The sequence below is a fragment of the Saimiri boliviensis genome, chromosome 6, assembly GCF_048565385.1.
Source record: "Saimiri boliviensis isolate mSaiBol1 chromosome 6, mSaiBol1.pri, whole genome shotgun sequence".
In the NCBI taxonomy this organism is placed as follows: Eukaryota; Metazoa; Chordata; class Mammalia; order Primates; family Cebidae; genus Saimiri; species Saimiri boliviensis.
The window spans coordinates 101,389,388-101,533,566 of record NC_133454.1 but is presented as its reverse complement, the minus strand read 5'-3'; the positions used below and the strand labels follow the sequence as shown (position 1 = coordinate 101,533,566).

General features: G+C 39.1%; 1 protein-coding gene across 1 annotated transcript; it reads left to right on the top strand.

Moving 5' to 3' along the window:
* The first annotated feature begins 59,435 nt into the window (after positions 1-59,435).
* CSTF3 (cleavage stimulation factor subunit 3) lies at positions 59,436-137,527 on the top strand. Its single transcript, XM_003919966.3, has 21 exons — positions 59,436-59,636; positions 79,571-79,672; positions 79,795-79,890; positions 110,927-110,959; positions 111,348-111,445; positions 113,260-113,326; positions 113,408-113,442; positions 113,633-113,759; positions 116,325-116,402; positions 117,176-117,338; positions 120,408-120,517; positions 120,972-121,088; positions 121,357-121,431; positions 124,113-124,256; positions 124,625-124,727; positions 128,621-128,690; positions 131,104-131,299; positions 135,034-135,187; positions 136,088-136,182; positions 136,303-136,363; positions 136,788-137,527. The coding sequence occupies exons 1-21, from the start codon at positions 59,610-59,612 to the stop codon at positions 136,988-136,990; spliced, it is 2,154 nt and encodes a 717-aa protein (XP_003920015.1). The 5' UTR covers positions 59,436-59,609; the 3' UTR covers positions 136,991-137,527.
* The last annotated feature ends 6,652 nt before the right edge of the window (positions 137,528-144,179 follow it).

The window sequence follows — 144,179 nt, the reverse complement described above, 5'->3', positions numbered from 1 at the left end:
GGCGTGAGCCACGGTGCCCGGGCTCCAATTCACTTTTACACTTTGTTTTGGTTGTATAGTATCACAATACTCATCATACAAATGTGGAGTCACAAGAAGTAATAGATGTCGGTGTTTTATGTTGCTGGATTTTCTTTTAACAACACGCCTTGGAACTTTAAGTTGCTCTTTAATTGAACTCATTTAAAAATACAGATTTGTAATAAGAAGTTTGTTTCAAAACTGTATCACTAATAACATCTAACAATGATCTTGTAGACGTCAGATGAGAAACACCCAAAAATTACCATAAGCATGAGATCTATCTATAAGATACCATGAGATGGTACACGTTGCTCTCTATTACAAATTAATTTTTATCCAAAGCAAATGAAAAGTTAGAACTAGAGTCATGACACATGAAGCAGTTCATCTGAATCAAAGTGTAACATGTTGGCTTACAGGCCACACATCTTTTGGCAAAGAAAAATTACAAATTTGGCAAAATAATATTGGTATTTTATTAGACCTCATGTCTAATATGTTTAAAGAAAAACTTCAGCTGAATTAAATTTAAAGGAGTTTGAGCAATGAAGGATTCGCAAATTGGGCAGCCCCCAGAATCACAGGGGATTCAGAGAGACTCCAGGGGTGCCTTGTGGTCAGAACAAATTTATAAACAAAAAAAGGAAAGTGACATACAGAAATCAGAGGGGAGGTAAACAGCTGGATTGCTTACAGCTCGGTGTTTGCCTCCTTTGAACACAGCTTGAACACTTATCAGTCTATGAGTGGTTGAAGTATGGCTGCTGGGATTGGCCAAGACTCAGTGACTGTCACAGGTGCATACTCCTAAATTAATTTTAAATCTTGTTATCAATTAAGTTAGGTTGCAGTTTATCCGCAAGGACTCAAATATAGAAGTACAGAGTCCTTCTCAGGCCATTTTTAGTTTGCTTTAGCAGACTTAATGCATATTGTGTCACCCATAGAGTTGTACTGCTCAGAGATCCGTTGCAGAGAGAATTTACTGAAGAATACAATCAGCTGACACTCACCAGCTGTAGCACGTTCAAATTCAGGGCACGCTCATTCTAGGTAGTTTCAGCCAATGATTGAGCATGGCTTGGAGCTTGAGGCCTGGCCATTTTTGCCCAACACAGAACTCTTCTATAGGCAATCTTTGCATTGCAGCTATCTATTGGCTAGGTCAAGACTTTCTCAGGGCTGCCCCAGAGTGCAAAGCTCTGCCTATCCAATTTTCAGTTCTTCCCTCACTCCTCTCACAAGTGTCAGATGTTTATCACATCTGACATAGCGACTTTTGTCATATCACATAGAGACTTTTCCTGACTTCTCTCACTCTCTCTGTCCTCTGTCTTTCAAAGGTCTTATCCCCAATACATTTCTTGCACTTCTAATTCTATCTTGGTGTCTGCTTCCCAGAGAATACAACTGGCATACACATATGAAAATATATTCACCTAAAATACATTTAAATTTACTAATGTCAAACACATAATCTTCACTTCTCCTTTTTTGTTGTTGTTTTTTTGAAACGGAGTCTTGCTCTTGTTGCCAGATTGTAGTGCAATGGTGCGATCTCAGCTCACTGCAACCTCCGCGTCCCAGGTTCAAGTGATTCTCCTGCCTCAGCCTCCTGAGTAGCTGGGATTACAGGTGTATGCCACCAAGCCCAGCTAATTTTGTAGTTTTAGTAGAGACAGGGTTTTACCATGTTGGTCAGGCTAGTCTCAAACTCCTGACCTCAAGTGATCCACCCACTTTGGCCTCCCAAAGTGCTGGGATTATAGGCATGAGCCACCGTGCCCGACCCTACTCCTTTATTTTTTATTTTCTTGTCTGGCCCTTGCAAATAATCCAATTTATACTGCCAAAGTGATACATTTGTTCCCTTTTTGCCACTTAATTTATTAAAAGGATACTACTTGTAAGCATTTTCAATTTAAAAGATCATTTTCCAAATAGTTCATTCCCTCTTAGCATTACTCTGTAGTCCTTTTCTTGACAAAGATGCCTAAAATATCATTTTTTGTCATAACAGCGATAAAGCCAACACATCCAATTAACAAAAAGCATCTTCTTATTTGAGACAACAGCCCAATTTGTTGAAATAAGTAGTTACTGTAAATTCAAAATGTTTATTATTGTCTTTTTTTAAATATTAAAGAAATTTACAAAGCTGTCTTTTTTATTTGTTGGTCTTAAATTCCACCTTCAGTCAAATATTGAAGATTGAATTCAGAAGTAGAATATGAAAATCAGCAGCAATTAAACTGATTTAGCAAACATTTAGCAGGACTGCTTACCAAGACACCACTTAAAATAGAAATTTCCAGCTCTTATCAGAAACTGAAACTTTCATTGTTTCATTGAGGCATCCCTGCAAGATCTATCTGCCTGCCATGTTTATTATTAAATAAAGCACATATCTGCCAGAAAATGGCTTCATGAACCTTTAAAAGTATGAGAAAGGAAAAGTGACATCATCCTTTCAATCTTACCCTACCAAAAACTCAGAGATAAGTTTTGTTTGTTTTTCTGACTGTTGAAAATAGACTGGTTGCAACATAGGTGTTACATTCCTTCTCCCTATGTCAATTTCAAGTTCAAATTTAGGAAGTCATTCTGCCATCAGAACATGTTGTACAAATGAACAATAGGTTTCTAAGCCATAAACACTTTAATAGATCTAAAATTTTCCTAGGTTATTCTTTTTCCTATCTCATTATAAGTGCTATATAAAAAGTTATTGCTACTCCTATGATTCATCAAGGGTAAAATGAATTACCAGAATTGAGATTTGAAAGAGAATTTCCCAAGAACAACGTAGTGTTCCTGGATTTTAGTGTTTCGAATACTCCTAGCAATGGATGTGTCTTTTCAGTAAAATACTGAAAGGAAGCAGTTGTTGATTTCCTGTTATGATTATTGTGTGAAACTAAACAAGAACTAACAAGGCCTACTGACCCTGAAGAAATTGGAGAAGGGACAGATGAGTTTTTACAAGCAGAACAGTATGAAGCATGAAGCTTAGAGAATGGAGAAGTCAAAAAAAAAAAAAAAGAGAGAGAGAATGGACAAGTCAGAAGAGTGAGTAATGTCACAGTGGTAGGGAAGGCTTAGGGGTAAAGGCTGGTTTTGGAAGCTTCAGGGAATTCATTGGGGAACTTACACAGGGCAAAGTGTGGCATTTTTTGATTTTTTGTTGTTGTTGTTTTGAGAGTTTTGTTCTTTTCACCCAGGCTGGAATGCAGTGGCGCAATCTCCACTCACTGCAACCTCCGCCCCCGACCCCCAACCCACGTTCCAGCAATTCTCCTCCCTTAGCCTCCTGAGTAGCTGGGATTACAGGTGCCTACTACCAGGCCCAGCTAATTTTTTGTATTTTTAGTAGAGACGGGGATTCATCATTTTGGCCAGGCTGGTTTCAAACTCCTGACCTCATGTGATTTACCCACCTCAGCCTCCCAAAGTGTAGAGATTACAGGTGACCCACCACGCCCAGCCCAAAGTGCCTTTTTTTAAAGCTGGGCTTTCGGACAGAGGCTCTGGTAATATGCTTTCCTAATTTCTCGACTTTCCTAATTTCCTGATGCTAGGAATCACATTTGAGATACATGTCTCTAGTAAGTATTGCAATATTTTCCCACTTTGTAGGCAATTTGGTGAGTAAGAAAGTAGCAACATCAAATGGTGGTCCAGGAGGGCCTGGAAGAATGAATGCACCTCCCTGGGTTACGTAAGTCCTTGGGAGAATCTGACTTAGTTTCCTAATTTAAACACAAAAAAGGCAGAAGTCAGCCCAAATCACTGTAAGAAGTCTTTTTCAGCTTTGGGTTGCTATTGCTCTATTTGAAATTACAATGTATTATGATGTATACTACTGCCTACAGAACACTAAAGAACAGAACTTTCTTCAATATAGTCATTGATTTTCCACACCTGTAATTCTGATGCAAAACCTGGTACTAACAGATCAATTATATTTGCCTCAGGTGTGTAACAGAAAACAATTTTTTAAATTCTGTTCTGCTAAATACAAGTTTTTAAAAAGATGAATGAAAACAGGCATATCCATGCTGAGAAGACATTAATAGCTAGTAAATTATTTGGTTCTTCAGATCTGAAAGAACAGTATTTAAGCACTTTCCATTTAATTGGATTTTCTCTAATTAGATCATAAGTATTATTACTTATAAAGAAATCGAGATTTTAATTTTAAATAGAAATATTCCATATAAACCAAATAACCAAAATAATTGTGTATGAATGACTCCCAAGAAATCTTCAAATAAAAAAGTATAATCAAAGTTGCCTCTCTTTTACAAAATGTCCTAAATTCTTATCATGACTCATTCTTCAAAGCCCAGTGCAGATTCTACTCTCCCAAAAAAATCTCGTCCAAGGACTTTAATTCAGAGTTTTCTCCCTACTCTTTGGAAACTGGAACCACTTTTCCTTGTGCCTCAGCTAAAGTTTAATACACTCTTAAGCACATTTCTCCCTGCTCCCCACCGCCACCTTTTTTTTTTTTTTTTTTTTTTTTTTTTTTTAAGACAGACTCTCACTCTCTTGCCCAGGCTGTAATGCAATGGTACGATTGCAACTCACTGCAACCTCCACCTTCTGGGTTCTATCTCCTGCCTCAGCCTCCCGAGTAGCTGGGATTACAGGTGTCTGCCACCATGCCCAGCTAATTTTTGTATTTTTGGTAGAGACAGGGTTTCACTGGGTTGGCCAGGCTGGTCTCTAACTCCTGACCTCAGAAGATCCACCCGCCTCAGCCTCCCAAAGTGCTGGGATTACAGGCGTGGGCCACCATGTTCAGCCCGTTAGGGACTTTTTAATTGGATTTACTTTATGTTAGGGACACTGTACTAAGAATTATATATAAGATGATCATCGGCCCAGGGCAGTAGCTCATGCCTGTAATCTCAGCACTTTGAAAGGCCAAGGTGGGCAGACCACCTGAGGTCAAGAGTTCGAGACCACTCTGGCCAACATGGTGAACTCTTGTCTCTACTAAAAATACCAAAAATTAGCCAGGTGTAGTGGCAGGTGCCTGTAATCCCAGCTACTCAGGAGGCTGAGGCAGGAGAATCACTTGAACACAGGAGGCAGAGGTTGCAGTGAGCTGAGATCGCACCATTGCACTCCAGCCTGGGCAACAAGAGTGAAATTCCGTCTCAAAAAAAAAAAAAAGAAAGAAAAAAAAGATGATTTTCACACTTACTTCATAAGGATGGATTTAATGATCTATCCCTGTTTAGAAGAGAACTAAAGCTCAGGAAGTTGAATTAACCACACAGTGAGAACAAATAGTGAAATCAGAGCTTGAAACAAAGCAGTGTGAAGTCAAAGTCTAATTGCTTAATCACAATGCTATAGAAATACTAACACTGGGGGTCTGAAAGAAAAAAATAAATGATGTTTTGCTCAATTCTGAACAAAAATTACTTTACTCAAACTAGAAATGTTTAAAGAATCACATCTTTTAAGAATGGATACAGATGCAAATAAAATGTTCTACAAATCAGTGGACAATATTTTATGGAATTTTATTGGAGAGAATACACAAAACTAGGCCTAAATAAGTCTTTTGAAAGCTTGTATATATTAACACTAGTGCAGGCTAAAAGTCAAGTCCTGGACCATATAGATTTTTTTTTTGTAAGAAAGCACTTGTAAGTGAGAGAAAAAGAACTTACTTTTAAACACTAAAAAAGGCCTAAACTGATTGTTTCCAGAATATTAGGGAAAATTAGTGAGTAGAAGGTGAAATTGCAGTTCTATGTGTGTAGTTATATTGTGGTTATTAGTAGAAAGGCTAAAAAAGCATGACCCATTATTTCATATTTCCAGAATTTTGTTTCTGCAACACATTTTGTTCATGGTCTATTTTTGTAGGCGCCCCAGAGAATCAGGACTGGGAAATATGTCCCTAAGGACACATATCAGAGTAAGTCTTTAAAAGTCAACAAGTACTTACCGAATCTTTTGTGAGCCAATCACTGTACTAGGTGCTTTGGGCATTGCAAAAGAAACCTAAAACCTTATTTTGTGTTTTTTGTTTTTTGGGTTTTTTTTCTGAGATGGAGTCCCGCTCTGTGGCCCAGGGTGGAGTGCAGTGGCATGATCTCAGCTCACTGCAATCTCTGCCTCCTTGGTTCAAGCGATCTGCCTCAGCTCACAGGCACATGCCATCACACCTGGCTAATTTTTGTATTTTTTTTTTTTAGTATAGCCAGGGTTTTGCCATATTGGCCAGGCTGGTCTCGAACTCCTGACCTTGTGACCCACCCTGCCTCGGCCACCCAAAGTACTGGTATTACAAGCATGAGCCACTGCACCTGTCCTATTTTGTTTTTTTTTTTTTTTTTTAAATGCAGGCCAGAGCCAGGCAAGGTGGCTCACACCTATAATCCCAGTACTTTGGGAGGCCAAGGTGGGAGGATTGCTAGAGGCCAAGAGTTGGAAACCAGCCTGACCCCCATCTCTACAAAGCCAGACTCCATCTCTACAAAAAAATTTTAAAAATTAGCCAAGCATGATGGCACCTTCCTGTAGTTCTAGCTAGTTAGGAGTCTGAGGCAGGAGGATGGCTTGAGCCCAGGAATTTGAGGCTGCAGTGAGCTATGACTGTGCTACTGTACTCCAGCCTGGGCAAGACCCTGTCTCTAAGCAAATGAAAAATAAAAATAAAATAAAATTTAAATTTAAAAATGCAGAAATTTAATCATTCTACAAATTAAAGCTCCTCTTTCCATCAGGTGCCTACAATATTTTGCATGTTTTCCCTAAATGCATATTTTGTTACTGTATTTATTAATGTTGACTGTTATGTATCCTTATGTGATGGTCACTATAGGCCAGTGAAAAAAAAATGGGGAGCGGGCCAGAAATCAGGTCCTGTGATGGCTCAGAGTGCTATGATTCTAACTAGTATGAAGGGTCACCTAAAATTTAAATATTTAAGCATGTGACTTTAAAACACTTCAGATAAGGGCAGGCGCGGTGGCTCAAGCCTGTAATCCCAGCACTTTGGGAGGCCGAGGCGGGTGGATCACCAGGTCAAGAGATCGAGACCATCCTGGTCAACATGGTGAAACCCCGTCTCTACTAAAAATACAAAAAAAAAAAAAAAAAAAATTAGCTGGGCATGGTGGTGCGTGCCTGTAATCCCAGCTACTCAGGAGGCTGAGGCAGGAGAATTGCCTGAACCCAGGAGGCGGAGGTTGCGGTGAGCCGAGATCGCGCCATTGCACTCCAGCCTGGGTAACAAGAGCGAAACTCCATCTCAAAAAAAAAAAAAAAAAAACACTTCAGATAACAAATCTCACTAAATATATTATTCGGGAACGTTAAATGGCCTTGCCTACATACTATCTTTTTTTTTTTTTTTTTTAAATGGAGTAGCTGGGACTACAGGTGCATGCCACCTTACCCAGCTAATTTTTGTATTTTTAGTAGAGACAGGGTTTCACCATGTTGGCCAGGATGGTCTCTATCTCCTGACGTTGTGAGCCAACTGACTTGGCCTCCCAAAGTGCTAGGATTAGAGGCGTGAGCCACCAAGCCCAGTCCCTACATGCTATCTTTGAATCCTCAAAACTACTCAAAAAAACACACACGAAAGGTAATTGCACAACTTTGTGTTTGATAGAAAACATTGTATGGTTTTAAAATTCTTTCTTCCTCTTTTCTTCCTTTTCCCCTTTCTTTACCTATGTCTAGTTGGTAAATCGAAGGCAACTTAAATTCTAATGTGACGTTAATGCAAAGTTCAGCATGGAAATTTTCTTCCAAACAATTATTAAACTCTTGCAGACTCATCAAGAGTAATGAGAAAAGTTCAGGTTTTTATTTAATCTTAGTATTTGAACAAGAAACCCTTCCCTATACTGTACTCATTCATTTTTGTTTCTTTGTTAAATATTTACCCATTGCTTTACGACTCTGATTATATTAATGTAATACAAAAAAGTCAGGTCTATTGAATCATGACCTTAAAATTCCCAAACACCTATGAAGGAAAGATTGGAGAAAGTAAAAAAATAAAAGAAAAAACAAATTGGTAGCTAATCTTACCTATAAAATGACAGGCTGACAGCCAGGTGCGATGGCTCACACCTGTAATCCCAACACTTTGGGAGGCCGAGATGGGCAGATCACAAGGTCAGGAGATTGAGACCATCCTGGCTAACATGTGAAACTCTGTTTCTACTAAAAATACAAAAAATTAGCTAGGCATGGTGGCATGTGTCTGCAGTCCCAGCTACTCGGGAGACTGAAGCAGGAGAATCGCTTGAACCCGGAAGGCTGAGGTTGCAGTGAGCTGAGATTGCACCACTGCACTCCAACCTGGACATCGGAGCGAGACTCTGTCTTAAAAAAAAAAAAAAAAAAAAAAGGTAAGCTGACTCTTTTAAAATAGGCCCTACTGACAGAAGTAATATTGCAATAGATAGGTGTACAGTAGGACTTAATATATTAAATGACCCTTAAAAGTCTTCTAAGGTCAGACATGGTGGCTCATGCCTATGATTCCAGCAGTTTGAGAGGCCAAGGCAGGAGAATCACTTAAGCCCAGGAGCTCAAGACCAGCCTAGGCAACGTAAAGAGAACCCATCTCTATTTTTTTTTTTTTTTTTTTTTTTGTCTTTTAAAACCAAGAATCTGGTTGTCCCAGGGTGTCAGACGTATTGCTTACGACTAGCAGCTCTTTAAAGTTTAATTATTTGAAGTTAGATCCTTTTTCTTTAGAGATACAGTTTGACTTTATTTTTCTCCAAAAGTTTCAAACAGTACAGAAGTTTATAATCTCTTAAGGTCCCTCCTCATTCCTAGTCCAGTTCCTAATTTCCTCCTCCTCAAAATTACCTACAAGATATATTCTAGTTTTCTTCCTTCCTATATTTTTTCCTTTTTTTTTTTTTTTTTTTTTTTTTTGAGACGGGAGTTTCGCTCTTGTTACCCAGGCTGGAGTGCAATGGCACGATCTCAGCTCACTGCAACCTCCACCTCCTGGGTTAAGGCAATTCTCCTGCCTGAGCCTCCCAAGTAGCTGGGACTATAGGCATGCACCACCATGCCCAGCTAATTTTTTGTATTTTTAGTAGAGACAGGGTTTCACCATGTTGACCAGGATGGTCTCGATCTCTTGACCTCATGATCCACCCGCCTCGACCTCCCAAAGTGCTGGGATTACAGGCGTGAGCCACCGCACCCAGCCTATTTTTCCTCTATTTTATTTATTTTCTTTCTTTATGTCTTTTTTGGAGACAGAGTCTCACTCTGTTGCCCAGGCTGGAGTGCAGCCATGTGATCATAGTTCACTGCAGCCTCAAACTTCTGCTTCAGCATCTAAAGTAGCTGGGACTACAGGTGCATGCACCACATCTAGCTAATTTTTATATATTTGTAGAGACAGAGAGTCTCACTCTGTTGCCCTGGCTGGTCTTGAACTTCTGGGCTCAAGTGATCCTCCTGCCTCAGCCTCCCAAATTACTAGGATTAAAGGCATGAGCCACCTCAGCCAGCCTTCTAAAGTATCTTCGAATAGCTAACGTAGGCCAGGGTAGTGGAGGCAGGGTCAGATTAAATAACTGATTACCCCCTGGTACAGTAAAAGGGCTATACTGAGACATAAAACTAGAACATTTAAATAAGAGAATAATGATGTAAAAAGGCAAACATGAGTCTTTAAAAAATGGTTTTCAAATCAATTTTCAATACAAGTAACAAAAAGATTATTTAAGAGCATGCACCATACCTAGAAGTAAGCAAGTCTGATCTGAAGCTAAAACTTAAGTAAAATGTAAGGACCAAGTAGGCTAGGAAAATGAGCTGAGGCTGCGGAGCCCAGCTAAAAACATCTATGGGTACAGTTTCACTAAAACGAACTTAGGGAATCTATTTTGTAAGTGACCTCAGTTTGATGTATTTGATTTTACTCATTATTTTCTTTTTTCTGATGCAAAGATCCAACCCTTGGCATTGTAAATTGGTGCAAACTTTTCTACAAGTTGGCATTATGTATTAAGAATTATGAAAATATTTATTCCCTTTGACCCAGTAATCCTGCTCTTGGCAATATATCTTTGGAGGAAAAAACTTGTTAAATGTGTGAGATTGCAGCCCTAGCTATAATAGAGAGATGTTATAAAACAGTCTAAATGAGCAACAATAGCAAAAGGAACAAGTAAATATAGATTATTTTGCAATTAGTAAAAACTTAAAACTATGGAAACTAGTAACTTGGAAAATAGCTTATAGAATAATGTCCCTTGAAGAAACCAGGACACACATGTATACATACTTCATGATTCAAGTACTTTAAATTGTGTTTTCAAAATGAGGAGACAAAAGGGGAACATATGGAAAAATAAAGAGTATGAGTAGGTAGTAAGATTACAAGGCTTCTATTTATTTCTAAAGATCACTCCAATGTTCTACTATTACTGTTTTTGCTATAAGTAAAAATGTAGGTACAGTGGAAAATCCAACTTTGTTTCAGCTGAACTAAAGGGATGGGAAGATTTATTCATTCCTAGAACAGGTTAAATTGTGAGTCAGAGTGCCCTCAGAGATGTGTCATAAAAATTGTCATCATTGCCGGGTGCAGTGGCTCATGCCTGTAATCCCAGCAATTTGGGAGGCCAAGGCGGGCAGATCACTTGAGGTCAGGAGTTCGAGGCAAGCCTGGCCAACATGGCAAAACCCCGTCTCTACTAAAAATACAAAAATTAGCCAGGCATGGTGGCGGGTGCCTGTAATCCCAGCTACTCTAGGAGGGTGAGGCAGAATTGCTTGAACCTGGGAGGCGGAGGTTGCAGTGAGCAGAGATCACTCCACTGCACTCCAGCCTGGGCGACAGAGTGAGACTCCTTCTCAAAAATAAAAATTAAAAAATTATCATAATCACCACTATGATTATCATCATCATCATCATCAAAATCACTATCATCACTGCAGTTCACATTATTGAGCATTTACCCTTTTCCATGTATTGAATGAAGTGCTTTTTCATGAAATTTATTTTATTTTTATTTTAATTATTTACTTATTTAGAGACAAAGTCTCACTCTGTTGCCCAGGCTGGAATGCAATAGCAAGATCTTAGCTCACTGCAACCTCCACCTCCCAGGTTCAAGCAATTCTCCCACCTGAGCCCCCTTAGTAGCTAGGACTACAAGCATGCACCACCACATCTGGCTAATTTTTTTGTATTTTTTGTAAAGAGAGTTTTCACCATGTTGAGCAGGCTGGTCTCAAACTCGACCTCAGGTGATCTGCCCCCCTGCCCCAACCTCCCAAAGTGCTGGGATTATAAGCGTGAGCCACCCCGAGTCTGGCCTTCTTTTTTTTTTTTTTTGAGATGGAGTTTTGCTCTTGTTACCCAGGCTGGAGTGCAATGGCGCCATCTCAGCTCACCACAACCTTGGCCTCCTGGGTTCAGGCAATTCTTCTGCCTCAGCCTCCTGAGTAGCTGGGATTACAGGCACATGCCACCATGCCCAGCTAATTTTTTGTATTTTTAGTAGAGACGGGGTTTCACCATGTTGACCAGGATGGTCTCGATCTCTTGACCTTGTGATCCACCCGCCTCGGCCTCCCAAAGTGCTGGGATTACAGGCTTGAGCCACCGTGCCCAGCCTGAGCCTGGCCTTTTTAGATGAAATTTATGTCCTTAGTTATGACCTATTATAAAACTATAGAATCATATAATCAACCACCCAGTTGACATCTCTTCTTGAATAGGCATCTCAAACTGAACATGTCCAAAATGGAACTTCTGATATTCCTTTCAAAACCTCCTATACCCACAGCCTTGTCCTTCTTAGTTGATGCCAACTCTATCCTTCCAGTTGCTCAGGCCAGAAACCTGAGAGTCATGCAAAGGAGACCATCAGGACATTTCTCCAATTCTACTTCAAAATATGTCCAAATTTTGAACACTTTTCATCACCTTAATTGCTAGCACCCTTGCCCAACCATCTTGTTTTGACTAGATGACTATAGTAGCCGCCTAACTGATCTCCCTGCTTCCATTCTTTCCCCTCCTTCAGTTTATCCTCAACACATGGAAACCATCCACAGGGATCCTCATATATATATATACATATATATATATATACATATATATATACATATATATATATACATATATATACATATATATATATACATATATATGTATATATATATATATATATATATATATTTTTTTTTTTTTTTTTTGAGACGGAGTTTCACTCTTGCTACCCAGACTGGAGTGCAATGGCGCAATCTCGGCTCTCCGCAACCTCCACATCCTGGGTTCAGGCAATTCTCCTGCCTCAGCCTCCTGAGTAGCTGGGATTACAGGCACGCACCACCATGCCCAGCTAATTTTTTGTATTTTTAGTAGAGACGGGGTTTCACCATGTTGACCAGGATGGTCTCTATCTCTTGACCTCGTGATCCACCCGCCTCGGCCTCCCAAAGTGCTGGGATTACAGGCTTGAGCCACCGTGCCTGACCTGATCCTTTTATATTTATTTAATTTTATTTTTTGGAGATGTGTTGCCCAGGCTGGAGTGCAATGATACAATCTTGGCTCACTGCAACCTCTGACTCCCAGGTTCAAGCGATTCTTCCACCACAACCTCCTGAGTAGCTGGGATTACAGGCACCTACCACCATGCCCGGCTAAATTTTGTGTTTTAGGTAGAGACCGGGTTTCACTATGTTGGCCAGGTTGGTCTCAAACTCCTTACGTCAAGTGATCCACCCACCTCAACCTCCCAAAGTGCTTGAATTATAGACATGAGCCACCATGCCCAGCCAGAGGGGTTCTTTTAAAAGCTAAATCAGATCAGGGCCAGGTGCCTGAGGTCAGGCAAGACCAGCCTGGCCATCATGGTGAAATCCCATCTCTACTAAAAATACAAAACTTAGCTGGGCATGGTGGCACTTGCCTGTAATCCCAGCTGCTTGGGAGGCTGAAGCAAGAGAATCACTTGAACCCTGGAGGCAGAAGTTGCATTATAAAAATATTCAGTTTTTAGAAGAATTGTTAAAGAAAATAAGAAAGACATTTTGTTCCCAGCATTGCCAAACATACATTTTTGTCTTCAGAACATTGCCTTTAGAAAAGGTATTGCTGGCTGGGAGTGGTGGCTCATGCCTGTAATCCTAGCACTTTGGGAGGCCAAGGCGGACAGATCACCTGAGGTCACGAGTTTGAGACCAGCCTGGCCAACATGGTGAAATTCCATATCTACTGAAAATACAAAAATTAGCCAGGCTGGGCAAGGCAGTTCATGCCTGTAATTTCAGCACTTTGGGAGACCAAGGCAGGCAGATCACCTGAGGTCAGGAGTTTGACACCAGCCTGACCAATATGGAGAAATCCCATATCTACTAAAAATACAAAAAAAAAAAAAAAAAAAGTCAGATGTAGTGGCATGCCTGTAATCCTAGCTACTCAGGAGGCTGAGGCAGGAGAATCACTTGAACCTGGGAGGCAGAGGTTGTGGTGAACCAAGATTGTGCAATTGAACTCCAGCCGGGGCAACAATAGCAAAACTCTGTCTCATTAAAAAAAAAAAAAAAAAAAAAAAAATTACCAGATATGGTGGTGCATACCTACAGTCCCAACTACTCAGGAGGCTGAAGTAAGAGAATCGCTTGAATCCAGGAGGTGGAGATTGCGGTGAGCTGAGATGGCACCACTGCACTCCATCCTGGGCAACAAAGAAAGACTTTTTTTAAAAAAAGAAAAGTTATTGCTTAAAAAAATATCTAATCTCCCTTTCTAAAAACATTCCATTGATTTCTTCAGTTTAAAAAATATATTTATTGTTTAAAATGTTTTTATCTTGATTTATTTATAAAAATATATTTTTCTAGGAGCAGTGGCTCATGCCTGAAATCCCAAGACTTTTGGGTGGCCGGGGTGAGTGGATCGCTTGAGCCCAGGAATTCGAGATCAGCCTGGGCAACATGCTGAGACTTCATTTCCACAAAAAAAGAAAAGAAAAGAAAAGAAAAGAAAAGAAAAGAAAAGAAAAGAAAAGAAAAGAAAAATAGCCAGGCATAGTGGCACATGCCTGTAGTCCCAGCTAGCTACCCCAAAAAGCTGAGGTGGGAGGATCACCTGAGCCTGGGAGGTCAAAGCCGCAGTGAGCAGTGATAGCGCCATCATACACCAGCCTGGGTAATGGAGTCAGACCCTGTCTCAAATAAATAAATAAAAATATCTTTTGACAAATATTACATAAACACATTCTTATTATAAAAATGCAAATGCAAACAACAGAAAAAATATATAACAAAATATAAAAATTCCTCTTCATCTACCTTCAAATCCCTCTCTCTTTTACAGAGAATAACCTTTCTGAAGGGTTTGGTGCGAATTCTATCTATATGTACCTATACACACATATATATTCAAAACTTTGTCTTTTGTAATAAACGTCTTTCCCTTACTGTGCCTTAAAGATTCTCTGCAGGTTAATACATAGAAATCTTACAGATTCAATTGTAACTACAACAAACTGTTTTGTGGTATGGATTACCATAATTTATTTATCCATTTACAGACATTTAAATTATTTTTATTATTTATTTTTTGAGATAGAGTCTCACTCTGTCACCCAGGTTAGAGTGCAGTGGTGTAATTTCGGCTCACTGCAACCTCCACCTCCTGGGTTCAAGCAGTTCTCCTGCCTCAGCCTCATGAGTAGCTGAGATTACAGGCACCCGCCACCATTCCTGGCTAATTTTTGTAGTTTTAGTAGAGACAGGGTTTTGCCATGTTGCCCTGGCACCATGGGTGGTCTCAAACTCTGACCTCAAGTGGTCTGTCTTCCTTAGCCTCCCAAAGTGCTGGAATTATAGGCGTGAGCCATTGCACCCAGCCTATTCTTATTTTAAACTTTACTTATTTATTTTTGGGTAGAGATTCGTTCTGTCACCCAGGCTAGAGTGCAGTGGCATGATCATGGCTCACTGTAGCCTCGAACTCTCCTGGCTCAATAAATCCTTCCACCTCAGCCTCCTAAGTAACTGCAACCACAGGAATACACCACCACACCCAGTTTATTTTTATATGTTTCGTAGAGATGGGGTTTCACCATGTTACCCAGGCTGGTCTTGAACTCCTGGGTTCAAGTGATCCTCTTGCCTCAGCCTCCAAAAGTGCTGGAGTTACAGGTGTGAGCCTCTGTGCCCAGCCTATTCTTAAATTTTCAGAAACTATCAATTTTTAATTGTGATAAAAATACATGTAACATAAAATGTATTATCTTAGTCTCTTTTTTTTTTTTTTTGAGATGGGTTCTCATTCTTCCGCCCTTTCTAAAGTGCAGGGGTGCAATCCGGAATGCAATCTGAAGTACAGGGGCACTGCAGCCTTGAATTCCCAGATTCAAGAGGTCTTCCCACCTCAGCCTCCCAAGTAGCCGGGACTACAGGAACAAGCAACCATGCCCGACTGACTAATTTTTGTCATTTTTGTAGGGTAGGAGGTTTCCCTATGTTGGCCAGACTGGTCTTGAATTCTTGGGCTCACATGATGTTCCCACCTTAGCCTTCCAAAGTACTGAGATTACAGGCATGAGCCACAGTGTCCAACCCTCATTTTAGCCATTTTTAAGTGGATTGTTCAATAAATGTTAAACACGTTCCCAGTGTTATGCAACTGATAACCAGAACTCTTTTCATCTTGCAAAACTGAAACTCTATCTCCATTAAACAATAACTCTCTGTTCTCCTCTTCACTCAAGCCTTGGCAACCACCATTCTATTTTCTGTCTCTATGAATCTTATTACTCTAGGTACTTCCTATAAGTGGAATCAGGCAATATTAGTCTTTTTGTGACTGGCTTATTTCGCTTAGCATAATGTCCTCAGTGTTCATCAATGTCATATCATCTGTCAGAATTCCCTTCCCTTTTAAGGCTGAAGAGTATTCCATTGTATACGTGTGTCCCATTTTGTTTACCATCCAGCCACTGATGGATACTGAGGTTGCTTCCACCTTTTGACTACTGTGAATAATTATGCTAAGACATGGGTGTACAAACATCTCTTTGAGACCTTGCTTTCAATTATTTTGAGTATATACACCAAGAAGTGGGATTGCTAGATCATATATGTAGTTCTATTTTTAATTTTTTTGAGGAACCACCATACTGATTTCCATAGCAGCTGCACTGTTTCACAATCCCACCAGCAATTTCTCCACATCCTCATCAGCCTTGCTACTCTAAAAAAAAAAAAAAAAAGAAGACCATCCCTGTAGGTTTGAGGTACTATCTCATTGTGATTTTGATATGTGTTTTCCTAATGATTAGTGATGTGTATGTTTTCATGTGCTTAGGGGTTACTTGTGCATTTTTGGAGAAATAGCTATTCAAGTCCTTTGCCCATTTCTTTGTGGAGGAGGGTGTGGGGATAGAGTCTTGCTCTGTCACCCAGGCTTGAGTACAATAACCTGATCATGGCACACCACAGCCTCGACCTTCTGGGCACAAGCTATGTTCCTGCCTCAGCCTCCCATATAGCTAGGACTACAGGTATGCACCACCATGCCTAGCTACCTATGTCCATTGTTTAAATTGTTTTTGTTGTTGTTGTTGTTGTTGTTGTTGTTGTTGAATTGTAGGAGTTCTTTATATATGCTGGATATTAACCCCTTATCAGGTTATATGATTTGCAAATATTTTCTCCCATCTCATAGGCTGTCTTTACTCTTCTGACTATATCCTCTGATCCACAAAAGTTTACATTTCTGATATAGTCCAATTTATTCATTTTTACCTATGTTGCTTATGCTTTTGGTGTCATAGCCAACAAATCATTGCTAAGTCTAATGTCATGGCACTTTTGTCTTACATTTTCCTTTATAAGTTTTATAGTTTTGGCTCTTATATTTAGGTCTTCAATCTGTTTTGAGTTAATTTTCTTATATAACTTCATTCTTTTGGTTGTGGGTATTGAGTGAAAAACCATTTGTTGAAGAGACTGCCCTTTTCCCCCACTGACTGGTCTTGAGACTTATCAAAAATAATTTGATCATATATGTGAGGGTTTTGTTCTGGGCTCTCTATTTTGTTCCATTGGTCTGGTTGTCTTTGTGCCAACTCCACACTATTTTGATTACTATAGATTTGTAATGAGTTTGAAATCATAAAGTGTGATCTCCAACTTCTTTGTTCTTTTTCAAGATTATTTTACTATTTGGGGTGCTCAGATATTTCATATAAATTTTAGGGAGAGTTTTTCTTTTCTTTTCTTTTTGTTTTTTTTGGAGATGGAGTTTCACTCTTGTTGCCAGGCTGGCATGCATTGGCATGAGAACCACAGTTTTAATGAAAATGTTGTTTTGTTTTATTTTGTTTTGTTTTTGAGACAGAATTTCACTCTGTCACGCAGGCTGGAGTGCAGTGGCACGATGTTGGCTCACTGCAACTCTGCCTCCCAGGTTCAAGCGATTCTCCTGCCTCAACCTCCCAAGTACCTGGGACTACAGGCTCCACCACCACTCCCAGCTAATTTTTGTATTTTTAGTAGAAATGGGATTTCACCATGTTGGCCAGGCTGGTCTCGAACTCCTGACATCAGGTGATCTGCCTATCTCAGCCTCCCAAAGTGCTGGGATTATAGATGTGAGCCACCATGCCCAGCTGAGAACCATGGGTTTAATGAAAATGTTATTGTTACATATGCTTTTATATATCAGGGCAAGCACACTCAAAACATCCCAGAAATTATTTACTTAAGTATCTACAATAATAGTTTTACACCATTTATCACCAATTTATAAATGAGGAAACAGGATCAGCAAGATAAGTCATTTGTCCCAGATCACACAGCAAGTGAGTGGCTGATGCAAATAGCTTCAGCTCTTGGCCTTACCTCACCAGCTCACTATATCCCTTAGTTGGGAGTGCATTGGAACTATGCATTTGCTGGAAGTAGAGAAATCAAAGATGACTTAAATATATAGAAAGATATTCCATGTTCAAGGATTGGAAGACAATATTATTAAGATGTCAGTTCTCTCCAACCTCATTTATAGATTCAGTGCAATTCCAATCAAAATCCCAACAAACTATTATGTAGAGATTGGCAAAATGATTCTTTTTTTTTTTTTCTTTTCTTTTCTTTTTTTTTGAGATGGAGTCTCACTCTGTTGCCCAGGCTGGAGAATAGTGGTGAGATATCAGCTCACTGCAACCTCTGCCTCCCAGGTTCCAGTGACTCTCCTGCCTCAGCCTCCCAAGTACCTCGAACTAAAGGCATACACCACCATGCCCAGCTAATTCTTTTGTATTTAGTAGAGACGGGGTTTCACCATGTTAGTCAGGTTAGTCATGAGCTCCTGACCTCAGGTGATCCACCCACCTCGGCCTCCCAAAGTGGTGGGATTACAGGTGCGCACGACCACATCCAGCTGGCAATAAGTTTTTAGATACAACACCAAAAGCATAATCCATGAAATAAAAAAATAGTTGAGTTGAATTTCATTAAAATTGAAAACTTCTGCTTTTCAAAAGAAACCATTAAAAAATGAAAAGACGGCCGGGCGCGGTGGCTCAAGCCTGTAATCCCAGCACTTTGGGAGGCCGAGGCGGGTGGATCACGAGGTCAAGAGATCGAGACCATCCTGGTCAACATGGTGAAACCCCGTCTCTACTAAAAATACAAAAAAAAAAAAAAATTTAGCCGGGCATGGTGGTGCGTGCCTGTAATCCCAGGTACTCAGGAGGCTGAGGCAGGAGAATTGCCTGAACCCAGAAGGCAGAGGTTGCGGTGAGCCGAGATCGCGCCATTGCACTCCAGCCTGGGTAACAAGAGCAAAACTCCGTCTCAAAAAAAAAAAGAAAAAAGAAAAGAAAAGACAAGTCACAGATTGGGAGAAAATATTTGCAAGACACATATCTGATGAGGAATGTGTATCCAAAATGCACAAAGAACTATTAAAAATAAGAAAACAAACAGACTAGGTGCAGTGGCTCACTCCTATAATTCCAGCACTTTTGGAGCCTGAGGCAGGTGGATCACCTGAGATCAGGAATTCAAGACCAGCCTGACCAATATGGTGAAACCCTCATCTCTACTAAAAATACAAAAGTTAGCGAGGCATGGTGGTGTGCACCTGTAGTCCTAGCTATCAAGAGGCTGAGACAGGAGAATTGCTTGAATCTGGGAAGCGGAGGTTGCAGCGAGCTGAGATCTCGCCACTGCACTCTAGCCTGGGTGACAAAGCAAGACTCTGTCTCAAAAAAGAAAAAAAAAAAAGAAAACAATTCAATTTTTTTGATGGGCAAAAGAATTGAACAGACAGTTTATTAAGTAATAAAACAGATGGAGAATAAGAAGATGAAGGCCGGGTGTGGTGGCTCATGCCTGTAATCCCAGCATTTGAGAGGCCAAGGCCAGAGACCAGCCTGGCCAACATGGTGAAACCCCATCTTACTAAAAACAAAAAAATTAGCCAGATATGGTATTTGGCACCTGTAATCCCAGCTACTACTCCAGAGGCTGAGGCAATGGAATAGCTTGAACCCAGGAGGCAGAGGTTGCAATGAGCCGAGATGGCACCATTGCACTCCAGTCTGGGCAACAAGAGGGAAACTCTGTCTCAAACAAACAAACAAACATGAAAAGATGCTCAACATTATTAGTTACTAGAGAAATGCAACTTAGGCCAAGCTCAGTGGCTTCCACCTGTAATCCCAACACTTTGGGAGGCCAAGGCAGGCAGATCACTTGAGCTCAGGTGTTGGGAGACTAGCCCGGGCAACATGGTGAAACCCCAACTGTACCAAAAATACAAAAAAATTAGCTGGGTGTGCTGGTAAGTGCCTGTCGTTTTACTTACTTGGGAGGCTGAGGTTGGGGATCACATGAGCCCAGGAGGCATAGGTATCAGTGAGCCGAGATTGCACCACTGTATTCCAGCTTGGGTGACAAGAGTGAGATGCCCATCTCAAAAAAAAGAAAAGAAAAGAAATAAATAAAAAATGCAACTTAAAACTATGATGGGGCCGGGCACGGTGGCTCAAGCCTGTAATCCCAGCACTTTGGGAGGCCGAGGCGGGTGGATCACGAGGTCAAGAGATCGAGACCATCCTGGTCAACATGGTGAAACCCCGTCTCGACTAAAAATACAAAAAAAAAATTAGCTGGGCGTGGTGGCGCGTGCCTGTAATCCCAGCTACTCAGGAGGCTGAGGCAGGAGAATTGCCTGAACCCAGGAGGCGGAGGTTGCGGTGAGCCGAGATCGCGCCATTGCACTACAGCCTGTGTAACAAGAGCGAAACTCCGTCTCAAAAAAAAAAAAAAAAAAAAAAACTATGATGGGCCAGGCGCGGTGGCTCAAGCCTGTAATCCCAGCACTTTGGGAGGCCGAGGCAAGTGAATCATGAGGTCAAGAGATCGAGACCATCCAGGTCAACATGGTGAAACCCCGTCTCTACTAAAAATACAAAAAATTTAGCTGGGCATGGTGGCACGTGCCTGTAATCCCAGCTAGTCAGGAGGGTGAGGCAGGAGAATTGTCTGAACCCAGGAGGCAGAGGTTGTGGTGAGCCGAGATTGAGCCATTGCACTCCAGCCTGGGTAACAAGAGCGAAACTCCTCCTCAAAAAAAAACTATGATGAGGTACAACTACACACCGATTCAAATGGCTGCAATTTTTTTTTTAAACCAATAAGCTGGAACTCTTACACATTGCTGATGGGAATACAAAATGATAACAGTCACTTTGGAAGACGTTTTGGCAGGTTTTCAGGAATGGAGATATTTTGGGGACCATGGCCCCTGCACCCTTTAGGTTTTATATAAAAAGCACCAATCTCTGTTATTACCACCCAAATTTATATGATTTTTAAATTTACTATCTTGGCAGGCCGGGGCTGGGGCTGGGGCTTCATGGGGAAGGGTTCGAGGGTCACAGCCTTCCCCACTAGTACACCTCTTATGCCTAGGCCAAGGATACAAAATGATGTTTATTGGGGAATATTCACCAGATCAACCTGTGGAGAAGGAAATGAAGAATTAGGCAGAGGAAAATGTTGAACTGTGATGCAATCACAGTAACTCAAGAGAAACTCTGTAGTTGGAAGGATCCCTTGGCATAAACCAAAATTCGGACAAGGCAATTAGCATTCATGCTTGCATTGGCCCCTGCACCCACTGGATGTGGACTGGCTGACTGTGGAAAGACTTTGGTTTAGGTATCTGTCTTCAGCCAAGGACAATTTCTGAAGAGGAACTCAGCTTAGTCTGTCATTTGCCAACACTCTCGGTAGCTGAGAAAATGAGTGGTTAGGTCCTAAAAAGGGGAAATCTGAGCAGTCCATCCCAAAATACAGTGGCTTAAGTCTCTCTTTCTTTCTTTCTCTCTCTCTCTCTCTCTCTCTCTTTCTCTCTCTCTATTCCTCTCTCTCTCTTTCTCTCTCTCTATTCCTCTCTCTCTCTCTCTCTCTCTCTCTCTCCCTCTTGCTCTCACTCTGGCTCTCGCTCTCAACAATCAAAAAGTAGATGGGTCCAAGAGAAAGTAGAACAGTGGTTGCCTGGGGCTGGTGGGAGGGGCAGGTGGGGAGGTGTTTAATGAGTATAGAGTTTTAAGACTTCAGGCAATGGATGGTGGTGATGGTTGCAAGGTATAACAGTACACTTCAAAATGGTTAAGGTGGTAAACTTCATGTTATATGTATTTTATCAACATTGAAATTGAAGGGGAAAAAAAGTAAGTGATCCAAGTTGTTAGTGTAGTTCGGCACGTAACAATCAGAAACCCTGATTCCATCTCATGGCTCTGCTATTTTCTAAATCAGTTCTTCTTTAACTTTAAGATGAATGCGAATCACATGAGTAACTTGGTAAACTGCAGACCCTAATTCAATATGTCCGGAGTGAAGACTATGATTCCACCTTTTTAACAAGTTTTTAGGTGATGCTGACGCTACTCACACATCTTGATAGCAAGATGTGTTGCTATCAAGCCTGATTTCTTGTTCAAGAGAATTGGGGAAAGAGACGAAGAAGCAGCAACTTTTTTTAATTTTTTAATTTTTATTTTTCTTGAGACAGGGTCTCGCCCTGTCACCCAGGCTGGAGTGCAGTGGTGTGATCTCAGCTCACAGCAACCTCCACCTCCTGGGTTCAAGTGAGTCTCATGCCTCAGCCTCCCAAGTAGCTGGGACTACAGGCGCGCATCACCATACCCAGCTAATTGTTGTTGTTGTTGTTGTTGTTGTTTTAATAGAGATGGGGTTTCAACACATTGGCCAGGCTGTTCTTGAACTCCTGACTGCAAGTGATCCACCTGCCTCAGCCTCCCAGAGTGCTGGGATTACATCACAAGCCATTGTGTCCAGCTAACAACTTCCTTTTTTTTTTTTTTTTTTCTTTTGAGATGAAGTCTCACTGTCACCGAGGCTGGAGTGAAGTGGCATGATCTTGGCTCACTGCAACCTCTGCCTCCCAGGTTCAGGCAATTCTCCTGCCTTAGCCTCCTGCGTAGCTGGGATTACAGGCATGCGCTGCACCATGCCCAGCTAATTTTTATTTTTAGTAGAGATGAGGTTTCACCATGTTGGTCAGGCTGGTCTCGAACTCCTGACCTCGTGATCCACCCACCTCTGCCTCCCAAAGTGCTGGGATTACAGGTGTGAGCCACCGTGCCCGGCCAACAACTTCTTTTTAAACAAGTGACTTGGAGTCTGCACAAATCACCTGTGTCTCTATTCCACTGGTAAGAATTTAGTCATAGGCCAGGCGCGGTGGCTCAAGCCTGTAATCCCAGCACTTTGGGAGGCTGAGGCGGGTGGATCACGAGGTCAGGAGATCAAGACCACCCTGGTCAACATGGTGAAACCCCGTCTCTACTAAAAATACAAAACATTAGCTGGGCATGGTGGTGTGTGCCTGTAATCCCAGCTACTCAGGAGGCTGAGTCAGTAGAATTGCCTGAACCCAGGGGGCAGAGGTTGCGGTGAGCCGAGATCACGCCATTGCACTCCAGCCTGGGTAACAAAAGTGAAACTCCGTCTCAAAAAAAGAAAAAAAAAAAGAATTTAGTCATGGCCACACCAAGCTATAAATCTGTCACTGTAGGAGAAGAGAAAACAGATTCTGTGGCCAGGTGTGGCGGCTCACGCCTATAATCCCAGCACTTTGGGAGGCACAGGCAAGTGGATCATGAGGTCAGGAGATCGAAACCATCCTGGCCAATACAGTGAAACCCTGTTTCTCCTAAAAACACAAAAATTAGCTAGGAGCAGTGGCAGGCACCTGTAATCCCAGCTGCTCAGGAGGCTGAGGCAGGAGAATCACTTGAACCAGGGAGGTCGAGGTTGCAGTTGGCCGAGATCATACCACTGCACTCCAGCCTGGTGACAGAGTAAGAGTCTATCTGAAAAAAGAAAAAAAAAAAAAAAAAAAAAAAAAAAAGCGAAAACAGATTCTGGAGGACAACTAACAAGAAACTGGATATTATTCTGGATCTCAGTTTCTTCATCTGTTAAGTCAGGGCCTTTATAGATCTAACATTCTGGGGTCTTATGATACCAAATGTCCTAAACTGTATCAACCCAGATTCTGTGCTTACTTATTGTTGTTTTCCTGTAATGTGACAGGAAAAAAAATTATTTTGAGACAAATATTTTTAGGCTATGCAGTGGTATTTACAACTAATCGATCACAACCAGTTATAGACTTCTTTCTTCCTCTCTACTGCTACTGCTTCCACTTGACTCACCTTAAAATAAATATTTTTGTTTGTTTTGTATTTTTTCAGATGGAGTTTTGCTCTTGTCCAGGCTGGAGTGCAGTGGTATAATCTTGGCTCACTACAACCTCCACCTCCCAGGTTCAAGTGATTCTCCTGCCTCATCATCCCAAGTAGCTGAGATTACAGGTGTCTTCCTCCATGCCCAGCTAATTTTTGCATTTTTAGTAGAGATGGGGTTTCACCATATTGGCCAGGCTGGTCTCAAACTCCTGACCTCAGGTGATCTGCCTGACTCAGCCTCCCAAAGTGCTGATATTATAGGCATGAGCCACCATGCCCAGCCTAAATAAATAAATAAATTTTAAAACCAATGCTTTAAAAATTTTGTGGATTACCTACTTTCTTCTAATGGAAGTAGATTATTAGATGAATGGAATTTCAGGTGTGAAGATACAAAATTGAAGAAACCAGAAGAGAGCTAAATTACTCTGCAGGAGAAAAAGGAGTGATTTAGGAGTTGGGGAGAAGATCCCTGGGGCTGGAAACCTGATGGTAATCAGGCAGGCCTGCCTGGAAAAAAGGATTATAAGGGAGAGGGGGCAGCTGGTGTCCAAAGACGAACTTTCAGGAAGGACAAAACTGTTTAATGAGGACTTTTATTAAATTTTACTGTGCGTTATATGATGTAACCCTCCAATCCATCTTCCCTACAAAATCTTCCCTCTAGTGCCTTGTAGAATGAACTTTCTTTTGATAATAAAGAGAAGCACTGAGTCCTACCCTAAGGGTAGCACCAGGAAGGACAAAGGCTGTCACTGGGTTATATAATAGAGTGGGTACTTTCATTTATCTTCAACACTTGCATTGAAAGTAAAAAAAAGAAAACCAAACAAACATACACACAACAAAAACCAGGCAGGTTTTACCATTCTGCAAAAGGCTTTCTGGAGTGTGTCTCTGCTGTGATGACAGCATAAGGGCCTCAGCTTCGTCAGCCATGACCCAAAGAACACTTACACAATGACATTTAAGCTCCCTTTGAATTTTGCAGTTCTATGACTCAAAATCAGTTGTAAACAAGATTGAAGCACAATGAAATCAACCATAATTTATCAGTTTGATGGTACCAGAAAGGTGTAAATAAGAATTGTGACAATATTAGTCAAAAAATAAAAATAAAAAGAAGACGACAAAGTGCCTTTCTTGGTATGTAAATGTATATATACATCAAGTCTTCACTTTGTGCCTTGAGTTACAATTTTGCTTTTAAAACAAACCTCTTTTTTTTTTGAGATGGAGTCTCTCTGCCCAGGCTGGAGTGCAATGGCATGATCTTGGCTCACCGCACCTCTGCCTCCTGGGTTCAAGTGATTATCCTGCCTCAGCCTCCTGGGTAGCTGGGATTAAGGCATGCACCACCATGCCTGGCTAATTTTGTATTTTTAGGAGAAATGGGGTTTCACCATGTTGGTCAGGCTGGTCTTGAACCCCTGACCTAAGGTGATCCACCCACCTCGGCCTTCCAAAGTGCTGGGATTACAGGCATCAGCCACTACACCCGGCCCAAACCTCATTTGTGTGTGTGTGTGTGTTTTCCTGCTATTGTAAGAGGAGGCATTTTAGGACATGATTAGATACGTGGAATAAGTGACAAATGAATGTGGTATAAAATTTAGAAGGTGTTAAAGGCTATACAGTGAAATGTCTCCCTCTATTACCCTTTCCCAAAACCCCTCAGTTCCCTGGATGTAGGCATCCATTTCTCAAGTATCCTTTATTAAATACAATTTATAGGAGGCTATTGTTTTAGGCTGAGCTCCTGCACCAGGTCCCAACAGACCAAACTAACATGGAGTCATTCATGCTAAGTGCTATATAATCAAATTGAAACTTTAAGGAAGCAAGGAAATCCCCAAACAGGTCAGTTTTTCCTAAAAACAGGATAGTTACAACAATCAATTAGAATGGGCCCAGTCAATACAAGTTGATTTAAGGACATGATTTAACCCTTACAGTGAAAGTACCTTGAAGTAAACTTGTCTTAACTAACCTGCTTTTTAAAACTTTCCAGTTCCTTGTTTCTGCTCAAGCTACCTTACAAAAATCAGCTCTTCAGCATGCCTAACACAGCTCTCTCTATTTTGGACAGGATGCTGCGCAATTCATGAATCATACTGAATCACTACTAAAAGCCAATTAGATCTTTAAATTTGTTGGAATTTTTATTTTTAAGACTTTTTTGAAGCAGTATTCTCTGGACATATAAGTTAAACAGAATGTTATAATCAGATCCTTTCCGTCTTAGTTTCAGTTACAGCCTCAAAAGTTAGGAGAAAAATAGTAGATATCATAAACACTCACATTCCAAGGAGAATCGCTATCTCCCAAACAGAATTTACAAATACAAAAATAAAAAACTGGCCTTATGAACCTTAGCCAATCTTTTTTTTTTTTTTTTTCTTTTTTTTTTTGAGATGGAGTTTCGCTCTTGTTACCCAGGCTGGAGTGCAATGGCGCGATCTCGGCTCACCGCAACCTCCGCCTCCTGGGTTCAAGCAATTCTCCTGCCTCAGCCTCCGGAGTAGCTGGGATTACAGGCACGCGCCACCATGCCCAGCTAATTTTTTGTATTTTTAATAGAGACGGGGTTTCACCATGTTGACCAGGATGGTCTCGATCTCTTGACCTCGTGATCCACCCGCCTCGGCCTCCCAAAGTGCTGGGATTACAGGCTTGAGCCACTGCGCCCGGCAGCCAATCTTGAGGGTATAAAAGTCTTCACAATGAAGTGGCCATAAGAAGGGCATTTTCTTTGGGGAGGAGTGTGTTATCTCTGCATGTTTTCCTAATGTTCATGAGGGCTAGAAGGATGGGGTTTTCCCTTATCTTAAACCAAAAAGAGGCCAGACACAGTGGCTCATGTCTGTAATCCCAGCACTTTGGCAGGTGGATCATATGAGGTCAGAAGATCAAGACCATCCTGGGCAACATGATGAAACACCATCTCTACTAAAAATACAAAAATCAGTCAAGTGTGGTGGTGGGCACCTATAATCCCAGCTACTTGGAAGGCTGGGGCAGGATAATTGCTTGAACCTGGGAGGTGGAGGTTGCAGTGAGCCAATATCGCACTACTGCACTCCAGCCTGGGTGAGAGAGTGAGACTCTGTCTCAAAACAATCAAACAAAAACCAAAAAGAATTCTTCAGGCCAGGTGCAGTGGCTCATGCCTGTAATAACAGCACTTTGGGAGGCCGAGCTGGGTAGATCACGTGAGTTCAAAACCAGCCTGGCCAACATGGCAAAACCCAGTTTCTACAAAAATTAGCCAGGTGTGGTGGCACACATCAGTAGTCCCAGCTACTCAGGAGGCTGAAGCAGGAGAATTGCCTGAGCCCAGGAGGTGGAGGTTGCAGTGACCTGAGATTGTACCATTGCACTCCAGCCTGGGCAATAGAGCAAGATCCCATATCAAAAACAAAACAAAACAAAAGAGAGAGAGAAGTCTTCAAAAACACCACTTCTGACCAGGTAAGATGGTTCAAACCTGTAATCCCAGCACTTTGGAGACTGAGGTGGGTGGATTATTTGAGCCCAGGAGTTTGAGACCAGCCTGAACAAGATGGGAAAACTCTGTCTTTGAAAAAAAAAAAAAAAAAAAAAAATCAGCTGGGTGTGGTGGCCAATGCCTATAGTCCCAGCTATTCGGAAGGCTGAAGTGGAAGTATAGCTTGAGTTTGGGTAGTTGAGATTGCAGTTAGTTGCAAACATACCACTGCACTCCCGCCTGGCTAACAGAGCAAGAACCGAACACGTGTCAAAGAAAAAAAAAAAAAAAACCCAAGCCCAAACCAAAAACACCACTTCTAGGACTGGGCTGGATGGCATCCCCCAGAGTTTGAGGAACATCTAAGAAATCTAAGGTGATAAGCTATGGTTAGAGGCATGAAGAAGCAGGGAGTAGAGAGAGGCAAGGCTTCTCTGGGAGTGGTCTGCATTGACATGAGGGCCAAGTAAACTCATGGGCAAAAACCAACCTAAAATTGGCTTTGAAGGGACCTTGCTCAATTGGGCTGCCTAGGGCATGGGATTTCAAAAGATTTGTGTTTGTGGTGAAGCACCAGACATCCAAGACATCCAAGTGCTGAGGGCTGGAAGTGTAAGTAGCCTGCCAGAGAAAAGCATCAACCACATCACAGGAATTGCAACTGGAAGTTTCCGATGGGAGGAGTCTTTGAGAAAACTGTGGAAGAGAGAAAGAATAAGAACCAGAAAAAAATATTTTATGATCCAGCAGATTATTCATTGATTTGACATAGTCTGGCTGTTCCCAGGAATGGAGCCTGCACGGCGAATGGCTTTGTGTAGAACCTCTGTCTGCACCATTATGTGCGCTGATGAGCGTTTACGGAACGCGTTGAAATTGTAATGACATCTGAGGAATTCTGTATAGATTAGAATTCTGTATGGATTAGAGAATGTTGAAACGGATGATTTCTATGCTGAGTTTGTGCTGGTGTATGTGTGAAGTGAGTGAGTTGGGTGTATTGTGCACTCAACTTTTCTGATAGAGGAAGCCTGATTAAAGAATGGTCCGTGCTGAGGACTTGTTAGATCTAGTTCATTCTCCATTTAATAATTATATGCTATTTCTATATTTTCATTCTTCTATCACCTGTCTTGCCTTTTTCATTATTTTATTATGAAACTTGTGTAAATACAATTTTGTTTCTGTACTTTTTTGGCATAACATAAATCTGTGAACTTGAAATTTGAATTTTGTGTTAGAGATTTTTTTGTTTGTTTAGTCTTGTCTCAGATTTTATTATGTAAATCCCATTATTCAAAGTTGCCTAAATCCATTTGGAAATCTTTAAAAAAAAATTGGGGATTCTTAAAGTGGAATTTATTGGCTTTTCTGATCCAGTTTTGTTTGGACCAAAAACCAGTATTGTACAAAGTATTAAGCATATATTTTTATATTTACTAAAATGGACTGTGGTGACTTTGGATAATAAGGAAAAGTTTAATATTAAAGCCATGTTTATTACAGTATAATTAACATACTAAACCATAGGATAAAAAAAAAAAAGGTAGAAAGAGGCAGTGAAAGTAAAGAATAATGTTGCTTTATGCATATCCCTAATTTTGAGTGTAACCCATTGCTATGGTCTGAATATTTGTCCCCTCTAAAACTCAGGTAGAATAGTAATCCCCAATGTGGTAGGATTGACAAGTGGACCTTTAAGAGGTGACCGGCTCATGAATTCTCTGCCTTCATGAGTGGATTAATCCATTCAAGGATTAATAGAGTCATGGATTAATGAATTAATGAGTTATAGGAGTAGGACTGGTAGCTTTATAGGAAAAGGAAGAGAGACCTGACCTAGCACTCTTAGCCTCCTCACCCATGATGCTCTGTGCTGCCTCCAGCATCTGTAGAGTCCCCCCCATAAGAAGGTCCTCACCAGATTCAGCCCCTTGACCTTGGCCTTCTCAGCCTCCAAACTGTAAGAAATAAATTTTGTTTCTTTATAAATTACTCAGTCTCAGGGACTCTGTTAAAAGCAACAGGAAACCGACTAAGATATCCATTTAAGAACACTGTTCCGGAATATATGCATGACATATATACGGTTTTACACATTCCTTTTTAAATCATAAGGATAACTGGGTGGCTGCCCCACATGAGTATATAAAAATTTACTGCATTCTTATAAACAGCTGCATAGTAGACCATTTTAAGAATGCACAGTAGTTTATTTTAACTGTTTCTTTTTAGCATATTAGTAAGTCTTGATCTGTACAGATAAATGTATTTAAAAAAACTTAAAACAAACATTTGAATGCCTCCACTATACTCAGATACATTTTCTAAGTTTATTTTATGTGAAATTTATTTCCATTTTAGAGAAATTTTGTAAAAAAAAAAAAAAAAAAGACTCTCATTGCTAAGTTTCAGAGTAATCCATATCACACTTAACTATCTACTACATGACTGTCATTTGTGATTGAAAGCTGAAACTAAAAGCAATCAATATTAAGTAAAGCAGGCCAGTGTAGTGGCTCATGCCTGTAATCTCAGCACTTTGGGAGGCTGAGGCGGGTGGATCTCCTGAGCTCAGGAGTTTGAGACCAGCCTGGGCAACATGTCGAAACCCCGTCTCTGAAAAACATACAAAAATTGGACTGACATGGTGGCAGGCATCTATGGTTCTAGTTACTCAGTAGGCTGATGCAAGAGAATCACAGGAACCCAGGAGGTGGAGGTTGCAATGAGCTGAAATTATGCCACTGCACTCCAGCCTGGGCGACAGAATGAGACTCTTATCTCAAAAAACAATTTTTTTTAATTAAGCAAAGCAATTATAATTAAATTAAATTCATTCTGGAACTCCGCCTAGCCACGTAAAAACATTTTTCACTTGTTCCAAATGATAATATTTTAATACTATTTAGAAAGGTAAATCAGTTATTTATTTTTAAATTCCCTTCTTGAGCCTGGGTATGGTGGTTCATACCTGTAATCCCAGGACTTTGGGAGGGTAAGGTAGGAGGATCACTTAAGCTCGAGTTTGAGACTAGCCTGAGCAACACAGTGAGACCCTGTCACAACAAAAAATTTCAAAAATTAGCTGGGCATGGTAGCGCGTTTCTGCAGTCCCAGCTACTCAGCTGCAATGAGCCATGATTGTGCCACTGCACCCAAACCTGAACATCAGAACAAGACCCTGTCTCAAAACATTTTTTAAAAAAATAAAATTCACTTTTTGGTTCTTTCTCTTCTGGCTCCGGGGTTATGATGTAGACATGGCCAAGTCCGAGAACCACAGCACACACAACCAGTCCCAAAAATGGTACAGAATGACATCAAGAAACCCTGATAACAAAGATAGAAACATTCTTTTTTTTTTTTTTTTTTGAGATGGAGTCTTATTCTTTTGCCAGGCTGGAAGGTTGGAGTGCAGTCGCACAATCTCAGCTCACTGCAACCTCCATCTCCTGGGTTCAAGCGATTCTCTTGCCTCAGCCTCCCATGCAGCTGGAACTACAGGCCTGCACCACCACACCCAGATAATTTTTTTTTTTTTTTTTTTTTTTGAGACGGAGTTTTCGATCTTGTTACCCAGGCTGGAGTGCAATGGCACGATCTCGGCTCACCGCAACCTCCGCCTCCTGGGCTCAGGCAATTCTCCTGCCTCAGCCTCCTGAGTAGCTGGGATTACAGGCACATGCCACCATGCCCAGCTAATTTTTTGTATTTTTAGTAGAGACAGGGTTTCGCCATGTTGACCAGGATGGTCTCGATCTCTCGACCTCGTGATCCACCCGCCTCGGCCTCCCAAAGTGCTGGGATTACATTTTTTTTCTTTTTTTTTTTTTTAACTAGAGAAGGGGTTTCACCATGTTGGCCAGGACGGTCTTGATCTCTTGACCTCGTAATCTGTTTGCCTCAGCCTCCCAAAGTGCTGGGATTACAGGCTTGAGCTACCTCTCCCGGCCGATATATACATCTTAATGGGGTAGATTCCAAGTTCCTGAAAAGCATGTGCTTTGCCAAGAAGCACAACAAGAAGGGCCTGAAGCAGCAGCGAGCCAACAGTACCAAGGCCATGTGTCTGTATGTCAAGTCTATCACGGGCCTCAAAAAGGCCAATGAGGTTAAGTCCCAAATCCCAAAGTGCATCATCCAGAAGCTCAATCGACCTGCCTACATTCCCTACGCCAAGCTCAGGAAGCATGCTACTGCCTGCATTGCCAAGGGTCTTACCTCTGCCCACACCCAAGACCAAGGTCAAGGCCAAATCTCAAATCAAGGCAGCCTCAGCTTTGACTGCACCTCCAGCTGCATTTCCAGCTCTAGCTCAGGCCCCTAAAGGTGCCCAGGCCCCTATGAAAACTCCAGAAAGGAGGACTCTGTCTGCCAATGTGAGGACAGAAAGATTGGTGTGGCCCACTGGGCTGCCATCTGCATGGGGCTGGTGCCCTTTTGTGTTATTTGTACAAGTCAACCTAAGGCAGGGGAAAAAAATCACTTTTTATCTAACAAACACTTTTGTGCTTATGATGTGTCAGACACTGTTCCAAGATCATTACGAATGTTAACTCACTTAATCCTCATAACAACCCAAGCAAGTTGAGTACTGTCATTATCCCCAACTTATAAAGCAGCAGGTGAAGAAATTGAGGCCTAGAGAAACTAAGTAACTTGGCCAAGTTCACCTAGTTAGAAAGTGACAGAGTGAGGATTTGAACACAGTAGGTTCTGGTTTCAAAGTTCATGATTATACTCCCTGAACCATATTTTCCCCTTTTCCCCTTATAGGCTGTACGTGTGTGTGTGTGTGTGTGTGTGTGTGTGTGTGTGTGTGTGTGTGTCTATCATATCACTGCAAGGATGAAGACTTACGGAATGTTTTCTAAAAGCAGAACTAGTCATCAAAGCCATAGTCTTCAACACCATTATTATTATTATTATTATTATTATTATTATTTTTGAGACGGAGTTTCGCTCTCGTTACCCAGGCTGGAGTGCAATGGCGCGATCTCGGCTCACCGCAACCTCCGCCTCCTGGGTTCAGGCAATTCTCCTGCCTCAGCCTCCTGAGTAGCTGGGATTACAGGCACGTGCCACCATGCCCAGCTAATTTTTTGTATTTTTAGAAGAGACGGGGTTTCACTATGTTGACCGGGATGGTCTCGATCTCTTGACCTTGTGATCCACCCGCCTCGGCCTCCTGAAGTGCTGGGATTACAGGCTTGAGCCACCACACCCGGCCTTCAACACCATTATTATTAACAACAAAATGTTATGATGTGTACACAATATACAGAGGACAACCTTCTAGCATTGTCGATAAGAGAGATACAACAAGCCCTGCTCCTATAAGGGCTTAACCTAATTTTCCTACTGGGTCTAAGGAAATTGCCAGAGGCAGCATTCTATTGTGTTACCAGGTCAGTTTAAAAAAAAAAAAAGAAAGAAAGGAAAAGAAAGAGAGTGACCTAAATAATTAAATCCAGGGGAAAAATAAGAGAAAGCCAAGATGCAAATTCAATCAGCTTGGAGCTGAAGGAGTCCTAATATGTGAGATGGTTAAAAACAGGCTAAAGGAAAGGATCTTGAATCCTTACCTTGGTGAGAGTTTAGCTGATGGCCACAGATTGTTAGCAGTGGTCTCTAGTGCAGGTGTGGAGAGAAGAGTTAAAAGAATCCCACTGAGAGAGTGCCATACTTGCCCATCTAATACATGGGAAATCCAAAGCTCGAACATGCTACTTCTGAATCCAGGTAGTACTCTTTTAGTAGCACACACTAGAAATGTATAAACATGAGTGGCTGATCTTGATAAACTTTCAATGAGAGAAGTCAGAAATGGGAAACTCTGATGTCTACAGAGGCCAGGTGGTGGCTGTAAATGTGTGTGGCAGGGCTGGGTAGCCAAGTGAAGAGTACCTACTTCCTCTGGCACCATTCAACAGCGGCCCGGGATTTTATTGTTTAACTATTTCATGCCAAAATCATTGTGCATGCAGTAAGCAGCCACTCTAGGGAAAGGGATACTAGCTAAAAAGAAACATTCTTGAACAAAAGATAAATAAACATACCAATTTGATTCTTTGTAGTATCTAAGGGGAAGTCAGGCACAGGAGGGCAGATGAGTCTCCCACAAAGGATATGTGCATGATAATGGCAGAGACAGCTGGATTACAGGTTTGTCTTAATGCTCTGTACCCTCAGTGTGTAAACAGTGTTCATACTTTCAGAGATAGAAAGGAAGGGGGATGCTAAGGAAACTGGGTCAGACCATAACCAGTCTTGGGTGGGGGAGGAACCCCAGGCAATAGAGCAGGTGGTGACAGCTGTGAGGAGTGAAAGAATGAGTGCTGAATCCTTTGGGAGTCGGCTGAAAGCAAGAAAGAGACTGTGAGGGAGGTTAGAATAGAGGAATAGAGCGGGGACTTCTTAACAGCTTTCCCATGGGGTTCTGGGATGGCACCCTATTGTAACATTTTAAAGCAATTAAATTGGAGAAATGATGAAATTTATCTGATTGAATAAAAGTAGTTACATAAAAGTCACAATGTTGTAGCTGGTATAAATGTTTGGTCATTTAGTTTAATTTGCCCAAATTGCTCTTCACAACCGGCCACCATTTTGCGTAAAATCGTCTTCCACTTTTCTTTGAGGGTTTACTTGCAACCAAGTAACAAAGTGCACTGAATAACTCAACCATTAGTTTCTCTACTTAAAAGGCAGTTTGTCCTAAATGAATTTTCTTCCTCTGCTACATATCTAAGATTTTTGCTTTCATCTTAATAATGCCCACGATAAGCTTCTAAAAATAAAGCAATAAAAAGTCTTAGGGAGGAAAAGAAAGAAGGTTATAAAAATTGTTAGCTTTATAAACAAATAATCTTGAGACTAGTAATACAAAAAGTTTAAAATTTTACATTTCAATATTTTAAACCTATTTTATAGGGTTTTGTTTATTTGTTTCATAAATTCTACTATAAATACTAAGAAAATAAGAATATATGCCCACCAAAGTTATCTTACTTCGTATCCCATGATTTGGAAACAAAAGTTTTGTTATTTTTAAAGGCAGTCAAGAAAAAACTTTAGACAGTGAATGATGTCAGAATCAGTTCTTTTCTTTTGGAAGTATATTGATTTAATCTATCACATAGCTAACAAATTCAAAGAAATGATAGTGACATAATACCAGGCTAAAAATTCCTAGTAGGAAAGAAAAGTTTTGCATTTTTCATCAGAAAAAAAATACAGTGGCCTCTAAGTAATGGTTAATTACATATAAGTAGATTTGCCTAATAAGCCCTCAGCTTCTGAGTTCTCTAGAAGGTTTTATATAAATTCCTTAGGTCTTGAGAGGCCGAGGTGGGCGGATCACCGGCGGTCAGGAGTTTTTCATCATCCTGGCCAACATGGTGAAACCCCATTTCTACAAAAACTACAAAAATTATCCGGGTGTGATGGTAGGTGCCTGTAACCCCAGCTACTGAGGAGGCTGAGGCAGGAGAACTGCTTGAACCCAGAAGGCGGAGGTTGCAGTTAGCTGAGATTGAGCCACTGCACTTCAGCCTGGGTGACAGAGTGAGACTCCATCTAAAAAAAAAAACACACACACACTTAAGTCACTCCAAGGCACAGTGGCACAGTAAGGCTTATTAAATAATTCTAGTTTTCTAAACAGAAGTTAAATATATGTGAAATCTATTGTAATGTGCTACCAAATTATGTAATATGTATGGAGCTGGCTTTAAAAATATATTTCTGGCCAAGTGCGGTGGCTCAAACCTGTAATCCCAAAGCTTTGGGAGGCTGAAATAGGTGGATCACTTGAGGTCAGGAGTTTGAGACCAGCCTGGCCAACATGGTAAAACCCCATCTCTACTAAAAATACAAAAAAATACAGTGGCTCACGCCTGTAATCCCAGCAATTTGAGAGGCCAAGGTAGGCAGATCATGAGGTCAAGAGTTCAAGACCAGCCTGGCCAATATGATGAAACCCTGTCTCTACTAAAAATACAAAACTTAGCTGGGCATGGTGGCACATGCCTGTAGTCCTAGTTACTCAGGAGGCTGAGGCAGAAGATTCGCTTGAACCTGGAAGGCGGAGGTTGTAGTGAGCTGAGATCGCACCATTCCACTCCAGCCTGAGTGAAAAAGCAAGACTCCATCTCAAATAATAATAATGATAATAATAAATAAATAAATACAAAAATTAGCTGGGCGTGGTGGCACACACGTGTAATCCCAGCTTCATGGAAGACTGAGGCAGGAGAACCACTTGAACCCAGGAAGTGGAGGTTGCAGTGAGCTGAAATTGCATTGCTGTATTCCAGCTTAGGCAGCAGAGCAAGACTTCGTCTAAAAATACATATATAAAATAGGCCGGGCACAGTGGCTCACACCTGTAATCCCAGCACTTCGGGAGGCCAAGGCGGGCAGATCACTTGAGGTCAGGAGTTCAAGATCAGGCTGACCAACATGAAGAAACCCCATCTCTACTAAAAATACAAAATTAGCCAGCATTGTGGTGCACGCCTGTAATCCCAGCTACTCGGGAGGCTGAGGCAGGAGAATCACTTGAACCTGGGAGGCAGAGGTTGCCATGAACCAAGATCACGCCATTGCACTCCAGCCAGGGCAAAAGAGTGAAACTCCGTCTCAAAAAATAATAATAATTATATCTCTCTATATATAGTACAATATTGTTTCTGTTGAAACGATCCACACAATGTTGGTTATCAAAAGCCCCTCTAGTTATAATTAAAAATAAAATTTAAAAGATGGCTGTGAAAATAAGTAATTTGGTAATTTCCTTTTGAAATCAAACAAAACATTTTTAGATAGTCAGCAAATGGTGATTTATTTACTACAAATAGATTGTGTTCAAAATAAGCATTTTTGTATTAAAATATAAATATTCCTTTAAAAAACTTTTTTTCTTGGATAAATTAAAAAGATTCCAGAATGTGGCAGGTGGGTGGTACGTATAGTCTTACAGCCTAAGCAAAGCAAACTTAGGAACAGATTTTAAAAAATAGATTAAGTGTTTTCCAAGCTACTGCTTGCCTACACTAGCCAGCTGAAGGCTTTAAATAATTTAATCCCTACAACAACTGCCAGCTCCAACTGGAAGCCTTAAACAAGGACTGGATTCACTGAGGACTCCAACAGGTGCAGTCTAATAACGATTCCCTAAATCTGCTACTGCTCTATGTTTGTACATGTGTAGGACCCCCGTATTCTTAGTTCAATGGAGCACTGACTAAATTAACCCAAGTGCTTTTGTTTTGTCCCATCTTCCACTACCATATTATTTAAGATATTCATCTATTTTTCTCTGGAGGAATACTTAGCACATTGTGTAGCATATGAGGTCATTTTCAATGTTCATTTTCTAGCAAGAGCCCTCATTACAGTTTTTAGTTTTGGAAAGCTAATTAACTAATAAATTAGTTTCTTCCTGTTAATACTGCTTTTTCTATCAACTAACATTCATGTATTAGCACTTATAGAGAACTATTGAAATTGCTTGAAAGATTTTCTTTCTTTTTACACAGTTACAGTTGTAAGATACATAAAAATGTACTTGTCACTGATGTATTCAAATATATTTAGAGGGAAAATTCACACATATTTAATATTTACATAATTAAAATGAGATGTTTTCCTATTAAATTAAATTGGAAAATCAAACAAGAAAAGACCACTCTCGTGCCCTCAGGAGTAAATATATGATGATATTCTAATAAGACCTTTGGTAGACAAGCAGTCTACCAAATTACCAAATTTTTAATAATTTAAAAATTATCAAATTTTAAATTTAATGATGGTGGGTACGGTGGATCATGCCTGTAATCCCAGCACTTTGGGAGGCCTAGGACAGCAGATCACTTGAGGCCAAGAGTTTGAGAGACCAGCCTGGGCAACATGGTGAAACCCTGTCTCTACTAAAAATACAAAAATTAGCTGGGCATGGTGGTGCACCCCAGTAAATCCAGCCACTTGCGGGGCTGAGGCAGAAGAATTGCTTGCTAGGAGGCAGAGGCTGCAATGAGCCAAGATCATTGCAGCCTCTACCTCCTAGCAAGTAATTCTGCTTCAGCCTGGGTGACAGAATGAGACTCCACCTCAAAACAAACAAACAAAAAAATAGCTTCCTGGAAGTCCACATGCAAAAGAACGAAGCTGGCCCCTTAACTCACATCATATACAAAAATTAACTTAAAAATGGATTACAGATCTAACATAAGTTCTGAAAGTATAACGCTAGAAGAAAACAGGGGAAAATGCTCAGGATTTCTTGGATATGACACCAAAAACACAAGCATCAAAAGGAAAAATACAGCTTGGTGCAGTGGCTTACATGGGTAATCCCAACACTATAGAGGCTGAGGTGGGAGGATCACTTGAAGTCTGGAGCTTGACACCAACCTGGGCAAGATAGTGAGATCCCATCTCTACCAAGAAAAAGAAAAAAAGCACAAATAGACAAATGGTACTATATCAAACTTAAAAATGGCTATGCATCAAAGGATACAATTCACAGAATGAAAAAAGCTTACAAAAAGAGGGGAAAAAGCTGGGTGCAGTGACTCATGCCTATAATCCCAGAACTTTGAGAGGCTAAGGTGGGCAGATCACAAGGTCAGGAGTTCGAGACCAGCCTGACCAACATGATAAAACCCTGTCTCTACTAAAAATACCAAAAAAATTAGCCAAGCATGGTAGCGCACGCCTGTAATCCCAGCTATTTAGGAGGTTGAGGCAGGACAATTGCTTGAACCCAGGAGGCAGAGGTTTCAGTGAGCCAAGATCATACCACTGCACTCCAGCCTGGGCAACAGAGCCAGACTCTGTCTCCAAAAAAAAAAAAAAAAAAAAAAAAAAGGGAGAAAATGTTAACAAATCATATATCTAAGAAGTTAATATCCAGAATATATTTTTTAAAACTTCTACCACTCAACAACAAAACAACTTAATAAGAACAAAACAATTTAAAAATGGACAAGACCTGAATAAACATTTCTCCAAAAATATACACAAATGATCAAGAAGCATATGAGGCCAGGCGCAGCGGCTCACACCTGTAATCCCAGCACTTTGGGAGGCCAAGGTGGGCAGATTACAAAGTCAAGAGATGGAGACCATCCTGGCCAACATGGTGAAACCCCGTCTCTACTAAAAATACAAAAAAATTAGCCGGGTGTGGTGGCATGCGCCTGTGGTCCCAGCTACTCAGGAGGCTGAGGTGTAAGAATCGCTTGAACCCAGGAGGCAAGTTTGCAGTGAGCCAAGATTGTAACACTGCACTCCAGCCTGGTGACAGAGCAAGACTCCATCTAAAAAATATATATATATATATGAAAAGATGCTAAGCATTGCTAATCATTGGGAAATGCAAATCAAAACCACGGCTGGCTCACGTCAGTAATTCCAGCACTTCGGGAGGCCAAGGCTGGTGGATCACCTGAGGTCCAGCCTGACCAACATGGAGAAACCCTGTCTCTATTAAAAATACAAAATTAGCCAGGCATGGTGACACATGCCTGTAATCTCGGCTACTCAGGAGGCTGAGGCAAGGGACTTGCTTGAACCCAGGAGGCAGAGATTGCAGTGAGCCGAGATTGTGCCATTGCGCTCCAGCCTCGGCAACAAGAGTGAAACTCTGTCTCAAAAACCAAAAAAACCCACATTGAGGTATCACCTCACACACATTGGGATGACTGCTATCAAAAAAACAGAAAATAACAAGCATTGACAAGGATGTGAAAGAATTGGAATTCTTTGTACTGTTGGTGGGTATGTAAAATTGCACAGCCATTATTAAAAATAGTATTAATATTCCTCACAAAGTTAAAAATAGACTTGTCATATGATCCAGCAGTCTCACTTCTGGATATACATCCAAAATAACTGAAAGCAGAATCCTTTATTTATTTATTTATTTATTTAGAGACAAGCTCTTACCCCATTGCCCAGGCTGGAGTGCAGTGATGCGATCACGGCTCACTGCAGCCTCAACCTTCCTAGGATCAGCTCCTGAGTTTGTAGAGACAGGGTTCTGCCATGTTGCCCAGGTTGGTCTCAAACTTCTGGGCTCAAGTAATCTGCCCACCTTAGCCTTCTGAAGTGCTGGGATTACAGGAGTGAGCAACTGTGCCTCGTCCCTGAAAGCAGTCTTGAAGAGATATTTGTACACCCATTCATCCTGGTATTTTTCACTGTAACCAAGAGGTAGAAATAACACAAGTATCCAGTGATAGATGAATGGGAAAAGAAAATGTGATATATACATAGAATGAAATATCTATGAAGGAACACATATTGTGCTATGGAATAAAAAAAAAAAGATGAACTAGTTCTAGGATCAACTAAAAATCCTGTCATGTGCTACAACGTGGATGAACCTCAAGGATATAATGCTAAGTGAAATATACCTAATAGTGATTCCCTAAGTCTGCTACTGATTTGCTGGCACATGTGTCGAACACTATATTCTTTTTTTTTTTTGAGACGGAGTTTCGCTCTTGTTACCCAGGCTGGAGTGCAATGGCGCGATCTCGGCTCACTGCAACCTCCGCCTCCTGGGTTCAGGCAATTCTCCTGCCTCAGCTTCCTGAGTAGCTGGGATTACAGGCACGCACCAACATGCCCAGCTAATTTTTTGTATTTTTAGTAGACAGGGTTTCACCATTTTGACCAGGATGGTCTCGATCTCTTGATCTCGTGATCCACCTGCCTCAGCCTCCCAAAGTGCTGGGATTACAGGCGTGAGCCACCGCGCCTGGCCAAACACTATATTCTTAAATTCTACAGGACACTAATTAAATTAATCCAAGTGCCTCTTGTTTTTCATCCCACCTTCCACAGTCATGTTACTTAAGATATTCACAAAAAGACAAATACTTTTTTTTAAAGAGGTAGAGCAATTGTTTTGCCAAATGCTGATCAACCCTAGTATCTCTGATGGTTTTCTCATGATTATATCTAGATAAGATATTTTCAAAGTATACTACATTGTTGACTTGTGCCCTTTTCATATTAGGGAGTGTTCCGTAAGGGGTTAACTCAGGAGGCTTGCATCCTTCAAACATCCCCAAGAAAGGATTGGACCTTGACCTGCTGCAGGAAGGTAACCTCTGAGCCATTATCCTGCCTGCTAAGACTGTTTCTATATGCCTTAGGCCCTGGGCCAAATTATATGTTTGATAGTTATTTTGCACTAACGATCTGACTCAGGGCAAACACCTGTTTTTCTGTGCTTGGGGACCTGGACCATGCTGTATCAGTTTGACCTCTGGGGGTCTAGAGACTAGACAGCTAAAGTCAGCCACATGGACAACACATGCCTATGTGACTGACCACCATGAAAATCCTGGAGACCAAGGCTTGGGTCTGCTTCTTTGGACAGCAGTCTTCACATCTATTGTCACACATAGTTGTTGAGAGAATTAAGCACAGTCTGTGTGGCCCCACTGGGAGAGAACAACTGGAAGCTTGCCCCTGATTTCTCCTATACCTAACCTCATGCACCTTTTCACGTGGCTGATTTAAATCTGTGCCCTTTCTTTGTAAGATACTATAGCTATGAGTAAAACAGGGTTTTTGTTTGTTTGTTTGTTTTTATTTTTACTTTTATTTTTTTTTTAGAAGGAGTCTCACTCTGTCGCCAGGCTGGAGTACAGTGGTGGGATCTCAGCTAACTGCAACCTCCACCTTCTGGATTCAAGCGATTCTCCTGCTTCAGCCTCCCCAGTAGCTGGGACTACAGGCGCACACCACCACACCCAGCTAATTTTTATTTGTAGTAGAGATAGGGTTTCACCATGTTGACCAGGATGGTCTCAATCTCTTGATCTTGTGATCCGCCCGCCTGGGCCTCCCAAAGTGCTAGGATTACACAAATGAGAACAGGGTTTTTGAGTTTTGTGAGTACTTCTAGTGAATCATCAAACCTGAGGTTGATCTTAGGGATCCCAATGCAAGGGGCATAGTATGTCAGTTTGCTTCATTGACTTTGTTCAGGTTGGTGCGGTGGCTCATTCCTATAATCCCAACAGTCTGGGAGGCTGAGGTGGGTGGATCACTTGAGCTCAGGAGTTCTAGACCAGCCTGGCCAACATGGCAAAACCTTGTCTCTACCAAAAATACAAAGATTAGCCAGACATGGTGGCACACGCCTATGATCCCAGGTACTTGGGTGGCTGAGGCAGGAGAATTGCTTGAATCCAGGAGGTGGAGGTTGCAACAAGCAGAGATTGCGCCACTGCACTCCAGCCTAAACAACAGAGCAAGACTCTGTCTCAGAAACAAAAAACAAACTTTGTACATTTAGCTAAGGTCCTCCTGGATTTCTCTGACATAAAGATGTTTTTCCTTTGTAATTAAGAAATATTCTGTGGAATGATACTTGGAAACTGTATGAGTATCCTGTTCCCCAACAGTATTTCACATAATAGTTTTAGCATTTATTGATGATTATTGTGTGGATCAATGATTACTTTGGAAGCTATAAAAAGTTTGTCTTCTATGGTTTCAGTTGAAGGCCCTTCTTTTTAAGATGGAGTCTCACTCTGTTGTCTCCAAGGTGGAGTCCAGTGGTGCAGTCTCGCTCACTGCAACCTCTGCCTCCTGGGTTCAAGTAATTCTCCTGCCTCAGCCTCCTGAGTATCTGGGACTACAGGCGCTCATCACCACGCCCAGCTAATTTTTGTATTTTTAGTAGAGATGGGATTTCACCATGTTGGCCAAGATTATCTCAATCTCTTGACCTCGTGATCTGCCCACCTCAGCATACTGAAGTGCTGGGATTACAGGTGTGAGCCACTGCACCCAGAGTAAAAGCCCTTTATGCAAGTGTTGGAGACATGTGTCCTGAATGCAGCAGCTGCAGCTTAGCATTTGGGCAGAGACTTCCATGTGAGTCCTCATGGATGTGGCAGAAGCTGGAATGTCTCCTACAATTAGAACAGGTTATTTACCTAAGCATGAACTGGAGTTGTCTGTGCTGGGGATGGAGACTAGGATGTAAATTTCAAACTCTGCCTGTGTAGAACATGCAATTTCACACTGACTCCCACAGAATTTAATTTTCATTTCTCTTCCTTTTTCACCTAGAAAGCAGAGACACAGCCCAGGGCTCAGTTCCAGGGATTTCAGGGTGCCAGGACCTGGGCTGTGAGAAACTCTATTAAAAGAACAGATTTTACTGCTTGTACATGTATAAATTGCATTCTCCTTTACATTTAACTTTTACAATTTCTCATTTCCTGAGATAATTTATAAATTTAAATGCCTTTGAGATATGCATGGATGACATCCTATAATTTTTTTTTTTTTTTTTTTTTTTTTTTTGAGACAGTCTCACGCTGTCACCCAGGCTGTAGCATAGTGGCGTAACCTCGGCTCACTGCAATCGCTACCTTCTGGGTTCAAGCAATTCTCCTGCCTCAGCCTCCTGAGTAGCTGGGATTACAGGTGTGTGCTACCACACTCAGTTAATTTTTTGTATTTTTAATAGAGACAGATTTCACCATGTTGGCCAGGATGGTCTCGATTTCCTGACCTTGTGATCCATCCACCTCGGCCTCCCAAAGTGCTGGGATTACAGGTATGAGCCACCGCACCTTGTTCCCCACCTCAACCTTTTTTTTTTTTAGAGATGGGGGTCTCATTCTGTCACTTAGACTGAAGTGCAGTGGCACAATCATAGCTCACTGTAGCCTCAATGTCCTGGGCTCAGGCAATCCTCCTTCCTAAGCCTCCCAAGTAGCTAATACTACAGGCATGGCACAACCATGCCGGACTAATTAAAAAAATTTTTTTTTGTAGGGAGAAAGTCTTGCTGTGCTGCCCAGGCTGATCTTGAATTCCTTGGCACAAGCGATTCTTCTGATTCAGCCCTCCCAAAGTGCTGGGATTACAGTTGTGAGCCACTGAATCCAACTTGAAAGAGCATATTTTACTGAATTTTTTAGAGACGAGGGTCTCACTATGTTATCCGGGTTGGTCTCAAACTCCAGGGCTCAAGTGATCCTCCCAAAGTGCTGGAATTACAAACGTGTGCTACCATGCCCAGCCAAGCATATTTTTTAATACTAGAAAAATATGAGAGCCCTTTTTTTTTTTTTTTTTTTTTAAATAAGAGACAGGGTCTCCCTATGTTGCCCAGGCTGGAGTGCAGTGGCTATTCACAGATGCGATCCCACTACTGATCAGCACTGGAGTTTTGACCTGCTCCATTTCCAACCTGGACCAGTTCACCTCTCCTTAGGCAACCTGGTGGTCCCCTGCTCCTGGGAGGTCACCATATTGATGCCAAACTTAGAGCAGACACCCGATTGGCATAGCGCACTACAGCCCAGAACTCCTGGACTCAAGAGATCCTCCAGTCTCAGCCTCCTGAATAGCTGGGACTACAGACACATGCCACCGCGCCCGGCAAATATGAGAGCTTTTAACGAATGCTTCTGTTTTCTATTTTTGAATGTTTTGTGTCAAGGGTATCTAATGAGGGTTGTAAAATACGTACTCTGAGTTTAAAAGATACATGGATTTTACTTTTACTAATGAAAAACTAATTTTTCAGTATTTGTAAGGACATTTAATAAGTATGTTTATTCTTTCACATGAACATGAAAAAAGCAGTAAAAGTGGTTGCACTTTCTGCAACCAACCCAGGCCACTAGTTCATTTACATAGGGTTTACACCAAGTAACCAATGGGAAGCCTTTAGAGGGTATTTAAACCACAGAAAATTCTGTAACCAAGCCCATGAGCCACTTGCTCAGGTTGCTCCCACCCTGTGGAGTGTGAATTCATTTTCATGAACTCTCTGCTTGTGTTGTTTCATTCTTTGTGCAATTTGTCCTGTTCTTTGTTCAAAGTACCAAGAACCTGGATGCCTTCCATCAGTAACAATTTCTCCAAACAGCTCTTCTTTCTTTTCCCTCCTTTTAACCTTAATTCCAGAAAGAGTCATCACCTCTAGGAGTGATGAATAGAAAATAGGGTCAAATTGGTGTATGAGGGGACTAGGAGAAACGTTACAAGCTATCTTCAGCCTGAAGAGTCCTTGGTTGTAGGTGAATCATTAGATACTTCCCTCAAGAAAACCTTAAACATACATGTTTTTTTCATTCTTTCACTGGAAAAGTAAATAAGGTGTATGTGGATACAATCTCTTTTTTATCTGTATTAGTCCATTCTCACGCTGCTGTAAAGAACTGCCCGAGACTGAGTAGTTTATAAAGGAAAGAGGTTTAACTGACTCACAATTCTGCAGGCTGGGGAGGCCTCAGGAAACTTACAATCATGGTGGAAGGGGAAGCGAACACATCCTTTTTCACACGGCAGCAGGAAGGAAAAATGCTGAGCAAGAGGGGAAAAATCTATTATAAACCCATTAGACCTCGTGAGAACTCCCTCACTATGAGAACAGCATAATGGAACCACCCCCATGATTCAATTACCTCCCACAGGTCCCTCCCACCACGTGGGGGTTAAGGGAACTACAATTCAAGATGAGATTTGGGACATAGCCAAATCATATCAGTATCCTATCACCTCACATTCTGAGAAAGTAGCCCAACACTGTAAGGACATTTAGGTCCAGATCCAAAGAAGTCAAATTGTATTTTTTCTAAGAGTCACCATCTTTTAACTTTGCAATTGTTACTAAGTCAGAGCAGACTACCTGGTCAGACTATCCTATATCTGCCACAAATGATTCCATTTAGGGTTTGAGGATCTATTGATCTTGCCTCTTTCAAGTAGTGGGGCAGCTCGTGTAGGGAATTTGGTTTAATTCTGAATCAAATGGGAAGGGATTAGAGTATTTTAAGCAACAGGAATGACATGATGCAGCATTTTCGCTGAATCGCTCTGACTACGGTAGGGAGACTTGACTGAAGGGATACACATGGCAATCATTGCAAAGCCCTCTCAGTGGCTCTCTGCAGGAAGCATAATTGACAGATCCCAAATGCGGGGTTTTGAGTCCATGCTTTCCACTGGCTGCTCTCAACACGGATACTAGGGCAGACCCATTTCCAGGAATCGCAGAACTCCTTGACAGGCAGCATTTTAGCTCAGGACTCCCTAACAGCTTTGCTGGATTTTTCGTAACTGCACAACGGTCTAAGAACGTTCCACCCTTCTCCCCTTCATTTGATTTGCATCACAGTCTGAAGCTCTCCCAGCTTCTCCTGCTACCTCCCCACTTCCTTTCACAGGGGTTTCCCACAATTAATTTCTTGCATGTTTAATCCTGTCTTGGTAACTGCTTCTCAGAGGACCTGGACTATCATAGAGATCAGCTAAAAGGTAATCACAATAATCCCGGGGAAAGATGATTGTAGCTTGGACCAGACTGAGGGCAAAAGGGGTGGAGAGAAGCAATCAGATTTCTCTTCCATTCCTTATCTTAACAGCAAATCTTCTGAAGATAGAATTTACTAGATTTGCTGTTAAGATATGGGATGGAAGAGAAAGTGAGAAGTCAAAGATGACTCCATTGTTTGGACCTAAGCAATTGGAAAGATGGAGTTGCCATTTTCTGAGATGGTAAAGCATGGGAGAAGAGTATGGTTAATGAATCATATCAAAAGCTTGGTTTTAGACATATCTGTATTAATTTTTTAATTATTAATTTTATTTTATTTTAAAGAGAGGGTCTCACTCAGCAAGACTGGAGTGCAGTGGCATGATCATAGCTCACTGCAGTCTCGAACTTCTGGACTCAAGCAATGCTCTTGCCTCAGCCTCCCAAAGTGCTGGGATTACAGACTGTATCAAGTTTGAGATAATATTAGATACCCAAGTGGAGATGTCACATAGGCAATTTATTTAATGAGTCTGGAGTTCAGAATAGAGATATTGGCTAAAGATACAACTTTGAGAGTTAGCATATAGCTGGTATTTAAAACCATGGAACCGAGGCCAGGCATGATGACTCACCCCTGTAATTGCAGCACTTTGGGAGACAGAGGTGGGTGCATCACTTGAGGCCAGGAGTTCGAGACCAGCCTTGGCAACATAGTAAGACCTTATTTCTACTAAAATAAATAAATAAATAAAGACATGGAACTGAATATGATTATCAAGAAAAAAGTTGTGATAATAGTCAAGCCAGTGGCTCACACCAGTAATCCTAGCACTTTGAAAGCCAAGATGAGGGGATTTCTTGAGTCCAGGAATTCAAGGATGCCGTGAGCTATGATTGTACCACTGCACTCCAGCCTGAGCAACATAGCAAGGCCCTATCTCTGTTTTTGTTTTTGTTTTTTTAACAGTTCTAAACTGAGTCCTGGGGTGGGGAATTCTAAATTCAGGAGATGAGTATTCATCCAAAGAGCCAAAGAAAGAAGATCATATGAGTTAGAATTGTCTTAACTTCCTGGTGAAATTAACCTTTTAACATGGAATAATTTCCTTCATGAGTAATACTCTTTTGTCTTAAAGTCTGTTCTGTGTGACATTAAAATAGCTACCTCAGTGTCTTTTTCTTAATAGAGGCCAATACATTTTTCCCATGATTTGACTCCTAGTTTTTCTATGTCTCTTTTAGATATGATCACTCATAAAAGTTAAATTGCTTTTAAAAAATATATTTTGCATCTCATGAGAAAAAAAATGTTTTACAGTTTTGGTCTTTTAAGTAAAGGGGTTGAAAACACTTATAGTGATTAGTGATTTATTTGAATTTTACTTGACAAGTTTATTTTGTATTTTCTGTAAGTTCTGCCATTTTGGTTTCTGTTTCATATTCCCTTTCTTCCTTTGTTTTTGATTGATTGAAACTTGTTTTTTTTCGCTCTATTTTGTTCCTTCTCCATAATTTTAATTTCTTTATCTCTTCTTTTGATGACTGCCCTATTTTAATATATCCTCTCAACAAAGTGAAGAATTAAGCAATATATTTATTCTCCTAAACAATATGAGAAACTTACAATGCTTTAACTTTGACCTTTGTAATGCCAATTACAATGTTACTGTGCCCAGTATTTTAGTTCAGAACTTTCCTCCCAAAGTCAAATATTATCTTATAGAATGTTTCTTTAGATTTAGTCACACATTCATCAATATTATTGCTTACAAGCCCTGCTTATGTATTAAGACTTTCCATCTGGAATCATTTTCCCTCTGCTTAAGAAGAATCTTTTAGGATTTCCATTAATGAGGAATTTGTATTGACCAACTACCTGCTTTTTTTTTTTTTTTTAACTTTGTCATATTCTTGAAAACTAGCTTCACTGGTTATAAAATTTTAGGATGGACAACATTATTTCAATGTCTTCTGGCTTCTATTGTTGAGGCCATTATTGAGACAGAGTTAAGCCACATTATCATTGCTTTGCAAGTGGTTTGTGTTTTTTCTCTAGCTTATTTTAAGTCCTCTTTTTCTTTGGTGTTCTCCAGTTTTACATTAATGTATCGAAAAGTACATTGGGCTTTCTGAATCTAAGGATTGATATTTATCATTAAAATTGGAAAATTGGTCAGGCATGGTGACTCATGCCTATAATTTCAGCATTTTAGGAGGCCTAGGTAGACGGATCACCTGAGGTAAGAAGTTTGAGACCAGCCTGGACAACATGAAACCGCATCTCTACAAAAATACAAACAATTATCCAGCGTGGTGGTGAACGTCTAAATTCCCAGCTACTTGGGAGGCTGAGGTAGGAGGATAGCTTGAACCCAGAAGGCAGAGGTTACAGTGAGTTAAGACCACGCCACTGCACTCCAGCCTAGGTGGCAGAGTAAGATCCTGTCTCAAAAACACAAACACAAAAACCTGAAAAAATTTTCAGCCATTGTATTTTTGGAATATTCCTCTTCTTACTTTTAGTATCTCTTTCTGAAATTCCAATCAGGTGTGTGTGTGTGTGTGTGTGTGTGTGTGTGTGTGTGTGTGTGTGTGTATTTAAGATATGGAGTTTTGCTGTATTGCCCAGACTGGCCTTGAAGTCCTGGGTCCAAGCAATCCTCCTCCCTCAGCCTCCTTACTAGCTGGAATTACAAATGTGTTCCACTGCACCCAGCTTAGATGTATTTTTGCTTTTTACTCTATCCTCCAAATTTCTTATCCCGTCTTTCATAGTTTCCATCATTATTACTTTCTGGATGAGATTCTGAGTTCCTTTAGATCTGTATTCTAGTTTCTCTTTAATCTCTTTAAGTACAATTGGCCAGGCCTGGTGGCTCATGCCTATAATCCCAGCATTTTGAGAGGCCAAAGTGGGAGGAACTCTTGAGGCCAGGAGTTTGAGACCAGCCTTGGCAACATAGAAAAATCCCATCTGTACAAAAAAATGCAAAAATTAGCTAGGCATGGTGGTGCATGCCTGCAGTCCCAGCTACTCAGAAGGCTGAGACAGGAGGATCACTTGACCTGGGAAGTCAAGGCTACAGTAAGCCATGCTTGTACCACTGCACTCCAGCCTGGGTGACAAAGCAAGGCCCTATCTCAAAAAATATAAATATAAATAAATACATACATCAATTATAGTTACCTTATACTCAATGTGTAACTTCCCTGAAATTTAAATCCTGAGCAGATCACCTCAATCAACTGATCAAGTGCAGCACTGACATTAAGTGTCTCATGATGTAATGCAATATAAACTATATAGTATCATCTCTCAAATGTTATTACCAACCCTCCAGGGCTACCTTTCATCTTAAGGGAAACAGGCATGGAGGTACAAAACCTTGAGGAAATAAAAAGACAAATCCAGAATGTGAGACAACTGGCCTGAATTTTTCAACAAATCACATACATGAAAAAAAAAAAGTGTGGAAATTTGATTGGAACAAAAAGATTTTTTTTTTGTTCAAACAAATCAGAGCAATTGGCAAAATTTGAATAGGCGCTGCAGATTACATGATGTTACGAAATAATAGGCCAGGCACAGTGGCTCATGCCTGTAATCCCATCACTTTGGGAGGCCGAGGCGGGCGGATCACGAGGTCAAGAGATGGAAACCATCCTGGCCAACATGGTGAAACCCTGTCTCCACTAAAAATACAAAAATTAGCTGGGCATCGTGGTGCGCGCCTGTTGTCCCAGTTACTAGGGAGGCTGAGGTAGGAGAATTGCTTGAACCCAGGAGGTGGGGGTTTCAGTGAGCCGAGATTTCACCACTGCACTTCAGTCTGGCACCTGGTGATGGAGTGAGACTCTGTCTCAAAAAAAAAAAACAAACAAACAACAAAAAAAACCCGGGCGCGGTAGCTCACGCCTATAATCCCAGCACTTTGGGAGGCCGAGGCGGGTGGATCACAAGGTCAAGAGATCGAGACCATCCTGGTCAACATGGTGAAACCCCGTCTCTACTAAAAATACAAAAAATTAGCTGGGCATGGTGGCGCGTGCCTGTAATCTCAGCTACTCAGGAGGCTGAAGCAGGACAATTGCCTGAACCTAGGAGGCGGAGGTTGCAGTGAGCTGAGATCACGCCATTGCTCTCCAGCCTGGGTAACAAGAGTGAAACTCTGTCTCAAAAAAAAAAAAAAAAAAAAAGATTTATCCATGTGGTAGCATATGACAGAAATCCTTTCTTTGTTAAGGCTGCATAATATTCTCCATTCATCTGTCAATGGATATTTTGGTTCTTTGGTATTTTTAATTTTTTTTTTAAACCCTGTCTCACTCTGTTACCCAGGCTGGAGTGCAGTAGCACGGTCTCGACTCACTGCAACCTCTGCCTCCCAGGTTCAGGCAATTCTACTGCCTCCGCCTCCAGAACAGCTGGGATGACAGGTGTGCACCACCACGCCTGGCTAATTTTTGTATTTTTATGAGAGACGAGGTTTCATCATGTTGTCCAGGCTGATCTTGAACTCCTGACCTCAAGTGATCTGCCAGCCTCAGTCTCCCAAAGTGCTGGAATTATAGGCCTGAGTCACTGTGCCCAATCATTATTTTTAAATTTAAAATTAAGTCATTTTTTTGGTGTATAGCTCTATGAGTTTAACAAATCCATAGAATTTTGTATTTTTAATTTGGTTTTGTTTGTGTGTATTTTTAGTAGAGATGGGGGTTTCGCCATGTTGCTGAGGCTGGTCTCGAACTCCTGAGCTCAGGCAATCCACCCACCTCAGCCTCCCAAAGTGCTAGGATTACAGGCGTGAGCTGCTGTGCCTGGCCAGACTTTTGGAAATGCCACCACTGTGAAGATACATATACCACCCAAAATCATCCTGATATTGCCCCTTCATAGTAAAACACTACTTCTATACTCACTCCTGGCAACCACTCATCTAGTCTCCACCCCTGCAGCTTTTCCTTTTCCGGAATGTCATATAAATGGAGTCAACCAGTATGTAGTCTTTTGAGTCTTGTTTCTTTTACTAAGCATAATGCATTTGGGATTCCGCTATACTATTCCACATATAATAGTTATTTGTTGTAATTGCTAAATAGTATTTCATTATATAAAGACTTAGGACAGTTCATTTATCCAACATTAATTGAAAGACGTTTGGTTTCTTTTCCAGTTTTAAGATATTATAAATAAAGCTGCTATGTACATTTGTGTATGGGTTTTAATATGAACATACATTTTTTATTCATCTTGGAAACATAGTTGAGTGGGATTGATGGGTCATACAGCAAGTACATGTCTAACCTTATAAGAGACTGTCAGCTGGGAACAGTGGCTCACACCTGTAATCCCAGCACTTTGGGAGGTTGAAGTGGATGGATCATGAGGTCAGGGGTTCGAGACCAGCCTGACCAACATGGTAAAATCCAATCTCTACTTAAAAATTAGCCAGGTGTGGTGGCACACACCTGTAATCCTAGCTACTTGGGAGGCTGAGACAGGATAATTGCTTGAACCTGGGAGGCAGAGGTTGCAGTGAGCTGAGCACAGCATTGTACTCCAGCCTGGGTGACAGAGCGAGACTCCCTCTCAAAAAAAAAAAAAAAAAAAAGAGAGAGAGATTGTTAAACTGTTTTTCCAAAGTGTCCAGGGCTGGTCCAAAGCTAGTGAGTTACCTCAGTTGATTGTTCACTGTCAGTTACAGACTCCTTGTTCTCTTTCTTTCCTTCTCACTGCTGCACTTGACTAGTCTTCAAAACAACAAAGTGTCCAGAGCAGTGAACAGTGTTGCACTGTTTTGATAAGTCTTGAAACCAGGTAGTGTAAGACCTCCAATTTTGTTCTTCTTTTCCCATATGGATTTTAGAATCAGCTCATCAATATCCTTAAAAAAATCTGCAGGCATTTTGATTATAATTGTTTTGAAACTATAGATCAATTTGAGGACAATGGACAGCTTAATGTTTAAAAAATCTAACATTGTCGGCAAACTTACTGCTGCATCCTAATGTTTTTATAGTTGCATCCTAATGTTTAAATACCTTCATGAAAGTGATGTCTAGAATTTATTTACTTATTTTTGTTTTGTCTTGTTTTTTATCTTTTGAGTCTTGCTCTGTCACCCAGGCTGGAATGTAGTGGTGAAATCTTGGCTCACTGCAACCTTTGCTTCCTGGGTTCAAGTGATTCTCCTGCCTCAGCCTCCTGAGTGGCTGAGATTACAGGTATGGGCCACCATGGCCAGCTAATTCTGTATTGTTAGTAGAGATTAGTTTCTCCTTGTTGGTCAGGCTGGTCTTGAATTCTTGACCTTGTGATCTGCCTGCCTCAGCCCCATAATGTGCTGGGATTACAGGCGTGAGCCACCACGCCTGGCTGAATTTATTTATTTTTTAAAGGAATTTAGAAACTAGGCATTGAAATCTACACCAAGTTTCTGGAAGGCAGAGTCTGTATGCTACTTATCTTTGAGTCAAAGTACAGAGCAGGACCTCAATAATGGTTTGCAGATTAAGTATTTAAAGATGAGACTTTTAAATAATTCCACAACATTTGCAGACATGATGAAGAATAGGGCATATGGAACTTTTTTTTTTTTGAGACAGAGTTTCACTCTTGTTACCCAGGCTGGAGTGCAATGGTGCAATCTTGGCTCACCGCAACCTCCACCTCCTGAGTTCAGGCAATTCTCCTGTTTCAACCTCCTGAGTAGCTGGGATTACAGGCACGCGCCACCATGCCCAGCTGATTTTTTGTATTTTTAGTAGAGACGGGGTTTCACCTTGTTGACCAGGATGGTCTCGATCTCTTGACCTCGTGATCCACCCGCCTCGGCCTCCCAAAGTGCTGGGATTACAGGCTTGAGCCACCGCGCCCGGCCTGGAACTTTTATGATACAAGAAGAAACATCTACTTTTCCTTTCTAAAAAGAGCCACAGTAGTGGTCACTGGTGCAAGTAGGAGTAAGAAGATAGTAGAAACTGTCCCCAAATTGTCACTCACAAGACTTAGAGTTCCAAAATGTGAAGGCAAATTATTTTACAGATGAGGATCATCAGGGACACAATATGACTAATTTCTTATATGTCAGTATATACCTACACAAAAATTTGAACCAAAAATGAAAAACTTCTAATACAGTAGGTTATGTTTGTTGGTTTTTGTCACGTATAAAAATTGCACATTCTTTTATTTGAATTCCTTAATAAATTTCTTGTTAGGATTTCACTGTAAGAGAAAAATCATTACTCAGTTTGCTGAAAGCCTACATTTTGGTTTACTGTTGAATAGTACTGTAGCAATCGTCATCGACCAATTTTCACATAGCTGGATTTCCAAGTTAGATGCTAAGAAATATATTACACATAGATGGCACCAAATTATTTTACTAATGATTATGTCACCAAAGTAGCCAAAGGAGTAAAAATTATCATTATTTTTTCTCTACTACTGCTTGATTTGGTGTGCTTCAAACAATTTTTTGGGGGGGGTGGGGGTGGATAGAGTCTCACTCTGTCACTAATTCTTAGTGGTGTGATCTTGGCTAACTGCAACCTGTGCCTCCCAGGTTCAAGGGATTCTCCGGCCTCCGCCTCCCAAGTAGCTGAGATTATAGGCATGTGCCACCACACCCAGCTAATTTTTGTATTTTTAGTAGAGAACTCATTTCACTATGTTGGCCAGGCTGGTCTCGAACTCCTGGCCTCAAGAGATCTGCCTGCCTTGGCCTGCAAAAGTGCTGGGATTACAGGTGTGAGCCATTGTGCCTGGCCCAAACAGATGATGTTGATGTAAAACTAGAGTGCTCAGATTTTTAATCTATTAAAGCCTTTTGATTCCTCTATTTAAATAAGGCTCTTATCTATATATTGATTGACACATTATGAAACACATTTGGGAAATCCCACCACCATTAAGGTGGATCAATTATTTATCTAGAATCATTGAAGAATTGTTGCCCCGGGGCCATGGCTCATGCCTAACCCTAGCACTTTGGGAGGCTAGGATTAGGCATGAGGCCTAATTAGGGAAGCAGGTGGATCACCTAAGGTGAGGAGTTCAAAATCAGCCTAACACAGTAAAACCTTATCTCTACTAAAAATACAAAAAATTAGCAGGGCGTGGTGGTACATGCCTGTAATACCAGCTACTTGGGAGGCTGAGGCAGGAGAATCTCTTGAACCTGGGAGGTGGAGGTTGCAGTGAGCTGCGATCACATCACTGCACTCCAGCCTGGACAACAGAGCAAAACTCTGCCTCAAAAAGAAAAGAAAAAAAAAGAGTTGTTTTCTTTTTTTTTTTTTAGACAGAGTCTTGGTCTTATTGCCTAAGCTGGAGTGTAATGACACAATCTCGGTTCAATGCAACCTCCACCTCCTATGTTCAAGTGATTCTCCTGCCTCTGCCTCCCGAGTAGCTGGGATTACAAGTGCCCACTACCATGACTAGCTAATTTTTGTATTTTTAGTAGAGACAGGGTTTCGCCATGTTGGCCAGACTGGCCTCGGATTCCTGACCTGGTGATCTGCCGGCCTCAGCCTCTCAAAGTGCTGGGATTACAGGCGTGAGCCACCATCCCCGGCCGAATTGTTTTATTTCTGTATATATAGGCACTGCCTATATATACAGACTATATGACCACTAATTAGTGTCTAGATGAAAATATGACTCTATAAATTCATTGTCAATTGGATATTTTAAATTATTTTTCCAATTATAGTAGTGGATTTGCATAGATTATTTTATTCTCTTTTTAGGCCCCCTTTTGCTCAAGAAAAGACACTTGTCGAGCAGTTGGCTGGGGTTAGGCATGCATGCTATGATTAAGGAAACCAGCAGAGACAAATGAGCCACACTGGGATAAAAACTATGACCTCATCGACAAAGAATTCCTACTAACCAGTGCAGAGATAGTAAATATATACTTCTTGGAACTTTGCTTGCTCTCTTCCACAAGTGTTTTCTGTTTGGTCGCTGAAGTATGAAGACATTTTATTCTCTCTAAACTTCCAGCAGAACTCTTCATGCCAGAGATAGCACATTCCATCCTCTGTGTACTATTACTAGGAAACAATAAAATGACCATCAGAGAGTTTAAGTGTTTTTTGCCTCATAAAAGGAATTTAGAAGAGTCTTTGGATGAAAGTCACTATACAGAATATAGTGGTAGTATTGTACTACTGTGCAGAGTATTATCACACCAAAGATTATGAGGCACACATACTTTACTAAGAGCTCTTTGTGGGTCAAGTTCATGTACTGAAAACAGACATGGCATTTTAAATAATGTAAATTTATGGAATTGTAGATTTTTCTCTTAGAAAATGAATAAATCCTTTATATAATTCCCAGGATGAAGGATAATAACGAAACTGTGGAAGGAAAGTTCTAACATATTCATTAATTTTAAACAACATCATGCTGTTTTCAGAGTTGGTAAAAAAAATCCTATTTTTAAAAATTACTTCTGGTTTTAAAAATTATTTCTGTTTCAAGTGAATCATTAGGTGAATAGGCCCACATAAAAGGTGAGGGAACACAGAAAAAGAAGAGGAAAGAGGACATGAATTGACAATTTGTTAAAGTGTAGTTATGTGGCACTTTGGGTTGCAAAGAACAAACCTTCATTCATTCTTAGGGAAAAAGGATTTGACCATAAAGACATATATGGTTTAAAATTACTAAGCCATTTCATAGCCAAGGCAGTGCTAGGACAGATTCTACCATTGTCCACATATTCTCTCTTTCTCTCCTTTGAGCATTAACCTTTTAAGTTCATGAGACTGTTTAATCAGTGTGGAGTACATCTACTGGGTAGATTCTGACTCAAGTGTCCTTCCTAAACAAAGAGATTTCAATTCTTCTCTTAGGAAGACAATAGGAGGCAGTATAGTTTATGTCATACTAGTTAGCATGGGTCCCACACCTTTTAAAACCAAAAATAAGCTGAGTACAGTGGCTCACGCCTGTAATCCAAGCACTTTGAGAGGCCAAGGCAGGAGGATCCTTTGATGAAGCCCAAGAGTTTGAAACTGCAGTGAGCTATGATTGTGCCACTGCATTCCAGCCTGGATGACAGAGTGAGACTCCTGTCTCTAGATAAATAAATAAATAAATAAATAAAACCCCAAGTAGCCCTCCACATTAATAAAAATTATATATGCCTAATATTTACTCCAATGGAAAAAAAGTATATGAATGTGATTGAAGACAAAAAGGGACTATGAGAAATAAAAATTTTTCGAAGTATTGAGATTATGATTAGCTTTTTTCTCTCAGTGTTTTCCAGTGTTGTTTTAATACTTTGGCAAATTTAAGAAAGTTTAAAAAACATTTAGAACATTGAACATAATTTCACAAGGCTCATACTTTTCAACTGATTATCCCTAGTTATTTTACTCTTTAAATAATTTTAAACTCAAGCAATAGAGTCAATTACATTTAGGAGATGTGTGTGAGATATGTTTAATCAACATTTTTTTTTTTGGGGCAACCAGAGTGACCAATTAATCAACATTCTAATTGATGATGAGTCAATAGTTATTCTAGTCAGTTACCTCATGTTATGGGGGGAGGGATTCATTTTTTGGAACATACTTTAAAAATAAAACCCAGATATATTTGTGTCCCTCTCATACAAGCTGTTAAAATATCTGCCCATCCCTCTACATAGTCACGGGCATGTTAATATTTTCTGTAAAATAGATCAAAATAATAAAGAGACATTAGGAAAATACAGCTGTTAGAGTGAGGAGGGAGAGTACACAATATATTTATAGCAAGTATACATATTATATCAAGTAGAACAGACACCCAGCCTTTGATGACCAGTTTTAACTATGGCATGCATGAGCTTTAAATAAGAAATTGCCATAGAAATCACCAAAGAATTTTAAAAATCCCATCAGTTGGTTAAGAGCTTTTCACTTTATTATAAGTGATGTTTAAATGATTTTGTTTTTCAGATTCCAAGGAAAATTCCAAAACTAGTTTTCATAGACAGCAGATACACGTCTAAGTGTTTGGGATGATGAATCACATGAAATATATAATTTTGAGAGTGTTTAATTACAATGATTGTTCACCAATTAAACAATTGCCATTTATGTTTCTAATAAAACTCATAAGAAGTCAGTTTCTGAATCATATGATAAATATACTTGAACTGTATTCTAGACTTCTGTTTAATATTTCTGAATGATTAATGATAAGAAAGCAACGTTCTTACCAAGTTTGTTAGATGGAAATTGTATTTGTCTGCCACCTGGGGGATTCATAGAGACATTGCAGTCGACAAAATCCACACTAATAAAAATACTGCAATTTATGTGTTGGGGGTTAACAGTGCTGTATTTGTTTTATGAATGATGTTGGCACACACACACACACACACACACACACACACAAACACATATTTACATAATTATTGCCAAAAAAGCAGTTGCAAAACCAAGCAACTTGTGTTCTGGATGTGAAGTGAAGAAAATGTTTCCAGACTGAACACAGTGGCTCATACCTATCTATAATCCCAGCACTTTCAGAGGCTGAGACAACAGGATCACTTGAGTCCAGGAGTTCAAGATCAGCCTGGGCAACAAAGCAAGACCTTCATTTCTACAAAAAACTTAACAATTAGCTGGGCATGGCAGTGCATGCCTGTAGTCCCAGTCACTTGGGAGGCTGAGGCAGGAGGAGTGCTTAACCTTGAGGCTGCAGTGAGCCATGATTTGTGTCACTGCCCTCCAGTCTGAGTGAAAGCAAGACCTTGTTTTATTTATTTATTTATATTTCTAAGACCTTGTTTCTGGTTTTTTTGGGGGTTTTGTTTTTGTTCTTTTTTTTTAAAAAAAAAAAAGGGCTCCAAAAGAAGGGAGTGATCAACTTCACCAAATGCTGCAGGTAGAATGAATAAGATAAAAAGGACTAATACTGACCACTGCATTTGGCAATTGAAAAGTCGTAAGTGACCAGAACAAGAGCCATTCCTGGATGTTTTATAGTTGTTATTGCCACTGTCAGCACATCTTTTTATTTATGATTTTTTTCTAATCACCAATTTAAGTTTTTTGAAACCGGGTCTCTCTCTGTTGGCTAGGCTGGAGTGCAGTGGTCTGATCATAGCTCACTGCAGCCTTTAACTCCTGGGCTCAAGCAACCCTCCCACTTCCCAACTAGCTGGGACCACAGGCATGCGACACCAATAAAGAGGGGTAGTGTGATGTTGCCAGGCTGGTCTCAAACTCTTGTGCTCAAGTGATCTTCCCCACTTGGTCTCCCAAAGTGCTGGGATTACAAGCGTGAGCTACCACACTCAGCCCCTTTATATCTTATGTTATGTGAATATGGAGGAGAATGTCATTATTCACAGAAAGTACAAATTGACTATTTTGGGATTGTCAAAATGTCTGTAATTTATTTTCATATTATTTTGCAAACAAAACCTCAAACTGTAATACTAAAAGACTCTAGTTAGAAAAATAAAAATAAAATAAAATCAGACTCCCCCCCCTTCCCCGCCAGAAAATCTATGTATTTACATAGTTTTTCTTGGGGGGAGCCGGTTTTTTTTTTTTTTTTTTTTTTATAAAGCAAACACACCAAAATGTTAATCAAGGTGGTAGGTGTACGGGTGTTCATTGTGTTATTATTTGAACCTTTATCTTTTTGAAATTACTCATTAAAAACACTGGAAAAAATTGAGGCCACGTGCCATGGCTTACACTTGTAATCCCAACACTTTGTGAGGCCAAGGCAGCCGGATCATTTAAGTCCAGGAGTGCAAGACCAGCCGGGGCAACATGTTGAAACCCCGTCTCTACTAAAAATAAAAAAATTAGCCGGGTATGGTAGCAGGTGCCTAAAATCCTAACTACTCAAAAGGCTGAGGCAGAAGAATTGCTTGAACCCGAGATGCAGAGGTTGCAGTGAGCCAAAATCAAGCCACGGCACTCCAACCTGGGCGACAGAGGGAGACCTTATCTTAAAAAAAAAAAAAAAAAAAAAGGCCGCGCATGGTGGCTCACACCTGTAATCCCAGCATTTAGGGAGGCAGATTAAGAGGTCAGGAGATAAAGACCATCCAGGCTAACATGGTGAAACACCATCTCTACTGAAAATACAACAACAACAAAATTAGCTGGGCTTGGTGGCGGCTGCCTGCAGTCCCAGCTACTTGGGAGGCGGAGGCAGGAGAATCGCTTGAACCCGGGAGGCAGAGGTTGCAGTGAGCCAAGATCACGCCACTGCACTCCAGCCTGGGCGACGCAGCGAGACTCCGTCTCAAAAAAAAAAAAAAAAATCCACGCAGTCTGGCTCCAGATAGTTATATCCACTTTGCAGTCAAGGAACCATGCTGAGACGTTGGGCCGAAGACCCAGGCCTCACAGACTTCAAAGCTTTCTACACAAGAGTAGATGGTGGCAGTAAAAATTAACGTGGGCTTGATCTATCCCTCCCGTCCCCAAGAAAAGTAAAAAGCATGAGCTGAGACCAGAGAAAACCTCCACGGATTCCTTATTCCCTAAATATAAGGCGCATTTAACGCTTAGCATTGCTTACTAGCAATCCGGCTTCAACTGTGAGGGGCCAGGCTCTAAAGGTTTGTAACTCAATTCCGAAAAGCGCGCGAGCTCCCGAGGGACACAACTTCCCGCCTTCCAGCCGGTTGCAGCCGGCTCAGCAGCCTCTCCCAGCCCAGGCGGTGACGTCAGCCCGGGAATTGGGCCCGCCCTCAGGATCTCGCAGCGTCTGCACGCTCAGAAGAATCAACGAGTCGCGAAATTAGCCCCGCCCACTGCCCCGGAAGTTAATGCGGGAAGCCACACACCCCCTCCTCGGCCGGCCCGGGCGCAGCCATTTTAATTCATATCTGAGTGGGCGGTGGCGATTGGTGTTGGCGGTCTGGCTCTGCTGGGCAGGGGTTAACTTTACCGGTTTGGGGGTGGTTTTTAGTTTAATTTTTCTTTTTTAGCTTCCCATCGACGGTGAGTGCGAACGTTGTAATCAGCTGAGGCCATGTCAGGAGACGGAGCCACGGAGCAGGTGAGGAAGGAGAGTGGTGGGGCCTCGTGGCGACCTCTTCTCCACGTCTGTACCTCCGACTGCTCCAGACATGTTCGCCTGAGGAAGGAATCGGGTCTAGTGAACCTGGCGGACAGGATATAGAAGAGTAGTGGGAGTCGGGAGCAAAATCTGACTAAGACTTTGATGTTTTTTTACTTCTCTGTCTTAGGCATGAATACGAACAAATACTTGATTTAAACAATAGCCGGTAGGCTGATTCGTCCTTTTTAAATTCATGGGACTACTCCGGTTGGGATGCTTTCCTTTGATATCGTTTTGGTATTAGATTGGATAGGAATTGATTATTTTAACGCCCACCCGCCGTTTTAGAAAAACTTGACAGTGTTTCACCCCGCCAAATATACTGTACCCAGAAAAAGTTTACTGGTTTGAGAAATACTTGAGACAAAGCTAATCTTGAGAAGTAAGACTATTAGAGAGTGAGTGAAGAAAGAAGCAGTTACGGTGAGGTTTTGGGAATTTTGTGGCTTGCTTTCGTTTTCTTCCTTTTCTCCCTTTTAGACACATTTCATTTTCGTTTTTCCAGCTACAGAAGCATTGCAGGTATATGATAAGTTGAAAATGAAAAGTCTCTTTTGGCCACTGTAAATAAAACCATCTGTTTTAGTAGTAACTATGAGTGACAAATATTTTAAAGTTCAGACTTTTAGATCAGTGTGATTTGTTTCTTTTGCTCTTTGTACTCAGAATTCTGTAGGATAGTATTTGCCTTTTACTGTGAGAGAGGAAGCTAAATAGTTATGAAAGATGCCATTAAATTTGTTTTTCGATCTAAGTCCTGTTGTGTTTAGATAAATACAGTTTCTAAAATGGAGGCTAGGTAGCCTGCAGTCTCAATTTCCTGAAATTTCCCATTGCCATAGCAACGACATGCACTTAGGTTTTCATTTTTCAAGTTCCCTAGCTTATAACGTAGAAGATATTACTGGAGGTTGACAGAGATGAGGCAAAATAGAAGTGTACCTATTGCATAGTCGTGTAAGACTATAGATTTCATTATGTCGGCTGAGTTTGACTAAACTGTTTTGTGTTTGCTCGAGGACTGGTTTCAGTCCAGAAATCTTCCCACTATTTACATTATACATACTGCTTGCACGCCCAAGCATGCAAAGTCTTAAGGTTATTACACCAAAACTGTTTACCCCTTTTCTAATCTAGTATTTGTCATCTGAAAGTGAAGGAGTAATAAACCGAGGCTTCATTGAAAGTTTCTGAAATTCATTGTTAATTCTTAACATTTGTCTAAAATTGTAAAGACATAGGAGTATTACCATGACCTCTTGAATGTTTTGTAACTGTGGTGTTTCAGTGGGACAGACGCTGGTGACAATTTACAGAAAAATAATTTCCCGAAAAGGTTTTATTCTGCAAAGTTTAGAACATAGAGGAAAGTTGAAAGCAAAGTGCAAAGAACACCTGTAGGACAACTCTTCACCTGGAATCAACAGTTGAAAGCCTTGCCTTATTTGCTTTATCTCTCCATGCTAATTGATTGAGAACATGGTCTCTGTCACTCAGGTTGGAGTGCTGTGGCACCTTACAGCTCACCCCAGCCTCAACCTTCCTGGGCTATGTGACCTCTTTGGCCTCAGCCCCCTGAGTAGCTGGGACTACAGGCACATGCCACCATGCCCAGCTAATTTTTTTTTTTTTTTTTTTTTTGAGACAGAGTCTTGTTCTGTCTTCCATACTGGAGTGCAGTGGCGCGATCTCGTCTCACTGTAGCCTCCATCTGCCGAGTTCAAGCGATTCCCCTGCCTTAGCCTCCCAGTTAGCTGGGATTACAGGTGCCTGCCACCATGCACAGCTGATTTTTGTATTTTAAGTAGAGATGGGGTTTCGCCATGTTGGCCACGCTGGTCTCAAACTCCTGACCTTAAGTGATCTACTGGCCTCTGTCTTCCAAAGTCCTGGAAATTACAGGTGTGAGCTACCATGCCCGGCCTAATTTTTGTATTTTTTTTTTTTTGTAGAGATAGGAATTCTCCATGTTGTCCAGCCTGGTCTCGAACTCCTGGGTTCAAGCGATCCACCCACCTCATGTCCCAAAGTGTTGGGATTATAGACAGGCCCGAGCCACCATGCCTGGTTCATGCATGTTTATTTGAAAGTATGTTGACACATACTGCAGCCCCAAGTAGTTCAGCATTCTCATAAGAGCAAAATGTTGCATAGTCTCACCAAACCATTTTCTCATTCAAGAAAATAATATTTCTAAAATCTAGTCCATATTCAGATTTCCCCACTTGTCCGAAAAATGTGATTCTTTTTTTTCTTAATCAGAATTGAATCTAGATTTACATATTGAATCATTTGGTTGTGTCTCTCAAGTAGTCCCACCATTCTTCTCCTGCCCTGGGAATGTTGTCTATTTGAAGAGTCAAGGACACTTACTGCTTTTCTGGGTGTATTTGTGTTTTGTTGTTTGCTTGGTTACTTTTGGTTTGGGGGTTGATGATGTCATTCATCTTCTGGATTTCCTGAAAACTTTACAGTTAGGTCTACACTCAGCCTTCATATTTGTGTGAAGTAATTTTGGATAGAATACTTAACATTATATCATTATATTATTACAGTAGCAGGCACTTCTGGGTTCTATTAGAATGGTTAAGTTTGATCACTTGGTTTGAGTGATCTTTTCATTATTAAGGGTCATGTTCCCCTTTGCAGTTAATAATCTGTGAGTTGATACGGTGTTCCTTAATCACCTTATACCTAGTTATCAATTTATAAACCTTGACTAAATCAGCTATTACATTGGAAGTAGCAAATGGTGGTTTTGTGTTTTGTTTTTGTATTTAAAAAAAACCCACAATTCTATTCATCTGTGTCTGTTCACTGGCTCATACTTTTCTGCAAAAAAAGACCTTTTTTACTCCCTAAAGATCAAGTATAGCTATGGATTCATGGATTTCTCTTAGTGTGTTAGTATCAGTGATACTAACTTTTGCACAATCAACTTGTCCAAACCTTTTTGGTGGCTCCTATATCTTTTCCTTCAGTCTAAAAGACAGTTTTGACATCCGATTATCAACAAGGAAGTCTTCTTCGTATAACCTTTTCTTTAACTTTTTAATAATACATTTCAAACATAAAAATAGTATAATATGTGAAGTACCTGTCATAGAGCTTCAGTTTATGGCTAATCTTGTTTCTTGAACGACTTTATTTGCTTCTCCCACCCCCATTACTTTGAAGTAAATCCTAGATATTGTATTCAGCTTCAACTAAAATTGTCATTAAATGACACTTTAAGAAGTTACTGATTGAAAATATGAATCAGCTGTCCATTGCTTGATGTTTAAGACAGTAGTGAAAATCTGGAAGAGAGCATCCAAAATAACCTGAAATCATGGATGAGAAAAAGAAACTCAGTGAAACTAAAGAACAAGAAAAAAATTAAAACCACTCTGAATCATGGATTTTCTTTGGAAATATGCAAAAGAATGGGGTGGAGAAAGAGTCCTACAAGATACAGGTATAGATTTAGCCTTTTAGTAGCATCGAAGTTCAAGTTTGTAGAATAAACCTGATAATATCTTAAATTTGTTACTATATGGATAGTCATTTCTCTCCTGGTTCTAAGATTTGTGATTTGTGCCTCCCAACAGATGGAAATGGTTGCAGACAAGCAAAATCACTGCTAAGGTTTACTGCTGTGATTTTTTTTTTTTAACTCTAGTAAGGAGTTCAATTTTGCATGTAGAGAGCTATTGAAATTACCTTATAGTGTTCAATGATACTCTTCTGAAGTTCCTTGCTTACTGTTTTTGCCAGTTTAATGGTGATAAAACTATTTGCATCTAGGTTTACCCCCCTAACATATGAATTCTGTGTGTAATTACAGCTGTATTATTCATTTCATGGTTTTTGTTTTTTTTTTAAGTGTTTGGTTTAACTTTTGATCTCATTCTTAGGTTCATTTAACCTTGTGTACCACTCTTTTTTAAAGCATTTAATATGCTGTTTTGAGCTTCTTCCATTGGGTTTTGAGCTTCTTGAAGAGATGGCCTTATTCGTTTTTACATCTTAAAAAGACCTAAGAAATAACGCTTTAATACTTAAAGGTATTCAGTAAGTGAATGGATTAAGTTTGCATCTAGGCTGTATATATGCAATACTTTATAAATTTCTCAAATAATTTAAACTATTGGGAAGACAGGTGCATAGTAATATTTGGGGCATAAGAGTGGATGGTTCTCTCCCTCAATCTGTTTTCCAGGGTGTGGTTGACTCTTAAAAGTTTTGTTGGATAAGAGGAAGGAGAGGAAAATATTTGGCCGCCTCTATTCGTTTTTTTGTTTTGTTTGTTTTTTTGAGACAGAGTCTTGCTCTGTTGCCCAGGCTGGATTGTAGTGGCATGATCTCAGCTCACTGCAATCTCTGCCTACGAGGTTCAAGTGGTTCTCCTGCCTCAGCCTCCCGAGTAGCTGGGATGCCACCACGCCTGGCTAACCGGCCTCTTCAATTCATGTGAACCCTTAAGGCCCCCAAATTTTGTTTTTCTACTCTTATAAATAACACTTCACTTTTAAAAAAATTACTTACTATTTACTACGAGCTCTCACTGTTTCCCAGGCTGGTCTTGAATTCCTGAACTCAAGTAATCCTCCCGCCTCAGCCTCCCAAACTGTTGAGATTACAGATCTGAGTCCAGCCATATTTCACTTTTTTTTTTTTCAAGATGGGGATCTCTGTCACCTGTTCTGGAGTGCAGTGGAGCGAGATCTCAGCTCACTGCAGCCTCTACCTCCTGGGTTCAAGTGATTCTCCTGCCTCAGCTTCCAGAGTAGCTGGAATTACAGGCACCTGCCACTATGCCCAGCTAATTTTTTGTATTTTTAGTAGAGATGGTGTTTCACCATGTTGGTGAGGCTGGTCTCGAATTCCTGACCTCGTGATTTGCCCACCTCAGCCTCCCAAAGTGCTGGGATTACAGGCATGAGCCACCACGCCTGGCCCATATTTCACCTTTTAAACAATGTATAGCCTCTCCTAGAATTAGGAAGCCCTAAAGTACAAGCAAAATGATCCTCAGCTTGGAAAAACTACATGACTCCAAGAAGCACAAATTAATTGCCCGCAGTTCTTAACAAAGGAACATTTAGGCTTATAAATTTGTGTTTTTAGTGAAAAATAATTTTGGGAAGATTTAGAAAACAGGAGGAGTATGTGTTCTATTATAATTTATTAATAAGGAAAGAAAAAGTTGAAACACCCACAGTGTTGAAACCTGAAAGCTGGTTTTTTTCATTAGGTAACCATTAGTACTTACAAGCTATTTAGAAGTAACAGTATCGCCAAACAATTTTAGTGAAGGTGCATATGTGTTAGAAGAGGCAGAGAAAGAGCCTGGGCAATGTGCTTTTTGGACTTAGTTTTTTCCAAAATCTTTCTGTAACAGCTTTGCCTAGTTTTCTCCCTCCTATTAGTGATACTTATTTGGTGTAACAGTTTTGGGCAGGCAAATTGATTTGATCTTTATTGTTGATATTTCTTAGGAAACTGGAGCATATCAGATATTCTCTTTGGGAACAGTTAATTCCTAAGAGCTCTGTGCTTAAAGAATGAGAGGTTTTTGTGTTTGAGACGGAGTCTAGTTCTGTAACCCAGGCTGGAGTGCAGTGGCATGATCTCTGCTCACTGCAACCTCCACCTCCCGTGTTCAACCAATTCTTCTGCCTTAACCTCCTAAGTAGCTAGGATTACAGGCATGTGCCACCACACCTGGCTAATTTTTGTATTTTTAGTAGAGATGGGGTTTCACCATCTTGGTCAGGCTGGTCTCAAACTCCTGACCTCGTGATCCACCTACCTTGGCCTCCCAAAGTGCTGAGATTACAGGCGTGAGCCACTGCACCCGGCCTGAGAATTGGATTTTTCTTAGTAATACAACAGAAAGGTACTATGTTAGGCAATATTGCATTCCTTCAACTTTATTTCAGGGAATGTAGGCGTCGACATCCCAATAGACCTTCAGAAGGGCAAAATCTGTATTTGGATGTTTTTACCAATTGGACAATTGCACATACCAATTAATGATTTTAAGCTTTTTTTTTTTTTTTTTAAATAAACCTTCAATTTAGTGACAGCGATTTTAAGCTTTTCTACCATGTCTCTAAATCTTTCTTTTTAGATAGGACCTACTTGCGAATTTGAGTCTTTCTGTTTTGTTTTGTTGAACAGTTGGTAATGGTGTGAGAATTGGGCTAAAAAGGGGGTTTGAGTTGGCAGTTGTTTAAACTATTTGTAGATTAATGGACAGCTTAGGATACATAGTAAATATTGAATAAAATCAGAAGGGCAAAGCTATGTGTCTAATTAATATTTTTCTAATGTTTGGCTTAGTTTATTTAGTAAATTAAGTCTGGATTTCTCATATTTGAAAGAAGTCTCATCTTTTAAATTCCAAAAGGTTAAGATTTTAATTTATATTTTGTAGCTCTTTGTTTCCTAGGGGATGAATGTGCAAGTTTACTAAGCAGATGATGGTAAATATAATTATTTGAACCAGTATGTTAAGCCAAGATATATTTTTTTAAGTTTTTGAGTTGTTTGTATGTTTAGATTTTTAATCTTTGGAACATTTGAAGGGATTATTTTTGTTTTGTATTGGAGGATATGTGTTCAGTTTCATTCACAACAAACATGGAGTAGGGTTTGGTTGTATTGGTAAAGGAGCACAATTAAGCTGACATCTGGTCCTAATGTCCAGTCTCAGTGTATTTTTTTTTTCCTCTCTCTCTCTCTCTCTCTTTTTTTTTTTTTTTTTTTTAAAGAGGCAGGGTTTCACCTTGTTGGCCAGGCTGGTTTCAAACTCCTGACCTCAGGTGATTCACCAGCCTTGGCCTCCCAGAGTGCTGGGATTACAGGTGTGAGCCACCGCCCTGCCTTAGTACTTTATTCTCTAGGCATATGAATGGAATCAATTAAGTCACTGAAGTCTCAGCCAGGGGCAATGGCTCACGCCTATCATCCCAGCATTTTGGGAGTCTGAGGCTAGTGGATCACTTGAGATCAGGAGAGACCAACCTGGCCAGCATGGTAAAATCCCATCTCTACTAACAATACAAACATTAGCTGGGCGTGGTGGTGCACGCCTGTAATCCCAGCTACTTGGGAGGCTGAAGCAGGAGAATCGCTTGAACCCAGGAGGTGGTGGTTGCAGTGAACCAAGATCCTGTCACTATACTCCCACCTGGGCGACAGGGTGAGACTTCCTCTCAAGAAAAAAGAAAATCTTACAGAATGCTACTCAGCTCTACTTTTAATTTTGGAAAAAATTTAACCACAGAGAAAGTCTTAAGACTTCATATATATAGTATATGCAGTTTTCTTAATATTTTAGCAAATAATTCACTTGGAATGACAAGTTTGTTGCCACCTTATTTTTAATGAAACATAACATTGGAAAACATTTGTGGAACAGATAGGTGAGGTGGTACATATTTCTTAAAGTGGAGTCCATGGCCCATTTGTGTCATAATTAGGTGTTTTATAAAAGCATAGATACCTAGATTCCAATTTCAAACCTAACTGTAAGTGGAGCTGCGAATCTCCATTTGAAACAGGTACCACAGTGGTTTTTTATTTGAGTAAAAACTTGCAAACCACAGAGTTTACCTGGACCTTAGAAGTTGTTTTAAAATACGTTCTTGATAAATAAGTGGAGGGGGAAAAAATGGCAGATACTTGAGGATGGCATTTTACTGACTTTTCCTGCCCACATGCTCCCCACCCCCACTATATTTAGTTAATACCCTGAATAGTGAGAAATAGTCATAAAACCAGGATTGAGACTCAGCTCTGCTTGTTCTGTTGGTCATAGTGAAAAGTTTACACGATCCTAAATCTTTCAATCTTCCATCTTTCTCACCCTTTTATTCATACTTTTGTATTATCACTTTAACTGATCCCTGCTTAGAAGTATTTTTCTTTTTCTTTTCTTTTCTTTCTTTCTTTCTTTTTTTTTTTTTTTTTTTGAGACCATGTCTCAATCTGTTGCCCAGGCTAGAGTGTGTGGAGTGCATTGGTGTGATCATGGCTCACCACAGCCTCAACCTTCTGGGCGCAAGGACTCCTCCCACTTCAGCCTCTGGAAGTGCTAAGATTACAGGTGTTAGCCACTGCACCCAGCCTTAAATTATATTATTATTTCAGTCACTAATGTGATAGTGTCTGTCACCTCTTATCCCACCCTCGAATTAACAACCTCCTAATAAAAGTTATGGGCTCATATAGAAAGAACGTGGTTAGGAGTTTCAATAAAGCATAACTCATGGAGCTTTTCAGAGGTTATATCACCTATCTACAATTATATGTAAAAGCTATTTAAAATAGTCTTTCCTTCCTTTTCCAACTACATAACTGTGAAGCTGAAATTTCTTCATCTAAAACAATATATTGTAACAGATTGAAAGAAGCAAATAATGTCTTCTATTCAACCAGACATTTAAAAAATCTTGAATATGTAAAGTGGTGCCATTCTTTTTACTTTTTTTTTTTTTTTTTAGAAATTTTCTTTGGCAAAATATTTATATTGCTATTTAAGGAATTTATTAATTTTAAATGAATTAAATACTTTAATTTTTTGTTTTAATTTCTAATTAAGTAGTGATAGAATTCCTTTGGGTACCTCAGTTTTTAAGAGTATAAAGCAATCCTTTACAAAAAGTTTGAGAACAGTTAGAATAGTACATGGTGCCTGTGAAGCCAAGATCGTAAGTTCTATTTCTCTGAGTGAGTTAGCTTCACATAACGGAAGGTTAAACATGGAAAGTAGCAAGCCAACCCACAGAATAGGAGAAAATTTTTGCAAATCATGTCTGATAAGGGACTTATAACTCTAACATGTAACATTCATTAATGAAAAAAACCCAGCCAGGTGTGGTTGTGCATGCCTCTAGTCCCAGCTGCTGGGGAGGCTGAGGCAGGAGTTCAAGTCCAGCCTGAGCAACATAGCTAAACTCTACCTGTAAAAAGTAATAATAATATGTCCAGTTTTTACTTCATTTATTATTTTTTGAGACGTAGTCTCGCTCTGTTGCCCAGACTGCAGTACAGTGGCACAATCTTGGCTCAATGCAACTTCTGCCTCCTGGGCTCAAGGGATCCTCTCACCTTAGCCTCCTGAGTAGGTAGGATTACAGGTGCCTGCCACCACACCCAGCTAATTTTTTGTATTTTTAGTAGAGATTAGGTTTTACCATGTTGGTCAGGCTGGTCTCAAACTCTTGGTAAGTCCAGTTTTTAAATGGGCAAAATATTTGAACAGACATATCTCCAAAGATGTACAAATGGCCAATAAGAAAATGAAAAGCCACTCTACTTCTATAGCCATCAGAGAAATGTAACTCAAAACAACAATGAGATATCACTTCACACCCACTAAGATGACTGTAATCAGACAGATAATATCAAATATTGGGAAGGATTTGGAGAAATTAGAACCCTTTATACACTGGAAATGTAAAATAGTACAGCCCCCTTAAAGTCTGGTAGTTCTGGCCCGGTGCAGTGGCTCACGCCTGTAATCCCAGAGCACTTTGGTAGGCTGAGGTGGGCGGATCATGAAGTCAGGAGATCAAGACCATCCTGGCTAACACGGTGAAACCCAGTCTCTACTAAAAATACAAAAAAAAAAAAAAAAAAATTAGCCAGGCATGGTGGCACACACCTGTAATCCCAGATACTCAGGAAGCTGAGGCAAGAGAATCGCTTGAACCCAGGAGGTAGAGGTTGCAGTGAGCCATGGTCGTGCCACTGCACTCCAGCCTAGGTGACAGAGCAAGACTCTGTCTCAAAAAAAAAAAAAGTCTGGTAGTTCTTCAGAATGTTAAACATAGAGTTACCACATTACTTAGCAATTCCATTTGTAGGTGTATATTCAAGAAAAAGGAAAACACACAAAATGAACTCCACAAAGAAATCTTAAAACACTAAGGTTCATAGAACATTATTATTATATAGTAACAGGCCTGGCCTGTTCCCAGGCTGGAGTGCAGTGGTATGATCTTGGTTCACTGCAACGGACACCTCCTAGGCTCAATCCATCCTCCCACCTCAGCCTCCCAAATAGCTGGGGTTACAGATGCCTGCCACCAGTAATAGCCAAAATTGAAACAGTCCAAGGTCCATCAGCTGATACATGAATAAATTAAATGTAGGATATGCACATAATGGAATATTGTCAGAAGAAAAGTACTTAATATATGCAAAAACATGAACTTTGAAAACATGCTAACTGAAAGCCAGAAACAAGGCTCACAGCTGTAATCCCAATACTTTGAGAGGCTGAGGCAGGTGGATTGCTTGAGCCCAGGAGTTCAAGACCGGCTTGAACAATATAGCAAAACCCCATCTCTATTAATATATATATATATATGTAAATTAGCTGGGCATGGTGGCACATGCCTGTAGTCCATTATCAGGAGGCCTAGGTGGGAGGATGAATTGAGCCCAGGAGGTTGAGGCTGCAGTGGGCTGTGACTGTGCCACTGCATTTCAGCCTGGGTAACAGAGTGAGACCCTGTCTCAAAGAAAAAAAGAAAGCTAGAAACAAAAACACATATTGTATGATTACATTAAATAAGGGTACATCCCCAGAGACAAAGTAGATTAGTAGTTGCCTAGGGCTCAGGGATTGGAGGGAAATGGGAGTGACTGCTAACAGGTACATATTTTTTTTGGGAGGGGGAGATGATAAAATGTTTTAAATTTGTGATAGTTCTGTAAACTTGAATATATTCAAAAATAAAAACAATTGAGTTATACACTTTAGATGGGTGAATTGTATGTGAATCACTTCTCAGTAAAGCCAGTACTGAAAAAGAAATTATAAAAGGTTAAACACATGATATGCTTACCCTAGTTTCAAACTTTTTTTGAGACAGGGCCTGGGCCTGTTCCCAGGCAGGAGTGCAGTGGTATGATTTTGGTTCACTGCAACGGACACCTCCTAGGCTCAATCCATCCTCCCACCTCAGCCTCCCAAATAGCTGGGGTTACAGTTGCCTGCCACCAGACTCAGCTAATTTTTGTAGAGATGGGGTTTTGCCATGTTGCCAGGCTGATCTCCAACTCTTGAGCTCAAGTGATCCAACTGCCTCAGCCTCCTAAAGGGCTGCGATTATGAGCGTGAGTCACTGTGCCTGGCCCCTACCTTCTTTCTTTTAGCCAGTTGTACATGGTTGGTTTATTCACAGAGAAAATTAAGTCATTGGTAATATATATGCCTTGATAACTAGTCCAGTTTTTGCTCTACTCCTTTGATTTAGGGTCCCCTGCCTGTTCCCCATTTACATCTCCTGAAGAATGATATTGGGATTATAGGTTGTTATTTCAAAAGTAAAAGCTGGATTTTGATGTAGCTGATACTTCTGCTAATTCCCCAGGTATCTGGATAGGATTTTAGGGATTCTGTTAAATTGGATGGGGGAAAACACTTTCACTAACCACTCATTTACAGAGGTAATAGTGTTAGCACCAGCAGTCATTGCTCATTTAGTGAATTGGCCCCCTAGAGCTTGTTATTTCATGTATTAAGTATATATTACTATAAAAAACTTTGGAGTGGCTGGGCACAGTAGCTCACTTCTGTAATCCCAGCACTTTGGGAGGCCGAGGTGGGTGGATCACGAGGTCAGGAGTTCAAGACCATCCTGGCCAACATGGTGAAACCCTGTCTCCACCAAAAATACAAAAATTAGCTGGGTGTGATGGCACATTCCTATAATCCCAGCTACTCAGGTGGTTGAGGCAGGTAAGTTGCTTCAACTGGGACCCGGGAGGTGGAGGTTGCAATGAGCCGAAATTGCCGCCACTACACTCCAGCCTGGGCTACAGAGTGAGAATCAAAAAAAAAAAAAAAGCAAGGAGTGGTGGTGTACCACCATAGTCCCAGCTACTTGGGAGGCTGAGGCAGGAAGATCACTGCAGCCCAGGAGCTCTAGGCCAGCAATGTAGAGAGAACCTGTTTTTTTAAAAAAAACAGGAGTAGCAACAACATGCATATACACATAAACTTTTGTTTTCTTGGAAATCCCTCAAAATTTATGTATTTAAATTGTTCTGAGAAAAGGCTCATAGACTTCATTAGACTGCAGAAAGGTTCTGTGGCACCAAAGAAAGGAGCAACTAGAAGAGCCATCGTTTGTTTTCTTTTTCTCTTTCTTTTTTTTTTTTTGGAGTCTCACTCTATTACCCAGGCTGGAGTACAGTGACACAGTCTTGGCTCACTGCAACCTCTGCCTCCCAGGTTCAAGAGATTCTCCCACTTCAGCCTCACGCCCAGCTGATTTTTGTATTTTTAGTAGAGACGGGGTGTCACCATGTTTGTCAGGCTGGTCTTGAATGTCTGACCTGAAATGATCCACCCGCCTCAGCCTCCCAAAGTTGTTGGGATTACAGGCATGAGCCACTGTGTCTGGCGAGCCGTGGTTTTCAACTAGGACTGCTGCATGTTAGAATTACTTGACAAGTTTTTTTTGTTTGTTTGTTTGTTTTTTTGAGACGGAGTTTCACTCGTTACCCAGGCTGGAGTGCAATGGCGCGATCTCGGCTCACCGCAACCTCCGCCTCCTGGGTTCAGGCAATTCTCCTGCCTCAGCCTCCTGAGTAGCTGGGATTACAGGCACGCACCACCATGCCCAGCTAATGTTTTGTATTTTTAGTAGAGACGGTTTCACCATGTTGACCAGGACGGTCTCGATCTCTTGACCTTGTGATCCACCCGCCTCAGCCTCCCAAAGTGCTGGGATTACAGGCTTGAGCCACCGCGCCTGGCCCAAAAAGTTTTTAAAAAACATTGATGGTATGTAAATTCCTAGAGATTCAGGTTTAGTTGATTGAGGGTGAGGCTTGAACATTTTTAAAAAATCTCCTTCCCTTAGGTGATTCTAATGAAGAACGAGATTGAGAATCACTAAAGGGGTGGCTCATTTGATGTATTAAGGAGGAATGTATACATCTTACTGTGATTATGCTTGGTCAGATAGCAGATCAGATTCTATCTTCTGTGTTTCTCTGTTCTTTTAAAGATTATATGGTATACATTATCTAATTTGGTAGGTTAATTTCAGCAAGTGAGTCTTGAACTCCAGAATACCTGTGAAGACTGTAATTTAAATAGCTCTCTAATTGCAAAATTGACCTTACTAACAAGAGTAAAAACAATTATAGCAATAAACCTTGGTAGTGATTCTGCTTGTCTACAATCCTTTCCTTCTTTCAGAGGGCAAAAGATCACAAATCTTAGTACCAAGAGAAAAACCATATATTTTAGTAACAAATTTGAGATTTTAACAGGTTTATCCTTTGATGGTACTGAAAGGCTAAAATAAATTGACAGTTCATACCTTGTAAGATTCTTTGCCCCGTCCCCTGGCATTTTTTCCAAAGCTAATCCATGTTTCAGAGTGGTTTGGGGTGTTATCACTGATAACCTAAAACAGTTCAAGTATAGATGAACTGTTTTTTGTTTCCCATATCAGTTTTACTTCTTAATTGTTATTTTGTAGTCGCTATCTCAGGACTGAAATTCTAGTTTACTTTAAATTTCTTTCTCTCTCCCTTTTTTTTTTTTTTTTTTTTTTTCTTTTTGAGACAAGAGTCTTGCTCTGTTGGCCAGGCTGAAGTGCAGTGGCACTATCTTGGCTCCCTGCAACCTCCGCTTCCTGGTTTCAAGTGATTCTCCTGCTTCAGCCTCCTGAGTAGCTGGGACTACAGTCAGGTGCCACCATGCCTGACTGATTTTTATATTTTTAGTAGAGGTGGGGTTTCACTATGTTGTCCAGGCTGATCTCAAGCTACCAACCTTGTGATCTGCCCGCCTTAACCTCCCAAAGTGCTGGGGTTTCAGGCGTAAGCCACCTCGAGTGGCCCCCCTTTTTTTTAAGAGCTGGTGTCTTGCTGTCACCCAGGCTGAAGTACAGTGGCACAATTTTAGCTCACTGCAACCTTGAACTCCTGGGCTCAAGCAGTCCTCCTGCCTCAGCTTCTCAAGTAGCTAGGACTACAGGTGCCTACCGCCATGCCTGGCTAAGTTGTTTTTGTTTTGTTTTGTTTTGTTTTGTTTTGTTTTGTTTTGGTAGAGACGCAATCTTACTGTGTTGCTCAGGCTGGTCTTGAACTTCTGGTCTCAAGGAGTCCTCCTGCCTCAGCCTCCCTATTAGCTAGAGCTGCAGGTACATACCTCCATGCCTGGCTAAGAAATTTTTTTGTAGAGAGGGCGTCTCACTATGTTGCCCAGCTGCTGTTGAACTCCTGTCTTCAACCAGTCCTCATGCCTTGACCTTTCAAAGTGCTAGGATTACAGGCATGAGCTACTATGCCTGGCCGAAAATTTTTTTTTTTTTTTTCAAGAAGTAAACTCTTTGAAATAATTCTTTATTTTGTTGTGTATCTCAAGGGCCGCTACAATGTCTGACACATACTAGGCATTGAGTGACTATTTCTCAGATGAATAAGAAAAATTCAAACAAACCAGAAGGGTATATGACAGAATAGGTGTATCTGTCGTTTGCATAGCTCCCTTCTCACCATCACTTTTTTTTTAACCTAATATTAGGGAGATTTCCATGTGGCTACCTGCCATGCCTTTTTTTTTTTGAGACAGAGTCTTGCTCTGTCACCAGGCTGAAGTGCAGTGGTGCAGTCCTTGCTCACTGCCATCCCCGCTTCCAAGGTTCAAGTGATTCTCCTGCCTCAGCCTCCTGAGTAGCTGGGATTACAGGCGCCCACCACTGTGTCCAGCTAATTTTTATATTTTTGGTGGAGACGGGGTTTCACCACGTTGGCCAGGATGGTCTTGATCTCCTGACGTCATGATCCACCCACCTTGGCCTCCCAAAGTGCTGGGGTTATAGGCATGAGCCACCGTGCCCGGTGCTTTTTTTTCTTGAAGTGACTACAAATTCCATAATTTAACTGGTCCTTTCATATATTTATTTATTTATTTATTTTATTTTAACACAAAGAGAGTTTTATTCTGTTACCCAGGGTAGAGTGTAGTGGTGTGATTATAGCTCACTGCAGCCTTGAACTCCTGGGGTGCAATCTTTACACCTTAGCCTCCTGAGTAGCTGGGACTATAGGCATGTATCACCACATCTGGCTATACATAGCTATTTAATAATTTATTTTCCCCAGGAGGCTGAGGCAGGAGAATTGCCTGAACCCAGGAGGCGGAGGTTGCGGTGAACCGAGATCGCGCCATTGCACTCCAGCCTGGGTAACAAGAGTGAAACTCCGTCTCAAAAAACAAAAACAAAAACAAAAAACAAAAAATAATAATTTATTTTCAGTCTTGTGTAACTACAGTCTAGCAGCTGATTTTCGTTACATCTTTTTGTGTACATGTGCAGTAGGGTGTTACTAGAAGTGAAATTCAGAATCAGACATTTATATTAAACATTGATCAGGGCCAGGTGCGGTGGCTCACGCCTATAATCTCAGCACTTTGGGAGGCTGAGACGGGTGGATCACGAGGTCAAGAGATCAAGACCATCCTGGTCAACATGGTGAAACCCTGTCTCTACTAAAAATACAAAAAATTAGCTGGGCATGGTGGCACACGCCTGTAGTCCCAACTACTCGGGAGGCTGAGGCAGGAGAATTGGTTGAACCCAGGAGACAGAGGTTGCGGTGAGCCGAGATCGAGCCATTGCACTCCAGCCTGGGTAACAAGAGCGAAACTGTCTCCAAAAAAAAAAAAAAAAAAAAAAATTGATCAGTTTCTACTTGCCTTTGCTAACATTATGAGAATATCTTTTTCTCCTTACCCCCACCAGTGCAATTTAATTATAAAATGTTGGATCTCTGTTTTCTGGTTTACATTTACATTTCTTTTGAGTGTTTAAAAAGTTAATTGTTCTATAAACTATTCATATGCTTTGCCCATTTTTTAATTTTAAATTTTTTATTAAAAAAATTTTTTTTTGACACAGAGTCTTACTCTGTCACCCAGGTTGGAGAGCAGTGGTGCAATCATGGCTCAACCTCCTGGGCTCAGGTGATCCTCCCACCTCAGCCTCCCAAGTAGATGGGACCACAGGCGCGTGCCACCATGTCCAGCTAATTCTTTTTTTTTTTTTTGAGACGGAGTTTCGCTCTTGTTACCCAGGCTGGAGTGCAATGGCGCGATCTCGGCTCACCGCAACCTCCGCCTCCTGGGCTCAGGCAATTCTCCTGCCTCAGCATCCTGAGTCCAGCTAATTCTTTATATTTTTTATAGAGACAGGGTTTCACCTTATTGCCCAGGTTAGTCTCAAATTCCTGAGCTCAAACAGTCCTGCCCCGACCTCAAAAGTGCTGAGATTGCAGATGTGAGCCTCTGTATCTGCCTGAATTTTGTTTTTGAACCACTGGTGTTTTATTGATTGTACTTTAATAAATTTAGTATATTTGTCATGTGTTTGAGGTTTTTTTTTACATTTGTCTTTTGATTTTGGTACTTTTCTCATGCGCAAATTTTAACTTACCATGTAAGTTTACTCTTTAAAGGCGTTTTTGTTTTGTTTTGTTTTGTTTTGTTTTGTTTTGTTTTTTTGAGGCAGTGTTTCACTCTTGTTGCCCAGGCTGGAGTGCAGTGGCTCAATCTCGGCTCACTGCAGCCTCCACCTCCTGGGTTCAGGTGATTCTCCTGGCTCAGCCTCTTGAGTAGCTGGGATTATAGGCACCTGTCACCACACCTGGCTAATTTTTTGTATATTTAGTAGAGACGGGGTTTTGCCATATTGGCCAGGCTGGTCTTGAACTTCTGACCTCAGGTGATCCACCCGCCTCGGCCTTCCAAAGTGCTGGGATTATAGGCATGAGCCACTGCGCTTGTCTAAAGGCTTTTTTTTTTTTTAAGACAGGGTCTGGCTCTGTCACCCAGGCTGGAGTGAACTGGCGGCAATCTCGGCTCGCTGCAACTTCTCCCTCCTGGGCTCAAGCAGTCCTCCCACCTCAGCCTTCCAAGTACCTTAGACTGCCACACACCTGGCTAATTTTTGTATTTAGGTAGAGATGGGGTTTTGCCATGTTGCCTAGTCTGGTCTAAAAGAACTGAGCTGAAGTAGTCCTCCTGCCTTGGCCTCCCAAAAGGCTTCTGAAGAACTTTTCCTATGCGAAGATACATTTCACCTTATTCTCCTCTAGTTCTGTCTTGTGTTTTGTTCTTAACATTTAAATCTTATCTCTCTTAAGTTTATTTTGGTAGAAAGAGTAAAGTAGGAATTCAACTTTATTTTGATAAAATTGATTTCACAGTTATTCTAACAGATGACTATATAGTTATTCCGAAACCATTTATTGAATGAACCACCATTCTGATTTGAAAATGCCACCTTTATTATTTGCTGATTTTCTATTTGCTGTTCTTTCTGAGCCAGTCACTGGTCCAGTGATTGGTTTGTCACCATTAACAAACTGTAGTTTAATATGTGGGTAGAGGCAGTAGTCCCTTATGAACTTTTCCAGCTTTAGTTCTTTGAGCAATTTATTCAAAAAGTTCTTGTATGTTAGGAAAGCATCTAATTTTAATTCAAATTAAAGTAGTCAATATGTCTTTTTTCTAAATAAGTGAATGTTTACCAGTAGTGCAAGCTAATTTATTTAGGAGAAAAGAGTTTCTTTCTCCTAGGTAATTTTTAAAAATCTGAACAGATGACTTTTTTTTTTAACTTTTCTAAACTGGTGTTTTGACTGAATTGTTCCATGAAATACTAATTTCACTTAAAAAAAGGGTGGTCAGGGAGAAAAGTAATAGCGGCAGTGCTTCCCTCTCTATGCTTGGATATTATCAATATGTATTGCTATTTATAGATTTCAAAATGTCCTAGAAAAAAGACAAAACAAAACTTTATATAAATTAACTTTTTTATTATTTAAGACCGTGTGTGGCTCTGTCACCCAGGCTGGAGTGCAGTGGTGCAGTCTCGCTCACAGTAACCTCTGCCTCCTGGGTTCAAGCAATTCTTCTGCCTCAGCTTTCCAGATAGCTGGGATAATAGGCACACACTACCATGTCCAGCTAACTTTTCTAGTTTTAGTAGAGACGGAGTTTCACCATGTTGGCCATGCTAGTCATGAACTCCTGTCCTGTATAAATTAACATTTATCTGACTTATTTGAGCATCGCTTTTTGTGGTACACAGTAGTATTCTGAACAACAATTTGAGAATTAATACTGTTATTTTTTTCATCAAGGGCTAGCTACTATTTTAGGCTTTTTTTTTTTTTTTAAGATTAAATTTCCATAATAAAAGTAAAACTACCTTACTAAAGGATTTGGGGAATATTGAAAGAAAAGGAGAAGAAAATCGGCCTGTAATTGTACTACTTATCTTCCAAGGATGACCAGTCTAAGCATTTGAATATATTTTTAAAATCTCTAAGATTTAGGCCGGGCGCGGTGGCTCAAGCCTGTAATCCCAGCACTTTGGGAGGCTGAGGCGGGTGGATCATGAGGTCAAGAGATCAAGACCATCCTGGTCAACATGGTGAAACCCCGTCTCTACTAAAAAGACAAAAAATTAGCTGGGCATGGTGGCACGTGCCTGCAATCCCAGCTACTCAGGAGGCTGAGGCAGGAGAATTGCCTGAACCCAGGAGGTGGAGGTTGCGGTGAGCCGAGATTGCGCCATTGCACTCCACCCTGGGTAACAAGAGTGAAACTCCTTCTCAAAAAAAAAAAAATATTTTTAAGATTTCTTTTATAGTTTTCATTATGTTGTATATACAATTGTGAATTGTGTTTCTAAAATTCCTTTACATTGATACAAGATTTCCATGTCGTTTTATGCATTTTCTTTGTGGTGGAGGATGAATGCTTTAACAGCAGTGTTTCTCAGAGTTGGTCCAGGAACCCCAAGGGTTCCTAAGGACTTTCAGAGGATCTGTGAGTTCAGCCTGTCTCATAATAAATCTAAGACATTATTTGCCCTTTTTTACTCCTAATCTCTCATGGGTGTACAGTGGAATTTTTCAGCATTTCCATGTTCTGATAGGGCAGCAGATTGAATGCGGAAGCAGATGTGAAAATTCAGCTGCCTTTTTAAAAGTCAAATATTGAATGGACTTATAAATAATGTAAAAAGAGGCATTGTTTTTACTGAATTTTAAGTTATTTTTTGTAAAGAAAAATTAACATGTAAAAGGTTTTATTTGCAAGTCAATTGATATTTAATTTTTTTGTTTTAATTTCTAATATGGCAAATATTAGAAATTAAATCTTAGATATAACCCACATAAAATCTCTTTGTGGTTCTTAAAGAGTGTAGAGGGGTCCTGAGACCATAAAATTTGAGAACTGCTGTTCTATAGTATTTAATACAAAAAACATTTTGTTTGAATAAAAAATATTTGATCACTTGGCTTTATTATTTTTATGCAAATTACTTCTGATTACAAATACGATCGTCCCTCAGTATCTGTAGGGGATTGTTACCAGGATACCCTTTTAGATACCAGAGTCCATCCATGCTCATGTCTCTTATATAAAATAATGTGGTATTTGCATATAACTTCCATATGTCCTCCCAAATACTTAAATCATCTCTAGATTGATTTATAATAACGTCATATAAATGCCATGTAAATAGTTGTTATATTGTGTTGTTTAGGAAGTAATGATGAATAAAAAGGCTGTACATGTTTAGTATAGATACTGCTGTCTTTTTTTCCCGAGTATTTTCAGTCCACCATCGGTTGAATCTAAGGATGTAGAACCCACAGATAAGGAAGGGGGATTGTACACATAGGTTCTAGAAAACACAGTTCTCTTTTATGTGATGATAGTTTTATGCTTTGTAATGTGACATTGCATCTGAGGACTTTATTGTTCTTGAATTAACTTAGGCATGAGATTTTTAAAACAGTAACTTCAGTTCACTGTTGTTTTTTTTCCCCAGGCAGCTGAGTATGTCCCAGAGAAGGTGAAGAAAGCGGAAAAGAAATTAGAAGAGAATCCATATGACCTTGATGCTTGGAGCATTCTCATTCGAGAGGCACAGGTTTAGTGATATAGGATTACATTTCCTTCTCTATGGGTCCAATCACACTACTTGGTTCTGCAGTGAATAATATTTTCATAATCCTAACATTGTAAATGCTGTTTATTGGTTTTCAATTTTAGAATCAACCTATAGACAAAGCACGGAAGACTTACGAACGCCTTGTTGCCCAGTTCCCCAGTTCTGGCAGATTCTGGAAACTGTACATTGAAGCAGAGGTTACTATTTTATTTTATTTTTCTTATATCAGCATCTGATGGGAATTGCAGCATACACTGTAGTGATAAAAAACAAGTTAGGAACATAGCCAACTAGGACAGGGAGGATTTAAATGTGTCTAACTTTTATTTTGTAAAATAGGTATGAAGGAATAATTAAAATGAATTTTTGAAATTTGGGTCTTTTACAAGCTGATGATTGTTGCATTTTGGAGTTGCAACAACATTAAAACAGTTTCAATGGTATTGGAGTGCTTTAGCCTTTTATTTACTTGTCATGTGTCAATTTATTGCCTCCTGTGTCATTTATTTAGAACTCATTTTTCTTTTTATTCCTACTTACAAACTAATATGAATGGGAGTATATGAAAATACAGAAATGTTAACTTAGTTTTTCATAGGGTATTTTGAATGTCTGGTGAAATGAAACATTTTAAGAGAAGAATTACTTCACATTTTAATTTTGTGAAAATGCATGGTTTATCAATGTAAGCACTTCAATAATTTTAACAATTTTTCTGTAAGATGTTTATGCAAGATTAAGCTAATGTGATTCAAACCTATTTAATCCTATAATCATAATTTTATCCAATGATATTTTGATTTTTTTCTTGCTTTTTATGTCTTGAAATTTGAATCCAGGCATGTATATTGTATAGAGTGAGGAACCCCATTCATGATTATGGTTAGGAGGAAAATGTTAATTTTTGAAGACTGGAATTAGTAGTAAAAATGATAACAAAAGTTTTAATGTGTCCATAACAGTTTGCACCAAGTAATCATTTTCAGGTTATTAATATGAATTAATGGGATGGAAGGGGTAAGATGTAAATAACTGATATCCACATTAAGCTGACAGTTATATGCAATTCTTTTTGTAACTTATAATACTTACGCAGTACTCTTATTTTTACTATTTTGTGATATAGATTCTCAGCATAATCAAGTACACTGCAGCCTCAACATAACATTTTCTGCTGTACCTGAAATTTGATAACATATAGGTCTGTTTTGGACCTATTCAAAGGGCTCTGGTCATCAGCAGTACTGAATAGATTTCAGCACAACACAGTGTCACCTGTGATGTGTCCTCAGAATGGACCCAACCAATAGCAGATTCAAATGGAGGCTACAGTGTACTGTATTGTATTGGTGCTATAGTTAAGATTGTATTACTTGGTGGGGAGGGAAATTGCCGGATAATACCAGGAACATTGTGTGTGTTTTATTTTTGTGTGTGTGGTTGTGTATGTGGTATGTATGTTTGTGTGTTTGTACGTATGAGAGAGATTGTGCCTTATGTGGAGTCTGGTAGTTTTGGCCTATGACCGTATCCTTAAAGTTTCATCACCTGTCCTCTGGGACCATTTCTTTCCTTAATATTTAATTACCAAAGTAGCTTGGCACAAAACAGGTGAGGCCTGTCTGAAATATGCTGAAGCCAGCGCTGCTTTGTCTTAACTCATTAAAATAAGGAACCTGGATCACCTGCACATGGTCTGCATTCTAGTCTGGCTTTACAAACACATTAGACTTAGAATCAAATGTACCAGAAATTAACATAATTGATATATAATTGTTTTTGTATAGTGAAGTAAAACTTTGAGTTTTTAAATTTCCTTGTTTCTCAAATATTCAGGCATTATTCATGCATTTTATTATAGCATAAGTTAAACTAAAATAGTTAAGATACTCCATTCTGTGACTCTGAACACAATGGGTTTGTTTCTCCAATTTACTAGTTGTAAGTTACAAACTGCATCCTAAAAAAAAGAGTTTCAGGAGGACCAGATGTTATTCCAAGGGGCTGAAAGTTGTCTACATAACAGACTCAATTCATACAGTGAAATGAAATGAGCTGATAGCAGTTGCCTGATTTATTTAGTTGGTAATATTTGCAGTTATTTTACATAAACACAAACATACATACACATGCAAGTAGGTATATTTAACATGTATTGAGAACAAGTGGTAAATAATATATATGTATGTTTTTTAAATTTTATATTTTTGGTTTAGGAATTAAGGGTTTAAATTGAATACTGGTTTTAAAAATGTATATCCTGAGCTGTGTTTTTCTCTTTCCTGATTTGCTCATTATTTTTATTTTTTATTTTCACATTTTATATTTTTGTTTAGCCTGTGAGGGGCTAAAGTTTTCTTTGATCATTATCACTCAATGTGGCCGTTAATATTTCTGGAAAAGACACATAACCTATTTATAATACTTTTTAAAAATTTAAAGTGAGAATAAGAATGTCTTTACGTTGAAATTAATAATCCAGTGTTTACATAACATTCTGTATGCACTCAAAATAAAGTTTTGTTAATACATTTGTTGTAACTCAGTACTTCGTGGTGGGAAAAATGTAATGTTCATTTCTTTATATTCAGCTAACCCAACTTGTGTGAGTCCAAATACATTTTTTAATAGAAAATACGTACATCTTTAGTAACAGAAGATAATTTGCTTCCCCAGAGAAATTGCTTGCAAATCCTATTAAAGTACAAAATATCAAAGGAAAAAAGTATTAAACTTTAAAAAATTTGAAACATCAGTTGGAAATGAGAGCATATTAATCACTTAGAAAAAAAGTTAATGATGCTACTATATGAGCCAGTATATCAGATTGCTCATAACTCAGAGTTGAGCAGTATCTATTTAGCTGTGTAAAATTTGGATTTTAAAATGTCATCCTTAATTTATCACTTGCTTTTATTTTTCTGCTGTAGTGTGGAAATTGTTGGAGGTGAAATTCTCTCGCTCTAGTGAATGGCATTTAGGATAAACGTCTGTGTATTCTTAATATATAATTTCAAAAACTAGGCCAAATTACTTCAGTGTTAGAGTAATACATTGGAGATAACATTTTGCCTTCACTCCCTGAAATACATTGTTCTCTTTATTTTAAAACTGCTACGTCACACATGATTTAACAGTATTATTATAAGATAAGCAAGTCATTAAGTATGACTGTTCTTACAGTTATCAAGTATAAAATCTATCACTATATGAAACTACATTTGCTACTTCTTAGTTTTAAATAAAGGAAAATTTAAATATGTCTCCAGCTATTTGATCGAATAAGGATATCTTAAATGTGGCTTAGTATATTTTTGGATTTAAGAAATGAGAGGTTTTAAACACTTAAGTAGAATGCCCCAGTCAGAGCCTCAGTGCTCTTGGCGCAGTGGCTCACGCCTGTAATCCCAGCACTTTGGGAGGCTGAGGTGGGTGGAACACAAGGTCAAGAGATCAAGACCATCCTGGCCAACATGGTGAAACCCTACTAAAAATACAAAAATTTGCTGGATGTGGTGGCGCATGCCTGTAGTCGTGGCTACTTGGGAGGCTAAGGCAGGAGAATCACTTGAACCTGAGAGGTGGAGGTTGCAGTGAGCCAAGATCCTGCCACTGCACTCTAGCCTGATGACAGAGTGAGATTCCATCTCAAAAAAAACCAAAAAACCTACTTTTTATAATGACCAAAAAGGTCACTAAATAATCACACAATTTAGAAAACCAATAGAATGTTGCCATATTTTTTTAAATTGTTCTTCCCCACCCAGCCTGTGGTTTCTGTAGCTTTTCATGTAATTAGGTGATGAGCGACAACATGTAAGCTACAATATCTTATTAGAGAGGTAATTTGTTTTGATTCAGGCCACATTCATAAGGAATTTTTTTTACTGAAGGATGTTTTTTATTGGTGGCTGAAGGAGAAATGAAGAAGGTAATGCTGTTGGTAATAGCAACCATGTATCTTGCGGTCTGTGAAAGCTGTATTTCTGTAATAAAAACATATAGATAATTGATTGTTTTTTATATAAAATTTTTACAAAGGATGAATTATCTATACTTGTTTTTTTCTTTCTTATAAATAATGGGTTGTGTGGCATACATTTCAATTTTTCAAAATGACCTTTCTTCTTGGAAAATGGAAGTGAACTCAGGATGCAACATGAGTGACCTAAACTGAAATAAACTTTTCCACTGTTGATACTGTTTTAATACTTTCACGTAGCAGTTTAAATTACTGTATTATGATGTATTGTTTCTGTTAAGCAATGTGATTTTAAAATGCAGATACAATTACTGCATTATATAGATTATGGTGATTTCTATACTTCAGCTTGCAGCCTTTTTACCAAAAAAATCTGTACTCTCTTCTTATAGATCTGCACTTTTCCTGTTTGTAATAAATGTTGGTCCATGTCTGTGTGATTATTCAGATTCTACTTTAAAACTCAATATGCTTTTTTATCTAGTTCCTTAGATGCATATATAAATGTAGAGTAGAAATGTAAAAGAAAAAATTACTTGTAAACAAGAACTGAATGATAATATCTGAAAGTGCTTTGAATAAAGTACTATTTGATAAGCAAAGGAAATATTTGCATGTTGACTATAAGTAGTAAACTATTGTAGGTTTTATTGAATTACCTGATTCCATCCCTTTCCCTATCCATTATTATAACAGATATTTAGGTGCTGTCACTTCTACTAACATGGTCTATACATTTTTTCCCTTGGGACTTTTTTCTCTGCCAAAGCAACTATTTGCAAAAGGGTGTAGTCACTTAGATGACAACATTTATTTAAATAAAACCTTATGTTTTCCAATCTTTATAATTTCTAGATAATTCTTTTATGTGATGCCTATATATTTGTCAGCTTTATAAAGCAAAACTATAATCTCTGCAGTCATTGGTAAACATATTAAAAATATATAGTCATTTTCTTTACCCTGCAAAGACTCTTATGTTTTAAACCCAGCTTTATAGTCCATTCTTCAGTATAATAAGAGTCATGATAGATTCTGAAATTGTAGAAAAGGGTTTATGATAAAAAGTACATATATATTCTAAAATTAGTGGTGAAACAAAAGGACTATTGGATCATATAATTTGAAGTTTTCCATGTGGTAGTAATATTTTACCTAAATTTCCTGGACATTCATGGAATAACATGTATAATACCTAATAGTTAAAATTATTGGGTATTATGGTCATTAGGATCATAGGGGATAACTTTGGTTCAAAACTCTATCCCTTTCCCAAAAGATTAAAGATATGCTGCAACATAGCATCCCTGAATCAACACAAACATGTAAGCCCTTCATAATATCACAGAGCTAGAAAACTACATATTTGGAAATAAAACTAATTCTAACACAAGACTTTTTACAGTGCTGAGCATATTTGGTTGTAACTTGAGCTCAGGGGAACCAGGTGGCAGTTGACTTTCCTTTGGTAAAACAAAGGACCAATTTAAGTCAAAAGCTCAAATCTTTTTTTTTTTTTTTTTTCCCCAGACTAAGTCTCACTCTTTTGCCCAGGCTGGAGTGCAGTGGCATGATCTTGGCTCACTGCAATCTCCGCCTCCTGGGTTTAAGCAATTCTCCGCCTTAGTCTCCCGAGTAACTGGGATTACAGGCATGTGCCATCACGCCTGGCTAATTTTTTGTAGTTTTAGTAGAGACAGGGTTTCACCATCTTGGCCAGGCTGATCTTGAACTCTTGACCTCGTGAGCCACCATGCCTGGTCAAAAGCTCAAGTATTTTTTAATGGATTTATTGTTTGTCTTTTCTTTAATGCATCAGCTTTGAAACAGCTATTCCTTTGGAATAAGTCTGGTTCAAGGCACTTAGAGGAAATGAAAATGTCTAAAATATTACCAGTGACATTTGTAAAAAGCTGTACCTCTAAATAAATGTGGACAATGCATTTATTAGTTGTAACTAATTTGTTAAACTTTAAATTTTATTACTAACTAGTTTGCTCCTAGCAACTTGGTAGCAGAAAACAAATAGTTGGTTCGTATAATGGCATAATAGTTTGAAGTCTATATAGATTTTTTCCCCAACATACCAGAATCCACAGCAGTCTGAACAAAAGTTATGAATATTTTCTTTGAATACAACTTGAGAAACTCAGCTGCTTTTCTAAGACTCAGGAAAGCATAATGTGGGTAAGTTTTACCATTTTGTATACTAGACCTCCAAAGAAAAAATTTTCTATTTGCAAGTGATAATTAAGCAGTAGTTCTAAAGACAAGATCAGTGATAGGATTCAAATGTAGTTTTGAAATAGTACATTGAACCGTAGTAAGGATCAAAGATAATAAGATCCCAAAGCCATTTTTAATCTTTCTGAAACCGAATGTAAATACATCTATTCATGTGACAACGCATGTTCGATTACAGCCTTTTATTTGGATGCAAAATGTCAGCTCTAGCATGTACTGTTGACTTTGTCCAAATATTTCTATATGGAAAATAGTCTTTTAGGGTGACAGTTTCTGCCGCTTTTTATACTGGATTTGAAGAAAAAAGAAGGTTGGCTGTTTTGTGATGATGGTTTTCTTGGGAATTTTTTCACTCACCAGACTATGACTGCTGCACATATTACATACTTGAAGTGGACATACTGTTTTAAGTCAAATTTTTAGAGCTGGAAGATAGTTTGGCCCCCTCATTTTTATATGTGGTTAAAATAAATCAAGACGTTGTCCCTGGAGCGGAAGTTTACAAACTTCACTGCTTTAGAATCACTTGGGAAGCTTTTAAAGCATGTAAGCTTCCCAGTTAGCATACCATGACTGCTGACTAGAGGATGAACATACGTTATCTGTTTTTGTTTCTTAGGTGTTTCTGGCAGCTAGTTTTGGGAATTGAGGCTTTGTAGTGCAGTAATTGAATATTATTGCAGTTAGTAAATTTCATAGTTTATAGAATTTTTCCTATACTTGCCTGAACAATAAAGTGATTAGTCTCCTGGTTTGCTTTTTGTATATAATGAATCAAGAAGTAATCTTTGAGGCATCTATGTGCTTAGTATATTGTGACTGTTAGATTCACAATCAGGTTAGGGTTATGCCATTTTAACTGACAGTTTTTTTACTAACTGAATTTATTCCTGGGTTTGAAACCCGATTTTCTGGTTGCATAAACTTTTTAAAAAAGAAAGTCACATGAGTGCCAAACTAAGAATCAGATAACCTTTAAGGACACTTCAACTGTTACGGGAGAATCGTCTACGCTGGAGAATGTGGCTTAAAATAATTAACAGCAGCTAACTTGTACACTCTGTAGAGTTTAAACAAGAATAGCACATCTTGGTATTTATGTTTGGTTCATTAGCTAACATCCTATTCTTTTTTTTTTTTTTTTTTTTTTTTAGACGGAGTCTTGCTCTGTCACCAGACTGGAGTACAGTGGTGCAGTCTTGGCTCACTGCAACCTCCGCCTCCTGGGTTCAAGCGATTCTCCTGCCTCAGGCTCCCGAATAGCTGGGACCACAGACAGGTGTGTGCTACCACGCCTGGCTAGTATTTTTTTAATCTTTAGTAGAGATGGGATTTCACCATGTTGGCCAGGATGGTCTTGATCTATTGACCTTGTGATCTGCCTGCCTTGGCCTCCCAAAGTGCTGGGATTATAGGCGTGAGCCACTGCGCCCGGTCGCTAACATCCTATTCTTTCAGTGCAACTTGAATGTTGTACTGGTACTTCTCATTCTTCTGGGAGGTGGGTAATGAGATGTTTTCTTACAAATAACCAGTTATTTCTAACACTATAGTCAGGTTTCAGTCCATTTCTGATTTTTAAAACTAGAAATATCTGTAGTGTTCGTCAACCATTTTAAACTCATATCCTTATTAAAAAAATGAAAACTCAGATGCTTCCTTAGTGGCTTTGGACAGTTTTAAAATCAAATTTGATGACTAAAAACTAGTGCTAATTTTAGAATGGTCTTGTCAGCTATAATTAAGAATCTAAGTACTAATAATATTTAGAAGTACATTAGATTAAATTTTATAAAACTTAAAAAATGACAACACTACCCAGTATTATAGACGTACAGACAGTGTCATTGGAGGGGAGATTGTCAGCAAAATAACTGTTTCCTGTGTTTGTACCATTTCATTTGGTTTTGGCTATCATGTAAGAGGAGAATTTTTGAAGGTTTTGTGCTTCATTCAGGGTATGGTATTGGATATTAGATGAGAAAATGCTTAAAACATTTATTATTTAGGTTATCAGAGTCCAAGATTCAGTCATGGGAGATCACATGATTTAATCTGCTTTGTATGGGTTGAATAACAAGAGCATAGCTTTTAGGGGTTACAAACTGACGATGTCACTTAAGCAATTTTTGTAATGCATTTGTAACTTTACTTTGAAATTATTTTAAACGTAGAAGTTGCAAGAACAATGCAAAGAACTCCAATACATATTTTACATTGCTTTTTAACATCTTGACATAAGTGCTTATTGAATATTTTTTCAAACTATAGGAGATCGCACTGCATATATTAAGACTTTAATACTTTGATGTGTTTCCTAATAACAAAGATTCTTATACACACACACAGTTGAGCAATGAAATTCATGAAATTTAACATTAGTAGAATCATCTGTAGTCTATGTTCTACTTTTGTTATGGTAATATTCTTTAACAAGTTTCTTCTGATTCATTGTCTAATCCAAGACCGTTATATAATTATCAGTCCCCTTAGTCTCCTTCAATGTAGAACAGTCCCTCAACCTTAATTTGTTTTGGGTTTTTGTTTTGTTTTGTTTTTGAGACTGGAGTCTTGCTCTGTTGCCCAGGCTGGAGTGCAGTGGTTTGATCTTGTCTCCCTGTAACCCCAGCCTCCTGAGTAGCTGGGACAAGTGTGTACCACCATACCCAACTAATATTTGTATTTTTAGTAGAGATGGAGTTTTGCCATGTTGGCCAGACTGGTCTCAAACTCCTGACCTCAAGCCTCCCAAAGTTCTGGATTATAGGCATAAACTATTTGATCAAGCCCTCGGCCTTAATTTAAATTTGTTTGATGCTGCATCATTTGATTTAGGTTATAGGTTTTAGTTGAAAAGCCACCAAAATGGTCATGTGTCTTCAGAGTAGCTCATCCAAAGGCATAGTAATGTTCATTTGTCCCATATTGGTGATGTCAGTTTTGATGATGTGGTTCAGGTGTTGAGCAGTTTGTCCACTGTGTAGTTAATATTATTCCTTTGGTAATTAATAGAGAAAATAATGGGGAGATAATTTTGAGACTAAAAACGTATTCTCATCTAACAACTGCCCACTCTGTTTAGACCCTATTGATTGCTGGTTGAATCAGTGATATTTTTCCATGGAATTATCTGGTGTTTTTCAATACATTTATTGAGTGGAAATAGGTATTCTATTCATGACTCAAACTTTATTGTGTTTGAAAACTGTTGAAAAGTCCTAGCTTTCCCCTCCCCACCATGATTTTTTTCATTTCAGAAGCTTACTAGTGAGTATAGTTAGAAAAGATTATTTATAGAATTTTGTCAAATATAAAATCATTTGCTGTAAATAATGCCTGTCAATTCTGTCATAAATCATATGGGAAAGAAAACTTTAAAATTGTTACCTCAAGCATTAGGTTATATAGAAATTAAAACTATGATACAGGAAATGGATATCTATATTAATTTGCTTGACCAAATGGCAGATTATTTCAAATAAGAATTTAGATACTTTAAAAATAATAAGGGCATTTTTCACTTTATAAACAAGTTAGTGAGTGAAAAAGATCATCTAGACAAATAATTATGTTTGCAAATGGTACATTTTTTAACTTAAAATTTTTCACTTGTGTGAGACACAAATGATGAAATTGTTAGTACTTTAAGGAAAATAGTTTCTATTAGCAATTAAAGATGTCAGATTGCTTATCCATGGGAATATTTGCCAAATTGGTAACTGTTCCCTTGTAAATTTGAATTTCCTGAGTTCACAGAATAGTTAGGAGATTAGCATTTAAATAACAGGCATTTCAAGTCAAAATGACTTTTAAAAAAATGTTTACTCTGGCTGGGCTCAGTTGCTCACGCCTGTAGTCCTAGCATTTGGGAGGTCTAGGTGGGCAGATTGTTTGACCCCGGAGGAGTTTGAGACCAGCCTGGGCAACATAGTAATATGCCATCTCTAAAATACATTTTTTTTTTTTTTTTTTTTTTTGAGACAGTGTCTCACTCTGTCGCCCAGGCTGGAGGGCAGTGGCGTGATCTCAGCTCACTGCAGCCTCCACCTCCTGGGTTCAAGTGATTCTCCTGCCTCAGCCTCCCAAGTAGCTGGGATTACAGGCATGCACCAGCACACCCAATTAACTTTTGTATTTTCAGTAGAGATGGGGTTTCACCATGTTAGCCAGGATGGTCTCGATTTCCTCTCCTTGTAGTCCGCCTGCCTCGGCCTCCCAAAGTGCTGGGATTACAGGCATGAGCCACTGCACCCGGCCCAAAAAGAATATTTTTTAAGTTCAAGTGTTTCTTATGGGGGAGGGGAACTACTCTGCCCTGTGCATCAACTGCAGGGTCAGAATTTTTCTTACTGTGTTAACTGTAACAAGGGCCTAATCATATGTGGTAGCGTGGGAAAGATATGCTTTAAAGTGTCTTCATTTATTTAAAGAAATGTGAGTGCAAGGAATTTGCAGGTTACTCTGTAAAGGCTATGTGTAGGAATAGGAATGAAAGAATTTGAAGTCCGAGGACCCTAGGATATTCTGCTTACAACTTCCTTATTGAATTACTAGGACTTTAGCCAAGCAATTTAAATTTTTTTTTCCCAACTTTTTATTATAAAAAATTTCAAACAAATTTGAAAGAATAGTCAATACCTATACACCTCTACATAGGCTCAATGAATGCTTTATATTTCTCTGCTTATATAAAGAATAGCACCCTATAAAAACACAATACCATTATCACACTTAAGAGGAACAGTAATGTTCAAATCTAGTTTAATATTCAGTTCATACTTACATTTTTCCTCCATATGGGCTTCTAGTCACTAGCCATTATACTAACTGGCCTAAAAAATCTAAAATGTAGTTGTGGAAATACCTATTAATATATTGTAAGTTTTTAACTGACTATTGTTTTTCTTTGCGCAGTCTCGCATTCTTCATTAGCTGTGTCAGTATTAGGTTTATCAGTAGTTTGGTGGGCATTTGAAAAAATGTATTATGTATAGCTACTTACAGCCACATAAAATTACTTAAATAGAATTTCAGCAAACCTTTTAGAAGATTTATGGTACAATAACTTTTATATAGCCAGATTATCCTTTGTATAAGATCTTATCTTTAAAATTCTAGTTGCTATTGTTCTCCATACTTCTGTAGTTTTTTAATTTTTAGCTGTAGATACTTGGGTTTAATTTCAGATAGTACAAAGGAATGCTGTACACAGAAGGGGTAAATCTTTGTAATTTTAGACTTTTAAGAAGTTTATAAATAGAGCATATATTTTCTTTCCTTTTTGAGACAGGGTCTTACTCTGTCACCCAGGCTGGAGTGCATTAGTGTAATTATGGGCTACTGTAGCCTTGACCTGTACAGGTTCAGGTGATCCTCTCACCTCAGCCTCCAGAGTCGCTGGCAATACAGTTGCACACCACCACACCCAGCTAATTTTTATAGTTTTTTTTTTTTTTTTTTAATTTTGTAGAGACAAAAGTTTAAAATTTTGTATTTTTTTGTTTTGCCATGTTGCCCAGGCTGGTCTTGAACTCTTGGACTGAAGCAAAGAACATACATTCTTTACCACTTTGAATATTTTTTTACATTCCACATTACAGAGAGAGCAATCACTTTTACATCTGTTTTTGGGTTAGCAATTAGGAGTGTTACCAAAATGGCATTTACTTAACTCAAGGCCAAAAATAAGGATTTAGGTAGAGTATATTAGCCTTTCAATATATGCTTATTACACAGTTTTCATACTTTTCAAGAAGTATGAAAAATAGTCTTGTAAGATAGACTTTCTGATAGGATAAACTATATTCAGTATGATCTATTATTTATTTATTTAGACCAGGTGTCCCCAGACTACGGCCCAAGGGCCACATGCGGCCCCCTGAGGCCATTTATCCGGCCCCCTGCTGCACTTCAGGAAGGGGCACCTCTTTAATTGGTGGTCAGTGAGAGGAGCACAGTATGTGGCGGCCCTCCAGTGGTCTGAGGGACAGTGAACTGGCCCCCTGTGTAAAAAGTTTGGGGACGCCTGATTTAGACCTTGAGTCTCTGTTTCCCAGGCTGGAGTGTAGTAGTGGCGCGATGTTGGCTCACCGCAGCCTCTACCTCCTGCATTCAAGTGATTCTCCTGACTCAGCCTCCTGAGTAGCTGGGATTACAGGTGCCAACGACTACACCTGGCTAATTTGTGTATCTTCAGTAGAGATGGTTTCACCATGTTGGCTAGGCTGGTCTTAAACTCCTGATCTCAGGTCATCTACCACCTAGGCCTGCCAAAGTGCTGGGATTGAAAACATAAGCTACCACACACAGCCTGATCTGAAAAGAGATTTTTATTAATTGAGATTATGAAACTTTAAAGTCAGAGGGAAACAATATCTAGCTATTTAAAAATACTAAGAGGAACTTGACTTTTCTAGTTAATGGGAAAATCTGATTTATTGAAGCTAAATCTGCATTTCCAGTTGTTTGTAGTTTGAGGTGCATCAGGCTTAGAGAGTCAATAAACTTTTTGAGCCCATCTCTAGTCTATGTCACTGAAAACTCAAATATGTTCATGTAGTTACCTGATACTTCTCAGTTGATTGTAAGTAAACCACTATGATGTTGTAACAGAATTTGTATTATTTACCTATAAAACAATTTGTAATTCTAAGTGTCCCACAATTGAAGTATTTTGGAATTTTACTTTAGTGTATTCAATTATGCTTATTATAAGATACTTTTATGGGTAAGAAGAAGTTTACAAGTTGTAGTTTGTCATATTTAGGAGACCATGCAAAGTAAAAATGCAGAATTGTGTGAGCAAACCTTCGTGGAAAATAATTTTGTATATGAAGGACTAGTGCTTAAAAGTTCCCTAAAATTGTGACCTTTTAGTTAGTAGAATGAAATTTACTGATGCCTACTGACATATTTGCCTGGGTTATATTCACATAAAATTGTTCAAAGTATTAACACCTTTTTTTCAGTAGTACAGTTAGCTGTTGAATTTATAAGTTCCCGAAAAAGTAATCTGGTAGTATTTTTGCAAACCCCCCACAATCTGTATATTTTTGTAGGTTTTTATGTGGTTATAAGTAAAAAAAAAAAAAGAGGCCAGCCACAGTGGCTCACGACTGTAATCCCAGCACTTTGGGTGGCTGAGTTGGGTGGATTACTTGAGGTCAGGAGTTCAAGCCTGGCCAATGTGGTGAAACCCCGTCTCTACTAAAAATACAAAAATTAGCTGGGCATGGTGGTAGGCACCTGTAATTTCAGCTACTTGGGAGGCTGAGGCAGGAGAAACGCTTGAGCCCTGGAGGCAGAGGTTGCAGTGAGCCGAGATCACACCACTACAGTCCAGCCTGGGCGACAGAGTGAGACTCCATCTCAAAAAAAAAAAGTAATGAAAATGTCTTTTTTCAGGTTCTTCCACGTTACTTGTCAGGAAGCTGGGGGCATTATCTTCCTAAATTGTTTCTAAAATTTATTAACTTTTCCAATATCTAATGAGTAAATGCATGCCAGACACTGCATGGGAAGACAGGGGATGGTGAGTCAAGGAAATCTTCTGGATGAACAGGACTTGTGAACTGAGACCTGAAGTACGTGTATGAGTTAAGCAGAGACTACCTGGCAAAGAGAACTGCAAGTGCAGAGGCCTTAACAAAGGAAAGAGAGAAAACCTGCTTTGAGGAGTTGAAAAAATTTTAGCTTGATTTTTAATTTTTTACATTTTAGAAACAGATGAATAGTTTGTTTTTAAATTTTTAAGCTGAATTTTGCTTCTAGTCATTCCCAGTATATTAAAGCAGATGACTTGTGACTTATGTGAATGTTTTCTTTATTGTAGAAATACATGAACTTAATGGTCATTAGCTCATCTAGAATTACAGCTAAGCAGTTAGGGAGAATAATTGGAGAATAAGCATGGACATCTGAAATAATTGCTAAATTAATAAATTGACTGTTATTTTGCTCTAGGAAGAGCTTAACTGAGATATCATCTATAATTCTGGGCCCTTATTTTACTCAAATGCCTACATAAATTTATAAGTTAAATGACTGGAAGCTTTGTGTTCAATTCTCAAAAAAAATTACATGTTGATTTAGAAACTTTTTTGGTTTCCTTTTTTTAAAATTTATTTTTGGTTTCTATTTGTGCACTGAGAAACTAATACAATTAAGAAGCTATAAAATTTTCCCTTTAGTAAATCTTCATAGCGATTGAGGAAAATATGGCAATAATTGGCCTGAGTTTTCACTTTTTGAGAGGGGGGAAAAAAACTTTCCCAAGATAAAAAATTAGTTATTTTACGTAGTAGGTGAAACCTGAGAAGTTGCATGAGTAAAATTTGTTTTTACTAAATGGGAGTCGTAACATACCACATTGTCAGTATCTAGCTTATCCAATGACACACAGTTTCTAAATTGACTTATTTTGTATGGAAAGAAGATTGCTGCTTTTGTATGAGTTTTTAAGTGGAAAAAAAACATAAGAAACATTTCCCTCCTTTAGGGTAAATATTTGTTACTTTGAATGTGTTCACTAAAAGGGATTTTACCAAAAGGACAAATAAATAATAACTAAGATTAAGATACTGCTTATTTTATTGATTCTAGTATCAAAGTTTGAAACTTAGTTTTAAACAGAACCCTATAAAACGTTTTGATGTCTTCTGAGTACTTTTGGAATACCAAAAGACTGGTTAAAATTAAGAAAAGTGAAAGCCCAAGAACAGTAGTTTCCAAACATCTGTCAAAACACAAAACATCATCACGCCATTGCACTCCAACCTGGGCGACAGAGTGAGACTCTGTCTCAAAAAAGCAACCAAACAAAAACCTTTGGCAGACCATGTCATTTTCTAAATTTTTTTTTCCAATTTTATTGATTTGTAATACCCAAAAATTAGAGAGGGAGAATTGCCTACCTAGCTGATAAGAAGAGAGAAATATTAATGAGAATATGTTGATATTATTACTATTAACAGATGGTGGTATTATGTGAAATAAGATGTTTTTGTAGCTGTTAAGAGTAAATGAAAATTATAATGGAACTTTGATCACTAGTAATGAATTCTGATATTTTTAATTGATGAATTTTAAATAAATTTATATCTGTTCTTACTAATTATGTGAAAAGCCATATTTGTGAATTATGTGAAAAACAGTATGTTTAAGAATCAGTTGTTGTGGTTTTTGTTTTGTTTTGTTTTTTTGAGACGAAATCTTGCTCTGTCGTCCAGGCTAGAGTGCAGTGACATAATCACTGCACACTGCAACCTCTGCCTCCTGGGTTCAAGCAGTTCTCCTGCCTCAGCCTCCTGAGTAGCTGGGATTACAGGCACCCACCACCATGCCCAGCTAATTTTTGTGTTTTTAGTAGAGATGGGGTTTCACCATCTTGGCCAGGCTGGTTTCGAACTCCTGACCTCATGATCCACCTGCCTAGGCCTCCCAAAGTGCTGGGATTCAGGCATGAGCCACCATACCCAGCCAATAATCAGATTTTTTAAGCACCTTCAGGTAGACTGATTTAATAATTAGGAGAAAATTATTGAATGCTAGGATACCCGCAAGTATAAAATTTTATGCATAGTATCTGCATGATAATCAACATATTAATAGTAAAGTCTCTTCTCTAGTCACATTGGCATCCTTGATGTTCCTTAAATTTATTCAAGACATATTCCCCTCTTAGGGCTTTTTTCTGCATTAGCTCTTTTATCTGTTATAAAGATATTTATCCAGATAACTGCTTTGCTTTCTTCAAATCTATAAAAATGTTAACTTCTCATTGAGATTTACTGTGACCACTCTATTTTAAATTGCCACTCCTATCCCCCACAGAACTCCTCATCCTTTACTGAGTTCTCCTTTCACCTATAATTTTTTATCACCTAATGTACTGAATAATTTACTTATAGTTTGTCTCTTTTGTATGTTGATATATTCCAACAATACTTGGTATATAGTGACGGTATACCAAGGTAATACTTGTTGAATTAAAAATCCACAGTGGGAAATAATTGTATGTTACAAGTTGAATTTCTAAAAATTAGAGTTATGATATCTGTTTATAACAAGATGTATTATTTTCATGAATATAAAATTGTGATCGGCTAATACCTTTACTGTTACAGGTTAAAAAATATGTCTTTATTTTTAGAACACTAAAACTATTCTTTTGAATTGTCTAATACCCCTAAACATTTAAGTATTTCAGAGTAAGCTGCTTTCACATTATTTAGAATTATATTGATGTATAACTTAAGATAAAGATTTTTACTTTATTTATTTTTGGAGTCAGGGTCTTACTCTGTCACCCAGGCTGGAGTGCAGTGGCTCAAACTCTGCTCACTGTAACCTCCACTGCCTGAGCTCAAGTGTTCCTCTCACCTTAGCCTCCCAAGTAGCTGAGACCACAGTCGCAGTCTACCATGCCTGACTAATTGTAGAGACAGGTCTCATGTTACCCAGACCTAGTCTTGAACTCTTGGGCTCAAGCAGTCCTCCCATCTCCGCCTTCCAAAGTGTTGGGATTACAGACAAGAGCCACTGTGCCTGGCCAGATTTTTACCCGATCTGGCTTCTTTAATAGATTACCTTTGTAATTTAGTGCTTCAGTGAACATTGGATTTTAGAGTTTTTAGTTCTTTTTAAGATAGTTTGCACACACAATTTTTTAAAATCTTTTTGAAAGCTTGATATTAAATATTATCAAGGAGACCGGAAGGTAATATGATGAGTTAGGTTACTCAGATGAGCTCTCTTACTGAAAACAGCTAAGGCTGCTAGACAGAATTTTGAAAACACCTTATTAACATTGAAGAACTTCCAGCACTGTAAGGAATTACCAGGTCAAAGCCTGATGGAGTAGGGAGGGAGAAAAAAAGGAACATGAGGAGATAAATAGGATACCTAAACTGTTTTGGCCCTGAAAGCAACTGCCAAACTGAGAAGACTTGAGCTTCAGGTTTGAACACTTCCAGGACCTCAGGCAGCAAAAGTCAAAACCCCAAGGCCTGCCCAAGGTTCAGTGTCCAATGGGATATCCTCTCCCCTTAAAACTATGTGCTGCAAAAGCTACACTCAGGATGACAGTGATCTAGAAGCAAATCTAGAAGGTGTGCTGCCTTCCTCCCTGAAAGGGACTGAGAAAAGTTGAGCAGAATGGGGGAATCCTGAGATGTTCCTTATGTGGATTTGTGTAAATAAACATCACCTGAGAATGATTCAGAAAAACTGAAGCCATGTATGTAAAGTAGACTCAGCCTGAATTATGCCCCTAATCGGTGGTAATAGCTTATTCATATCCTTTCTGGAGGAATGCACTTTCTTCCTAGGCCTCAAAGACTTTCCACAAATAGTCTTTGAAGGAAAAATAGATCAGTTGCTAAAAATAAGCATGTGAGGAAACTATGTATATCAGAAACAGACCTGCAAAGACTTCAGAAACTAGAATTTAGGTAAGATTAGGTTAATAACACAGGTGAAGAGAGAATCGGAGAACTGAAGGAATCCAGAATAGAGTTTAATGAGAGAGATCTGAGACACAAAGGGTAGTGTGAAAATGGGGCTACTTGAAGTTCTAGCAGTAGAGGAAAAACACTGGGCGGAAGCACAATTAGAAGACAGAAATACTGAGAATTTTCCAGAATGATTGAAGACTTCAACAGATTCAAGATGCTTGTTGAATCTCAAGTAGTAATTTGAAAAATCCACAACTAGACATGAGATTGAACTATAGAAAACTAAATATATTTTCTTAAATCGCATAAACGGTTGGAAACAAAAAGATAAGTGACCTTCAAAGGAATGGCAATAAGGTGGTAGTAATTTTCCAGCAACAAGAGAAGCCAGAAGACAGCGGAATTGCCTCTTCAATCTGCTGAAAGAAAATAGCTGTCAACTTGCAAATTCTGTACCCAGGGTCATGTTAATAAAATAGCATTGTAAAAGTTACACATGCATTTTTGAACATGTCCAATTATAGGTGTAACTTAAATATATATTAAAAAATTAAAAGCTCATTTATTAAGTATCCAGGTTACTCTTCATATTTGCTTCCTACCCTAAAGTCATTCTGTTCCAATGAAAGTTTTCTTAAGTGAAAGGACTCTTAATTGGAATTCATGGTTTATTTTTAGCTTCACGTTTTTCAGGGCAAAAATGATTATGAGTTTTATTTTTATGTTTACTATAAGAGCTATAAATCTCACTTGATTGGTTTAGTGCCACAAGTTTATAGTTTGGGCATTAAACAAGTAGTTTTTTAAATGTTGAATTTCAGTGAAATTTTTACCCAAATATATCACTTCAATAACTATATTGTTAAATGTTTTTAAAACCCTTTGACTTGGTTGGAAATGAGTATTTTTAATCTTGTGTTATGCCAGTGTCAAATTTCATTAATTAGTATTCATCTTTTAGGTTTGAAAATTATCTAAATTTTTATGGTAATGCCTCGACTTTATTAGTTTCTGGGAAGGTTGATAGTTTTCTTTTTTAATGCTTAAATTTTGCTATGTGTTTAGAGGCTGCAAAGGTAATCCTTTACCTTAAAAAATGTTAAATAGTTTTAACAATATTATACATCTAATTTCTGTATGCATAATGCATATTATGTTTTATTTGTACATTTTTTTGCAAATTTTAAGAATATTTTGGGGGGTTTTAGAATACCGTTTGGAGAATTGATGAAAATACAGAAATGTTTAAATGTAGAAGAACTCAAAACAGGTTATATGTCACATAGACGCTCCATATATATGCATGTGTATATACATTTATGTATATACATATGTATATGTGTTAAGGTTCAAAAATCAGAAGATAACAAAAGGAACCTACAGTGAAAACTCACCTACCCCTGTTCTTGAGGCACCAGTTCCCCTCAGAATCTAGAGATGTTTAATGCATATACATTCCTGTGTTTTGTCCTTTGCATTAATAACTATTACATTTTGTTGTGCCCCTTTTTTATATAGCTTAAGAAAGTAAGTTTTGGAAATCATTTTTTCTACAAGTACATGATATTCTGTATTTCTTTTAACTTGTCCGCTATGAAGGACGTTTAAGTTTTTTTCTCAGTCTTATTACAGACAATACTGCAGTAATTGTGTACATATCATTTCCATTTGTGTAAATATTCTTGAGGATTAAATTCCTCGAAATGGAATTGCTGGATCAAAAAGTATGTGGGGTTTATTTGAAAATTTCCTAATGATCTTCCACAGAGGTTGTCATAGTTTTAAATCCCATTGATAATCCTGTAAAGGGCCCATTTCCCAAATCCTCTTTACACAATATGTCATACTTCTTATAGGTAAAAAATGATCATCTCAGTGTGGTTTTCATTTGCATTTCCCTTATGGATGGGATTGAGCATATTTTTGTTTTTAAGAGCCCTTTGGATTTCTTATCTGAGGACTAATCTCTCTAGTCCATTTTTCTGTTTTTTTTTTTTTTTTTTTTCTTCTTTACAAGAGCACATTAGGGAAGTTAAGGGAAACTTAATGTTAGCACAATTTCCTGTTTAGAAGTTGAAAGAATTTTGATTAAACATTTAAATAATGTGTTACATTTCTTGCTTTACTTGTTTTTCTCATTGTCAGAATGGAAGGAATGATAAATACATTCTGAGATGAAAGAATGTATTTTCCTTTGTTGTTTTGGTGTACTTACTGACCTATTTTACATCCTTTCTTTCCTTTTCGCTTTTTTCCTTCTTTCCTTTCCTTCCTTTTTCTCTTTTTTCTTCTTTCTTTCTTTTCCCTCCCTCCCTCCCTCCTTTCCTTCCTTCCTTCTTTTCTTCTTTCCTGCTTTCTCTTTCTTTTCTCTTTTCTTTCAAGACAGGATCTCACTATGTTGCTCAGGCTGGAGTGCAGTGGTGTGATCACAGTTCAGTACAGCCCTCACCTTTGAGGCTCCAGCAATCCTCCCACCTCAGCCCCTCAAGTAGCTGCGACTACAGGTGCATGCCACCATGCCCAACAAATTTTTGTATTTTTTTGTAAAGACAGGCTCTTGCTGTATTGCCCAGGCCGGTCTTAAACTCCTTTACTCCATCAAATCACCTGCCTTGGTCTCCCAAAATGCTAGGAGTACAGGCATGAGCCACCATGCTTGGCCTATATTTGTCTTTCAAATGCATGTTTTGTACTTAAGTATTTCTTTTATTAGTCAAACCTCTGATTTCCCATTTAAATTGTCTTAATGTTTGCTTTTTTTTTTTCATTTTTTAAAGCTTTTTGTATTGCATTGCAACATTAGAAAAACATGAGGAGACTCAAATACTCATATAATAAAAATAGTTTTAAGATTTTATAAGTGCATGTTTCTTTTGTTAGTTATATTTATTTTTTCCTAAAACTGATTTGCCTACGGAACAGTTGTTAAGAAAAATTTTAATTCATATTACAGATTTTCTTGAGCTATTCAATAAGGTCATGTAGAGAATAATAGACATCAAAATCAGGCATCTTTCAACAATCAGAGGTCCTTTTGAAGCGAGTTTATATATGAGTTATATTCTATTAACATTAAATATTCGAAAACCAGTCTTCCTTCACATTGGTGAGCTAATTACTTTATAGAATTTGGTTTTCAACATGCAAACTTTTCTATTCAACAACATATCTCAAATGTAGTAATTTGAAAGCTAGTCCATAGATTATTTTATATCTTGTTTCTGTGCATTTTGCAGTAGGATGTTGGGATATGGGGAAACAGAAAATGACTTTGTGCCTGTTCCCCATTCCTTCCTCAGGTTTAGATAGTGATTGGGAAAAAGGGCTGCCAGGAGTTCAGCTTCTTTGAGAAACTGAGCATTAGGAAACTTTTTTTTTTTTTTTTTTTTAAGTAATTTCACAACTTTTGATAATCTGGTATCTCTACTGATCTGTTATAGTAGTCATGGACAAAATTAGACCTGTATATTAGAATCAACTAGAAAGAATGGCCATATGTGTTTACTTCATTTGCTGGTGAAAGTATCACCCTCTTAGCCCAGAGCTTGCCATTCAGGTTTTTTTCCTTTCAACTATCTTTACATTTTAATGACAGCACCATAAGGGCCTGTTCTTCCAGCAGGAATACCAATATAATCTTCATTTCATTCTTGTCTACTAAAGCCTTAAAGGCAGCTTTCCATGTAGTATTTGGACTTAATTCTTTACCTTTGGTGGCATCACTTTGGAAAATGTGATATATATTTAGAGAAAGTAAAATTAAATGCAAACATTTCAAACTATATAAAAATTCCAGAGAAAATAGAGTGTGTTTTCGTTAAGCCTTTAAATGTGGCCGTGTTTAGAGAAATGCACTCAGGAATTCATTAAGTTAGGGAAAAAGTTTTAAAATCTAGTAGATTATTTTATAAAATAATTTTACAAATATTCTGGAGATAAGTATGTGGACTGAAGCCATTAAAATGGAGCCAAAATTTCAATTTTGGAACATGTTCATTAGAAAACATGTCTAAATCTTCTTGATTCTCCTGGAACTTAATATTTACCTGAATTTTTTTGTTTTTCATAAAGATACTGTTAGTTATGTCTACTTTTCAAACCTCCACTTTCAAAATTCCTAATTTCCCATATTTTACATGGCTATTTGACACAGCTTCAAATAGAAATCATGTTTTCATTCAAGAAAAGTGATGGAAAGTGGAATTGATTTGGGTGTGTTCATGGAAAGATCTAAATCCTGTGAAAAATCTAACTTTCAAAATCTACATTAGAGCTTTAATTATTCCTCCATTTTAGTCTGAATTTACTGACAGTGTTGTACTTAGCACCCTTTCTAAACCTTATTGAAGTGAGATTTTTAGTTAATATTTTAACAAGGCTTACAGGACTCAAAGACTTTTCTATAAAAGTTATTTATTTACGTTTTTACATTTCTCTTGATATTTAAGACAGTATCATCTAAAATTTATTTTTGAATGAATATGCACATAGTAACTGGTGGATTTTTAACCACATTAATTTAGCAGTTATTGAATTTCTGCTATATGTTAGGCTTTGTTCTAGGTGCCGTGAAATAAAAAACGTTATGCCTTTGTGGAATTTTTTAAATGATGTTGGCTCACTTGTTTTCTGAGTAAGCAGAATAATACTTAGGTGGACTACTGAGAAAATACACTTATAGTAGGCTTTCATAAGTAGTTGTCACAGAACCTAAATACATGCACAAATAATATTTTTGGAATTAAATGGTTGAATTTTAAAAGGCAAGCATAATGAATTAATATCAAGTGATTGAAACTTGAGAGATGGGAGGGAAAGCAGTTTGTCAAGATTGTTACAAAAAGGAAAACGTTTTTCTTATTTAAAAGGGTAATGTATGTATTTATTATAAGAAAAAAATTCTAAAATGGAGAAAAACCATATTCCCTATAACTTAATCACAGTTAACTTTTCCAGATCTGTCTATACAACCTTAACTTTTTGTAGCTTGTTTTTTCCACATGGTAGCATATTTTTGTGTTATTTAGTCTATAAAATCGCTTTTAATGGTGGCACAGTAGTACATCGTGCATGTATGCTGATTAACCAGTCCTAATTATCATTCATAGTGTTTCCAGTTTTTGTTTTATAAGAATCCCTTGCATAAATACAAATTTATTTCAGTATTTTAAGTCACAATTCTTTCTTTAGATTGACCTTTTAGAATTCATATTTTACTATCAAAGGTTGCTGTTGCTCGTATGATCTTTTGAATTGGACTGATCTTTTAAGTGTTTCAGAATTTAAGTAAATATGACCAATGTGTAGTTTGATCAAGAATAGAGAAACAGGGTTAAACAAATGCAATTTTGGTGAAAAAGATGATTATTTGATAAGGATTTTCTAAAGTGGAACTTGGAATTAGGTCATTTCAACAACAAAATAGAAATAAACTGCATATAGGATTGAGAAGTCTAGAATTGGGTCATAATACAAACGTTGATTGTATGTTCTTGGAAAAAGCAATGGTCTAATTTACACTCATTTTTGACATAGTTCTGTGATACATTTAAGGGTCTGGAGAACTGAAACTTTTAGGATGTCAAGAGGTTTTGGCTAACCTGTTACATCTAAATCAGTATATATTATAGGTATACATTTGTATCTATATATTTGTATTTTTAATTTTAGAGACAGAATCCCACCATGTTGCCCAGAGTGGTCTCAGATTCCTGGCCTCAAGTGGCGCTCCCCCTTTGGCCTCTCCAAACACTGAGATTACAGGTGTGAACTACCACATCTGGCATTTATATCTATACAAATTGCAGAAACAATACAACTTATAGAAAAATTAGGAAGTACAGATAAAATTGTTTTTTAGGTAGTGACTGCCCCCAAAAATATAACCAAAATATAATTCCATGAGTTATGACTTAGTCTACCACTTTATCTTCAGTGATAGAAAAGGACCTGCCACACAGTAGGCACATAATTATTTGTTGAATAAAAATGAATTTATTTGCAGATACTACTTTCCCGATTTCTTTACCTTAAGATTGGGAGTGGTGGTGAGAATATTCAGCAGCTAACTTAAAAGCCTGTTTCTAGATCTTAAAATGTCATTCTGTAATATTTCCAAATTTCTTAAAACTACTTGTATTCTGTAATCTTCCAAGACATATTTTTCAGGCTGTAGGTGATTGAAGAATAGCTGAAAAGAACAGTGAAAAAGTAAATGAACGGAAGATAAATTTTATATTTAGGATTCCATTTGCTTTCAGGTTTCAGGATTGGGGCTAAGCTTTCTGGATAATTAATACAAGTAGAATCAGACAGCTTTTCTGCATCTCAAATCTGTTTAAGATAATTGTCTTAAGTCCCAGAAAAGTTTATGTGCTATACTTTAGAGTAGAAAAGATCCAGGGAACAAATTAGGAATGTGATTCTGTAATTCATTCATTTGTTCATCACATTTATTGTGAACAACTACTGTAAGAACTCACTTTAGATGGATCTTAGCCCTGCCTCTGCTGTGTGCCCAGTACTATCTGAAAACCTGTGTTGACTTGTCCCAAATGGTTATTGTGGACAAACCTAGACAAAGTATACAGAGACTTACTTTTCCTTTAGATTATATCACTTCTTGGTGTTCCTCTACAGAGTTGTGTCAGGTTCATTTATTTATCAGTTTTTATTTTTTCAAAGCTGAGCTTTGCTCTTGTTGCCAGGCTGGAGTGCAATGGTGCGGTCTGGGTTCACTGCAACCTCCACCTTCTGGGTTGAAGCAATTTTCCTGCCTAAGCCTCCCAAGTAGCTGGGATTACAGGCACACGCCACCATGCCTGACTAATTTTTTTTTTTTTTTTTTTTTTTTTTTTTTTTTTTTGGAGACGGAGTTTCGCTCTTGTTGCCAGGCTGGAGTGCAATGGCGCGATCTCGGCTCACCGCAACCTCCGCCTCCCGGGTTCAGGCAATTCTCCTTCCTCAGCCTCCTGAGTAGCTGGGATTACAGGCACGTGCCACCATGCCCAGCTAATTTTTTTGTATTTTTAGTAGAGACGGGGTTTCACCATGTTGACCAGGATGGTCTCGATCTCTCGACCTCGTGATCCACCTGCCTCGGCCTCCCAAAGTGCTGGGATTACAGGCTTGAGCCACCGTGCCCGGCTAATTTTTTTATCTTTAGTAGAGACTGGGTTTCGCTGTGTTGGCCAGGCTGGTCTCAAACTTCTGACCTCAGGTGATCCGCCCACCTCCGCCTCCCAAAATGCTGGGATTACAGGCATAAACCACTGTACCCAGCCTCAAATGTGTTTTTGAACCATTTCAATTTAATTGTATAATGATTCTCATAACTGGTGATTTTTAAAACAGCATACTTTTTAAGATCCCCCCAAGGGGTAAGGGAAAAAATTGAATTTGAGGAAACCTGTTAAAATGCTCTTGACATAGAATTTTATTTCTCTGGTCTGGAAAATGTTAATTTTGTTAGTGTTTACATCAACATTTCATAAAACAAGCATAAAACAATGAAGCATGAAATATGTTCCTAACATTAGGAAAAACTCATTTATTTTTGAACAGCTAAATATCTACCATGCTTTCTTTAGATCTCAATATAAATGTATTCCAGGGAAAGGACATGGCCACTCCAAACTGTTAAAAATAGATGTTAGTCACTAAGATTCATTAGACCTTTTCTGGCAAAGTTAACACTTTACAAAGTTAAGTAATTTAGTGTAGGTAATCATTAGTTCCAGTAATCAATCTGAGGATAGTTTTAGTTCCAAAAGATAAGGGATGACTAATTAATGCTTGGGAAATAATTGTGGAAGTTAACAAAGGACTGGAAATATGAAGTATTTAAAAGTATCAGGAAAAGATCTGTGTTTACTCAATATGTTATACTTGTTTTACTCTCCCCAAGATAATCACTATTGTTTTTTGTTTTTAACAGAGGTAGGGTCTTGCTATGTTGCCTGGGCTGGTCTCAAACTCCTGTGCGCAAGAGATCTACTCACCTTGGTTTTCCAAAGTGCTGGGATTATAGCCATGAGCCATTGCGCCTGGCCAATAACTACTGATTTGAATGTAATTAAATTTAAAGCTTAATTGATCTCGATATTGCTATTCTAGTTATCATACTCTTCTATAAAAGAAATAGGAAGTTGGCGATTTTAAAAATTTGTTTTTTTCACTAAAGACACTTTTCATATCTTTGTAAAATGTGGATAATTCATTAAAAAGGTAATGCAATTGTATGACAAATTTTTATGATAAACAGTAGGTATACCAGAAGGATAAGTATTTATGTGTTCAGGGTCTTACTCTGTCACCCAGGCTAAAAATGTAATGGTGTGATCATAGCACACAGCAGCCTCAAACTTCTGGGCTCAAGCAATCCTCCTGCCTCAGCCTCCAAAGTAATGGACTATATGCATATGCCACCACATCTGGCTTAATGTTAATTTTATTAAGAGCCTCAGTCATTGAAAATTATACACTACTTTTAATAGATTAAGTATAAGCAAGTCTTAGTAAGTTTTGCAAAATTATTTGTGTGCATATAATGGTCTTTAAATGGAGACATTTTCTGTTGATTAATGGCAGAAAGCTCTGAGAATCCCAGATGTCAAAACAAAATAATCTTAAGTATCAAGAATTTTTTTATTTTTAGAATTTAAACCAAGCTTTGGTTATCAGGTAGAATGGATTTCTGTACAAATGCGCGTAACTATGCTAAATATAGTTAAGAATATCTAACTCATAGGTAAGATGTTTTCATATAAATATTAGTAATACATAGGATAATCTTTTAAAGAAGAAAAATGGATTCGTGGTAGGATGGCTGAAGACAGGATATTGGTGTCTAAAATAGATGTTATTGTTAATTTGTGTCAATACCCTGTCTTCAGCCATCCCAACACTAATAATGGCATTTGAATATGGCCTGCACCTTTCCTCTACATCAGTTAGGCCAATTATAACACTATTGCTCTTTCTGGCTACTTGGAATATGTAGCTCTGTTTGGAGAAGATGTAATGAAAAGTTTATATTCCTTTAGTTCATAACTTTGTTGACTGGTATGATTTATGGGCACGTGGAATGTCTAGATGCTTTATATTTTTAATTCTTGATAACAACCCTTTGAAGTAGATTTATTATCATTCCCATTTTGTAGGTGGAAAAGCTGATACTGTAAGAGAGTAACTGATGCAGTGTGATCAAATTCTTTTCATTTTACCACTGCAGTTTTTTGTTTGTTTGTTTGTTTGTTTTGTTTTGTTTTGTTTTGTTTTTTTGAGACGGAGTTTCGCTCTTGTTACCCAGGCTGGAGTGCAATGGCGTGATCTTGGCTCACCGCAACCTCTGCCTCCTGGGTTCAGGCAATTCTCCTGCCTCAGCCTCCTGAGTAGCTGGGATTACAGGCACGCACCACCATGCCCAGCTAATTTTTTTGTATTTTTAGTAGAGACGGGGTTTCACCATGACCAGGATGGTCTCGATCTCTTGACCTTGTGATCCACCCGCCTCGGCCTCCCAAAGTGCTGGGATTACAGGTGTGAGCCACTGCGCCCGGCCCCACACTGCAGTTTTAACCTCCAAAACACATTGATGATTTTTTTTTTTTTTTTTTTTTTTTTTTTTTTTGAGACGGAGTTTCACTCTTGTTGCCCAGGCTGCAATGAAATGGTACAAACTCAGCTCACAGCAACCTCCATTTTCTGGATTCAAATGATTCTCCTGCCTCAGCCTCCTGAGTAGCAGGGATTACAAGCATGCACCACCAAGCCCGGCTAATTTTTGTACTTTTAGTAGAGATGGGGTTTCACCACATTGGCCCGGCTGGTCTCAAACTCCTGACCTCAGGTAATCTGTCCACTTCAGCCTCCCATAGTGCTGGGATTACAGGCATGTACCACCAAGCCTGGCTAATTTTGTATTTTTGGTAGAGATGGGATTTCTCCATGTTGGTCAGGCTGGTCTTGAACTCCAGACCTCAGGTGATCTGCCTGCCTCGGCCTCCCAAAAGGCTAGGATTACAGGTGTGAGCCACCCTGCCTGGCTTCAAAGTATTTTTTTTTTTTTTTTTAATGAATGATGTTTAAAAAAATAATGAGATTATAGCTATTCTGTTAAGGCCACCAGTACCAGCTCTGTAGAAGGCCTCTCAAATAATATTTTACTGGTTGCATTAATGAATGACAGTGGCCACGTACTAGAGATCAGAGAGTTTTTCTGTATTAGTCAAGTGTCTTTCTACATACATTTATTGGGCTAATACCAATTTACCAATTAATGAAGTAATTGATGAATCCAAGATACAGGACCACTTTGTCAGGAAGGGTTATGTAAAGTTTGGTTATTTCATAGATACATATAATAGACATAATTTTTACTGAAATGCATAGATGATAGTACAGTCTTTTTCTTGTTTCTATTTTTGTATCCACCCATATCACCCTGCCAACCATAACTATGTTTAACAGCCTTGTGGGTATTCCTTATTTTCTCTATGCTTATATCATACGTGAACATATATAGGATTTATTTTTAGTTATTTTATATAGATAGATTATATAAATTTTACTGTCCTTTCATTCAATAAGATCTTGTGACAATCCCTCCCAATTACCTGTTAAAGCTGAATACATAATATTCCATGCTGTGGATGCATCATAATTAAACTATTTCCCCATTGGTGGACATTTAATTTTTAAACTTTTTGCTACTACAAAATTTATAGTAATTAACCTTGTACAAATACCTCTCTATTCTGTTGCTTTTATTTTTATAGGATAATCCCAGGAGTGGAATTACTGGGTTGAAAGATTCATTTTTAAAAATTAGAATAGCTATTACCAATGGCTTTTCATAAAGGCTGTAACAATTCATATTTCCTCCAGCTAGGTGTGAAGTGCAATTTTCATTACATGGCTTCAGCTGTGTTAATACCTTTGTAAGCTTTTACCATTCTAATGGCTATTAAGTAATATCTATATTTTAATTTGTCTTTCCCACATTGAAAGTGTACATATATTGTCATATAGCTTTTTTTTTTGAGACGGAATCTTGCTCTGTCGCCAGGCTGGAGTGCAGTGGTGTGATCTTGTCTCACTGCAACCTCCGCCTCCTGGGTTCAAGTGATCCCCCTGCCTCAGCCTCCTGAGTAACTGGGACCACAGGGGCGCACCACCACACCTGGCTAGTTTTTTGTATTTTAGTAGAGACGGGCTTTCGCCAAGTTGGCCAGGGTGGCCTCTATCTCCTGACCTCATGATCCACCTGCCTCAGCCTCCCAAAGTGCTGGGATTACCGCTCCTGGCCATCATATAGCTTTTAACCATTTACATTTTGTGTTCTGGGAATTAACTAATAGTATTCTATGCCTATTTTCCCAGTGGTTGGCATTGGTTTTCCTGACAAGTTGTGTGAACTGTATATAATCTCACTTGGAAAACTGGTGACTTAAACTCATCCTACTTTATTCCAACTCTCAACTCAGCCTATTTATCTCTACTAAGCAAAGCAGCTAAATGCAAGGAAACCTCAGGTTCTATGGGAATTGCAAAGAAGAGGCCCAGTAGAGGGCCTAGGTAAAGGACTGAGAAGCTGACCTATAGAAAACTTGGAACTTCTCAAATGCCTCTCTAACCCAGACAAATGTTGACATCAGTCTGGCCTCTTGAAAACCAAAAAGGATCAAAACAGGCAGGCTGAGTCCTCCCTGCTCTTCAGTAGAGATTTCTTCTTGGTTTCTTGGCAGGAGTGTTTGCTGCCTATACCTGCTACAAAGCTGTCATGGTAGAGAAGAGTCAATTTCTACTCCTTTAGGACTGTTAACACAGCTTCAGTGAGTAGACAGGAAAAAAACCAGCACGTCAGAAGGATCTAGCAACCAGAAAGGAATATAAACTAAAACTGTCAGGTCCCTGACAAAATAGAGCTGCTAGAGGAGAAATACAACTGGAACAAAGTAATAAGAACACAGGATTCAAAGGGCTGTGTTTAAAACTTGAGTCAAAAACCATTACGTATGAACCAAATGCAGTTAAAGGCTAAGTAGAAGAGAAATGAATAGCCTGGAGAACCCACTGGACAAACTGTTTTAACACCTTGAGCAAAAATTCAAAGGAAGGGTAAAGGTAACAGATTTCAAGGATGGAACCAGGAGATGTAATGTATATAGTTCTAGAAGGAGAAAAATGAACAGATGGAAGAGAGATACTTATTCTCGAGCTAGAAAAAAAAAAAAAAAAAAAGCCCTGAGTATATGGGTTCAAAGGGCATGCTGAGTTCCAAGCAGATTTTGTGGTAATAAAAGTAAACGACAGTTACTCACTGTTAAACCTGCTAGGCAATATTCTAAAGCCTTCATATTTATTAACTCATTGAGTTCTCAAAATAACCCTAACAACGTAGGTATTATTATCACCCTTAATCAGAAATAGCCAGATTGTGAACCCAAGAAGTCTGACTCCAGAGCCTTGATTGAACTGCTTCAAAGTACAAAGATCTATGTTTAAGAGAGTGCTAAAATGTATGATCTCTGAAGATCAAGATAAAAATAATAAGTTCAGAAAGAAAAGTTATCAGCAAAAGCAAAAGAGACTGTCATCAGCATTCTCATCTGCAGCAGCTTAAGCCAGAAAACTGGGAATGCTGCTCTGTTACTGAGAGAAAAGGACCTAAACATCTCTAATCAGCCAAAATATTTATTTGCCTATTTGGGTGAAACAAAGATTTGCTGATTAACGCAGTTAAGCACCTAACCCCACCCATACTATGTGATGAAATACTCAGAAAAGAAAGAGAAATCTAATAGTATTTAATCTCTTTGCACATGCTATTTCTCCTGCCTGGAATAACTTCCCTTTCTTTACCAAACATCTCAGATTCTCCTAGAAAAAGTTATTATCTTTTTCCAGGAAATCTTTTGCAATTCCCCGAGTCTAAGTCTTTTGCTCCTCCCAAATGCTCCTGTAGTACCCAGTACTTTCTTCATTTTAGCACTTACCCATAATCTCTTAAAACCTTCCATTTCCTTTTTTCCCCCATAAGATTGTAAGCTCTATGAGGGCAGGGGCAGACCTGTCTTGTTCACACTGGTAGCCTCCATGCCTAGCACAGTATCTGCAATATAGTAGGTTGATGGTGTGACTAAGTATATGTAGTCAAAATTTGCAAATCTTTTTTGCTGCTCTACTCAGATTGTTCTAGTAGCTATTCAGGAAAAGGAAGTCTTTAAGTTTTTCTTCAGTGAATACATAAAGTCCTATTCAGGTAGACCTATTGGGTATATATTTCTGTATTCATCTCATGACTATTTTACAGCATTTTATTAAATTCACAAAGTTTCTATGTAAATGAATGTATGAAAATCCATATAGATTCAAGTTACACAGGTAGATTTATAATGCATTTTATGCATGTTTAGTTCAAACTTCTGTTATTTTTGAAGAACAAAATTAAAGTATAGGGATGAGTTTGCAAGGTTGGTTAAAAACTGGTCAAAAATTCAGATTGCTGCTCTAAAAAATAGTATTAATCCTATGTTTTTCTGTTCTCTTCAGATTAAAGCTAAAAATTATGACAAGGTTGAAAAGGTGAGTCCTCAAATATACTTTGAATTTTATATTGAAGATTAACTTAAAACCTTGTAAGACAAATATAATAAAATGTTAACAATAATTGAATCTACATAGTGATTTGATTTTTTACAAGTTAATTGTACTTATTCAACTTTTTTATATGCTTAAAAAATGTTCATCATAAAAATTTTAGAAAAGGAAAAGAAAATAATTATACTCCCCTGACAAATCATGAGAAGCATTTTAATTATCTAAACTGAAAATGGGGAAATTATTTGCCTTTTATTTATAAGAAGATAAATTCATAAAGGGAGATGAATTTGTGTTTTTGATTTTCCATTTCATCTATGTCTATATGAAATTTATTTAACTGGATTCTAATAATATATTCTTGTATTTAAAGCTATTTCAGAGATGCCTTATGAAGGTTTTGCACATTGATTTATGGAAGTGTTATCTTTCATATGTCCGAGAAACCAAGGGTAAACTACCAAGTTACAAGTAAGTGAAATCAGGATCTTAAGAATGCAAGTCATCTCCAGGCACACAGTCAATCTCACATAAACTCACACCTTCTCTTAGCTCCCAGTGGGAAGAAATGTCAGGATTTGAAAAGTCAAAATCCTTAGGATTTCCTAAGAAATTAGTAACCTTGAAAAAAGTGCTTCAAAGAAAGTCACTGGCATGAGTCCTACTCCGGACAATTGAAATCGCCCAAGACCTTTCTATACTGAAACACTGTATTTGCAACACCAAACTACTTTTTTGGCAGGCTTGTTGTCAAACTTTCTCAAAAAGCATCTTCATACTTGTGCTAGTACTACTTTGGGTGGTCACAATGCAATGTACTACTTAAGTGATCTAAGGGGTCTCTGACAATTAAGGTGATTGGTGGGGTCTCTGATAATTGTATTGTGAAGTTGCCATCCCCACTCTGACTTATATCCACCTCCCCATCTTTGCTGAGTCTAAATAATGGGCCTTCTGAGGTGCTATTTTTGTACATAACTTAGCAGGCAAGTTATGTCTATTACTAATATTCTATCTTTATTGTCTTTTCCTGATTATTCTTTTTGTTATTATTTTTGTGTTTTGAAACAGGGTCTCAGCTCTGTTGTATAGGCTGGGAGTGCAGTGGCACAACTTTAACCTCAACCTCCTGGGCTCAAGTGATCCTCCCGCCTCAGTCTTCCAAGTAGCTGGGACTATGGGAATGAGCTACCACACCTGGCTGATTTTTTCTTTTTTTTTTTGGTAGAGATGGGGTCTCTTTATGTTTGAGACCCCAAACATAGCAGGGTCTCAAACATGCCTAGACTCGACTCAAATTACTGCACTTAAGCAATTCTCCTGCCTCAGCCTCCCAAAATGCTGGGATTACAGGCATGAACCGCCATGCCTGGCCTGTTTATACTTTATTGTCTTATATTGAAGTAGAAGTTCTTTCTCCCTGATATACCCTTCACATTTTAACATAAGTAGCATTTTGATAAAACTATACTTTACAGATTTCTGTATTTTACTTTAGAGCTAATAGATCTTCAGACTTAATGTATGTCATTAATGAGAATTATGCAACTTAAAAGATAAAAAGTAAGACATGAGCCTTATCTTTGATAAGCTCACAAGCAGTAAAGGAAACAATTTATGATATTGACAAGCTTAACATCAAAGAATGACTTTATATACTTACAAAGATGTCTTTAATTTTTGTTTATAGAGAGAATGTTCAAATGTTGTTCTGATCCTGTGATCAGAAGCTATGTTTTAGTTATAAATACATTTATTATTTATTTACTTACTTATTTTTTTTTTTAGAGACAAGGTCTTACCATGTTGCCCAGGCTTGTCTTCAACTCCTGGCCTCAGATGATCCTCCTGCCTTAGCCTCCCAAAGCATTAGGATTATAGGAGTGAGCCACCACACCCACCTTCAAATAATATTTCATTTAAAATTTTTTTAGAGACAAAATCTTACTCTGTCACCCAGGCTGGAGTGCAGTGGTGCATTCATAACTCACTGTAAACTTGAAATCCTGGGCTTAAGCAATCTTCCCACCTCAGCCTTCTGAGTAACTAGGACTACAGTTGCACACCACCACACCCAGCTAATTTTTTTAAATTTTTATTATTTTAGAGACTCAGTTTCACTGTGTTGCACAGGCAGGTCTTAAACTTCTGGTTTCAAGTGATCCTTCTGCCTTGGTCTTCCAAAGCACTGGGATTACAGGCATGAGCCACCATGTCTGGCCTAATCATAGATAAATTTTCATAACAAAAAAATTTTAAAAACATCTCTTTCGTGTTCATTTCAGAGAAAAAATGGCTCAAGCGTATGACTTTGCACTGGATAAAATTGGAATGGAAATTATGTCCTATCAGGTAGAGTTAAAATTTTTTAATATAGGCACTTAAACGTACAAATACCAAGAAAGATATTAACATTTTTATTTCATTTCTTAGATTTGGGTGGATTACATCAATTTCCTAAAAGGCGTGTAAGTATTTTTCTAGTTTTTAAAAGAGATAAACAGTTGATTTAAGGTAAAATATAATTTTTAGTTCTTTGAGAAATCTCCAACTATTTTCCATAGAGCTGTTATTTAGGTAGATATTCAGTAGTGAGATTGATGGGTTGAATGGGATTCAGCTATAATATAATTGATGACATTTCTTACCCAATTTCAGGGAAGCTGTAGGATCCTATGCAGAAAATCAAAGAATAACAGCTGTCCGAAGAGTTTATCAACGAGGTTGTGTTAATCCAATGATCAACATTGAACAACTCTGGAGAGACTATAACAAGTATGAAGAGGTAAATTACCTCAGAGTAGTTGTTTATTATAAACTAAGCCATTTCAATTTTTATGCATTGTGGATTTGTAGATTATAGCCTTTCTAGCATCACATTCCTGGATATCAGTGTTACACATTTTTAAAAATTGATTGTAATGAAAGCACTATACTGTATCTGCAAGATTTTGAGAGTCTCCATATTAGTGTTTTTTTTAGAGGATACTCTGAAGAACAGTAGTTCTTTTTTTTTTTTTTTTTTTTTTTTTTTAAGATGGGGTTTCACCATATTGGTCAGGCTGGTCTCGAACGTCTGACCTCAGGTGATCCTTCCTAAAGTGCTGGGATTACAGGTGTGAGCCACCGTGCCCAGCTCCAATAGTTCTTATAAAACTATTTTTATTCTATGTTAAGCCATATCCACACATTCATACACACACATATACATTGTCATTGACCTTCTATAAAACAGTGTCTTCTGGGAATTATTTTTCCAGTAGTAACTTTTGGGAATTATGTTTTAGTTGCTGTGTACTTCTTTCACCTGATTACAGTGATGTGATTATTGGTTTGAATTTGTGAGGTGTGTGGCTGCAATCCAAGATCTTTGTGTTATGGGGATCTGCTTTTAATAACTGACTAATCAGTCTGAATACATAAATATACATGCCAAATAAGCTCTAGCATTAAAAGAAAGTTCCTTGGCTGGGCGTGGTGGCTTACACTTGTAATCCCAGTACTTTGGGATGCCGAGGTAGAAGGATTGCCTGAGCCCAGGAGTTTGAGACCAGCCTGGACAAGATGGCAAGACCCTGTCTCTAAAGATTAAAAAAAAAAAGTTCCTTATATGTATATTGTGATTTGGAAGAACTATACAGGGGAGTTAAATTGTTCCCTCACAGGCATTAGCTGTGGCTCTCAAACATTATGGTTTTGGGATTTTAAAAATGATTGAAGACCACAAAGAATTTTTTTTTTTTTTTTTTTTTTTTTTTTGAGATAGGTTCCTACTCTGTCACCCAGGTTGGAGTGCAGTGGCACAATCACAGCTCATTGCAGCCTTGATCGATTTCCTGGGCTCAGGTGATTCTCCCACCTCAGCCTCCTAGGTAGCTGAGACTACATGCACATGCCACCACTCCCAAGCTAATTTTTCAGTAGAGATGAGGTTTCTCCATGTTGCCCAGGCTGGCCTTGAACTCCTGAGCTCAAGCAGTTTACCCGCCTTGGTCTCCCAAAATGTTGGGATTACAGGCATGAGCCACCACACCTGGCCAAAAGCTGTATTTTCCAAAACAAAAAATGTAGTGAGAAGAATAGCATTGTTTTTTATATTTTCTCAAATCTCTTTCATATATAGTTTAATAGGAAACAGCTGGATTTTCATATTTGCTTCCATTCAATGTGTTATAATACTGAATGTCGTGTAGCCTCTTGAAAACTCCTGTATTTTTGTGAAAGAGGCAAATAATGTCTTAGTATTATATTGAAAGCTATTTTGATTTCATGGACTCTCTGAAAGGGTCTCAGAATCCTTGGAGTACTCACTGAGTGGTAATGTTTATCTTTCCTTGCTACTTCTGTTTGTCCTTTTTAAAAGTGTTATACAACAGAGCTAGTTAGAAAAGGGCTATTAGCCAGGTATGGTAGCTCACACCTATAATCCCAGCACTTTGGGAGGCTGAAGTGGGAAGATTGCCTGAGGCCAGGAGTTTGAGGCCAGCCCAGGCAACGTAGCAAGACTACATCTCTGCAAATCAAAAAACAATTTTTTTAATTAGCCTTGTGTGGCAGTGCACATCTATAGTCCTATGTCAGGATGCTGAAGAAGGAGGATTACTTGAGCCCAGGAGTTCAAGATTCCAGTGGATTAGGATGATGCCACTGCATTCTAGCCTGAGTGACAAAGGAAGACTCTGTCTATAAAAAAGAAAAAGAAAAGGGCTATCAAAGTCAAGCCATGGCTATTCACCTAGATGAATCTGTACGTCTTTTTTTGTTTTGTTTTGTTTTTTAAGTCTTGTTCTGTCGCCCAGGCTGGAGCTCAGTGTCACAATCTTGGCTCACTGTTGCCTCCACCTCCCTGGTTTAAGCAATTCTCCTGCCCAAGTCTCCCTTACAGGCACATGCCACCACACACAGCTAATTTTTTGGTATTTTTAGAAACAGGGTTTCACCATGTTGGGCAGGCTGATCTTGAACTCCTGACCTCAAGTGATCCACCTGCCTCAGCCTTCCACAGTGCTAGGATTACAGGCATGAGCCATGTCAATTTTTTTTTAGTAGAATCTTATATGAAATAGTTGACCCTTTTCAAATGATTCTATCTTTAAAAGTTCCCGATAAATGGAAACTTACTGCCAGCTCATAATAGACATAAGCACACCCTTCTTGATCTTTGAAATGTATAATGTGATTGAACCTTTATTTTTATTTTTTCTTGCTTTTCATGAGCTGTATGAACCTTTATTAAACAAGAAATCTTTTAAAATAAAGAATTTAAAGTTACTTAGTAAATGAATAAATTAACTATTGTATAATTTTTAAGATACTATACTTAATTTGAAAACATTTTTGCTTTTTCTAGGGTATCAATATTCATTTAGCTAAAAAAATGATTGAAGATCGGAGTAGAGATTATATGAATGCTAGACGTGTAGCAAAGGTATGGAATTCCATCAGGCCCTTATTTTAATGATTATTTTGAGTCTGTTTTTTACAGCAGAGCTTTGCCTGTCTGGTATTACTCTTGATATTTTCAATCATTAGCAATCTTAAGTAACAGCAATTAATTGCAAAATCTGAGATGATATATTTGAAATATTTCTTTGTAAGAACAAAATATAATAAATTGAGTTTAGAATAAATTATTTTTTAAAATATGGAAACAGGACATAAAGACAAGGCTCTACCTAGAATTGATGAAGTAATTCTTTTCCCTCTCTTGTTTGGGTTCATCTGAACATTGTATTACTCTGTGGTCTAATAACATAGCTCTCAGGGACACATTTTGATTGCGTGCATACCTTTCCATTCATTGACACTCTTAGAAATTAGGAAAAATAGCCCATTAATACAAACTATTGAAATTTTAACAGACAGATAGTTTCTCCAAAGATGGAAATACTAGTGCCACCAGATCTTCAGTCCTATCGATCTGTCAACTCTTACATCTTAGAAAGTAACCTCCTAGATCACTTAGGTCCTCCTAGAGAGGATCCGTGGGTGTTTTGTTCACCCAGTTCTGGGAACCTGTTCTTGAGTGGGTAATACTCTTATCTTTTTCTCTACTCTTAAATAGTTTTTAGATTATATTAACAAAGTGGTATTTGGAACATGTAGGCATTTTGAACATAGTCTTCCAAACTGATCTACCCCATCCCCATATATCTGAGTTGTTCCTGGCTCACCAAAGAATTCTAAATGGTTGTTGTCTAGGAATATGAGACAGTAATGAAAGGCTTGGACCGCAATGCTCCCTCAGTGCCTCCTCAGAATACTCCTCAAGAAGCTCAACAAGTAGATATGTGGAAGAAATATATACAGTGGGAAAAGAGCAACCCTCTTCGTACAGAGGATCAGACCCTTATAACAAAAAGAGGTAACAAGATTAACCCTCGTGGGACTTCAGTTATATGTATGTTAGGCCACTTGGTATCCCCATAGGTTACTAAAACTTTTGCTGAAACTTTTTTACCCCTAATCCTTTTTTTTTTTTCCTCTTCAGATTCAATAATTCTTAAAGATCTACATGTTCACTGAACCTTTGTTTTCATCATATGCAGTCTGCGATTAAGCCCATCCAATGGTTATTTATTTCAGATACTGTATTTTTCAGTTCTAAAAATTTCCATTTTATAAATTATTTATTATTTATTTATTTTTGAGACCAAGTCTCACTCTGTTGCCCAGGCTGGACTGCAGTGGTGCAATCTTGGCTCACTGCAACCTCTGCCTCCTGGGTTTAAGCAATTCTTCTGCCTCAACCTCCTGAGTAGCTGGGACTACAGGTACCCAGTACCATGCCCAGCTAACTTTTGTATTTTTAGTAGAAACAGGGTTTCACCATATTGGCCAGGATGGACTTGAACTCCTGACCTTGTGATCTGCCTGCTTCGGTCTCCCAAAGTGCTGGAATTACAGGCATGAGCTACCCACCTGGCCTATTTTTTATTTATTTGTTTTTTGAGACAGAGTTTCACTCTTGTTGCCCAGGCTGGAGTGCAATGATGCAACCTCGGCTCATGGCAACCTCTGCCTCCCAGGTTCAAGCGATTCTCTTGCCTCAGCCTCCCAAATTACTGAGATTACAGACATGTGCCACCATGCCCAGCTAATTTTGTATTTTTTTAGTAGAGGTGGGGTGTATCCATGTTGGTCAGGCTGATCTCGAACTCCAGACCTCAGGTGATTTGCCCGCCTTAGCCTCCCAAAGTACTGGAATTACAGGTGTGAGCCACTGTGCCCAGCAGAAATTTTTTATTTTTTATAGTTCAATTTTTTGGTTTCCGTTTCTTAGTTGAGAGTCCGTGTGTGTTCATTGCCATCTTTTTGTTTATATCTTTGAACATATTTGTAACAGTAGTTATAAAGTCCTCATCTGCCAGTTCCAACATTTGGGCCATCAACCATCAGGGAGTTTATTTTCTTTGATTGCTATTTCTCTTGATTATGGTTTACATTTTCTTGTTTCCTGTTTAAATTTTTTCCTTTAGATATTGTACAAATGCATAGATGATTCATTGTAAAAACTCTGGATTCTGTTATCTTCCTCTGAAGAATGTTGTTTTATTTCAGCAGGAAGTTAAATTACTGTCAGATTACTTGGACTTTGTGGAGGCTTAGTTTTATACTATGAAGACAGGTCTGTTTTAGTTTTACCCTTAATCTCAGAGTAGATACCTTATTCTTGGAACATAGTCTTTACTCCTAAGACATATTGAAAAGTCTAAGGTGTCTACATTGATCATCTAATTGGATGGGACTCAAATTCTAAACTTCATTTCCCTTAGTTAGTTGTTGAGGTATCTATTCAACTCTTTGCACCTTCCAGTTTTGTTTTCTGCTGGGCTGTTTGTATTCTTTCCTATGTGTGTACATTTTAGGGATCAGCTGAGGATTTGAGAACATTTATGCCCGGATTTTCAGGCTCTGGCTTTCTCTTTTTGGGGATGTCCCCCCTCAATTTCCAGCTGCTCTCATAGGCCAGAACTCCATGTCACTTCAAGACAGTAAGACTGCAGCATTTGACTTGAATTCTAGCTATCCCAGAAGTGCACAACATGAGCATGTGCTTGAAAGGGAAAAGCCATATTAAATATGGATCTCAACTAGTGTTATTCTGTCTTTTTAAGGGCTCAATCTCTGATTTCTGCTTCTTTTGGTCATTTCCAGTAACTTTAAATTGTTGCTTTTGTATTTTCATTTGTTTATAATTTTTACTTGCTGAAGGTTGGTCTGATACAAATTACTCTGCCACTAACAGAATGTAATTTGGCCCTTTATTGAATTCCTCAATCTTGCCTTGCTGTCTTACTTGTAGGTCTTTGGAAATATTGTTTCTTTTGCCTACTCCATTTTTATATCTACCTCATCCTTACTCCACTTTACTTATTTTTCTCTGACCAGCTTCATCCCTTCTTCAGTTAGATCTCAGTTCCTTAGTGAAGCCTTTCTTGAGGCCCTAAACTATGTTAAGTCCTGCTGCTGTAGGTTTTAAGAGTATACTGTACTTTCATCATCAGAATACTTTTGATCTTTCCTTTCTTAGTGTCTATCTCCCCCATATACTGTACACTTCTTGAATATAGGAAGTCTTATTCACTTGTATATTCACAGTACCTTTCACATTCCCTGGCATATAGTTGATGCTCAATAAATATTAATTTAGGCTGGCTGCACTTTGGGAGGCTGAGGTGGGAGGATTGCTTGAGCCCAGGAGTTCAAGACAAGCCTGGGCAACATGGTGACACCCTGTCTCTATAAATTTTTTTTTTTTTAGACGGACTGTTTAAAAAACACTGACTCTGTTTACTCACTCTGTCACCTAGGCTGGCTTGTAGTGGAACCATCTCATCTCACTGCAACCTCCATCTCCCAGGTTCAGGAAATTCTCCTGCCTCAGCCTCCTGAGCAGCTGGGACTATAGGCATGTGCCACCATGCCCAGCTAATTTTTGTATTTTTTAGTAGAAATGGGGTTTCACCATATCAGACAGGCTGATCTCAAACTCCTGACCTTGTGATCCACCCGCCTCAGCCTCCCAAAGGGATTACAAGCTGGGATTACAAGCATGAGCCACTGTGCCCAGCCTCTATAAAAGATTTTTAAAAATAAGCCAGATGTGGTGGTATAAACCTGGTCCCAGCTACTTGGGAGGCTGGGGCAGGAAAATCACTTGAGCCCAGGAGGTTGAGGCTGCAGTGAACCATATTTGTGCTACTGCATGCCAGGCTACATAACTGAGACCCTGCTCCCAAAAAAAAAAAAAATTAATAAGTAATAGATAGATGGAGCTTAGATGGATGATGGTGCCAGAAATCACTAAAGCTTTTTATTTCTAATTATCATTAATTTTTGAGGATCCTAATTTGGTTATGATACTTACATTGATAGTTTTACAAATAATACTTATTTTAATTGAATGTTGTTTGTTAATTTCTTCCCTTAGTTATGTTTGCTTATGAACAGTGCCTGCTTGTGCTGGGCCATCACCCTGATATTTGGTATGAAGCTGCCCAGTATCTTGAGCAGTCAAGTAAACTGCTTGCAGAAAAGGGAGTAAGTGTTCCTTCCGTATCCCCACTTTGATATTTTTGCGGTTTTGATATAGCAATGATTTACTGAAAAATATAACTGAATTTTGGTAATAAAGTATACATGTTGAAAATTTTAAGCTTACATTAATATGAATCTTAGCGACACTCATATAATTAGACCTCCTTAGTCAGAATTAAAATCAACTGGCTGTTTTTTAATGTATTAGAGCGATGAATCATTTAGAGTACGTGCATGATTATTTTGTAAGTTAAAATAATGAAAAGAGTCTTTAGAATTTTTTTAGAATCCAGAAATGCATATATGTGCATGTGTGTGTGTAAATACATATATGTGTGTGTGCATACATGTGTGCTTTCTTAGACACATATAAATAAAATAAAGTAGATATAACTATTAATTTTATTCTCTAGCAATTAAATTAAAATTATTGAGGATGAGCTTTTTTTCCTCCTAGGATATGAATAATGCCAAATTATTTAGTGACGAAGCTGCTAATATATATGAAAGAGCCATAAGCACTTTATTGAAGAAGAATATGCTTCTTTATTTTGCATATGCAGATTATGAAGAGGTAAGTAAAAATGTTTAAACCTTTCTTATAATTCAGTTTTTTACTGCAGGACTGAACTTTTCTTCTTGCTGCTTTTTTGCCAGGCATATTGCTTTTGGTAGACAGAGATAATGCCAAATGAACAGTTATTCGTTATTAGCTTATACTATATTTATGCTCAGTGGAGATGCCATTAGAGGTGGGGGATTATAGCCTTTGGATTCCTTAGAGTTCAAATCCTGCTTATTATGACTACATATTGATATTCACTTCTTCTCTACCACCTTAGAGTCGCATGAAGTATGAAAAGGTTCACAGTATATATAACCGACTTCTGGCTATTGAGGATATTGACCCCACCTTGGTGAGTAACTTTACATATCTTTTTTCCACCTTTACATTCTTATCTAACAAAAAATAACTTAAATGTATATACAGTAAAATTCACTGTTTTTATTGTATAGTTCTCTGAATCTTGACAAATAACATTGAGTCATGGGATCATCACCACAATTAAGATAGAAAACATATCCACCATCCCTCAAAAATTCTCTCATGTGACTTCTTTGTAGATATAACCCTTCTCTCTGCCCTTATCTCTGACATTTGCTGATCTGTTTTCTGTTAGAATTTTTTTTCTTTTCATTTATTTATTTAATTTTATTTTTTTGAGACAGAGTCTCACTCTATCGCCCAGGCTGGAGTGCAGTGGCACAATCTTGGCTCACTGCAACCTCCACCTCCCAGGTTCAAGTGATTCTCCTGCCTCAGCCTCTGAGTAGCTGGGATTACAGGTGTGTGCCACCATGCCCGGCTAATGTTTTGTATTTTTAGTAGAGACAAGGTTTCACCATGTTAGCCAAGATGGTCTCGATCTCCTGACTTCATGATCTACCCGCCTTGGCCTCCCAAAGTGCTGGGATTACAACCAATATCCTGGGAAGAAATTAGACTGAAAATCACTTTATTCTAAATCCTATTCTATCATAGTGGTTTTCAAAGTCCTGAGTGCAAAAGTGAAGTGGTGCTTTCCCATTGGCAGAGGAAGGGGACAGGCTTGTGGGTGTGTCTGTAGACCCTCTGCCTCAAGTCAATGATAGCTACACTACTTTTTTTTGTTACTGATTTATATTGGGATTCCACTGCTCTAGTTCCTACATTTATTATTATAATTCATTCCACAAACATATCTAGCAAAAATATTGCTGGGGTCTATGCATTGTGCTAGACTTCAGCAATGTAATGACAAACTAGATAAAATTCCTTTTCTTGAGGAACTCATAGTTCATTCATCCATCTATTTATCCATCCATCAAAACTGGGTAATATACCTTGACATTATCAAAACTGGACAACCCAGGACCCTACTAATAGTCATTTGTTCATTAAACAAATACTACATACTCACGATATGTTAGACACTCTGTAGGTGCTGGGTATAAAATGGCTCATTGTTTATCCATGAAATGCCATTATATGTTGTTTGGAAAATAGAATAGTGGGCTTTTAAAAATAAATCAAGGCTGAGCAAGGTGGCTCACACCTGTAATCCCAACACTTGGGGAGGCAGAGGTGGGCGGATCACCTGAGGTCAGGAGTTTGAGACCAGCCTGACCAACGTGGTGAAACTCTGTCTCTACTAAAATACAAAAATTAGGTGGGCATAGTGGTGGGTGCCTGTAATCTCAGCAACTTGGGAGGCTGAGATGGGAGAATTGCTTGAACCTGAGAGGTGGAGGTTGCAATGAGCCAAGATTGCGCCACTGCACTCCAGCCTGGGCAACAAGAGTGAGACTCTGTCTCAAAAAATAAATAAATACAAACCAAGAAAATGAGAAGTTTAACATGTATTGCAAACATGCTTGTGTTAAACTAACTCTTGAGATTTTTAGATATTGGAATTCATTAGTGGAGTATGTTCTAGTAGTTTCACACTTTTCCTCTTAACCTTTAATTTTAGAATTAGTGGTGATGGCCAGGCGTGGTGGCTCAAGCCTGTAATCCCAGCACGTTGGGAGGCCGAGGCGGGTGGATCACGAGGTCAAGAGATTGAGACCATCCTGGTCAACATGGTGAAACCCCGTCTCTACTAAAAAAAAATACAAAAAATTAGCTGGGCATGGTGGCACGTGCCTGTAATCCCAGCTACTCAGGAGGCTGAGGCAGGAGAATTGCCTGAACCCAGGAGGCAGAGGTTGCGGTGAGCTGAGATCGCGCCATTGCACTCCAGCCTGGGTAACAAGAGTGAAACTCCGTCTCAAAAAAAAAAAAAAAAAAAAAAGAAAGAATTAGTGGTGATGATTGCACAACTTTGTGAATATATTTAAAACCACTCAATTGTAGGGCCAGGCGTGGTGGCTCACGCCTGTAATCCAAGCACTTTGGAGGCCAAGGTGGGCGGATCAGCTGAGGTCGGGAGTTCAAGACCAGCCTGACCAACATAGTGAAACCCTGTCTTAAAAAAAACAAAAAAATACTGAATTGTAAACGATGGATTTTGTGGTATGTGAATTATATCTCAATAAAAAACAATAGCAAATTAATTTGCATGCATCTCTAATGCCAGAAAAATTAGCTTGTGTATTTAAATAGCATGTTATCTAAATTCCTACTTTCTAATTTCTTGGGTATTGAGGATTGCTTTTTTTTTTTTTTTTTTTTTTTTTTTTTTTTTTTTTTTGAGACAGAGTTTCATTCTTGTTACCCAGGCTGGAGTGCAACGGCGTGATCTCGGCTTACCACAACGTCCGCCTCCTGGGTTCAAGCAATTCTCCTGCCTCAGCCTCCCAAGTAGCTGGGACTACAGGCGTGCACCACCATGCCCAGCTAATTTTTGCATTTTTTTAGTAGAGACGGGGTTTCACCATGTTGACCAGATGGTCTCGATCTCTTAACCTCATGATCCACCCGTCTCGGCTTCCCAAAGTGCTGGGATTACAGGTGTGAGCCACCACGCCCAGCCGAGGATTGCTTTTTTATACAGGAAACATCCTGCCTAATTTGTAGAACACAAATACTTTTTTTTTTTTTTTTTTTTTTGCATAGGTATATATCCAATATATGAAATTTGCACGGAGAGCAGAAGGCATCAAATCTGGAAGAATGATATTTAAAAAAGCAAGAGAAGATACCAGAACCCGCCACCATGTCTATGTTACTGCAGCACTCATGGAGTATTACTGTAGTAAGGTAAATACTGAAATACAAGTGTAAAGGTAAAACAAATTCCGTCATCTGAGATGTGTAAAAGAAACGTGGTCTTAGTTTCTGTCATTAAGCTTTTATTGCTCCATTTTTAAAGGCAGCCTAAGTGTATCTGTGTAAAATTACATGGAGCATCATCCAAATCCCCAACTGCCCACTAATTCATGCCTTATTAATCACCACATTTCTGAGCCTAAACTCCTTTGAATCGTTTTTAGCTCAGCAATTTTTACTTAACATGATTTTAATTTGTTTTAATTCTTATGTATTTTGTCATATTTAGGTATAATTTTAATGTAAGTATTTTATCTGACATTACATGGAAATCAGTACTTTACTTTCTTTACTTGTAGGACAAATCTGTTGCCTTTAAGATTTTTGAGCTGGGGCTAAAAAAGTATGGAGATATTCCAGAGTATGTTCTGGCCTATATTGACTATCTTTCTCACCTCAATGGTAGGTTGATTCTAGAATCTATAATGATTACTTAACATTAAACCATCTGAAATTATGTTGCTTGAGTTTTTCCTTCTTGAATGTATTATAATTTTGACATCATAGCAGACTTGATAGGCACTCAAGAAATACTGTGTCATATCAACCATGAATATATTTACAGAGCAATGGTAGATACTTTTTGACTCTGCGGAACTGTTTTTATTCAGTAAAGTACCATCAGTAGTGGGATAACCTTGCAAAGTTAGAGTTAGGAGACATAGAGTTGTTTATATTCATCTCTGATCATGTCTTGTTTCCTCAGAGGAAAACAAACCAAAAACAAATAAACAACAACAACAAAAACTCTCTAGCCACCAAAACTCAAACTCAAAGATGCCCAAATGGTAGAGGAAAACACTAGGCTACTGGGGAAAAGATTCAAAAAGAAACATTATGGTTTTTAGTATTTATTTCCCTATTCTGTTGAAAGAATAATACTGGCCATCCTTTATTGAGTTCCTACCATGTACCAGGCACTGTGCTAGGTAATTCATATATGTATATCATTTAGTCTAGTTTACTACAGTCCACAATATGTAATTTTTTTTTTTTTATAGAGTTTCACTTTTGTCTGGTCTGGAGTGCAGTGGTGCAGTCTCCGTCGCTTCCCAGGTTGAAGTGATTCTCCTTCCTCAGCCTCTGGAGTAGCTGGGATTACAGGCATGTGCCACCACACCCAGCTAATTTTTGTATTTTTAGTAGAGACAGAGTTTCTCCATGTTGGTCGGGCTGGTCTTGAACTCCTGATGTCAGGTGATCTGCCTACCTTGGCCTTCCAAAGTGCTTGGATTACAGGCATGAGCCATAACACCCGGCCTCATAATATGTAATTTCTTTTTTTTTTTTTTTTTTTTTTGAGACAGAGTTTCGCTCTTGTTACCCAGGCTGGAGTGCAATGGTGCAATCTCGGCTCACCGCAACCTCCGCCCCCTGGGTTCAGGCAATTCTCCTGCCTCAGCCTCCTGAGTAGCTGGGATTACAGGCATGCGCCACCATGCCCAGATAATTTTTTGTATTTTTAGTAGAGACAGGGTTTCACTGTGTTGACCAGGATGGTCTCAATCTCTTGACCTTGTGATCCACCCACCTCGGCCTCCCAAAGTGCTGGGATTACAGGCGTGAGCCACTGCTCCCAGCTAATCTGTAATTTCTTAACAAAAAAAGATGTAGTATAAAAGTTGGTTTTTTAGCTAGGTGTGGTGGCATATGCCTGTAGTCTCGGATGCTTGGAGGGCTCGCTTGAGCGCAGGAGTTGGAGGTCGCAGTTGAGCTATGATCACATGCCACTGTACTCCATTCAGCCTGGCTGACAGAGCAAGACCCTGTCTCTAAAAACCATTTAAAAATAAATGAATAGGCTGGGCGTGGTGGATCACATCTGTAATCCCAGCACTTTGGGAGGCTCAGGAGGGCAGATCACCTGAGGCCAAGAGTTTGACACCAGCCTGGCCAACATGGCAAAACTCTGTCTCTACTGAAAATACAATACTAAAAATACAAAAAATTAGCTGGACTTGGTGGCGGGCGCCTATAATTCCAGCTACTGGGAAGGCTGAGGCAGGAGAATTGCTTGAATCCTGGAGGCAGATGCTCTAATGAGCTGAGATTGGGCCATTGCACTCCAGCCTGGGCAATAAGAGCAAAACTTAGTCTCAAAAATAATAATAATAAAGTAAATAATAAATAATCACTAAAATTTGGCTTAAGAAAGAAATATGCAATTATGTGTCTTGTAAATGATTACAGAATTAGGTATTATAGGTATAAATCAATAATTTTAATACATGATTTTGTATTTTAGCTTAATGATTCTACATTCTGGGAAAAAGATTTAAATCCAGAAAATGAGATAGTAGGGCATTTAATATTTCTTATCAACCTTGTTTTGCCTAATTTTTAGAATAGCTACTAGTATGTGTATTTTTTATTAGTTTTTAAAAATGAAGATGATATATGATGTTAGCATTATTGTCTTCAAAAATAAGTGTCTTAGATAATTCATTCATTCATCTATCCATCCATGAAACATTTACTCATTACCTTCTGGTTACTAGGGTCTGGGAATACAAAGATGAATAGGACTCACCAGAACATTTTTTGTGGGGGAATCCAATATGTAAATATAATTGCATCATCATTTGATGGTTCATTGTATCATAGTTCTGAGGTTAGGTGTGTAATAGTAAACTTCAATTTTCTTATCTGCAGAAGTAACTGAAGTCATAATAAGAATACATTTCATAGGATTGTTGAGCAGATAAATAAGTTTTTGCATGTGTTTCACTTATATATAGAATGTTGTGTTTATTCCATAAATGTTAACTATTTATGATGAGGGTGGTAATCATAAAAAATATGCCAAATACTCTAATAGATTCCTGAATGAAGTACTATAGAAGCACAGAAAAGAGAGTATAATTTAAGTTATAGAGCTATGCTGCACAATTATGGTAGTCACTAGACTATTAGGTATTGAACACTTGAAATGTTGCTAGGCTGAAATGAGTTGTGGTATAAAAGTATAAATACGTACCAGATTTCAAAGACTTAACACAAAGAAAAATGTAAACTATCTTAACATTTTTCATATTGATTACATGTGGAAATAATATTTAGGTACATTAGGTTAACTTAAATATATTAATTTTACCTGTTTTTACCCTTTTTATTAATTTCCATATGTGGCTTGTACTATATTGCTGATGGACAACAGTGTTCTAGAGGGTGTTATAGAGAAGGGCACATGAGTTGAATTTTGAGAGATGAGCGGTAGTTGGCCAGCTAAAGAAACAGAAAAATGCATTATTCTGGGCAGAGAGCATAGCAGGCGGTGTGAAAGTTCTGTGGAATGGTAAAACGTGTGTCTGGACCAAAGCTTGGGATAAAACAGAAAAAGATAAAACGTAAGATCATTTTTAAAAGTATAATATGTTAAATTGAAGACAGAAGTCACAAAAATAGTGCTATCTTCTTTGCTCTGTTTAATTTTTTAAATTAAAAAAACATAGGATTTTTATTTTCCATATAGACATGTAATAAACTGAATAACTACCCCCAGGCAATTAAAAAAAAAAAAAACTCCTCTGCTGGGTTAATTTTTCTTTTGAACAGCTTTATTGAAGTATAATTTATATGCCGTAAGTGCATCCATTATGTGTACAATTCAGTGGTTGTTAGTAATGGATTCAATGGCTGTTGTTACTGTTGGATTCTGAAGTAATAAAAGATCCCTTAGAGTTTAGCAAGAAGTGTCATCTTCCCACTTCCAGCTACAGAGGACCTCCTAAGACTTAAAATTTAATAATATACCTCTGTCAACCAATCTCAATTCATTTCCATTTCAATATTTACCTATCAACTTAGATATTGTACCTCTGCAAGAGTTAAAGTAGCTAAATATAGCATAGTCCTGGTGCCTCAAAATAAGAAACCCAATTATTTCTAAGTTTGATTTTGCCATCCTTCCACATTCAACATATTTAAAAAATAGTAGTAGTCTGACTAACATCAGCAGATAATGTACTTGTCACTATTTTTAAAAGGCAAATGGGATACCTGGTTCAGACAGCACTGTTATAAATGGTTATGCAGTAGAACTGCAGTAGAGGAGGGCTGAACTAGAAAGAAGAAGAAAACCTGGCTTCCAGTTACTGCTCTGCTACTCAATCACCAAAAGCCAGATCAAATCCCTTAATCTTTCTGAAGCTCAAGTTTCCTCATCTATAAAAACCAAGTATGATAATAGTTACCTTTCTTTGTAAGGATGAAGTGAGATAATGCATGTGAAAATATTGTTGCCTCGTAAAAGTGAATTTTAAAAAAGACATTTAAAATCTTTTTCAATATCCTAGAGGACAATAATACCCGAGTTTTGTTTGAACGAGTTTTAACATCTGGAAGCCTTCCTCCTGAGAAGTCTGGGTAAGCCATTGTGAACAGCTGTTGGTCAGGTTCTAAAGACAGGTTTCTTACCTGAATTGTGGTCTATGGGGTGAATGTTTGCTTAAGTATGAGTTTCAGGAGGAATTTCCTTTCCTTCTCAAGACTTATTTTGCCTACCAGCAATACTTTTATACCTGCTTAGGAGTATTTTTAAATTTCTCACAGTGATTAGAATTGTTTTAAGAGATGCCATAGCAATTTTTTATCATCTTTCTTGTTTACTATATATCCCTAACCAGAAACAGTGGCTCCTCATTTTGGGAGACCGAGGTGGGAGGATGACTTGAGCCCAGGAGTTTGAGACCAGCCTGGACAACATAGTGAGACCTGATCTATACAAAAGATGTTAAAAATTAGCTGGGTGTGGTGGTGCATGCCTGTAGTCCCAGCTACTGGGAGGCTGAGGTGGGAGCAGGAGGATTGCTTGAGCCCAGGAGGTTGAGGCTTCAGTGAGCTATGATCACGCCACTGCACTCCAGCCTGGGTGACAGAGTGACACCCTGTCTAAAGAAAAAAAGCAGGCCAGGCACAGTGGCTCATGCCTGTAATCCCAGCACTTTGGGAGGCCGAGGCAGGCAGATCACAAGGTCAGGAGATCAAGACCATCCTGGCCAACATAATAAAACTCCGTCTCTACTAAAAATTAAATTAAAAAAAAAAAAAAATTAGCTGGGGATGGTGGTGCATGCCGGTAGTCCCAGCTACTCAGGAGGCTGAGGCAGGAGAACTGCTTGAACATAGGAGGAGGAGATTGCAATGAGCTGAGATCGTTTCACTGCACTCCAGCCTGGGTGACAGTACAAGACTCTGTCTCAAAAAAAAAGAAAAAGTGGCCGGGCGCGGTGGCTCATGCCTGTAATCCCAGCACTTTGGGAGGCCGAGGTAGGTGGATCACGAGGTCAAGAGATCGAGACCGTCCTGGTCAACATGGTGAAACCCCGTCTCTACTAAAAATACAAAAAATTAGCTGGGCGTGGTGGCACATGCCTGTAATCCCAGCTACTCAGGAGGCTGAGGCAGGAGAATTGCCTGAACCCAGGAGGCGGAGGTTGCGGTGAGCCGAGATTGCGCCATTGCACTCCAGCCTGGGTAACAAGAGCGAAACTCCGTCTAAAAAAAAAAGAAAAAGAAAAAAAACCATATATATATATGGTTTTTCACCTCCCTTACTCAAAAGCAAAGACTTTTACATATTCAAAGTTTGTTTTACATATTATGTCTGTGATTTATGGTTTTGACTCTGTTTTGCCTTACAGAGGAACAACATTGTCAAGCAGTACAGTGGAAATTTTATAGTAAGGCTTTGGAGTCTTGGGTTCAATATCCAGCTCAGCCAACTAGATGGCAAATTTCATAGCTATACCAAGCCTCACTTGCTTATTAACAATAATGTCTACCAGTGTAGGATTTTTGTGATAGCCACATATCTGGTATATAAGAGGCATTTAATATATTACTTTAGAGCCGGGTGCGGTGGCTCTCACCTGTAATCCCAGCACTTTGGGAGGCCAAGGCGGGTGGATCACAAGGTCAAGAGATCGAGACCATCCTGGTCAACATGGTGAAACCCCGTCTCTACTAAAAATACAAAAATTAGCTGGGCATGGTGGTGCGTGCCTGTAATCCCAGCTACTCAGGAGGCTGAGAATTGCCTGAACCCAGAAGGCGGAGGTTGCCGTGAGCCGAGATTGTGCCATTGCACTCCAGCCTGGGTAACAAGAGCGAAACTCTGTCTCAAAAAAAAAAAAAAAAAAAAAATTTATCACTTTAGTACAAAGGTGCTTAGTGACATGTAAGTAGTCTGAGAGCATTAATTTTAGCTGTTAGAACAATGATGAGGCACCAGTTTGTCCCCAGTGATCCACATTAATGGGAAACAATAGAGTAATCATATTAGATTTTGGAATATATTTTTATTCATATATTAGATAAAGAATGTATTCTACATTATAATTCCTGCCACTTAAATAAAACAATGAAGCCACATTATTCAGAAATTAGAAATTTGTCTAGGTTCCTTTTCCAACTTCTCCACCTAGAGTTTGCCCTCTCTAAGGTAAGTCTCTCCTCTTAACCACAAAGAATAGGAAGCTATTCTAAATAAGTAAAAACTCAAAAATGGGCTTAAATACTCAAGTGATAGTTTATAATTTGCTTTGAGATAAGCAAAAATAAGATGAAGCAAATATGGCAAAAATATTAGCAATATAGGTAGTGGTATCTAGGTATTCATTATACTATTCTATTTTTCTGTAGATTAAAACTCTTTATAATAAAAAATCACTTTTTATAACTTAAGGGGAAAAGGGACAGCTTAAGGCATTTTTGTAAATGAACTCCCTGCCCTAAACCCAGAATAATTAAAGTATTGATTGTATTTCTTTTCTTACAGAGAAATCTGGGCCCGATTTCTAGCTTTTGAAAGTAATATTGGTGATCTAGCTAGTATACTCAAGGTGGAGAAAAGACGGTTTACGGCATTCAAAGAAGAGTATGAAGGCAAAGAAACGGCTTTACTAGTAGACAGATACAAGTTCATGGATTTATATCCTTGTTCTGCAAGTGAACTAAAAGCACTTGGTTATAAGGTATGTACTCAGGATCAAGATGTGTAGTGTCCTCACTTTTCCAGTGTTTTAGAAGAGTTCATTGATAACCTGCACTCTAAATTCTGAAATGTGAATTAATCTAGTTTTAGAATCGATTTGCAGGAAGCAAGAAAAAAGTTCAGAGATTTTCCTTGCATTTAGGAAATGCTGAGTGTCAAAGTCGCTGAACAAATGAGAATGAAATGGGATTTAATATTTTATTCTGTCCCTGAAATTGTCAGTGCCTTATATCTGGTGGGTAAGATGGAGGGGGTGTGTAGGGAAGAAAAACAAAAGAAAATCTGAATGTCATCGTGGATATTACTTTTTTTCCTAATAGTTCTTATCAAATTGATAAATATGTTTTGACAGATCTTAAACCAAATGTAGTTCCTGTTGCATATTTTGTAAGATATAACGAAGAAATAGTACAGCTTGTTAAATCCATAAAGTTCCTTGAGGGATTTGTATTCTTAAAATGGCACTCCTTCAGTGGCCCTTAGAGGAATTAGCTCATCTATGAATGAAACTCTTCTATAGAGATTGCTGAGTCATAAGAAAATAAATCTGGCACCTGAACCTGATCAGGCCACAGGGAGAGATTAATATATACAAAGCCCCAGAACAGCCCTTGCTGAGAAAACCACTGTTCTATCATTTCTTGAACTTCCTGTGACATGTGAACAAAGACTAAGATGGAAATTCACAGAGAAGTCCTCGGTTGATCTCTTAAAGCCAGCCAGCATTAGGATGTTCCTGACCATCGTTCTTTTCCTCACTGCCCTCTTTTAGCCTGGGTCTTGCTCTTTCTGATCCAGATAAAATATTTTTAGAAAAACTACCCATAATTGATATTCAGATATTTTTGTTAATGGAAACCCTATTTCTGTGCCAGATGCAAATTCCTAGTATGAACCAAAGGATTACTGCTCAGGGATAAGTAGTTTCTGCTTCTAATTTTAACTACTTCTCAATGAAAAGTCAAAGATATTTTACTACAGTAAATCCCCATTTAACATCATTGATAGGTTCCTAGAAACTGACTTTAAACAAAATGATATATAGCAGATCCTCAAATAATGTTTTTGTGTTCAATGTGGTATCTGTTACAACCTTGCTAAGAAAAAAATTGGTTTTGCTATACATTGTTTCTTTCTCTCTCTCTCTCTCTCTCTCTCTTTGAGATGGTCTCACTCTGTCCATCCAGCCCAGGCTGGAGTGCAATGGTGAGATCATGGCTCACTGCAGCCTTGATCTCCCAGGGCTCAGGTGATCTGCTTCAGCCTCCCAAGTAGTTCGGGCTACAGGTGAATGCCACCAAACCTGGCTACTTTTTGTATTTTTTTGTGGAGATAGGGTTTCACGATATTGGCTGGGCTGGCCTCAAACTCCTAGGCTTGAATTCCACTTGCCTTGGCCTCCCAAAGTGCTGGGAGTACAGGAAGAGCCACCACACCTAGCCCATCATTTCTCTAAAAGTTATAGTTTCCTAGAACATATTAACAATGGTAAGTGAGAGACTTACTGTGCCCTGTGCAATCGCTGAAGGCTATTTCAACTTTTCCAAGATGATAATGACAATTAATGAAGTTAATGAAAATAAAGATCTGCCAGGCACAGTGGATCACGCTTATATCCCAGCACTCTGGGAGACTGAGGCAGGCAGATCACTTGAGCCCAGGAGTTCAAGACCAGCCTGGGAAACATGATAAAATCCCATCTCTGCCAAAAAAAATTAGCCAGGTGTGGTGGCACCTGCCCGTGGTCCCACCTATTTGGGAGGCTGAGGAGGGAAGTTGAGGCTACTTTAGTGAACCACGATCATACCACTGCACTCCTATCTGGGTGATGGAGTGAGACCCTGTCTTTTAGTAAAAGGTGAAAGATTTATATGATCTAAAGAGAAACCAGAGTATGGCCTGTCTTTAAAAAAAAAAAAAAAAAAAAGCCAGGCGCGGTGGCTCATGCCTGTAATCCCAGCACTTTGGGAGGCTGAGGTGGGTGGATCACAAGGTCAAGAGATCGAGACCATCCTGGTCAACATGGTGAAACCCCGTCTCTACTAAAAATACTAAAAATTAGCTGGGCATGGTGATGCGTGCCTGTAATCCCAGCTACTCGGGAGGCTGAGGCAGGAGAATTGCCTGAACCCAGGAGGTGGAGGTTGCGGTGAGCCGAGATTACGCCATTGCACTCCAGCCTGGGTAACTCAGTCTCAAAAAAAGAAAGAAAGAAAGAAAGAAAGATCTTACTATTTTCAAGTAAAACTTAAAAATAGTGTCCAGGTGTGGTGGCTCACACCTGTAATCCCAGCACTTTGGGAGGTCGAGGCAGGTGGATCCCCTGAGGTCAGGAGTTTGAGATCAGCCTGACTAACATGGTGAAACCTCATCTCTACTAAAATACAAAAATTAGCCAGGCGTGGTGGTGGGCACCTGTAATCCCAGCTACTTGGGAGGCTGAGGCAGGAGAATTGCTTGAACCCAGGAGGCAGACATTGCAGTGAGCTAAGATCGTGCCACTGCACTCCATCCTGGGTGACAGATTCAGACTCTGTCTCAAAAAAATAAATAAATAAAATAGTAAGTGTTCAGGAGGTAGATCTACCTCCTGAATATGATGTTTTCCATCTTACATTACTACTCTTATTTTTGGGGGAAGGATTAATGTGCTTCTGTGTGTATGGTCAGTGGTATGGTGTGTATGCATGTGTGTGAGAGAGATTTTTAAAAAGTGATACCCAGTGTGCCTACCATTTAGATTTGCTTATATAATTAATAGCAGATGTCATCAACTGCATTTCAACAAATTTCGAGAAAGTGGAATGCTTTTATGTCCCTCGATGGTGGCAAAAAGGGGTTCTTCTGGCTCTAGATTGACTGAGTGACACTGGGTTGCCTGGAGCAGAGAAGCGCCTCTGGGAGAGGGCCTCTGTTCACAGGTGTTGCTCTGTTCATTGTATTGCTCCCTTTGGCATATCTTTTCTTAGCCCTGGCAGGGCAATGCTAGTGTACTGAAAAGAAGAATGTGGATAGATTTGAGGTCAGAGAGGTGTGGCCTCCCAATCCTCCTCTCTCTACTTCTTATTAGCTATGTGACCTGGGAAATACCAGAACCTTTGTGAGCTTTAGTCCCTTCTGTAAAATGGAGATGTTACTATTTGCCTCAACAAAGAGAGAATAAATGGCTAAAATTGCCTGATGAATATTGTCTCTGCTCAATAAAATTTCCTTGTCCCCCGTAATAAATAGTACATTGGATGTAATTTTTCATTGCATTAGCAAAATCTTAAGCAGTCTGATGCCTTCACAAAGCAGGACATCACTTAATCCAGCTTCTCCATTTGATGAAACTAATGTTCAATTCTAGTGGAAGGGGGGTGTCAGAAGATCTAAAATCTTGTCTTTTCCCCCAGATTATGCTAGCCTCTCCCAGTCTCATGACTACGCCCAAAAGCTTTTATCTGTTCTACAAATGTTCTACCTGGCAACACTGATTTTAATAACTTTTAACTTGTGTTGGGGTAAATTTATAATACACTGAGTCTTCAAACCAAATAGCTTTCCTTGTTAATAATCTTTGCCATCACTGAAGTCCTTGCTTATCTCTCTCCATTTTCTTTCTGTGGTTTTCACTCAGGTATTACACACTGTATCCTCAAGGTTATGAATTGCACGATTATTCTCTACCAGTCCCTTTTTCAGGTTTAGGATTCTTCTGTTCTGCATTTTCAGGATGTCTCCCGTGCTAAGCTAGCAGCTATAATTCCAGACCCAGTTGTAGCTCCTTCTATAGTGCCTGTTCTGAAAGATGAAGTGGATAGAAAACCAGAATACCCTAAACCAGACACTCAGCAGATGATTCCATTTCAGCCACGACATTTAGCACGTAAGCCATGACTTTAGATCCAGTCCTGAGACCTCGATTTGTTTGTTGATTTAAATCCAAGGTGTGGGGGTAAAGTGACATGGCCTCTCAATTATGGGTTAATTATTAGACTTAGGGTCACTATGACAAGTAACTTAGCTTTAATCTTTGAACCAGATTAACTAAGAATGTCCTAAAAACAAAACTTCAATGACCCAGATTCCAGGAACCCATTTGGCAGTGATGCTTGGTTTTCAGAAATGCTGCTATGGCCGGTCGCAGTGGCTCACACCTGTAATCCCAGCACTTTGGGAGGCTGAGGCGGGTGAATCACCTGAGGTCAGGAGTTCAAGACTAGCCTGGCCAACATGGTGAAACCTTGTCTCTACTAAAACTACAAACATTTTCTGGGGATGGTGGTGAGTGCCTGTAATCGCAGCTACTTGGGAGGCTGAGGCAGGAGAATTACTTAAACCCAGGAGGCAGAGATTGCAGTGAGCAAAGATCATGCCATTGCACTCCGGCTTGGGCAACAAGAGCCAAACTCCTTCTCAAGTTAGTAGACTCTCAAGATTCTTTTTGAACAAGGCCCTTCTGATTAAATACGTTGTTGAATAATTGACTTGAAACAGGATTGCTGAACAAATGACTTGTGCAACTCAGAAACCGTCTTTGACAAAAACTGACTTTAGTTCAGCCCTGGTCTTGTACAAAGTCACTTGTCTACTTCTCTGCCTCCCAGTGGCCATGGCGTTGAGCCAGCTCTTACCCACTTTGGTTTGGTAAAGCACTAGAAGCATCTTAAATGTCCAGAATAAAGCAGCATAGACATGGAAGATCTTTATGTGCAAGTCACATTATTTTAGCTCTGTGTAGAAACTCTTCCGTCCCACTTGATTCACACTTACGTTTTTCTCACAGCTCCAGGCTTACATCCTGTACCTGGTGGAGTGTTCCCAGTCCCCCCTGCAGCTGTTGTTTTGATGAAACTTCTCCCTCCTCCTATCTGCTTCCAGGTTTGTTCATTATTTTCATGGTAGATACTGGCTCTGTGGGTTACAGTAACTGTGTACAAAGTTACTGCTACTTTAACTTGTCAGATTACTGGGGATTAAAATTTATTCATGTCAAAATAGGGTCCCTTTGTACAAGTGGATGAACTGATGGAAATTTTCCGAAGATGCAAGATACCAAATAGTAAGTAACAGAAGCTCCGTTTCAGAGTGTCATTCCACATTGTTGTCTCATAGGCGGAGGACACTGTTATTCTTTGCCACTGAAGTTTATGAAAACAGCCAGCCAACTTGACATGCAATGAAACCCAGGAGTTATCCAAACCCTCTCTGGCAGAGAGAGGCTTATTCATATTGAATTCCACTAAGTAAAATTTCATAAAAGCTTATCTTTTCTCTTTATGTGAACATGCACTATCAGACTTGGCTTATGAAAATAACTTTATTAGTGCTTTTGTCTTTTTCTTTAATTATTTAGCATCAGTAGTACCATCCCATATTTTGCTAAAATAGTAGGCTATGAAATGAACTATAAGTATCCACAGCTGAACATACATACCCTTTCCTAGTGGAATATGTTTTTACATTTTGTTGTTTTGTCTTAATAGCTGTTGAGGAAGCTGTGAGGATCATTACTGGTGGGGCCCCAGAGCTAGCTGTAGAAGGCAACGGCCCAGTGGAAAGTAATGCAGTACTCACCAAGGCTGTCAAAAGGCCCAACGAAGATTCAGATGAAGATGAAGAAAAGGGAGCCGTTGTCCCGCCTGTTCATGACATTTACAGAGCACGGCAACAGAAGCGGATTCGGTAGGGCTTAAACCGCCTCTGCAAGAAAACTCCTGTCCAGGATTCCCTTTTTGCCTCAAGTCGTATGTTTAAAAGAGACAACACTTTGTTACAAGGTTCTTGGAAACAAAGTTGTATTGTCATTGGTGCCTCTATCATATGGTTCTTGGGAAAAGACAAACCAACCTGTGTGAATTTTAGAATATGGAACAGACCTATGCGCTAAGCAAAATTTAGGTTTTCAAAAATGTGAGAACAGTACAAAATGGCAGAACCACATTTTGTTCCCTCTTCAAGGGTGTCTTGTATGTGCCACTTGAAGATTTGTGAGTTTTTCAACAGTTTTATTTTAAAAACTGGATGGCTTATGATTGTAAAGCATTTTATCACATTTTCTGAAAAACAGTTGTTCTTGGTTTGCTTATGTAGAGTCCTGCCTTATTGTTTGTTTTTATTTATGGCAGAATGTACGAAATCTGTTTTGTAGTTTGAAATTTTAAAAGTCCTTTAAAAAATAAAAGGATTCAGAAACATCATGCTTCCTGTGCATCTTTCAGATTTTATTTATAATAACTACTTATGTTATTTGTTCAATACCATTTAAAAATAAATGTCAGTACAAGGAAAAGTCATCTTGTATTTACTAAATGTAGGCTCCATCACACACTCTTTCCTGGTTTTTTTTTTTTTTTGTACTAACTAAAAACATTTTTAAGAGGCAAATTAAACATTTTAGAAATCCTCAAATATGAATGCATTTGCTCCCCAGTAAGTCTGAGACAATTAAGATCCTGTTATCTTTTCTCTCTCCTGAAAGCAACCTAAGTGTGGAAATTCCTTTAACCACCTGCTGTCTTGTTCTCACACAGAGTATCCCTTATCTGAAGTACTTGGGACCAGAAGTATTCAGGATTTTGGATTTGTTTCGATTTCAGAATATTCGCATCATACTTACAAGTTTACCATCCATAATCCAAAAGTCCAAACTCCAAAAAACTCCACTGATCATTTTCTTTGTGCATCATTTTGGCACCCAAAAAGTTTTAGATTTTGAAACACTTTGGATGTCAGATTTTCAGATGAGGGATATTCAACTTGTATATTTTCAAAGGTGCCCAGTGCTCAAGAGCATTTTTTCCCATGAGCTAAACGTAAATAGCATTAAGGACAATGGCATCTATTTAACTAAATTCTAATAAATTTGTCATGCAAATCAAGTCCAGAGAACTAGACTTTGGTAACAATATTACTTCGTCTTCTCATTACTAGTTAAAAACTAAAAAGCAGAAACAAAAAGGAGGGGGAGGAAGAGTCCTATGTTTATAAAGAAATGATCTTACACATTAGAAATAATTTAGACAGTTTAGAATTTGAATTCAGATGTGATTAAATAATCTGACATTTGAAATCAGCTGCAAATGTCCCATAAAAGTCTTACTTGTAAAAAAGAGCTTATCCTAATCATTTTCTCATATAAATTTATATATAGCAAGGTAACTAATATAAATTAGTCAAAAGTGTGTTTAGTTTCCAGTATTTTCCCATTAATGCTAAAATTGCCTCAAAACAAAGTCAGCTGCCTCTAATTCAGTCTTTTCAAGTATCACTTTCAAGTTTTGAGTTTTTCAAAAATATCAGTTATCATCAAAACTTAAGACATGGCCAGGCACGGTGGCTCATGCCTATAATCCCAGCACTTTGGGAGGCCAAGGCAGGTGGATCACGAGGTCAAGAGATTAAGACCATCCTGACCAATATGGTGAAACAAAATAACAAAAATTAGCTGGGGGTGGTGGTGCATGCCTGTAGTCCCAGCTACTCGGGAGGTTGAGGCAGGAGAATAGGTTGAACCTGGGAGGCAGAGGTTGCAGTGAGCTGCGATCGCACCACTGCACTCCAGAGCCTGGTAACAAAGCAAGACTCTGTCTCAAAAACAAACGAAAAAAACTGGCCAGGTGCAGTGGCTCATGCCTGTAATCCCAGCACTTTGAGAGCTGAGGCAGGCAGATCACCTGAGGTCAGGAGTTCGAGACCAGCCTGACCAACATGGAGAAACCCCATATGTACATTAGCTCGGCATGGTGGTGCATGCCTGTAATCCCAGCTACTCGGGATGCTGAGGCAGGAGAATTGCTTGAACCCAGGAGGTGGAGGTTGCAGTGAACCAAGATTGTGCCGCTGCACTCCATTCCAGCCTGGGCAGTAAGAGCGAAACTGTCTCCCCACCCCCCAAAAAACTTAAAATACGAGTGAGCCAGGGTGGTGGCTCATGCCTGTAAATCCCAGCACTTTGAAAGGCGAAGGTAGGCAGATTACTTGAGGCCAGGAGTTCAAGACCAGCCTGGCCAGCATAGTGAAACCCCATCTCTACTAAAAAATACCAAAAAATTTAGATGGGTATGGTAGTGCAAGTCTGTAATCCCAGCTATTTGGGAGGTGGAGGCAGAAGGATTGCTGAACCTGTGAAGCAGAGGTTGCAGTGAGCCAAGATAGCGCCACTGCACTCCAGCCCAGGTGACAGAGCAAGACTGTTTCAAAAACAAAAAAAGACACAAGTAGTACCATATGATGTAGACTTTTTTTAAAATTATTTTTTTGAGAGAGTTTCACTTTTGTCGCCCAGGCTAGAGTGCAATGGCACAATCTTGGCTCACCAAAACCTCTGCCTCCCAAGTTCAAGCAATTCTCCTCCTGAACCTCCCGAGCCACCGGGATTACAGGCATGAGCCACCACGCCCGGTGGTACAGACTTTAAAACAGAGGTGTAGGCTGGGCATGGTGGCTCATGCCTGTAATCTCAGCACTTTGGGAGGCTGAAGCCAGCAGATTACTTGAGGCCAGGAGTTAGAGGCCAGCTGGCCAACGTAGTGAAACCCCATCTCTACTAAAAATACAACAACAACAAAAAAAAGTTAGCTGGGCATGGTAGCACAAGCCTGTAGCGCTAGCTACTCTGGAGGCTGTGGTGGGAGGATCACCTGATCCCAGGAGGTCAAGGCTGTGGTGAGCCATGATTGCACCACTGTACTCCACCTGGGAGACAAAGTGAGACCCTGCTTCAAAAATGATAAAATATAAAAGTGTAGACTCTTTCCTGAAGTGCTGTTTTGGTGGTTAGTGTCGTGAGTGAGCAGCAAGCATCAGGGGCCAGTGGTGTGAGGGTAAGAAGAATTTACCAAGACAGTTGTAGGTAGATTAGAGTAGGTATGAAAATGCATTGCCAGGTTGCAACAGGCAGCACAGCAGAGAAGGGGCTTGTCTGCAAAAGACAAAGGCTTGCTGGGGATATTATAGGATGGTGCTATGTGCTGAAGAGGGCTTTACGTACTACTGAGAATGCTGAGGTTGCAGTGAGCTAACTTGCAGGTGTCTAGTGATAAATTCGGGGCAGCACGGCTACATGTCCTGGGCCATGAAGAAAGGCAGACTCATAGCTTATCTACTTTTTCTTGCTGCTTTTCCCTGCTCCTGCCAGCCTGACTCCCTTTCCCTAATTAGGACTCCACAGTTAGTGTTTTGAAGAAGACAAATCAGTTTCAAATACCTGTAAGTGATCTGCAAAAGTGTTCCCACAGACAATAAAACAAAGCCATTTGAACGTGTGTGAAAAACCGTTTTTTTAGCACAGGCATACACATACATACACACCTGGTGAAAAGTGCCTTTAATCACTTTATTAGTCCATTCCCTCATTGCTGTAAAGAAATAATCTGTGGCTGGGTAATTTATAAAGAAAAGAGGCTTAATTGGCTCATGGTTCTATAGGCTGTACAGATAGAATAGTGGCAATTGCTTCTGGGGAAGCCTCAGGAAATGCATAATCACGGCAGAAGGTGAAAGGGAAGAGGAACATCTTACATTGCCAGAGCAGGATGAAGAGGAGGGGGCAGGTGCCACACACTTTTAAATAACCAGATTTCACGAGAACTTACTGCCATAAGAATAGAAGCAAGGGGATGGTGCTAAACCATCGTGGGGACTCTGTCCCCCGGTCCGATCACCTCCCACCAAGCCCCATCTCCAACACTGGGGATTACAGTTTGACACGAGATTTGGTGGGGACACAGATTCAAACTGTTATCAATCATTGTTAAGGCTACTATGTATATGATAATTGTTTCTACTGCATTTATTTATAAGATTTTTTTTCACCTAGAAATGATCAGCTCTTTGGGCATAACAAGGATTGTTTCTCAGAAGAAAACATTTTCTAATGTTCTAATTGCTATAAATATGTATGAATTTTTAGTTTTTAAGGTGATTCCACCTGAATATTTGATAATTCCTTTTGTTAAACAGTTCAACAAGCAGCATGATGTTAGAATCTGAACTTACCTTTGGGAAGCTAATGTGCAGACTCATGGTACAGTCAGGCCTATACTTCCAAGGACTCAGATCAGTATTGCTGGACCGAGAAACTGCCAAAAGATATCCATATTTTTCCTGTTTATAAAAGCAATGACAGCATCTCCTCAAGATTTCAGAACTAGACAAAAGTTCCAAGGACTATACATGTGTCCTTCCTAAACAAAAAATTAGTCAAACTCTGGCCTTTACCACTAAAATTCAAACAGGAGGTTTCGGCTAGGTGAGGTGGCTCACGCCTATAACCCCAGTGTTGGGATTCACTTGGGGTGGCTGGCAAAATGCTAGGGAAAGTTAGAAGATTATAATCTCAAACCTTTTAGAAGGCCAAAAGGTTTAATGGAACGAGCTGAAGGCAGCCAGTTCATTACGTTAGAATTTTAAGTCATAGGGTAAAAGATAAGGACGATAAAGCTTCCCCAGTTAAGTCTGTTTACCCCACATTCCTTTGTCTCCGTTTGCTCATGTAAACTTTTGTCATTCGTAAAACCACTCTTTTAACCATGTTAATTATCCATAGGTATGTTGACTTAGAACCTCTGTTATTAAATCTATACTGAATAAATGTGATGAGAAGCAGTGAGTGGTGGTCGGTTAGCTGCAATTGCCCTCTGAAAGCAGTTGACGACCAACACTAGCTCACTCAAAATCAATGTGCTAGGTGTGAGAGCGTATTCATTCATCCGTCGTTGAATCAGGGTCTGCAGGACAGACTTCCACAGGTGGTGACCCCAACGTGATCGAGGTCTCAGGTGGTGACCTCAGTGTGATACTCGCCATATCCCAGCATTTTGGGAGGCCGAGGCAGGTGAATCATGAGATCTGGGGTTCAAAACCAGCCTGGCCAACATGGTGAAACCCTGTCTCTACTAAAAATGCAAAACAAATTGGCTGGGCATGGTGGCAGATGCCTGTAATTCCAGCTCCTCAGGAGGCTGAGGCAGGAGAATTGCTGAAACCCAAGAGGCAGAGGTTGCAGTGAGCTGAGATTGTGCCACTGCACTCCAACCCAGCGACACAGCGAGACTCTTTCTCAAAAAATAAATAAACAAATAAACAAAGAGGAAAAGAGGCTGCATCTATGTGGCCACACCTAGTAAAGGAAAAGGTTACAGACGCTGCTAGTAAACTCTCTGAACAACCAAATTGTACCAATGAAAAAGAATTTTTTTTTTTTTTTTTTTTTTTTGAGACGGAGTTTCGCTCTTGTTACCCAGGCTGGAGTGCAATGGCGCGATCTCAGCTCACCGCAACCTCCGCCTCCTGGGTTCAGGCAATTCTCCTGCCTCAGCCTCCTGAGTAGCTGGGATTATAGGCACGCGCCACCATGCCCAGCTAATTTTTTGTATTTTTAGTAGAGACGGGGTTTCCCCATGTTGACCAGGTTGGTCTCGATCTCTTGACCTTGTGATCCACCCGCCTCGGCCTCCCAAAGTGCTGGGATTACAGGCTTGAGCCACCGCGCCTGGCGAAAAAGAATTTTTTAAAAAACATCATTTTTGTTAATATACTGACCTTGGTCAAGAATTATTAATTTATTTGATAAGTTTATAACCCTGTATTGGCCTACAGTTAATAAATGTTGAGTTCAACTTTATATTAAAGTTTAGTCATCATATTCACAAATTCTGCTTTTTAAAAAAGATTCCTAAGACAAACTTCATTAAAGTTGGCAGTTCTTTGTGACAATGAGCAAGTGAACTTATGTGTTACTTAATAAAAATTTCAGCCTAGCATAGTGGCTCATATCTATAATCCCAGCATTTTGGGAGGTTGAGGTGAGCAGATTACCCAAGGTCAGGAATTCAAGATCAGCCTGGGCAACATGGTGAAATCCCGTCTCTACTAAAAATACAAAAGTTACCCGGGCATGATGGTGCATGCCCGTAATCCCAGCTACTCAGGGAGGCTGAGGCAAGAGAACTGCTTGAGCTTGGGAGCCGAGATTGTGCCACTGCACTCCAGCTTGGGCAACAAGAGTGAGACTCCATCTCAAAAACAAAACAAACATTTTCAGATGTCTTTTCGTTTGTTTTGAGACATGATCACAGCATGATCCTCCCACCTCAGCCTCCCAAGTAGCTGGGAGCACAGGTATGAACTGCCATCCACCGTGCCCAGCTAATTTTTAAAATTTTATATAGAGACAGGATATCCCTGTGTTGTCTAGGCTAGTCTTGACTTCCTGGGCTCAAGCAGTCCTCTCACCTCAGCCTCCCAAAGTTCTGGGATTAGAGGCACAAGCTATCATGCGCAGCCCTTTTTTTTTTTTCTTTTTTTTCTTTTTTTTTTGATAGGGTCTCACTTTGTCACCCAGGCTAGAATGCAGTGGCGAAATCTTGGCTCAATGCAACCTCTGCTTCCTGGGGTCAAGCCATCCTCCCCACTCAGCAGGCTGAGGTGAGAGCAGAGGCATATGCCACGAGGCCTGGCTAATTTTTGTACTTTTAGTAGAGACAGTATTTCGCCATGTTGCCTAGGCTGGTCTAGAACTTCTGGCCTCAAATGATCCACCTGCCTCGGCCTCCCCAAGTGCTGAGATTACAGGTGTGAGCCACAGTGCCCAGCCCCCCCCCTTTTTTTTTTTTTGAGACAGAGTCTCATTCTCACCCAGACTGGAGTGAAATCATGTGATCTCAGCTCACTGCAACCTCCACCTCCCAGATTCAAGCGATTCTCCTGCCTCAGCCTCCTGAGTTGCTGGGACTACAGGTGCGTGCTACCATGCCTGGCTAATTTTTGTATTTTCAGTAGAGATGGGGTTTTACCATGTTGGCCAGACTGGTCTCAATCTCCTGACCTCGTGATCCACCTGCCTCAGCCTCCCAAAGTGCGGGCATTACAGGCGT

Coding starts and splice junctions, on each gene's coding strand:
- CSTF3 (XM_003919966.3), top strand. CDS start 59,610: ATGTCAGGAGACGGAGCCACGGAGCAG. Junction 110,960..111,347: donor ATTATGACAAGGTTGAAAAG/GTGAGTCCTCAA, acceptor TTGTATTTAAAG/CTATTTCAGAGATGCCTTAT. Junction 113,327..113,407: donor TGGAAATTATGTCCTATCAG/GTAGAGTTAAAA, acceptor TTCATTTCTTAG/ATTTGGGTGGATTACATCAA.